Genomic DNA, 144,179 nt, shown 5'->3' on the forward strand with positions numbered 1-144,179 from the left:
TAGCCGGCTCAACCGCAACCAAGAAAATGATAGTGCTGGCTCAACAAGGGCCTCACCAGTCACCTCAACTTTAGAAATGTTAAGACCCTTGATTAAGTCCAGAGTGTGTCCCTGATTGTGTGCGGGCTCCATCACATGCTGAATCAGCCCAGTTATCCACGCACAGCTCTTTAGTGCTGCTCTCCTGGGGGTCGTCAACATCAACGTTAAAATCACCAGCAAGAACTACACAGTCAATGTCAATATAGATGATAGACAGCAGTTCAGCAAAAAAGGTTTGCACTATATTTAGGGGGCCTGTAGATGTTCAAGACTGCAGCTCGACATGAGGAGTTCAAGTGAAGAGGAACATATTCAAAATAATTTCCCATAAGACATCTGCTGGCACAGGACAGAATTAATAAACAAAATGGCAACCCCACCTCCTTCCTTATGCTCTTTAGTTTTGCTCATAAAACTGTTGGGAGGGGTTGACTCAATACTGCTCCACTGATATCTGATATCAAAGTCAAGATTGGGCTAAAATATGATTATTTCAAAAATGTTTTAGTGGTTATAACCTGTTTTCCAGTTGTAATGTCAGCGTCAACTGTAGTCTGTGTTGATGCCCACCTTTGGCTGTCCACCACATGTCCGGGGTCGAAGTTAGCTGAGATGAATCCATACATTTTGCCCCATGTCAAAGTACAATCTTGCACTTATCTTTAGGTCTAGCAACCATATCATCCCAGCAGGTAGAAAGTCCATGCTCAGCACATGTCTTCACTGGTTTTGTTTCAGTAGTTAAATCTAGTTAAATATTGATAGATATTGTCTTGGTGTTCAGAAGACTTCTTCAGTGTGAATATTCTTGTTTCGAGTGCTGCAATCTCAAAATGTTAGTGCACTTTATCGATTCTGATGAGCAGGGAGGGCAAAGTGCAGTCAAGTCTGTCTATAGTCGACTAAGCTACTGTTTGGGTCATGTTAACATTGTAGACAGCAGAAGGCAGTACAAGGCCAATAACTGCGACCTAGAGTTGTCATAACTTATCCTCCCAAGGATTTAGTTGTTAGAGAAAACCTCACATGTGTTGCAGTTTGAGACAGGCAAAATATAAAGTCGAAAAAATAACAGCTAAGCAGAGAGCAAGCAAAAGGAGCGTCTGCACTGTAGCAAAGCAGGAAGGGCATAGGCCTATTGGTAACACTACGGTTTTTCATGTCTGCTTTGGTTGAAAATAGTCAGGATGTGAATAGAACATTCCCAAAAATAATTACAGTTGGTATTCATAATCATTATACTTCACAGAGTAACGAGGATAGCCATAATCATGCAATTATGCGACATCTACCGCGCACAAAGGCGATGTAGCATGCTGTGATGATCAACAACGTGATGTAAACAGCTGCTTTTTAATGATCACATTATCACAGTTAGTTTCCACACAAAGCACCCTCTAATAAAGCAACAACGATTTAAAAGACCTACAAATCAGCACCGAAATACATCAGCCATTGAAAGCCACTGAAGCAAAGTGAAACAAAAGCGAAAGGGTCATGCCACCGCCCTGAGTGTGGCTCATGTTAGACCTACGGAACACGGCGGCAGCTTCCACATTAACACAAGCTTTTATTCAACCCTCGACGAAAAAGCTACTGTATTTTGCTGTCTGTTTGGCGATCGTGGAGAACATGACTGTGTGCTCGCTAACAGCTTGCCTCTGCTGCAGCTATGTGATTATACATGTCTCTTCACATGTGAGTTGCCACGATGCATCAACTTAATTAAAGTGAATGCGCTCGGAGTCATTCCTGCCCACGGTAGAGAGGCAGTTACATCACTCACACACACAGCTATTTGAAGACATTTTCCTGCCTGTATATGTGGAATAATGTTCTCCTTGTAATATCAAAGACAAATCCCTATTCACTTGCTGTACTTGGTGAAATGTTATAGATTATTTTCAGAGAGCAGCTTCACTGGGTTAGTCTGTGCTGTGGAGCGGCAGCTGCTGCTGACTTCTGGCTGCATTCATTAGCTCCTGTGTTTCTAGGAGGGTCTCTGGCTAAAAACCCTGTGCAGGCTTTCAGCCCTCATTTATGTCTCTCCTCCCCCTTCGCTCTGTGCCAGGCTGCAGGAGTAAAGCTCAGACGGTGTGTGTGTGTGTGTGGTCGCCCGCCCCCCATGGGTGACAAAGGGCACTGGGTGGGCAAAGGGAGGGGGTTCTGGGTGCTCACAGAGCCCGTGGCCCCTTCCTTATAATGTTTTGCATAAATCAATCTTGGTGTTTACAAGTTCTAATTGTTTTTTTCCTGAAAGCTAGTGTTCCCCCTCTCAAGAATGTGTCTGTGAACGTACAGTTGTGACAAGCCTTTGACTGCACGGTTTTATTTGTAGTCTCCAAGGCATTTCGTGAACCTTAACATTACTCACGGTTGGCTGCAGTTCCTCATGTGTCACAACAGTTTACGGTCTGTCCTCGGTGGATGCTCGCTACGTCGCCAAGACAAAGCCTGGATCATTTGCGAGGGTGGAAACATCGAGACTGAACATTCATTTTCATTTCTGCGACGGGAAATGTTCAGACGTCTTCTCCTCACTTTATCATTACATCTCTACAAATGTCACACCAGGCATGTCAGTATATGGACAGCGTAACTCTTTGTGGCTGCAGTGAAATACTTCATGTTTGCTTTTTACAGATAAGTGTGATTATATTAATTATAACTGTGATGAATGCTAACAAACTTAAAAAGTCCAGTTTCTAGGTCCTGTGTGTTCTTATTAGTTTCTGGTATGGGGAGGTGTAGCGTAAAGTTTAGCACTCCTGCTATAAATGGTACACAAGGATGTTGTCTGCTCAGGCAGCCTGCCACCCAGCTTGCTGCTCGCCTATGAAAAGTGATAACAAACAGCCTACTTCTGAATGACAGCGAGCATGACGAGCCTTCAGTGTCAGACTTTTGCTGTGACTCATACAGCGAGGATTCATCAAACCTCACATCATCTGCCTGGCCCCGGCCTGTCAGGAGAGAAGATTCTTTCAAGCTGAACCAACAAACTTTGCACACTAGCGTCTCCAAATGGCTGAAAACGGTTTGAACTTCAAAACGCAGAAATAATTTAAGGTAACGTCAGTAAGTCTGTAGACAGAGATGGCTTTTGCTTTATTGCGGCGTTTCATTTTATCATTTCCTTTGGATGATGTTTTTCAGTGTTGATATGTGGCATGATGGATGGGAGGGCTGCGTCACCTTCTGTGTAGTCTCGCATTGTCAGACCTTCCTCCACAGCGCTGCGGAGGAGGGTCTGGCTAGCCCACACAACATTTCCTGGATAGGAGGAAAACGTGCTCTGGTTTATTGGCATTTCTTTAAACCAATCACAATCGTCTTGGGCTGCGCTAACGTACGGTGCCGCTGCAAATAAATAGCCTCGGGAAGGAACTTGTTTTGGTGGAACACGTGCACGTTGGGAGGCGTGCTCTGGAATTTAAATTTGGAAATTTGCTGTTGAGTGTGTGATGAAAAAAGATCAATGTAATTTGACTGTTGGTTCTAGCTCGGAGGATGTTTCCCGAAACGACCGGAGTTTAGAATGCCAACACAAAGAAAGTGGAATGTGAGGGACATCTGGCCCAAAGTAAGGGCCATCCGGCACAACCTCCGGCGGGGCCGGAACAAACCCGTGAATGAAACGTCGTCGATATAGACTTATTTCTGTGCCAGCATTTATTCACCACGGCCAGCTTACATCTAGCACACGCTAAAAGATTAGTGACTTCAGCAGAAGGGCTAGCTAACTTGTTTGCCTAGTGCACTAAATAGCCTCATATGGAGAGTTTAGCACTGTGTAATGCATTAAATTCCCTTGTTACACTTCTTTGTGGCATTTGAATAAGTCATAACACTACAGCATGTTCATACAGTGGACACACTTACTGGATATGACTTAGCTACATTTGTGCAAAGCACTGAGCTAAACAAAATACATCAGGCATATCTCTCATGCGCTGGCAAAGCTACACAGCCGAGAGAGGGCAACCAGGTCGATGAGAGCAGTCAGACGGAACCAAAACATTAAAGACCGTAAAATCCAAATGATGACTTGTGAATAATGACATGAAATGCAAAAAAAGCTCCATAGAGACAGAGCGCATCACGTCATACTCTGAAAGCCCCGCCCAACGGAGGGAAAAACAACTCTCCATCTCTCCATTTACTTGTATTGTGTGAAGGAATGTGTGGTGGTATTCACTACCAACAGGGTAAATAACCCATAACTTAAAGCAACACCAGAGATTCTTCTGTACCTTGTGTGGTGTTCATATTTTTGTTACACAGCCAATGTTCCCGGGTCTGGTGGAACCACCACATTATTAGGCTTTTAAATCAATACAGCCCTAACAATGTACTGTATGTAAAAACACTTAATAGTTGTTTACTTTAGTTCAATTACCAAATATATATATATATATATATATATATATATATATATATATATATATATCATTTATGGTTCATATTTACCATTTACCCCTGTGAGATCACATTTATGATGATATGATCATTTTCGTTTTTTGTGAGAAATAAGAAAATTCAATTATAAAAAAGGTAAAAAAAAAATAGAAACAAGATTTTTGATCATTATTGGTGCTTATTTCTTAGAACTTAATTAGAACAGGTGAAAGTGTGTGAAATGTAACAATTTTGTAACTTTGTGTGGGAATAGCAGGTGCAGAAAGATAACATAGTTTCATAGCACCTACAATTAAATAGACCCAAACACCTCATATGTAATAGTTATGTGTAGGGGGGTGGCGGGGGTGTGTACCATGTGCAGTAATTGAAAATAAGTAATTTCTTATGTTATTCACAGAAAATGAGCCAAGGCCAATGAGTTGGAGTTAGAAGAAATATTAAAGAGCATAATTTTTCTTTTAGCAAACATTGAAAACGGGTCCCATAGACCCGAACAACACACAAGGGTTAAAATAATGTTTCCAAAATCGTTTCAGTGGTTCGTCAACTTGTAACAGGGTGAACGGCACTTCTGCATTGGTTTTGCGGCCCTCTGTCGGCTAAAACCGCACTATGCAAGTTTGCCAGATCGGGTAGCAGATCTGTAGTTCGAATGAGAACGGTAACGGGCAGTTCCGCTTCCAACCTGCAGGGGGACCGAAGAGGAAAAGTGCTTTGGTGTTGCTTTAAGTTTTTATAAGCTGCCGACCCGAAAAACCGAGCTTTTATCATAGACTGTTAAAACTAGGCTTTTATAAAGACAAAAGTGGATACAGACGTGAGGAATCAGCAGGGAGAACGTCTGTATCCACTTTAGCCTTCATAAAAGCTCCGTTTTTCGGGTCGGCTGTTTACAAATACTTAAGTTATGGGTTATTTACATTGTCTGTAGTGAATATCATCACACAGAGGCCTTTAGGCATTTTTCTGTTGTTTGCTAGCAGACGAAATTGACGATGAGGCACCTTCAAGCAATACAAGTCAATGGAGAGCGGAGAGCTGTATTCCCCCTCCTAACATGCGCTCTGTCTCTAATAGGAACCGCAGTCACGTAGGAGATCATTCTTAGCAGACTTGTCAGCGACCCCTTCCACATTACACGTAATCATTTGATCCATTGTTAAGACTAAAATATTGATTAGAGCAGCTTTAAAGTTAAAGAGAGCATCTTTAATATTTAAATTGGGTGATTTTACATTCTACTCTGATGCATCTTTTTGTAATTTTCTGATTTTATGGTAAAGTCTTTCCTGATGCCGCTTAAATGCCGTTTGTTCCTCTCACTGTCAGCATTTTGAAGACAGTCAGGAGGATAATGTAGGTTGGAAAGTTACTATGTGGAGTAATATCATAATGGTGGCTCCCAGGGGCCGCGGGGCCCTTCACCCTCTCCTTATTGGGATGTGTGTTGGCACAGCCCCCCCCCAACCTAACCCCCCAACCCCCGCTGGCAACCAGCGGGAAGGGGGCCCGGGGCAGAGGGAGGTGAAATGTCAAGAGCAAAATGCAAATTCATGCTGACAAGCGGTGCAGAAAACATGTTCTCTGCAACTCGGGGAACCTTGATATTTCACAAAGTCAAATGAACATATCAGCCAACACTGCAGGGCAACGATTGGGTTATATAAAGAGGAGGTTCAGAAAGCAGGCCGGTGTTACATCACAGGCAGCAGGGACTTTTTACGTGCTGCTCAGCAGACAAGGCTCGCCTTTGTTGTGGTTGTCATCCTCCTTCTCCAGTCTCCCTCTGTTACTGAGCCATCACCGACTCTCCGAGTGAGACACTGTGAGGGTGGGCCCATAGAGGAGATCACACACTGGCTCACATCAGTCCGTCATTACATCACTGCTGCGCTCCTCCACATCTGCTGTCGGACCCAGTGCCCGCGTGTTATCTGTCTCCAGCACTGAGCTCCCAAAAACAGCTCGGGCTTTGATGAGCAGCAGGACACCTCAAACGTTATTAATTCAGGCTGTTGCTGCTGTTGAATGCTGTTCAAATGGCTTACCTTGCTTTGCTTTCACCCTCTACTGTGATAATGACAGAGATGTTCACAAGTCATTTTTTGGAAGTCCAAGTCGAGTCTCAAGTCTTTGAGCTCAAGTCCAAGTCAAGGCTCAAGTCTTTGAGGGGCAAGTCCAAGTCAAGTCTCAAGTCTTTTGCCACAAGTCCAAGTCAAGTCTCAAGTCTCTGGCCAGCTTGTTACCTGTGACGATACATACTACATTTTTCATGGGTGGGATGTGCGTTTTGAGATGCCTGATGAAATTGGTGCCACACACCTTGCATGTAGCTGTTAGCTTACTGCCGCTGTTTATGAAGTTATTGAAAGCAAAACTAATGACAAAAGGCACAACTCCGGGAGGACTAGGTGTTGCCCATTGTCTATGCATTTTTTGATATGTGAGTACACGCACATAAGGCATAGTGCATGCGTTACGTTGCACATTATGGCAAAAGGCAGGGGACATGCAGCTCGTCGTACGTTTCCCCAACGTATATGCACCAATAAAAAAAAATAGAAATACATGAATACATTTAGTTTTAAAAAGCAATAATTGCATGAAAACAGGTTGTTGACGAGTCTCGAAGCTCAAGTCCGAAGTCTGAAGTCTTTTGGGTCGAGTCACAAGTCAAGTCTGAAGTCAGCTGTTTGTGCAACTTAAGTGCGACTCGAGTCCCCATCTCTGGATAATGTTATAAAGGATAGATTTACATTTTTTTAAGTCTGTTTTTAAAACAATACCCACATCCCCATATGTGTTTTTGGTTGTTGCAAATGTTTCTCCTCGCCATATAGGCCTTGAAGGGACCCCTTCCTAGAAAGATTTTAAAGATGGAGAACAAAATTCACCTCAGTCCTGCTTCGGTGTAAAAAAAAAAACTAGGTCAGTCTCACAGGCATTCATTCCAGTTCCCTCATACAAAAACAACTATGGTCAGAAATCCTTCTTCTATACATACACCAAAATTTGGAATGACATTCCCCATCACATCAGAGTGCTACCATCCATCACATATTTCAAAAAGGCACACAAACTGTTCCTTCTCAACAGCTACACTTGCACATTGAAACGTGTATTGTCCAAGTCTTATTTGCACTGTTTCTATTGTTATTTTCAGTTGTCTGTATCTGTCTAGCCCATGCTAATGTCCTGTGCCAATGTTTTGGTCCTCATGTGCCGTAACTGTATTGTTCTTTTAGCTGTCTGAATATGTCTAGTCCATGCAGATGTCCTGTACAAATGTTTCTGTCCTTATGTCCTGTAAGTTGTGTCCAGTGTTGTACGTTTCTTCAAAACAGGAACCTGCTGGAAACCAGTTTCTAAACTGGGTCAGGCCCGTTTATATTGTAACTTAAATGTTACTTTTAACTTTCCTGTATAATGAAAGAAAAAAAGAAAAAAAGAAAGAACATTCTAACCAAATCAGCCAAAGCTAATACGAGGCTTCAGCAGTCTGGGTTACACAAATCAAGCGGGTATCTTCCAAAGTTATAGTCTTTCCCTCGGTTTGTTAATTTGTCTCCACTGCAGCTCAGCAAGGAAACAGTCCATGAAAACATGTACACAAATAGATTTTTTACGCAGAACTAGCACTTTGACTTTTGTCGCCCATCTATGACAAATAATGGTGTTAGGAAGGGAATTTCTTCACAGCTTACATGGGGAGGAGAAACGATCACAAAAACTGTTTCACTGCACATACTGTATGTGCCTGTGGATATTATTTTAAGATAGACTGGAAATATGTAATCATCAACTATCCTGTCAGGGGTTGGATTAAAAAAAATGTATGTGTTAAAATAGACATTTTTATATAAAACATGTCTGAATAAGCCATGAGTTTATTTTGCCTTTATTAGCTGAAGATGTATTCCTTCAGTCTTCAGTCCGGATGACGCTCTCTGACTCTGTGACGTCTGAGGTTGGCCTCCCTTCTGTCTTCATGTCAGTGCTAATGAATAGCTCTGTTTGCGAGGTCATGCCTCCTGCAGACAGACATGAAAAATACACGAGCTCTCGGTGCAGCTCAGAATAAGAACCTCCGAATGTGACGTTAAGACGTCAACATTTACGTGGCAGACACAACTGATGCTGTATCAGACTAAATAGAGCATGCAGTTCAATAAACTCCATATGATGCACATGGCCAACAGGGGAGTGATTCAGCTTGCTCAAACCTTCAACAACACTGTGGCACAGCACATGAGCCTGAATGCAGTGGCCCACAGACAAAGACTTTTCCCCCTGCAATGTATCACCAAGCTGTCTTTAAAAGAATAGGTTAACATTTTCGGCAAAACGCTTATTCCCTTTCTTGCGAACAACATTCACGCCTCAACTAGTATCTACTGTTGTGGTGCACTTGAGAAAAACACATTAAATGTTAGTATTCAGTGTGAAAAAAAAAGTGGTTTAATAATGGATTCACATACCGGTGTTAAAAGCCTTAGACACCTAGTAAAGTGTCAAAACGACTCCTTCCTCTCATCATGTACTTGACTTCTTTCAAAGAATTGAGAGTGGTGGTATTACAAGGGCCTCCACCAAAGGGGACTGTGTAATACCTTTTAGGTGCACCACATTTGGACAACCTGTTTTGTCAGTAAAGGGAAATACATATTGGAATAACCTACCCCCCACAATAAGGGACCGTCCCACATTTTAAAACTCATTTAAAAATCTGGCTTTTAGAAAACCAAGGCTGCACTCACTTTTAACTGCCTCACACATTTCATTATGTGTGACATTTACATGTTCTGTTGTATTTTGTCTGGACTGTTGTTGTTAGTGTTTGTCTTGCCTCTCGAATTATGAGGGTGTTGCATGCTTGTTACTGTTTTTATGTTTTATCTGCCTGGGGACAATAGATGAAAACTAGCTATGGTGCTAACTCTAGCATATTTACATTGTGTACTTGTACTGATGTCCATTAAAATGCACTGTCCCTATTTAAATAAACAATGAAATACAAAAATACAAAAGAATACTGAGGTGCACCTGCTCCAGTGTAACTGACTGGTTTTAGTGGTTACTTTCCAGATGGAAGTGGTTCACCTGTGCAAATATAAAATAGGGTTGTGCTGCAAAAGCTACAGTACGACGGTGAATTAACTGTTAATGCCGTGTGATCCGGGCCTGAGACTGCACACAGATTTGTGTGTCTTTCTGGTGAGTCATGTGGCTTCAAGAAATCTGCCATCATGTAACCCAGCAACAGCACATGAAGCCAAGGCTGGCTGAAAGCAAAAAACAGAAAAAAAACAAATAAAAAAAAAACATGACCTGACACCCTCCTAGCTCACCCTCATTCTGTCATACATGTAAATCTGTCAAGTCCGGCTTCACACGCAGGACGACAATGCACATGCCAACGCCACAAAAACATGTGCAGCCCTCAGCATCTTCCTTGGACTCAGCCAAAAAAAACAAAACACATTGTGTTGGCGTAATCAGATTAATTTAGGAGCTAATTTTTCGCTGTCAAGTGTGCTGCCTGGCTGCCGTCAGTTGCACGGATCCATAACTTATCGAAAGCTGATTAACACATCAACCCTCCTGCTTCTGCCTACTAAGAGCGCAGAGCTGTGCGGTTGTCAGGATTACTTAAGTGTGAACGAAAAACCAAGGCGTCCAGACATGAGAGCTGTGTGTTAACTCTCACTCCTGTCACCACAAGCTCTCATCAGTGATAGCTCTAGTTGGGCTTTACATTTTAAAATGTATCATTATAATTCAACATATTATATAAAATTATAAGGGTTTACTGTTCTATGGATGTAATATATGAAGGCTGTGGTGTCAGATGGTCTGGAGGCGAGAGAGAATTATAAGATTGCGTCTGTCAAGTGTCCTTGAACAATAAATGATGCAGCTGGCCTGACCTTTGACCCCTCTACTAGAACGTGCACATCTCCAAAATCGAATGCCTGACATCTTGAGTAACTCCTTCACAAATGCAATTCAATCCAGGATTGAAGCTCTCTGTGTGGCTCCTTTTTAGCTCCCTTGGGAACTCAGAATGTACTCTGCCTCCCGGTGGCCATTTCTGGCAGCCAGGCGACATCCAAAAATGTTCCCCCAATCGGCTAATGAGCTGTACTTTTTGCCAGTGAGCCGAGGAGACAAGCTGAGCGTGGAGGGGGAAGGGGAGGGACCTCTGCGGCAGGCCCGTCTCGTGCGGCCGTAGCAGGATGGCAAACTGGAGCTGGCGTGATAGGTCCTCACAGCAGCACAGTCTTGGCCATGAGCACAAACTGCCTTGCTTACGTAACCAGCCCTTTGTTACCGCCCTGTCACTGTCATTAAAATTCCTAGGAATCCTATGAATTCCCGTCCACGAACACTTGTTTGCTGCAGCAAAGGAAGATCCACGGTTTGGGCAAAGTAAAAAATGACAAATGACTGTTGAATGAGTTTAAGTGGAAGCACAACACAACATCAGTGAGACTAAAAGATTTCCGGTCCCATCCCACCCTGCAAGTTACACTGGGGGCGAGTGGACACCCTCCAAAGAGCAGAGGCGGCACAGACAGTTGAATCCAGCATCGTGTTAACCACCGTGAACTGCTCAGCTGACATAACAGCAACACTCCTTCACACCTAGTGTATACGGCTCTGCTGACACTTCACCACCTGTTCATGGCACTTCTGCTATCAAAAGATCATCATAGGAGGATTTATTTTTAGGTGTACATCTGTAAAGAGATTGGGCTTTGAGACAGGCGAGACGCACTTCTTTAGAGCATCAGTTCAAAGTGACTTTGTCTTGTGATCCTCTTCACAGGTTGTTCATGAAGTGCTGCTGAATAGTTTGTTTTCTCTTTTCAGGTTGTTTGATGTGATTCAAGGAGACAGGGACGCTAAAAACGAGTCAGCGTTTTATAAATAAGAGAAAACCTGTTGAGAAAATAAGTGTAATGACAGATTTTCCATCCTGTAAGGCATCTCAAATCCCTCATAAAGGTAGCTATAAACCAGATAAATCTATTCCAAGTAAGTGATACTTCCTAATCTTAAATATCTCTGGTCTATTACAGACGACTACAAAGCACGTTGTAATTTGAGCTGTTGGCTTATGGTCTTAAAGGTCCCATGGCATGAAAATGTCACTTCAAGAGGTTTTTTAACATTAATATGCGTTCCTCCAGCCTGCCTATGGTCCCCCAGTGGCTAGAAATGGTGATAGGTGTTAACCGAGCCCTGGGTATCCTGCTCTGCCTTTGAGAAAATGAAAGCTCAGATGGGCCGATCTGGAATCTTCTCCTTATGAGGTCATAACAAGCAAGGTTACCTCTCCTTTCTCTGCTTTGCCCGCCCAGAGAATTTGGCCAACCCATGAGAGAGAGACTTCATGGCTTTCAAAAGAGCAATGTGGCAGTTGGTCAAGGCCACACCCCCACACCCCCACCCTCCACCTTGCCCCCCCTCCTCCTCAATAGCTACAGACACAGAAATGGCACATACTAAGGAAAGCTCATCGTGGCTGTAATTCTGCACCAAGAGAAATCTACAATTCTTGCATGGTGCAAAACTGCATTCAAATGTTTGTTCAAATTCCCTCAAACCAGGACTGTAGATTTTGTCCCACCTCCCAATTTTTTCCATTAGGATCACATTGGTAAGGAATCTCTACATGGCGAGTATGAACAGGAGAAATGATTACAGTGACCAAAAACTGTTTCATGTACATATGGGCTTGTGATTATTGTTTTAAAAAATCATTCAATCATCCATTCTGATCTCGAATAGACTACAAACCACATTGTAGTTTGAAGTGTTCTTATGGTCTCCATTTTCAAACCTGGATGGGCCAGGAAAATCTAATTGGAGAGAATGAATGGCAAACCTTCACCCTCTTTATCAACTATTACTATCAAGGTGCCTCTGAGCAAGGCACTTAACCCTGATGTGCTCCAGTGGGGCTGTTGAATAAAGCTAGCGCTGTGACCGGCAGCTTCCAGGTGTGGCTGGCTGTGAGGAAGAATATGAACCATATTAGTGCTCTATCAACTTTTTGTAATTTCATTTCATGAAATATTCAACTCCCTACTGTTGAATATTTCTACTATGGACTTAAGGGGATGTTATATGAAAATTCAATGTGTTAAAGTGCCCATATTATGCTCATTTTCAGGTTCATAATTGTAATTTGAGATTGTACCAGAATAGGTTTACATGGTTTAATTTTCAAAAAAACATATTTTTGTTGTACTGCACATTGCTGAAGCTCCTCTTTTCACCCTGTGTCAGGTCTCTGTTTTAGCTACAGTCGCACATGCTCAGTAGCTAGGTAAGGATTACATGAGCTAGCTAGCTGTTTCTCCAACTTCGGCCTGTACAAGGCAGGATTAGCCCGGAGACTTCTTCTAAACGAGGGCGCACTTCCAACTTTGCGTGGAATACCTGCAGAACAGGGACATGTAAGTAGTTCTATCCAATTTATTTAGTAGATTAGGGTGAATTTGTGTGTGTCGTAGAAAGGCCTGCAGATTTTGAGCAGCTCAACCGGAGACTGAAGGCAGGACACATTCAGAAACCATATCTCACTCAAAACAAAATAACACCCCAAATCCCAGAAAAAGTGATATGGGCACTTTAAACTCTAGGGCACTGTGCATTCGGCACGCACGCACGCACACACGCACACACGCACACACACACACACACAATGATGCAGGTGTTCCCACACTGTTCAGATGGAATGATTTATTCATAATCATGATAGCATAATAAAACAATGAACATTGAAAGCACTGACAGTTGAACCCAAGGCCTCTCACACAGCATGCACCACCCCGACCCCAGCGTTCACAGAGACACCCAACATTCCAACGCCAAGAGACACCCGGCTTCTGAAAGTCCTCCTTTTTTATTCTCTGCCAAAGTCAGTTTTTTCCTTGTTTTTTTTTTTTTTTTTTTTTTTAAATCCTTTAAATATATTTTGATATAAAAACAAGCCCACGTATGATGAATCAACCATGTCTCTCCCCGACTCCTGTTATTGTCCTGCCCCCCCTCACCCCCCATCCACTTCTTCTACTGTATTGGTTTGAGGACGAACATGATACTGGCCCCCAAATCCTCTCTCTTCCTGTTCACGCTCTCTTCATGGACACGTGAAAAAAAGAAATCCCAGTCTGATGGGGTGATGGTGGAGGTGGAAGAGACGGCACTAGAAAAAAAAAAAAAAAAAAAAAAAAAAAAAAAAAAAAAAAAAAAAAACGGTTTGATAACCTCCCTGAAAAAAAAAGCAATAAAAAAGATTTCTTAAAAAAGTAATAAAAAAAAAAAAAGTCCAGTTGAAAGACGTGCTGGAGGGAAGTCTGGAGCTCTGAAGACTGGAGGCACTTTAGCACAGAGCGAAGGCCCCACACCTGACACCACACCGAGGGGAGGGAAGGAAGGATGGAATGACGGAGAGCTGGGCTGAATTCATGCAGAGCCACAAGGCGATACAGAGATCCGGGAATGATGGAGGGGGAGGGGGAAAAAGAAGAAGAAGAAGAAGAAGAAAGAGCACCTGACAAACGTGGAGGAAAAGGCCAGCCTCCCCTCCAGTTAATGTCACGTTCAGGAGAGGAGGAGGAGGGGAGGAAAAAAATAAGAAAAAGAATCTTCTAAGTAGGAAGAGGAGAAACTTGGACCAAGAGAGGAGAGAGACAGAGAGAGAGAAGGAAATAGAGAGACAGAGAGAGAAGGAGATGGAGAGAAGGAGATAGAGAGACAGAGAAAGAGAGAGAGAGAGAGAGCGAGTGAGCAGCGGCAGGTATAGAAGGAGGAAAGAAGAGCAGTGGTCCATCAAGAGAAGAGGAAAGTGTCCGGCAAAAGCTATACAACACAAACAGGAAAACAGTCCTTGTATGGAAGCAGAGGGCGGCTGGGGCAGGAGGGGGAGGGGGGGGCACAATATGGCAGTCTCACAGGCCAACAGGCTAGGCAGGCAGGAGGAAGATGCTGTGGTCCATCTTCTCCTTCTCCTCCTCCTCCTCCCACTTTACAGCTGTGCTGGGCTGTGTCGCCCCCCCCCCCTCTGGGCCTCCTCTTCACAGGTAGAGCTCCTTGGCTCTGATATGCTGCAGTTTCTCCCTCAGCATGCGGAAGGAGGGCCGCACAACGGAGTCCAGGGTCCAGCACTGCTTCATCAGGTCGTAGACCACGGGCGGGCAGCCGTCCGGGGCGTCCATCTTGTATCCCTTCTCTACCCGGGGCACCACCTCTTTCAACGGCTGCGAGACAAGAGACAGAGAAATGTTTGACGTGGACTCTCCGCGTGATGATGGATATTCGGCTTACGCGACTGACAATGGGACTAGGGCTGTCCTCGACTAAAGAAATTCTTAGTCGACTAACACTTATAGGATTTTGTCGACTAATCGATTAGTTGATTTAATTGACAGAGCTGTGCGCTTTGAGAGGTGGTTAAGACTAGAAAAGCACAATATAAATGTAGTTAATTAACCATCTGTAAAACTGAGTTTCTCCACAATTACTGTAATCCTCCAAAAGCACCACTTTAAATCTTGTGTTTACCATAAATGTGCTCAGAAGTTTCTTGGAAATAAGTAATTAAGCATGAATAAGCATAAAAAATGACTAATCGACTAAAGACATCTTAGTCGACTAAGACCAAAACGACCGATTAGTCGACTAATCGACTAAGAGGTGGCAGCCCTAAATGGGACTCGACTGCCACCACGACATCCCGGGAAACAGTTATTCCTCACAACAACAAATAACTAAATATGTAAATGTCACTACATATGCAGGAGTAATTACATTCATAATACAGTACACATTTTCATCACCTGCTCCAGCAGTCTCATGGCACAAATCTAATTATTTTGAGGTCAGCACTGAAGGTACAAGACATCTCACTAATTCTGTACAAATAAATAAAAAATAAATAAAAACACTGGTCCCCAGCGATTAAGCCTGCCACCTGCTGGTATACCTCAGACCTCGGGGAGCCACAGAACTTTGGTGTTCAGGTACTTACAATTCTAGGGTAAGGCACACGCCCAAAGGAGTAGATCTCCCAAAGTAGGATTCCATAACTCCAGACATCCGACTTGGTGGAAAACCTCTGTCGGGAAATAAAAAGGAACCCAAATTCAAACATTAAATAAAGGCATTCAAGGAGCGAGACTTGGTTTGTTATTAGTATTTCAGGAGTTCAAGTAAGGAAACGTGAATAGTACGACAAACACAAAAGTAACACCAAATGTGTTCAGTGAGTTGAATCAGCATGCAGGATCCAAAGAGCATGTGCACATGCAGATTTGAAAGCTGCTAAGTGGAAAATAAGGAGCCGCAGGCTGCCTCTTAGTCCAACTGCTGCTATCAAACCAAGTCCTGAATGGGATTCCAATCCACCTGAACTGGTAAACAACACAGGAGCAAAAACATTAGATAAAAGCTGTTAAAGCTTTTCTATAAACACATTGGGCCTCATGCAAGAACCTCCTGGACGAACACATTTGGTCTTAATTGGCACGTAGGAATGATTTAAAAGAATTTGTTGCATCCGCCCAATTTTTTCGTACTTAGAATTTTCTCTTAGATATAAAAGGAAATTCACAAGTAATCCAGACCTGTTGTACGGGTCGTGTACAGATTGTCTGCTTCTTGCTAAATGTGATGTCAGAGCGGTGTCAACTTTGACATCAAATAAAAATAAAATAAAGTTATCATCCCTGCTTAAGAGTGGTCCGAGAACTTACTTACGCTGGCACTCAAATTAAATGTAGGGGAAGCAGCTGAAAAGCAACAGCACATTAGCTCAGGTCTGCTACCCGTCCGACCCCTTGTCATCTCTCACCTTCTCTCTTAGTGCTTCGGGGGAGGTCCATTTGACGGGCAGCTTGGCAGTGTCCTGTATGGAGGAGGCCTCCTTGGTGAGGCCGAAGTCGCTGACCTTGGCGATGTTGTCGTCAGACACCAGCACGTTACGAGCTGCCAGGTCTCTGTGGACAAAGTTGTTGGCCTCCAGGTACTCCATGGCCTCGCACACATCACTGGGTGATACAGGCAGACAGGAGGGATGATGACTGAGAGAATAACAACGCACAGGTGTGCATCTACTCCTTAATAATAAAGAAATAAAAAAGACCTGCCAAATGATTAACGACAACTGCAGTGCAAATGTAATTAATGCAAAAAGAGACGGTGAAAGTGGAGGAGAAAAAACAGGAAATATCTGAACATCTTCCGCCTTTACTTGCTTAAAAGGTCCAATATGTGGGAACTTCTCCCATCTAGCGTTGAGATCATATATCGCCATCAACTCTGTCGCGCCACGCAGTTCAAAGTACGTATTACAGCTACGATAGCCTTCACTCTTTTTTTCTGATAACGCTGGTCTCTTGCTCTTTTCAATATCCTTTTTCTTTTTCTGGGCAAAGAAGAAGAAGACTCCTGTTCCTGAAATTTCGATTTTGAATACTTGTGGTCCTCCATGTTTCCTTCTTCAAACTTGTCCGGGCCAGGAAGCTACGATACCCATTAGCAGCATCAGCAGCACCTGTGAGTTTATCATGTGACAGCGAAAACGCGAAAGGCGGAGCGATATGTCCTGTATGTCCCTTACCGGCTAACGTATTTCAAGATGGCGCATGAATATGGAGCGTCTACCCCAGTTCATGCGAATGCAAATGTAAAATTTCAAGCCAAAAGGAATACTTGGAATTGATGGTGGTGATAAATATTTATGAAAAAGGACAAGTGTGTGAACGGGCAACACAGATTTTGAAAATGAACAACTAAACACCTTACAACACTGGACCTTTAAAGTTCACGCAGTAAAAAATCTAATCCCATTGCAAATCTCTAACATGTTCATTCGATCATGAAATACTTGGATGCTTGCATTTCTGCCTACTGATAATGGTTGCACTCATTTTAAGTCGTGCTGGTTACATCAGCTAAATGACTGTTGAGTAAATGAATACTTTAAGGCACTTGACTTGCAGATAAAGCAGCCGTTAATCAAGGCAGACACCCTGCAGGATGGTGGCTTGTGTAAACAAAGGGCTCTTTTATGTTCCCAGTCAAGAGCGTGACACTGTTCTTCTGAAACTCTATTCACAACCTGACAGTTAAAGAGCAGCAAGTTGAGCTCTAGACCTTGAGCTGGGCTGATCAAACATTTGCCTTTTCTACAAATGTACTTGAACAGAGATGAAGAGGACTCACAGAGAGAACTTGAGTAAGCAGTCTCCACCGAGCACGGTCCGTCCTCGGGAGCGCAGGTAGTCCACTAGGCTGCCCTGTGTTCAGAGGAGGAGGACATTTTAAGCATGGATGGTTCCAGTCAAAAACAAAGTGATGGTGTATCCTCAACTGAGCAACATGGGAAGAAATATGTTTTAAAGCATGTCAATTTACTAATTCAAACTTTGAGGTTGCTAAAAACTGGATAGGAGTGTCTTGTCAAGTCTTTTGGTATTTACATGAATCATTGTTATTCATTTGTTATTTAGGTTATTATTATTAACTTAAATAGTAAGGTCTACTTTAGGTTCCACATATCACATTAAAAAGGAAGAGTTGCGCATTTTTGGGGGAAATACACTCTGGCTGAAAGTTAGACGACAAGGTTGCTACTGCTCTCATATCTGTATGGTAAATTTAAAGCTACTGCCAGCAGTCAGTTAGCTTAGCATAAAGACTGTAAACAGGGGGAAACAGCCAGCTGTGACCAAATCCACCTTCCAGTATATCTGACCTCTCACTAATTAACATGCTGTATGCTGTTCGTTTTGTGGATTAAACAAACCAAATAGAAAGTTTAAAAATATGTGCGTACCGGTATTTACAATACTGTTATAATATAATAATACTTATTTCTTTTTTTTTAACATGTTAAGGCTTGTGACAAACCTTTGCCATGTACTCTGTGACAATGTAGAGACTGCCCCTCTCCTCCACAATTACCCCCAGCAACTGCACCAGGTTGTTGTGCCTCAGTTGCCTGTACAAAGCATAACAGAAACAGAAAACAAATCAAGTGTTAGTGTGCTGGAAACATAAAGGCATCTTCTGCCTGTCCACATCAAAAAAATAAATAATGAAAAAGTAACCTGTGATAGAAAGCAACTTTTTATTTAAAGGAACACGCCGACTTATTGGGAATTTAGCTTATTCACCGTAACCCCCAGAATAAGACAAGTCGATACATACCCTTCTCATCTCCGTGCGTGCTGTAACGCTGCCTGACGGCTCCAGCATTAGCTTAGCCTAGCACAGATCCTGCAGGTAACTGGTTCCAACTAGCCTACTGCTCTCAATTGTGACAAAAGTGACAAAATAACACCAACATGTTCCTATTTACATGTTGTGATTTGTATAGTCACAGCGTGTACAAAAAACAACGTAACATGAGACACAGCCGTCTTCTAACAGTAAACAAACCGGGAACTATATTCTCAGACAGGCTTGCTGCAAGCATATCACTCCGCCCAAGTACTATATTCTTCCGCCTGAGAATATAGTTCCGGTTTGTTTACAGTTAGAAGATGGCTGTGTCTCATGTTACGTTGTTTTTGTACACGCCAGACTTATAAATCACAACATGTAAATAGGAACATGTTGGCGTTATTTTGTCACTTATTCGGAGCAGTAGGATTACTGGAACCATTCACCTGCATGTTCTGTGCTGGCCTGATGCCGCTGGAGCCATCAGACAGCCTTACAACACACACGGAGATGAGAAGGATATGTGTCGACTTGTCTAACTCTGGGGATTACGGTGAATAAGCTAAATTCCCAATGAGTTTAAAGTTCCTTTAAAAGAGAAAGGTGTGCCTGTGTGCGTACACACACAAAAAGCAATAGTTGGAGGATCTTACGTCATGACAGAGGCCTCTGCGATGAAAGCCTGCGCTGTGGCGTCATTTTTGATGCACTTGACCGCTACCTTGGTCCCTCTGTAGTCTCCTACCATCACATCTGACACGGACAAAGGCAGGGCCAAGTTTTAGGCGATCTTAGTCTCTGATGTTTGAAATTAAATGATGCAGAGATCCTTGTGAAATCAATCCCTCACCTCCAAACTCCCCTTTGCCAATGGTCTGAAGGAGTTTCAGCTCTTTTCTGCTCAAGGCCCAGCCACCTGCCAAGAGAGGACAGATAACACTTAGCAGACTTCACAGGCAACTCGGACATCTCTCCATTTGTGCATGTATAGGTCCTGGGCATGTGTGCGTATTTCAGGCCTGTGTGTAATGTGTGTAATTAAAAAAAAAAGTATTAATAGGATAATAAAGTATGTCTTCTTCTTCAATCATGCTATAGGTCCAATAACATAAATGTAAAACACTCATGCATTTACAAAAGCCAAAATCACCACAGCCCATTTATACAATTTTGTAAAATGTTTACATCAAAGAACAAGAACTACTTTACTATTTAGAAAACATTACATTTTCATTAGTCAGTTTCACGTGCATCTTCTGGTCAGAATAAGAGTTCTTCTTTCTTTTTTTTTTTCGTTCTTTAATGTGAAATGCTGTTTGAATTTCCAAGATAGAAACGTATTGCTGCCCTGGCCCTGTCGTGCCCGTTCCGACTCCATTGTGACTGATCACGCAAATAGCAATTTTTTTCTATTTCATATCGGGGCTTCTGGAAAATGCATTAATTTGCCTTAATTTATTCAGAGTGAATAAACTCGTGAAACGGAGAAGTATCGTCATGTAATCCACTGATTTTAACAATGTAACCATATTCTAAATACCAACTATTTAAATTGTAACTGTAACGGAATACAGTTACTCATAATTTGTATTCTGAATACGTAACGCCGTTACATGTATTCCGTTACTCCCCAACACTGAAACTACACGTGTTAACGTTAGTGTCCAATCCCTCACAAGACCAATAACAAAACACTTTCAACATACCGTAGAGACTTATGAGAGGGACATTGAACATAGCAGTCATTACATTATAAATTGACAAAGTCATACCTTACTCTCCCGTTGTGGTTTTTAACAGAGCAAGTGAAAAGGAAAAAGAGAGAGAAAGAAAAGGAAAAGTAGTTCTTGAATTAGCGGTTGCTTTGTTCCTATCAGCTCCGCGAGCAGAACGTTTTTCAGAGACCCAGGGGCAGTCGGTCTTCATCCTCTACGTGGACTCAGGTTTACACACCCATCTCCGGGAAATCTGGGTACGGTAAAACTGCTCAGCAGCGCCCGGAGAGTTAAATGTGTGGCGAATGCCATTCATGGTGATGGCCAGGACTGCAGGGTAGAAGAGGCAGTAGCTGATTTTCGCCTCACGTAATTTTACTTTCACTGGATTAAAAGGTGGCACGGAGCTTGCTCACTTCCACTGGGAGGTCGGGATAGATATGGATGGGTGAACCCCGATACATAAGGCGGTCCTTGCCTTTAGCGAGACTCAGGATTTTCTCTTTCTGTGCATAATAATGCATCCGGACTAGTAACGGTCTTGGTCGGTCTCCTTCCTTGGGTTTGGGGGCTAGCGATCGGTGAGCTCGATCAATAACTACTGGAGAGCTGAAATCTTCAGTGCCTAGGATCTCATGTATGAGCTCCGTCATGAACTTGGTGGGGTTGGTTCCCTCAGCGCCTTCAGGGATCCCGATAAATCTCAGGTTCTGCCGGCGGCTTCTGCTTTCTAGGTCGGTGCATTTATCCAATAGCCGTTTAACCTCTTTGGACTTCACCTCGTTCTCGTTTTTCGAGCTTTTGGATTCCTTCTATGGCATCATTGAGATGCTGTGCCATGTCAGCTTGCTCAGTGGTCGTTTGAGCTTGGCGTTGGCGAAGTTTGTGTATTTCCTCCTCGACTTCATGTCGCAGTCCTTGCAGGCTGGAGGACGTCTCAGAGCGTATGGCTTCCATTTCCTGTTTAATTTCTTCTCTCAAAGTAGATATTTCAGCCCTGAAGTCTGCTAATGCAGCATTACGAGACAGCGTCAACTCTTCTCTCAAAGATTTGACAGTCAGTTGTTCGTGCTCCGCCATCTTGCCTGATTTCGCAGCCATGCTTAACTTTTTTTTTCTCCCCGTCATTCCCTGACTACTCAGGCGCGATTGTGACTCGTAACAAACTAGTATTAAACTTTGCAAAACAGTCTTTTGAAAAAACAAATGGCAGTTATGTGCGAAAATAAAAATAAAATACGGGAGCAGTCGGTACCTACGTCTAGCTTATCTCAGCTGGAAACAGAGTTCTTCTTTCTAAATGATTTATCTGTTATTAGTAAGAAAAAGTGTTGATTTATTGAAACATTTTCCAGTTCTCTGGTGTAAGAGTGAAGGCTGTTTTATGGTTGTGCGGAGGCTCCATGCAGAGCTTTCAACGCAGCCTACGTAAGTGGCCTAATGTTTATACTTGTGCGTTGGTGTGTGCGTCGATCTCTTTAAGAGAATAGAAGGGCCGGCATGTGTGTGTGCGTGGGGAGTGTGTGGTAGAATGAGTGAGAGAGTGACCGTGATTAGCTTCGGAGCGAGCACCGAATCTAGACGCATAGTGGGAGAAACAAAGAGTCTCCCCTGTGCTTTGTGACCATAGCCGGAAAGCTGTAGACGGAAAAGTTCCCCCTCTCCTTGATTTCATGTTGTTTATGGAAAAGGAGAACCCAGAAATGAGTCGGGGGAAATGCAACGCTACCAGGTCATAGCCGAGGGACGTGCGTCGCCACTACGTTAAGTTACATTTTTGAGGTGCACGTGAGGCTACGGCGTAGGGTCCGGCGTATGGTCGGTATCTTTACATAGGCTTGGGCTTGCGCTCCAGGTTGCGCGGTAAATGCGTTTCGATTAGTGCAAAAATGGATGCTGAGGAGGTGAAACGGAGGCTGGCCTCTGGCGATTACGTTTTGGTTGCACCGGCAAAAAAAGCATGAGTTTTTATAAATGACTCGGGCCTTGTTACAGCTCTACTCCACGAACCTACGTACGCACCCAAGGGGTCGATTTAACGCAAAAGCATAAATCAGCCTTGAGCCGGGTCAGATGGGTACATGAAGAGGAATGAAGAGAGACAGAGGTGGAGGAAGACTCCGATTGACCTCGGGAAGTGCTGAAGTCAAGCAGTCGTCCCCAGACACACAGAGATTAATTACCCTCCGTTGATTAATGCTATTAGGACGAGGAGGATAGCGGGTTCTTGTAGGAGATGCTGGCTTTGTCTGCACACTGTGCATGTGCCACAGACTGTACGCTAGTGAGGTTAACGTGACAACGTGTGTATATAAACACAAGAATGTCCCCGTGTGCATTGGTGCCAGTGTCCCTGTAGAGCAGTGTAATGAGCTCAGTGTGTCCTTACTCCTGGAGAACTCGTCCTGTGCTGCCACTGTTCCCTCCATCAACTTGGGTTTAATCAGCCGGGTGCAAAGGCCATCGGCATCTTTGGTGTAATGCTGGGGACAGAGTCAGAGAGAATTAAACGCATTTTCAAAATGTAAAGACAAACATCATTATGCAAGTGTTAGAAATTACAACAAAAATCCAGGCTGCTATTTTTCATTCTGACTTTTCATAAATCTAATGTTTAACAGTCGGCAGTGTGTACTGTAATAGTTCATTCTCCCTCTCCCATCTTAGACATAGTTGTATGATCAAGGACTGATTTTCAAAGATGAAATCTGATTGGTGAATCGGTGTACAAGCTTTTGATATGCAAAACAAAAGCGAGGCTGATGTTTCCAGCAATATGCTCTACAGGGGAACATGAAGGTGGCGATGAAAAGAAGATTCCGGCTGAGAGTTGATATGCAGAGGGGGGCTCCGTTAATTTAATATGTATGGGATAACAGTGGTGTTTCCCTTCACCAATGCTTTGTATCAATGTTAAAGAAGAGGATGGTTGTCTGTAGGGATGGTTGTCTGTAGGGACTCCCTGCCTCATTTCCATACAAAAGAAGAAAATAACATAAGAGACGATAAGTAGAATGGACATACAGTATATGAGCATGTGTAAGGGAAGAGGGTATGAGAGGAGTTGTTTGACTGATGTTTCGGGGCGGCTTCTATTGCTCTGACTGGAACAGGAGGTATATTACACCATCAGAGGAGGCGAGGATGTGTTGTTGAAGAAATGACGGCATCAACAAACTGAGGCGCCAGAGTTGCCACTGTGGAAGCACCGCTTATTTAAGCACCGTGCTCCTCTAATGAGAATAAGGGTTTGATGGACACATTTATAAATAAAAAGGAAAACGTATAACATAATTTATTGACATCCAGCCCATGCACCGTCACAATTTGGCAGTGGTTAAGTTCTTTCAATTTATGTGAAGAGTTTGGCAATTATCTCATCGGATAAGGATGGTTTAGATAATCATAGAAAGTAGGGGTGTGACGAGACGCTTACTCCACGAGACGAGACACATCACGAGATTGGGTTCATGAGAACGAGACGAGACTTTAAATTTTTTTTTTAAAGAAATCCTCAATGATGAAATATATGAATGGAAAATAGTTTTTTTATTCAACTGAAAAATCACAAAATGCAAAACAATTTGTGTGCATTTTGAAATCAACTATTAATGATGAATGTTATTTAACTTTTTTTTACTATTTTAATGAATCATATGCAGTAAAGGACGTGCAAACACTGCAAAATGTTTTGTATAAACTCTACCAACTGGCTTCTGCCTTGTACAATTTCACATGAGAAATCTAACTCCTTTCCACAAATCGAACATAAAAAAATAAACAGTATGTGTAAATAAAATAAATGTGTAAATAACAGAAAATCTTTAAATGCAAACAGTAAGTGTATCAATAACCAAAGTACTGCTCTCTCAAAACTACAAGTGCAAACAGAAACAATTTTTTCTATAAGATAAACTACACAGAACAGCCTAAGATATGGTCATGTTCTTTTCAAGAATATAAGCATGTCGACTATTTCTGGCAGCAGTTGAGACCTTTGGGCAGTAACTATGTCTCCTGCAGTAAAAAAACACACTCACTTGGAACAGAGGTAGCAGGGATGGAAAGGTATGCTTTGGCAAGTGGAGACAGCAAAGGATATTTAGGAGTTGCGAAATCCGACATTTTCCACCACAGAAAATGGCCTCATATCAGCTGCAATGAAAACGCCTATGTCCCTCGTTATTGCCGTGGCTCTTGCACGGCAATTATTTGCAGAGATGCAAAGGCTTTTAGAGTTGTTTGCCCTTTTAATGTTTTCGTCGCGGGTGCAGTAGTTAGAGAGCTGTGGTGGTGCTGTAAGTGTTTTTGCATAGTGCTCGTGTTAGCCGCGGTATACGGCATTTTTTTCTTACAATGTTTACATATTGTGTTCGTCTTGTCTGTCACTCTTTCGCCGTTTATTATTTCCGCAGGAAAACCAAAATGTTTGCACACAAATGATTTAAAAGTTGCAGGGGGATCTTCAATAGTAATTTCACGCTCCATCACGCTGACATCACATCGCCTCACGAGACAACTTTTCACCTCAACGAGAAATCTCGTCACGTTTTAATCTCGCGAGATCTCGTCACACCCTTAATAGAAAGCTACTTTTTATTATACACAACCATGAATAGAATAAACGCAATTCACCGGAACCCACTGCATCTGTACTGCAATCATACATCGATTGAGGTGACAGGATCAGTCTTTTGGAATGAATGTACCTCTGCTGAATACCGACAGCATGTGTCAGGCATCTGAAGACTGCTCTAAAGAAGCTTCCCTGCTGGGAGCTGTCAAGGTTATTGTGGGGACCAGCAGCAGCAGGAGGAGGAGGAGGCGTGTGTGGGTGTGAGAGAGGTCAATGCATCCGATCTTTGACCCCTAGACACACAGCCAACCAAACAACTCGTCAATATCTGCTCATTATTAGGACATTTAGGTTAGACACTGGCGTTATCAACGCAGATGTCCCATTTGGGTGAAATTCAAATGTGTAAGACAAACGGTGAATCAGTGTCTTGTCTTGCTAACAATGAGTCATCAAACCTCTGTGTGACCACTAACTTAAAGCAAAAGGAGGAGCTACCCCACGGACATCCAAAACAATGTTATACGACTGCAGCATGGCGAATTGACCAAGGAGTGTAAGTTACTGTGGCAACCGCCAGGGGGCAGCATGGTGAAGGAGGGGGTCCACTCCCCTCCATTATTCAGCATGGACGCTCTCATATACAGCCACAACCACCCTCTATACATGCATACATTTTTACACAATCACACACATTTGGATTTTCTTCACTTAAGTAGCTGTATCATATGTGAGGATATGTGCAGGGATTTCGATATCTTGAAAAACTCTGTAGTTGTTTACAATTACTTAAATTCAGTCTTATTGCATGGAAATGTATTTTTAGTGCACAATGGTGCTGGATAAATTAAGGTCTTCTCATATGTAATTAACGCAGAAGGGTGTAATCACAGAGTAAAAACACAAAATGGGTCGTTGTCAATAACACATGGAGCCATCTTTGTTTCACTTCAGCAGTATCACTCATCTGTGGATGGTGTGATTGAAAGAAAGGAGGCCTGGGTGTGAAAGTATACCTGTATGTGTGTATATGATATGTGTGTGTGTGTGTGTGTGTGTGTGTGTGTGTGTGTGTGTGTGTGTGTGTGTGTGTGTGTGTGTGTGTGTGTGTGTGTGTGTGAAGCCTGTGGTGCCAGGCCAATAAGAGCAGGTCAGGCAGAGGAGGGGAACAGTTAGCAAGCCGGATAAACACACAAGAATGTTAGGCATCCTCTCATAGCCTATTATAGAGAGAAAGAGAAGACCCGGGGGAATGCAGACAGTGGAGAGGATAAAGACATAGTGAGATTGAGAGAGAGAGAAACGTATGGAGGGAAGGCAGAAGAAGAGTTTGTGATTTTGTGAAACAAAGAGAGGAGGAAAGAAAGCAATATGCCAGGTATACAAGAGGAAACACAAAGAGACAGAGAGAGAAGGAGGGAGGGAGGTGGAGAAAGGAAGTGGAGGCAGAACCAAGCCTGGAGGGTGTGAACAAGAGAGTGAGAGAAGGATAGAGCGATAGATAGATTATGGGTGGCTGATAACAAGAATGGACCGGGGATGTAGATGTTCCCAATGCCAGCTGGCACATTCCTGTCGTCCACTTCCAACGCCCCGCGAGGCAAAGAGATGAGGTCCAATTAAAAGTGTGATAGCCGCCAATCCAGCTCTTCTCTTTATCCGAGAGGATGAAAGACCTCTCTCTTTCTCTATCCTTCCCTCTGCCATCTTGCCTCCTGTCTTCCCCTCTCCACACTATGTCCTTTTATTGAACCGGCTTTCAGATAACAGGCAGGGAGGGAGAGGATCAGACAGCTTTTCGAAGAATGAGAACATGTACTTGAGTCAGATTTTTAGGGAAAATCCATGGGGACACTGAATGAGCATGTGTGTGGGTATTGGGTTCACAGAGTTATGTAATCATGATTGCTCGATCAAATTTCACTAAATACTACGGGTGGGAAAAAATATGTCTGTGTATCGATACAGAGATGCCAAGTATTGATCTATTATTATATATGTGTTAGTCAGGTTGTCTGCTTGACAATACCATTTTGCAGCAATGAAATTGAAGTGAGATGAACAAACAGAGAAATTTATCTTTTTAGATGAAACAGATAGATGACAAAGTTTCCTTTAGGGGACATCATGCAATGAAATTGGGGAAAGATTTGAAGTTGGAAAAAAATTATAAATAATAAATTGCAATATATTGCAGAAGATTATGTTTAAAATTGCAAAATATGAGGCAAGTTATCGCGATGATATCGCATAGTGAGGCCTCTGGTGATTCCCACCTCTACTAAATACTGACATCAAGTTGTAAGATGGATTCCAAATCTCATAAGATCATACATATATACAGAAATTGGCAGATATGGAGTTATAAAACAGACCTTAATTGCCTCACTACACTGTCTAACTGACAACGAGAAGAGACCCAGGAGTTAATTTTGACAACATAAACACTACCTGAAACAAAGTGAGAAACAATGCAAAGTTGATGAGATAACTTTTTGGGGAGGTATCTACAGGTACAGGGTAAATGTAGGAATCCTGAAGTTAAATTGAATATATTTTAAGACCTTTTTTAAAAGGACCTTTACATATACATTTAAGATCTGATTGCCACTTTTTAGAATTGCATCCCCTTCTTTGTTAGAGCAGGTGAGTGTTACTTACATTTATGAAATTCACACTGTGGAGCCCAAACTGTCCAAAATATGTGCTGGTAAAACTTGACTCAGCTTGATGGTGTTTTAAGCCCCCAATGTAGACTTCAAGGCAGCGCTGCGACTGTCGACTTCACCACTGCCTAATCCTAGTGCCTTCCAGGCAGTGCTGCCTGGAAGACGACATTGGGGGCTTAAAACACCAAACCGATGTCTCCAAGGAACTCAGAGGTCTCCAGGGACTAAGTTATGAGGAGGATGCAGTATTTGGCAGAGCTGTTTTTGAATGTCAGTGGTCAACGGTTTCATTTCCTTACAAACAACTCTCTTTACACGCTCCGTGTTTCAGCGGAACACTTTGGGACTTTCAGTCCTCAGTATTCATACGTTTAAAGACAAACCAACCTATTGGCACTGGCAATAACTGGCCAATTATCTTTTTCACCTGCCAGACAGAAAGCCAAGTGAATTAAGGGTATAAAAAGGTATTATGTGATGAAAAAAAAAATAAAAATAGGAAATGGCAGCAATGTTCTCTGCTGTCCCTCACCTCAACCAGCTGCATCAGGTTCTCAAAGTACTCCTCCTCGTCAATGGTGAGCTTGCCGTTGTGGTAGATGATGCGGTAGTGCTCCACTTTGCCGTCGCAGCTGACGCACAGGGTGTAATCGCCGGGATAGTTGGTGCTCTCCCTCACCAGGAACAAGCCCGTCTCCGGAGGGTAGAGGAGCCGCTCGGCCTGCTCCCGAGTTATCTTCCCATGAAACCATCTACAGGGAGGGAAGATGGATAGAAAATCAATGATGAGACGACGAGAAAGAGGGAAAAAATAAGGAACAACAATGGAGAGACAGTTTGAAGGAGAACAAGAAATGAAGAGGTAGAAAAAGTGAAAGGAGAAAGAGTTAAGAAGGAGGAGACAGTGAATCAGACATCAAAATATGACAGGGACAAAGAAAGTGAGGAAAGAAAGAGAAAAACTGGTCAGGCGATTGTTTGAGATTCAAAAACTGACATGTAATGTTTGCATGCCCAGTGCCCACACAGACAGACAGACACAATGTAACAATTGTTGTCACTCACACACACACACACACACACACACACACACACACACACACACACACACACACACACACACACACACACACACACACACACACACACACACGTAACAATTGTTGTCTATTAAAAGACGAGTGTGATCCATGTACAGAGATACCGCATGTGGAAAACTTCCTACAACAGATCACACGTCATTTTTCACTATGCCTGCTTTGCAACTTCAAACCAACCAAAGGATCCGCTTCCATGTATCGCGGCCCACAGCCCTCCTCTGAAATGAGAAGTGAAAAACAAAAGTGTGGCGGTAATGGGAAGCCGCCAGCAGCACTTGTAGTCAGTTGGGCTCGGGCGGAGCAGGGGTGGGGTCGTCTCGACTCCAGGAGTCAGTAGTGAGAAAGTACATGAAGCCAAACAACAGGAAACCACACACACACACACACACACACACACACACACACACACACACACACACACACACACACACACACACACACACACACACACACACACACACACACACACACACACACACACACACACACACACACACAAAGCCTAAGGTAAGAGTCAATAACAGGAAAATGCAATGAGTGGTCAGACGAGGTGGTGGGTAGGACAGATGTAAGTCACCCACTCCTGGCTGAGGTCTGGGACTGACTATGAATTATTTTATTTTTTTTAACTCAGGCAGGGATGAAAAAGATGTTCAGAGTTGTGCTGGCTTTAACGTGCTCGGAGAACAAATAAAGCTCTTGCTTTGCTGGCTCTATGCCCCTGCTTCATATGGCCTAGTGGATAGATCTATAGGCTACTAATGGATGGATTAGGCAGCTGCATAAGAGTATCCTGGTTTTGAGCCTTATCCTGGTTTGGATTATATTCAGAATAGGGTGTATAAATGGAACACAGAGAAACCTGGTTATCCATCTCCCTGTTTACATGATCATTATAGTAATGAGTGGGGGGGGGAGGGAGGGAGGGTTTGATGGTCTGCTTGCAGTTGTCCAGATTCCTTAACATCTCAGCCTCTTATTTATGTATTGAGTTACTTCAAACATGAACACAGTTTGTTTTCTGGGTGTCTGAATGCCGCTGCTCGATGCTTCTCTAGCTGATCACTGGTGATGGAAAACTAGAACGACAACTAATTTCACAATCTGCATTGCCAAATCAGACTTTCCCTTTCAACGAGTTGATCATCACTTATCAAACTTTTTTATATTACAGACTAACTGCTTTGTATTTTGCGTTGAGGACGCACCAGCAAACATGGCTGAGAACAGTCAGAAACTAGGATAAAGTGTTTACATGTGTAATGCGCATATCTGGGATACCAAAAACCTGATCATAATCAGGATTTTGTCATCTGCTGCATTTTACAAATCTTCTATGCACATAAATAATCTTGTCGTTGTCACAGCAAAGTGATTGTAACCTGTGATCTGCAAATGTTCAAGTGTAAAGTAGTAGATATCACGATATTCTTGACCAAATAGCTACCGATATTGTGACGATATTGTAGCGCTGACAATTGGTGCTTTAATCAAATATCTTCACAATGAGATTTTAGATAAATAATCATCAATGTGGATATAATGACTTTGTGGTTAAATGCAAACAATAGAACAGCTAGAACAGTCTGATAAGTTCAGAAATGTACATCACTTTACTGTAATTCAGCATTTAAAACCAGGAATTGACAACACATTCATAATATGGTATACAAAATCTAAGACCTTATCTACTCTAATATCACGATATCAATATATATCAATATATTGCCCAGCCATAGTGTAAAGTATCTTAGATTTCCCAATACAATACAGTTGAGACCATGACAGAATTGTAAGGATTTGGATATCACTAGATATCTTCTGCCTGTACACACCCGGGGTCCTACAAAACCTCAACCACACAACAGTGCACCGTATCCCATCAATTTATGTCACTCCTTGTGTTTAAGGTCGTATTAGCTGCAAACAGTAGCAGCCTACAGGGTCTCTCTATCCACCTTGGCTGGTGAAGAGGTGGTAATCAACGGCTATAATTGATTTAGCTTGCTTTCCCGTGGCTGCCTCCGTCACTCCCTCCTCCTACTAAGACAGCAGAGGCCCTTGTGGCAAAGCAGCTTAATACGGGTTGAGTTGATTAGATCAGTGCAGGCAGCTTCTCCGATGGACAGGAGCTCCTTAACTCCCACTAATCCGAGAGCAGGCGCCGAGCGGGGACGGCCCAGAGACACACACAGCCCTTTGGTGGACACACACTAGCTCTTCTGTCCGCAGCAATAAACTGCAGTTTTCATCCATAACGTCATAGTGATTTTTTAAAGACATAAAAATGTGGTAATCAACTTGGTGGGGACAACAGGGAAGGAGGAAGTAGGGCAGCAGGGATGAACACACCAGCTTTCTTTAGGGAAGGTGTGGTTATAAGTGGCGGCCACATGGTGGCAGCAGAGAGAACAAGCTGTTAGATGGGAGTGAGGCGAGGACTGTATCTACTGCTGAGTATCAAATCAGTCAGGGCGCGAATGGGGACAGAGGACCACAGCTGAACCCTTATGTAACCCAGAAGAGAGGGAGAGGTCTTCCCTGAGACATCTGTTAGTGATTCACATCTAAATCAACAAGTCCATGTGGCCTCCAGAAGGACGGCTTCTGATGACTTGAGCGTTTTGAAGAAAAAAAAAAAAACACTTAACTATGCAGTGATGTCAAGGGCAGCGGTAGGGACATGAGGGCAGCAAGAGTAACCATGCAAAATGTTTGGGTGTCTGTTCATTCCATTAAGTTAAATCAAAGTAAAATGAGTTAAAATGAAAATGAGTTTACTGATGTCAGCAATCAACGGTTACTATCTTTTGTGCCCTTTCTCAACAAAGAAAACACATTTATGAGATAAACATACCGTGACAAGAGTTTGGAAACGGCCGAAAGTGGATTACTTACAGGAATAATAACATGATCAATCAAAGTAAAAAAAAAAAAAAAAAAAAAAAAGAACCAGAGCTACAGCAAAGTAAGAGCTAGAATTGGAGTTTAGCAATTCATGCTATTGTTGTGCGTTTGCAAACCCCACATAGCTGCACAAGGCTAATTTAAAGTTACTGCTGGGCCTCTTCAGACCACACACACACACACACACACACACACACACACACACACACACACACACACACACACACACACGCCGGGTGACCCTATGACTATGTTCAAAATGGTGCCGACATGTAGAATGAGTGGTGGTAAAAGGAGAGGTTAACACTTTCAGCAGCAGTTGATGAAGTGAGACAAAGAGGGTCAAAAGTCTATTTAAATGTTTCCTGCAGTGCCAACAGGATGTTACAATGGCATACCATCAACTCTATAAGCACGGCTGAACTAAAGACTAACATGCTTAGGACTGATCTCTGTTTTTGCAGAGAGAGCACACTCCCTTTAGGGTATATGGACTTCATCCTGGGATTATAATGCAAGGATGGGTCATCTAAGGCCTAGTCCACACATATACGGGTATTTTTATAACCGGGACTTTTTTTTTTACGCGGTTCGGCCTTCCGTCCACACGAAAACGCAGTTTCAGGGCCCTGTAACCGAACATTTTTGAAAACTCCGGCCAGGGTGAGCATTTTCAGGAACGCCGGTTACAGTGTTGACGTGTGGACAGTATAACCGGGTTTTTTGCCTTGCGACGTCAGAGTGTGCGCCGTTATCCGCTGAGTTTGACGTCATATTGTGCGCCGCTAACTGCTTTGTTGATGATTCTTTGCAATGGCTTGACAGCGTGTTTTTGCGTTTTCATGTGGACGGAGATTTATTTTAAACCGAGCATGTGTGGACGGGTTTTTTTTTTTTTTAAAGCGGAGGAGAAAAAACTCTGGGAGAAAAACTCTGGTTATAAAAATACCTGTGTCCGTGTGGACTAGGCCTTAGTCACACAAGACAGCCCCAAATATTCTCAAGACGAACGTGTCTTTTAGGAAACAAGAGGGCCGATCAGAAACAACACATCAACTAAACAGACTTTTCTGTAAAAGTACAACACTAGAAACGCAGATATACAGTACCAGTCAAAAGTTTGGACACGCTTAAATAAATATGTTTAAAGATTGGGTCTGACTTTACAAATGCTGCTATATTCATTTCAATAGAACGGATTGTTATAATGTGACATTTTCTCACATCTCTGAAACACTGAAATTAAAAACTCCTTTTACTAATCTGTGAAGTTTGAATACTTCTTTATTATCATTTGAAGGATGTACACAAAAGCTTTGTCAGCCCTCAGATGACAACATCTGATAGTTACTGTATCTGACGATACTGCGGTAGCCGGTATGCTCTCGGCTTTCCTGTCTCGCTTCATTTGCATATGCCTCGCATTGTGTCTTCCTCTTCTTCAAATAGCTGTCATTTCAAAGAGCCTGATTCAAATGTAGTGCACAGCTGGTCCTGGCCTCTGTGGTAGTCAGACACAATGCAAACCAAAAGACTGCAAAAGAGGGAATTTCCATCTTTTGATGCTTGAAATCAACACTACATTTTCCCTCGCTGCAGGGAACAGAAGTGACCGGGGGTATGACAACTTGTTCACACACTTAAAAAAAAAAAAAAAAAAAAAAAAGGAAAGAGAGCACATGTGGCAAAGCTGTGCAAAACTCAAAACTATACCTAACATTTTTATTTTGATTACTGCTGCATGTCGTCGTATTTTCTTTGGCATTACGCGTCATTGTTTTCATAAAACGTTCTTTTCAAAATACTATTAACATTCTACAGTTATCTAAACAAATGGCAAACCTCTTTGGCCGGCTCGCAAGCCCAAACAAGTGTGTGCGGCGTGCTTGTTGTTGTGTTTCCGGTCTAGCTAGATCCGGTGTGGGGTTGTAGTTTTTCTAACGTTACTAATTGTTGCAACAGCATGTGAAAAAAACTACCAAGTTTGCTGGGCCAAAAAGAATGTTAATCTCGCGATAAAAAAATAACGCGTTTAACTGACAGAACTAATGTGAACACAATAACCGTGTACTATTTATATTTCAAACATAATGCTTGAGTGTGTGTGTGTACAGTATCTTTCTAAATGAATAAATACATGAGACATCCAAGAAAAAAACACACACACACACACACACACACACACACACACACACACACACACACACACACACACACACACACACACACACACACACACACACACACACACACACACACACACACACACACACACACACACACACACACACACACTTTGGGTTTCTCCTTCATTACCCCTCTGATACTTACGGCATAAGACTGAGCTTCCCTCCCGACTTGACTCCTTCCCTTTTCTGGACATAGTTAGCCGGGATGGTGCCCTCTCTGCCCACGGTGTTTCTCGCTCTGTACCAGTTGGGATCCTGAAACAGCCAAACGCGACACAACAAGCAGTGATGGCTGCTGTATATCTGAAGCAGGAGCCAGAGAGAGCCTCTAGGGAAAAGGAAACCCACTGACTGGGGCTACAAAGCTATTTGATGGAATTATGTTCACTGGGATCTCAGGTTTTTTGCATGCCGATATATTGTACTGCATCCTGTAGCTCTTTTCTTCTTTTTTTTGCCTTGTCGACGTTAGGGCTGCACAATATTAGGAAAATATCTAATTGCGATTATTTTTGACTGATATTGCGATTGCGATATGATTCACGATATTGAAGAGAATGATCATTTTCATATCATTGTACTCATTTTCATTGAAAAATAAAAATAAAATGACTGAAGAGTGACTTTTTTGCGAGGATCTGTAACAAAAGATATTTTCTTTAGTCTGTAGGATAGGATTTGTAGGCCGGGATGTCTCTGCAACACCCACAATACTTTATTTTAGAATAGTTTGACACATATTTTGCCTTTAACAAATATTGTGCCCCCCTACAATTTGGATATTGCACTAGTTCATATTGCGATTTCGATAAAATTGCGATTAATTGTGCAGCCCTAGTCGACGTACAGTATATTTCGCTAAATTGTTAGCAGCATAACAGTTGATATATTAACCTTTTAGGATATCAGCATTAGGGGGTGAGCTTTTTGGTTGTCTTTAACACTTTAACTAAAAAAAAAAATTGCCTACTGCATTTGGTATTTCAAGCTAGAAAAAGAAGCTGTCCTTTTACCCTGGAATCATTAATATAAGTTGCTTTCTGAGACATAACAAAAGTGGAATATGAAGAACAGTAGAGGGAACTTTAGCTGTGCTGGTGCTGAGGTGGGTTGTGGGAAAGCAAGTAGACTTAACACACATCAATAAATAGAATATAATAAAAAGGTGTACGTTGCACTTCCCTAAAAAGCCTAATGTCATAAACAATGCCTTTTAGGGAAGTGCAACATACTCCTTTTAGCCTTCTGGAGGTGCCATTAACTTAATTAACTTAATTCATATTAAGTGGGTTGAGAATGGTACTGCTTGTATGACAAGCAGTACAAGTTGTCCTGTAGACACTTTTTATTTTAATATTGCAATTGCAAATTTACAGTATTCAGTACATGATCACTAACTGGGGATACTTTCTACATGTATATAATATCGTCCTTACTGTACAACCTCATGAAGAAGTACATTAAAACCTTTTGAAGAATTAACTCTTGGCTCATTCTTTGAATAATGACCATTTGGCCAGGATAGCAGCTTTGAGCGCTAATTTAGTACAATGTGAGCGCTAATTTAGTACAATGTGCAACATTTCCAACATATTCCAAGCCATCTGCCTACTTACCCGGGTGGCTCCGATAATGGTCAGTACATCTCCTTTACAGAAAGGCAGGTCCTGTTCGTTGGCAGTCTGGAAGTTGTACTTGGCTACACACTCTGAACCAGTCGACCATGGTGCCTACATCACATAAGGCAGAAAGGAATCAACATTAATCACAGTGGTGTAACTCAAGTTTAGTACGAGGAGCTGAACTGACTGAGGTATGTGTGACATACAGGTTACAACACACAGCAATGGAGTCAAAAACTGAGGTAACAAGGCACTGTGGAAATAATTAAGTGGCTTGCAAGTTCTATTTGACAATGTTATGACATTTTGGTTCAGACAAAACCACAGCCTCACAGCAAGATGGTTGCTTTTCTTCAAAATCGCAAAAGGACCTGATTCATCGTCTGTTCTCAATGTGTTTATTCTGTGCAGTTAGCTACAAAAAAACTCAACAAATGCCATAGAACCTACATAACACCATGGTATCATCTTCAGGAATGAGAGGAAAAATGGCAGTATGTACAAAGAAAATGTGTTTCAGCTTTCTTGTCTATTTTAGTCTGTTTAGAGAAATAACTTTATTTTGATCATTTACAGTCGATAGCTCCTCCCACATGATTTTGGACTCATCCCTACAGTCCAAGGTAACTGACTGCCCTTTGTCCCATGGCTGCTGGGACGGTCTTCAGTTTCTCTGTGAACCCTTAACAGATATAATAGATATGTGAACTGAATTAATAAAACATATCCCACAATGCTATGCACACAGCTGGGACAACTTTCACCTTCCTTAATCTTACTGGTCGGTTGTGTTTTGTGACCTTAGGTAATTTCCGGCATATTTTCACCCAACTTCTAATCAGCCAGAAAAAAAAAAAAAAAAAAAAAAAAAAAACAGCGTGCCCTTTAAAAACTAAAACAATCTGTGCTCTCTGTGAGGGACATTGTCTGTTCTCTGGCTCATATTAAATGAAGTCATTATACCACAGTTGCAGCCTCAGATTGAATATTTCTTGAAAGGCTAGCCGCACTCGTCGTCAGTCACTCTGAATACTGTTGAAGTGGCAGCCACATGCCTAAAATACAAATGTAAATGACAGCTAGGAGAACCAATGCTTGGTGTGTTCAGTTTGCACTGTTAGATCGGTACGGTGGGTGTGATGAAAAACATAACACAATAGAGTGAATGAGATGAAATGAGAAAGCCAGAGTACAAAGCAGCAGGTGTGAGTGAGCGGGTAAGCTCTTTGTGCAAACTGCTTTATTCCTGACAACACACGGTGCAGCTGAATGTGTCTGATGCAGTCTCAGTCAATGCTGCATGATGAGTTTGGACTGATATTAATTTTCCATTTGATCACTTGAACCAAAGGTCTTGACAACTAGTCATGAGCTACATTTAACTGGAAGTTGCACTCACATGTTTTAGAGCCAATGTAGGCTTTCCCTCTGTGTTCTTCCTTAAAAGGAAAGTGCCACTAATTATTCAGTTTTTTTTAAGGATCTGATGACTGAAAGTTTTAAAATGGCATATTCACGTAAGTGTCTCCCCCCCCCCCGCACTGTCAAATACTGTATATTGGAGGTCATCATTACCTATTCTTAGTTACTTCACCCAACACTAGTTCAGCTCCTGAGTGACCAACAAGTCAGTTTGGCTTACTGTATTTGCTTGCTCAATGTTTTTTTGTCACTGGATGCTAATAGAGGCACACCACTTACTGAATCTTTGACCTTTTGGTCACAGGTTGGTAAGATGACCAATAGGTCACACTGCTGCCCCTCAAAATAGTCTGGTCCAGAAGAAATATTGTGACCTCTTCAACTACAGAAACCCACTGTGTAGTTCTCAAACCACATTATCAAGCTTAAGCCAGAATCACACTGAATCCATAATGCATTTATGTTGCTATAAACCACAGTTTTATGTCAGGGTCTTGAGGCTCAAATAGGCTGAATAATTCTGACGTGATTATTGATTGCGTTATTACAACATTAATTATTAGTTGAAACTAAGATTCACTGTCAAAAACATAATGATAGGGTGCCCAGATAGCTCAGTTGGTGGAGCAGGCGCCCATATACAGAGGTTTATTCATCGAAGCAGCGGGCCCGGGTTCGACTCCGACCTGCGGCCCTTTGCTGCAAAGGATAAGAAAAATAAATGCAATGATTGTAACATAGCCTGACTCATGTGCAGGACAATATTGAATTCTCTCATTTTATGTGATTACACTTCCATAAGAAGGTGGATTCCAACCTTGATCTTTTTAAAACACTAAAACTAAAAAAACTGTCACCTGACTGTAGTGAAGCACTGTGGTGTGATAGATTAAAAACAACCCGGATCAATGAGGACATGTGAAGGCAAGATGCAGGAGAGAAAGTAATCCTAATCTGAAACTCGTACTTGTGAAGCATTAGTTAAACAACTGCGACAGTCAGGTAATGTGAAACCACTAAAACCGAGCCGGACACTTTGATGGATGCATGCTCACCAGCTATGTGTATTACAGTGATACATTGCTACAGATATGGGTTTCTATCAGCACCTCTGGGTCTTGCACGCAGTCTGCATGCATGCTCACGTTTGTGTATGTGCGTCAAAACTGACTTGCGTCAAACTGAAACACATTACAGGAAGATATTAAGGCCCAGTGGTATGACCAAAAAGGTATACAGTATTTGGCGATTCGTGTTTTTCTGTACTACAACTAATGTTGGAAAAGTTCCAAGTACTTCAACTATTACCAAGATGGACCATTGTAAGAATGAACCTCTTGTGATGGTGTGGCTGCTAAGAAGCTAACAGTAGCAGAAGCTGGTTATCCTGAGCAACTCCTTGGTAGAGGTGTCCTTTTGCATAAAATGTAGAGAGGGTAGTGTTTCAGATGTGTTTGCCTACCTGTGCACCTGTACGCTGGGTAGTTAAATGTGGAAAAGAAAAGCAATGCATGCTTCACTTACATGCATCCCAGACATGATGAAGGGAATTGGGCAGCAGGTGTCCTCAGGCAGGAAGCGGTCAGTGTTCAGCTAGTACCATCAGAGCTGTAACAAGAAAAGAAAAGCATTAAAAATACAACAAACACTTAACTCGGAGGCTAAATGCAAGCTGTATTCTGAAATTGGCACACTTTTTGGGTCTTTCTCTACACTAGGGATAATGACCGATCGGTCCTGTGGTCATTGTTTTAGAACCATAAGATCCTCCGCTGACAATGGTTATCACATTCCATATGTTTATATCTTGACGTGTACACCCTATTAAAATGGAGAAGTGCATGTCCACAAACAAACAACCACACAATGCTTCCCAGGTCCTCAGATTACCTTTTAATATTTAACTTCTACATATTCTTCTTCTACAGCTGGAGTGGGTGGTATAACTGGTATAAAAAGTTGTAAAATGATGTGCCATGATATGGATCTGGCTATACTTTAAGTGTAGAAAGCCTAATGATAACATGACATAAGTAGGGCTGGGTATCGTTAAAAAAAGTTTCAATAGCGGTACCGGTACCAATACCGTGACTTCGGTACCGGTTCCTGAATAATTCTTTTTTAGACAAACATTTTATAAAATTTTAAATTTATTTTTCAGCTCCTACTACGTGAGCCCCTCTTTGCATAACTTAGAGCTTTTCCTGCATGTCTCTACGATGTGTGGTCAGCCAACCACCAGCATTATTAAATCTTGGTAGAAGCATACTGCATGCTCATTGGCTCACTGACGCTGATGAGATTTACTAAGATACTAAGGGTGAAATTTGGTCGGTGCCTGTAAAATATTGAATTCGCTACCCAGCTCTAGACATTAGTAACCCATGAACATCAGTGCAACTTACTGCATGGTAACCAATGAGGGTATGCTTCCCTTATATGCTAAGGCTGGAGACAACACTACAGAGCCAAGACCAAAAGATGAGGAAATGTGTCAGTATGTAGGCTGCCTATGTGGAATAGTTGAAAATAAGCTCTGACTCTCACATGATGAAGTCACTGTCCTTCAGTTTAGAAAAGCCATTGGTGCAAATACATTAAATGTACCTTTACTGTGCATATGTAAACACATGGTGCACATGCAAAGTGTTAATAGAGATGTTACGGCAATAAAACGGATCGATACTGTTAACAGCAAACCACAAAAAAGCCCAATGTTCTACTGCAACAGTCACAAAACAGTGTAGCAAATGACACACACACACACACACACACACACAGTTGCTGATACAAGAATACATCACTAGCTGAAAGATGGCTTTCTAACTCTTCATCGTCATCTTAATCATCTGTTTTCTAGTAATATTTTACAGATTGTAATAATCTGAAATCCTTAAACCGGAAATGAGTAGAAACCAACTCCTTGGTATTTGTACATCTTACTTTAGCAGCCAATAACTAGTCTTTTAAAGGTAACCTTGATACAGTGACACAACAGACAGACAGAGAGAGAGAGAGAGAGAGAGAGAGAGAGAGAGAGAGAGAGAGAGAGAGAGCGAGAGCGCATGTGAAAATAACATTGTTAGTGATGTGAGAATGTACATAATGTATGTCTCAGTATGCAATGCATCTAAAAAGAGTCCATGTCGATTTGGGTGGGTGTGTGCGTGCGCCTAGAAGAATTGTAAAAGTGTGTAAAGAATGAGGGTGTGCGTCTGTCTACAGGTGTGCCTATATAGTGTGCATTCTGGTGTCTTTTTGTGTGCCTGAAAAGTGAATGTGTGTGTTTTTTATGAGTCTCTTAACTACCACACAGAACTTGTAAACAGTGGTAATTCGGTGGCAGCATACAAAAAATGACAACGGTTTAAAGGTGTAACAGTAACTGAATAAGGCATCCGGCAGCAGCCTCCATTTAAAGCATCTCACTTCCGAACAGCCAAAAGAACAGGAAGTTGAAATGGGGAGGGAGGTGAGTGAGGAGGAGGAAGTAGCTGACACATATTTTCCAGTGCTTTGTATGAGGGGAGAGGCTTTAGTTGGATTCCAGTATGAGCATGGGTACTCGGATCGCAGCCTTCCTTTAGATCGACTATAGCCACTCGTAACGGAGTCACGTCAGAGTAGATCAATAAACACAGTGAACAAAGCACTTGAACAAAATGAGTATAATTCATCACATCATTTAACATCTCCCCTTTCTTTGATTTCCCCTCACATGTCTGAGGTGTATGCAATTAATAAGAGCCCATAGCTTTCACTTTGATTAGCCTATGTCCGTTTCATGGAAAGTGAGGTTTTGTCCACTGAGCGTAAGCCAGTTGTTTTCCACTTACAAAAGAACCTCAGTGCTCTGTGTAATTTTCGAGCCATGAAAATGATGCATCTCCTTCAGAGGGCCTGGCTAGCATGCTCACTGAGAGCATCAATGGCCCAGCTTCACAGCACTGCCATTTCCTGTGTTGAAACAGGAAAAAAAATAAAGCCTAATTGCAGACCATTGCAGATCTGTATGCAAACTGACAGAGCCAAATATATCCAAGGCCAGGCTGCTCTGCTGCACCCAGAGGGCCCCCGCTTCTTTCCCTTTGCCATTCTTTACGTTTAGAGCAGCACTGCTGCAACAGAGCAGCGCGGCTCACCAACCCACAGCCCCACTAGCTGGCCAATAGAGGAGAGACAAGTGAGGGCTATTCTTATCTCTCTCCAGTGCTGAGGAATGCCTGTAAGCTATTCAAGAGCATCAGCATCACACTGCACATCGCTCTCCTTAAGTTAGTCAAGTAATAGAGAGAGGCATATAGCAGACTTAATCATTTTAGGATATTTCTAATTAACTAAAATATTTATCATCAACTATATCCAGTTTTTATAGTGTAACATGTGGCTTAAAATTCATTTATAATGGTTAGGCTACAGAACGTAGGCTACACAGACAGACCGAGCGAGAGAGAGAGAACGACAGCCACTCCCACAGTCCTCCTTAGTTGTTAATATGATATCCCTGCAAGATTCTGAAAGTAAACAGTAACATGTTGTTAACTACCGTTACTTCAAGGGAGTTTAAACGGTTTTGGTCCACAAATGCTCCCACACTGTCGATTTAAGGCGCTTTTATGGCCGATATAAGTCTGGAATGCCAGTTCCCTCAGACATTTTTACAGCTCCTTTTCTTAACGCTTCAGGTCAGTGGCTCTCACGCACAAAACAAACCAGCACACACCATGGCGCACACACTTTTAGCAAAGCGCTCGCAAGAGGAGAGTTCACCACACACACGTGACTCGTGAGATTCGTTTTCACAAGGAAACAATGCCGGAATCGGGATACCACAGATGTAGTAGTTTCTACAGTTCTTACGGTTATGAAACGGTGAGAAATTGGTTGATCCTGACATCCCTACTGCCAACACTTCACTGAGTTTCTCACAGACAAAAATATGGTTCCAACACCCATACTGAAAATAAATGCATTGTGATACCAACCATGTTTGATGCTCCGAAAGAAGCTGTAGATACTCCACCAGGTGTTATACTACTGTATAGTGCAATGCCACCATTGCTATGTAGAAACCTCAGGGTGTGTTCAGTCCAACAATGGCACTGTGGATCAGGAAGTCTAGTTTGAAGGTTTATCACACGCCAAGATGCTGCACAACAGTTTAATATCCCTTTGAACTCAATTTTACAACCCTGGGAAGTTATTACCGCAGCAATGACATGCTCTTCAGTCTTGATGTTTGCCATGTAAACAGTAAAATCTGCAACGGTGCAAGGTATTTTACACAGTGTGTGTGTGTGTGCGCGTGCTTTGGATCAATTGGATTGGCTTAGATTGAATTAAAAAGCGTGTTTAAGCTAATGTTGCTCTGCATAGCGGCAACGGTTGGGCTGCAACTGTTTTGCCAGTTGCCCGTGTGTTTCATTTTGCCGAAATTAAATCAGGAGCCTTGGATTTTTTTGATGCGTTGCTATTGTTGGTTTAAACAAGGCCTAATAAGTTGTATTCTAACCATGATAAAAAGGACTAGCTGAGTGCTTAACGCCAACACTTTAATCGTTTTAAGAATTAGTCAAATCTCTATAGGACTCTTCATACGTTAAGGTCACACTTCAAAGCATACATTAAGCACTCTAACTCACTCCAGCTACCAGACGTGCCACACACCAGAGATGGGGACTCGAGTCTCAGATTCGGACTCGAGTCGCACCTAAGTCGCACAAACAGCTGACTTCAGACTTAACTTGCGAGTCGACCCAAAAGACTTCAGACTTGAGCTTCGAGACTCGTCAACAACCTGTTTTCATGCAATTATTGCTTTATTGAGAGCAATTGAGACTCGACTTGGACTTCCAAAAAATGACTTGTGAACATCTCTGACACACACACACACACACACACACACACACACACACACACACACACACACACACACACACACACACACACACACACACACACACACACACACACACACACACACACACACACACACACACACACACACAAATCGCTTCCTTCTCCATTCCTCCTAATTTTCTCCCACTGTGCAACAGGACCTGCTGGTGACTGTCATGGCAACACACAGTGATGTAACAGCAGGCTTTGATAACAGATAGTACTATAACTGTTTGTGTCTTATGTGCAATTTTCATTATAGCTACTATTGTGTTCACTTAACTGTCTGCACAAGTCTTTGTGCTCCATGCGGCGCAACCTTCTGCACTGACACTGCTTTGATGACTCTAGATGAGAGTGATAAAGTGAATGTGGAGTCCTGCTGCTCATCCACTATCTGCTTCATCAGCTTGTTTCACCGCATCAATATTTCACTGCACTGTGCCTATAAGACAAATCCTTGCATATTCATTATACGAACAAAGCAATGGTAACTTTTGTTTCCGTTCTACACCAACATCCAGAATCCTGGAGCTATGCTGCTCTGTTCAACACAAAGCATAACTGCATAGAGGAGCCAAAAAACACCCCATGGCAAGTCTGTCTTTGCTCTAAGCCGTCCTGGCCTTGTTAAAGACTTCTCAAAGGTGTTGGAAAAGAAATCATCTCTGAAAAGACAATCAAAGGAGGGAGGGGAAAAGAAACTATAAAGGGTTAAATTATAGATAATCAAACAGTAACTTTGAATATGACAGGTTTCCTTTGAAAGGTACTCCGTTGTTGTAGGTGTAGTTCATTTGGGTCTCTGCTATCATTTCTTTTGCAGCAGAGTTTGATCTCATTATGCAATTTGCTTCTCTTCCTTTATGTAGGCGTAATTTGTAAGAATTTAGACATTTTACTTTTTGTGAAGAAACAAAAAAGTACACCACAGACACAAGCTGCTCTGACACTGGATGGGAGACTGACTCTGATCCGGTGACAGTACAGACAATGATGATAGAGTAATAGCACATAATTCACAATTGTTAGCACTGCCACGAAACTAAGCTCATCTAGATGTAAAAGCTTTAATCACCATCTCACAATTGCACAAATCAGTCTCCCGGTTCCTTTTCAATGGAGCAGATGTATCTCTTGATGGAGTTATGAGCCATCTATCTTCCATCTTTAAATTTATATATACAATTTTGGACATTTTTCTAACACTGTCATCGAGCTCTTATTTGCTGACACCAAGTATCCCAACGCTGTTACTACTGGACACCATGTGCAAGCAACTGTGAGAATGTTTAGCCGATTGTTGCTCTGTCAGCTTTTGCTGGTTAAATAAAAGCTTGAACAGAAATCACCAGAGAGGGCTGATGTTTAACGGAGACTGCTGTTGTCAGTTTCCCAAACTACTTTGGCAAAGCCTCGTATTATGTAAACCAGAAGTAGGCCTGCACGGTTTGGGTAGAAATATGAATCACGATTTTTTAGCTTAGAAGTGACATCACGATTCTCTGCCACGATTTTTTTCTCACGTAGAGTAATGTTTATTGCACACAGGAACCATGACAAAACAAAAAACAAATTGGCAGTGTCAAAACATAGATTTTTTTTGGCACCTATAGCACATTGCGCATCACCATTAGCCTGGAAACATAGAACTTCCATGAATAAAGAAAATAAAGTACATACTGGCTACCACAAATGGTGACATATAACACATTGACCTACCGGTAGATATACCGGTAGCCCTGATACAAGCTCTATCTGAACTCCTTAAACATGTCTTTACAGAATTAAAACATGCTCAACATGCTGCAGGTACAGCTTCAGTCTCTAGAGAAATTTAGTTTTTCAATTGCAGGGCTCCAGACTAACTTTTGTTCACTAGGAGCACAGTGGCCCCCAACTGAAAATTTTAGGGGCACAACCAGAAAATTTAGGGACACACACCGTAAATTAACATGCTAACCAAATATTCACATTTCTACTAATTTCCACTGTATTACTAATAAATACTTTGATAATAGATGCAGAAATTACAATGTGCCGTTTCAAATTCAGTATTACTTTTGAAGATGCAACATAGAAGGTAAAGTTGAATATAATTTTTTTTTAGCCTGTTTTATTTTCATCATGACCGTTTTAATGTTTCATGTAAAGCACTTTGAATTGCCTTGTTGCTGAAAAGTGCTGTAGAAATAAAGTTGCCTTGCCTTACAAACCTCAGCCTGTCACTCAGTCACCAGGGCACAGAAACCACTGTTGTGCCTGCTTGTCTCACAGGAAGTGTAACGTCAACAGCACCGCGACCGCTTTTAGCTTGCCATTAATATCATATCGCAGCAAACGCCGTCTGCGTGACGTTATGAAAAACTGTAACCACACTTGAAACCATTTAATCGGCATTTCCGTGATTCACTGTGACTTCAACAAAACTGCAGAGCCGACGTAGTTTGCACTTTCTGCAGCTCTGCTTGTGTGCGAGTGTGCCTGTTTGTGTCAGAGCTCTGCTCTCTGTCAATTTTCAGAGAGGATAGATAAGCTTGCGCTTACGTGCTCTCAGGTACCGAAATTTCAACATTTAACGTGTAAAAAAAGGGGGCAAATTTACTGGTCGCACACTCAAATCTTGGTCGCAAAATGAGACCATTTGGTCGCAGTCCAGAGCCAATTTAAGTACAGTATCAAAAACAGAATGATTTATTAGCACACTCTTTAACTGCTTGCCCTTCATGTCTTCAGCAGTCATATAAAAATAAAGGCCGAAAATCCCCGCTCCCCCCCAAAAAATATCAAAGTCATTTAAAAATTAAATCGCAAACAGGGGTGAATCGAGATCGCGATTTTATAACGATTAATCGTGCAGGCCGAAACAGAAGTCTGGTCCAAGCAGGCCCAAAGCCGTCCACAGATTACGGTCCTACTAGCAGTCTACCAGAGGTTATAAAAGTCTACTTTTACTTTAGGTGACAATTTAGCTTGGCTCAGATACAGCATATGTCTGTTTAAATCAGGATGTCATTAGTTGTGCTGATTTACGGAGTCAGCGTTAAACAGCTACCAGTACCACCACACTCAAAGGACAGCATTATATAAAGTAAGCGGTAAACAACATTCCCATCAAATTCCAAGTCTGCTTAGTCAGGTAAAGCCACACAAGAGTTATGTGTGCTGCAAAGAGAGCACTATACACACAACACTAAGTGTTTTTACATTTGTGCACATGTGAATGGATTAAGGTAGCATTCAACCGGACCACTGCTTGCCTACAGCTAGGCTGACAAAAACAGACCTGAGCACTCAATTAGGCCTCTCTCTACAATCACACATCATCTATAACTAAATAAAAGTGTAATTTAGTTATATTGAGGGAAACCACTGAGAACTACTGAAATATATGAATTAAAAAATGTTTTAAATGCCTAATGCAATTTGAAAATCAAACCAACTTCTGTGACACACCATAATAACTAAACACTTGTTTAAGACTGGACATGAGGGCTGGTCGATATGAAGAAAATCAAATCAAATATCACGATGTTCTTGACCAAATACCTTGATGTCGATATTGCAACGATATTGTAGGATTGACAATTGGTGCTTTAACAAAATATTATTTACATAATGAGATTTTTCATAAATAATCATCAGAAATGTCGATTCAATGAGTAAAGGCAAAGTTTAAAGGCAAATAAAAGCTAGAACAGTGTGCTAAGTATAGAAAGACTTTACTCTAATACAGCCTTCAAAACCAGGAAAAGACCACACTTCGATTACGATTTTACGATATCCAAAATCTAAGACGAAATCTAGTCTCATATCACGATATAATATTGATATGTTGCCCAGCCCTACTGAACATTGGCCATTCCACTGTTCCAGTCATAATATTAGCAGTTTGGTGTGTCAACATGTGTTAAAAGGTGCATTCACGTTCACAGTATTCTATAAGAATATAATTATATACAGATAGACTATTAATTTATTAACAATGACATAATCCCATCAACAATTATCTCTTAAAAAGGGATTTTCAAGGCAGCGTCACAAGTATAGTGCAGCACTGGCTATCGAACCATAGCTCAGGCTCAGTGAAGACAGTACAGAGAGTTTGTATGGTAGAGCGTACTGGCAGCCAAATATGACCAACTGGCTATGCAAATATACAGTATAAACTCACAAAAAGCACTCAGTGCTGGAGGCTCTGCAGAGTGGACAGCATGGAACTGTCAACAACAAATGACTTGAGACTGCATCACATTTCCCCATATGTAAAGTAATGACAGCTGGCCTGTTTGCAACAGCAAATGATGAGCACATGAGGCGAATCAGGTGGTGTCCAGTGATCAAATATGATACCCCTGGTTGGAAAATATGCAAATACAGACAGGAGTACAAAAGTGAGGTAATGCATTTTACCGGTCACAGTTTAAGATCACAGTACAGAGATTCAGCTGTACTGGTGTCCATTTCTGAAAGAACATATACTTTTAAATTACAGGCTAACCACTTCTGTTGTGGCAATTTGTCATCAGGCTAAACAAAAACAAAAACTTAGAATCAAACAGCCACTGAGTTACGGTAGCAATGGATATTACGCAGGGATAGAAACGTTCATTGTCCAGGCAAAGATGACGTTTTGTGATGTTTATTTTTGGTTACCGTTTTGGTAAGTAAACATACGTATATGTACGTATGTGGGCCAGGCTGCATGGTACCTTTAAAACAAAAGCACTAATCTATACATAAAGTAACCAAAATAAAGATACTAATGATATAATCAAACATATGTAGCTGTATAATCCACCTACAGAAACTAAACGAATAAGTAAATATTTAACTATTAAATCTAACAAAACAATGAATAGCTCCACCTACACCTTCATCTACTTGACCATTCTGCTGTTTAAACTGTGAGCTCTGGCTGTAACAATGTTGAGTTGTGTGTGACAAAAATAGCCTGATTAAAGGAAATGCTAAAGGTCACTTTAACTGCAAACCAACAACAAGTGCAAGTCTACAGATAAGGAGCACTTAAACAGGAACCACTGTCAGACAAGTGTTGTAAGATTGAGGCTAACCAGACTATTTCTTCATTAAATCACAGAATATTGTAAGACAAACAGGATGACAGTTGAATAGAAGAAGCAGATCTAACAATTTGAACACATTTTTCCCTACATGTTTGAAAGTGCCCATATTATGCTCATTTCAGGTTCATAATTGTATTTTGAGGTTGTACCAGAATAGGTTTACATGGTTTAATTTTCAAAAAACACCATATCTTTGTGCACATTAATGCAGCTTTCTCTTTTTACCTTGTGAGTTCAGGTCTCTGTTTTAGCTACAGAGTGAGCCAACGCACTTCTATCCCATCTTTGTAGGGAGGCGCACATGCGCAGTAGCTAGGTAAGGATCACATCAGTTAGCGGTTTGTTTCTACAACTTCAGCTAGTACAAGGCAGGATTAGCCCGGAGACTTCTTTTAAACAAGGGCGCACTTCCAACTTTGCGTGGAATACCTGCAGAACAGGGACATGTAAGTAGTTCTTTTGTAGATTATGGTGAATATGTATAGTGTTTTGCCATTGAGAACGAGCTACCATGCTAGCGCTGGCATGCTACGGTTAGCCACCTCGTTTCAGCTAGTGACGTAGAAAGCCCTGCCAATTTTGAACAGCTCACCCGGAGACTGAAGGCAGGATACATTCAGAAACCCGTATCTCACTCAAAACAGCATGGATGGTTTTCTTTCCAAGTTTGTATGCATGGGGAAGAACCAGAGACACAAAATAACACCCCAAATCCCAGAAAAAGTGATTTTTTTCACAATATGGGCACTAATATGGGTGTTGGAACATGGTTTGAACCAGACCCTAGGGATAGGGTTAGCCATACCTAACCCAGGAGCCCTCAAATTTGACATTTATTGGAGGACCACCACACCTAAGGACACAGATATCTTAATAAAAAATAAACATAACATTTTTCTGATCATTTTGACTCCGACAGTATGTTCGGCCTGTTGCTGTGTATGGTTCCACTGACAAATCAACAACGAGTTGATCAGGATGTCTTGGCAAAGTAAATGATGTAAGGTCCCTTTAGTTTCTACCCGATGATGCTTCAGATCAACAGACAGCACCACACCAAGCCACCATTTGGAACTGTGACATAGTCTTGGTTTTCTGCAAGGGTCAGGCCATCGTCTTCAGCTGTGACCGTTTCTTCCATTTGAGTTGTTGCATAGACGAAATGCCATGCCACGGCCCTCATCCTGGAAAAGAGTTGAAAGTAACAAAGATTCCTAGTGCCTGGAAAAGTTCTTGCCCGACTGAAACGCAGCTTCAGAAGAACGTCAAGAGAACGTTGAAGGCTATTTGCAAATCACTACAACAGGACTGCTTTTAAGTAGGGCTACAACTAACGATCATTTTCATTGTTGATTAATCTGTCCATTATTTCTCAATTAACTGTTGTTTGGTCTAAATGTCAGAAAATGGTGAAAAATATCGATCAGTGTTTCCCAAAGCCCAAGCTGACGTCTGATGATGTCTTGTTTTGTCCACAATTCAATTCAGTTGACAATTGTTGCTCTAACAAAATATCTTCACACTTAGATTTTGGATAAATAATAATCAGTAATGTGAACATAATGTCTAAGTGGGGAAAAGGCAAATAACAGAAAAGCTAGAACAGTCTGGTAAATTCAGAAAAGTACATCACTTTACTGTAATGCAGCCTTTAAAACCAGGAAAAGACACTTATGTCATATCACGATATCCAAAATCTAAGACGATATCTAGTCTCATATCACGATATCGGTATATTGCCCAGCCCTAATCAAAATCAATATCGACAACCATTCTTGAGCACATGCTGTGCCAGTTATTTAGTCAGCAGGAACAATTTACCACAAATCACGGCACTAATCAAACCTTTCAAACCAAGAAAAGACTGGATAAAAACTTTGAAAAAGTTTAGATACTAGGAATAAAGATTGATTCCTGTTCCTGAGAGAGATGGCTGGGATTATACCAGGGAGGAAACTAAAGTTGAGTGAGTATTCTGGTACAAACAGGTGCATGGGAGAGACATTGAAATCTCAAGAAGAGCAGAGAGTTAGGAGAGCGCTACAAGCGATGGTAATAAATAAAGCACGAGATCATGGAGCAAAAGGAAGTTAAGACTGAGAGAGACTGTGGCTTACTCAAGCATTACGACTGTGTGCCTGCCTCTGCCATCAGCCACATAAATCATTTCTAGCCATCTTCATCGTTAGCGGTGGTGCCGCTTTCACTGTCCCACAGAAACCTTTTTTTCATCTCTTTGGCTCAGCAGCAAGAGAAGGAAAAGACGAATGCCGTGTTCTGGGATGAGGTGGTTGCGGTCTTTGAAACATGTATTTACCTTTTACAAATGCTGCCCAACACAACCAGAGACTTCAAGCATCAACCAGCAGCTGCACCAGAGGGATTAGGTATAAGTGCCTTGCTTAAGGGTATCTCGCTGTTAATCGTTTTCGGGAAGAGAGGAATGCAAGATTAAAAGACATTTCCCTGACACAGATCCACCAGATGGCTCAGAGATTTGAACTAACAACCTTCAGTACATTGCACACTTTTGTAAACTAGATCACTTTACTGGCTTTACTCTGGAAAGTGTTGAATCTAACCTCCATTTGACCTGCTCCTTCTAACTGACAGTAAGACATGATGGCTTTAGTCAAGTCTGAATGGGTTTAGACACACCATTTGTGATCAACTCCCGAATTTAACCAGGAATACCAAAAAAAATAAAAAATAAATAAAAACACAGAGGTGGCCTATTGGAATTCTGAGCAAGAGGAAAAACATATTCACGTCCTTTCTTTGCGGTAGAGCAAAGGAGCGCGTGTCTAATCCACAGCCGTCGTTCCCTATTTTTATCTAACTGAATGAAAAATAGAGCAGTGTGACACGAGAAACCTCTCCCACGACAGGCCGGCAGACAGACAGGTGGGTAGACAGACAGGTGGGTAGACCGGCAGCCCTCCTGCCTGCCTCTCTGACGTAAGAAGTGACCGACTCGGGCTCGCCACTGATGACAGATTACAAAAGAAGGGAGGCAGGAAGTGGAAGAAAGAAAGGAAGAGGAAGAGAGAAAACCCCCTCCCTCCCTCCCCCCACCACCCACTCTTAAGCTCTGGGAGGCTGCTGGACTGGAGAAAGCAGAGGGGAGGAAGGGTAGTGGCGACGGCTTATTGTTTGAGCTGTGTGTGCTGCAGTTCCAGTGTCAGCACACACTCAACCAGGCCCGGCTATTTATATCCTCTCAATATCCGCACAGGCGGAGCCAGTCTGCAGTTGTTTTCATCATTGCATACATTATGGAGACGCTGCATTAAAGAGGCGGCCTGCTGTGAGTGCGCCTGCTTGTACTACTTTTCTTTCAGGAATTTTCCATTTATATTTCGACCATGCTGGTTTTTTTTTTTTTTTTTTTAGAAGCACATGTGTACAAGTACAAAAATGAACGAGCCTTCAATCCGCTGAAAATTAGTGATGGGCGATACCACTTAATTCCTATTCGATCCGATACCAAGTAATACCCAGGCTGGTATTGCCGATACCAATACTTTTTACGTATTTTATTTGTAGTGTGATGTGACAACTAGTTTAAAGTAAAGTAAAAAAGCAGGCTGTAGGCTTACCAATTCCAAATTATAGCTGCATAATGACAAGACAATAAACTACTCTCATATTATTTAATTATAAAGAAAATCTCAGAACAAACTGCTTTCTGTTAGCTTGTTGTAAGAATGCTGGGATTCCGGGGAACTCTTGAACATTAAAAAACTAAAGCCTTAACAGCGTGAATAACTTTCCCACAGTCAGTGAGCCTATCACGCCATCTCCCTGTACCTGGATAACTTCCGCCGCTGCTGCCAAATGACTCACTGATTGAAGTCTGTCTTGCCCTAGCACCTTGCGTCTTCTCGCCCTGGACCTCTTCCTCAGACTGACGCTATATTATATCATCATATTCACTCTTATGATTCAGATGTTTAGCGAGGTTTGTAGTGTTACCACGGTCTTTCCACACACTCCTGTGCAGACGGCAGTCTTCTTCGTAGAGGGAAATTATAGAAGGGCTGCTGCGGCGGCCGGCTCCGTCACAGAGCCACAGTGCACACACAACTGACCGGCGGAAGGAGAAGTAGTTCCTTCCCCTAACCGGATATAATTAGACTTTTCTGGTGACAACAAGTTACTTATGATAACATAAACACTCACTCCAAATTACTGAGTTTAAATATCGATCTTTTTATAAGAGAATCAATACTAGAGCAGGAGACGTTGGGATCGTAAATATCGGTACTTTAGTATCGATCCGCACATCACTGCTGAAAATATTGATATATAATTACATTTAAATATAAAAGGGATAGTCCAGCAATTTAGCCAGGCATGAAAATGGGTCAGGGGTGAAAAAGGTGAGAAGGATATTACCCCTCTGGGGCGGTCCGGAGGCGTGCTCCCCCGGAAGAAAATTTTAAATATTCCATATTTTAAAGACTCAATCTGATGCATTTTGAGATGCATTTTTTGCCAACCAACAGAGTAATATTTCAATATGCACTCATTAAAGTTAATTTGACTGGCAAAACAGTTAAAGTCCTTCTGACATTACACAATAATAAAAAAAGTCATAATTTTTAAAAACTAAAAAGTTTTGGATACATTTTTACTTCTTCCAACCATATGTTAAATAAAGAGTCAATGTGGATTTACATATTGCAATAATATCATAATCCTACACTGAATCATTGTGAAAACTAAACTTTACTACTTCATCATCAAAAAAGAGAACATGTTTAGTACATTCATGATTTTGTCCATGTTGAAATTAGCTGCTTTATTTACATTTATTAAAAACGTCGCATTGTTTATCTTTTCATATAGCTAGACGTCTAAACTCTGGGACAAGGCAGTTATGTTTAAATACCTGCCATGCTGATTCCAAACAGACAGCTTTGTCAAGGCAGTTTGGGCTTCAGATAGCTTTTACACAGTGGCCATCATTAATGACAAATCATGCTCCGCTACGAATGTGCACACACGTATGGTTTGTATCACGTTCGGTCAGTAAAGGAACAGTCGCAACGGTAGCGTTGCCGGTAACATACTCGTATGACAGAGTGCACGGACCGAAGCTTTGCGACTAGCAAGCACTTACCGCTGCTGCCGTAAAGTATCTTCCTTGAACATGCGCTGCAGAAGCAAGCACTCCCTCAATTTGAGGCACCAAGTGCTAAACGGCTTCCCGTCTCCACCCTTTTCTTCTTGTCCTCTATTCATGCCCAGCGCCATTTGTTTTTAACTAGGCTACTTTCTCAACTAAAGCTGCCTGTGTCCACACCGGCACCGCACTCTCACATTTCGGCAAAGACCCGCCCTACTTTGCATCTGATTGGCTAGAACTTGTTTCATTGGTAGGTGGAAGTTCGATGATTGGTTAAATCCAGCGCATCAAAACAAATCCCATGTGGAATTTTTAATTTATTTATTTTTCTAAAATAGTCATACGCCAGAAATCGGGCACCAGGCCCGAGTACTTAACCAAATTAATTTAACTCTTCTCAGCTCATCAAACTAGCAATGACGTGTAACATGGCAGACATGGGCTTACCCTCAAAGATTAAAGATGCTGTTGCATAGTTGTTTCAGAATAAACTCCACTAGCCATGTAGAACACAATAAAGGAATATATCACCCAATGCAACAATAGAACCCTTTCATTCTCTGTAATGGTTACATCAGACTGTCAAGCTAAACCGTTCGATAAATTCACTATTTGTTCAAACCTACTTAGGAGAAATACTGATAATAAAGCATAACACTCCGATTATTAATTGATAATCAAAATAGTTCTCTGTAAACTATGAGCTAAATAAACTAGTATTGACTTCTTGTTACTGTAAACAATCAATCATCAGAGTCATTTTTTTAAGCAAAAGAGCCAAGAATTCACTGTAATTTTCACTGCAACAAACAATATGAAGACTAACTTGGTAAGGGTGGTGTTAATTTTTCCCCATTTCACATTTAATAGACAAAAAAGGTTATTGAATAATCCAAAAAAAATGGGTGTCGGTGGTTGTACAGACTTGGCAACCAACGGTCCATTAGGTATTACGTGTGAGATGAAAAGGCAAACTTGCTGGTGGAGGTATGCATGTGCCGGTGTGAAAAGGCAGAGTGAAACAGAAGGACAGAACCACTGAGGACTACTCTGGTCTGAGTGCCAAAATGATATGTGGAGGCAGGTAGGAGGAGGAGGAAGTTCCCGAGGTGGCGATAAGAGAGTTGGAAGGTGGATGGGATACAGGCTGAGAGCAAGGGTGCTGTGGGATTCTGGGTGGCTCTGTGCTTTTTTTTTGACAAGATATGTGCATGGCAGGTGCACATGCACACATACACACACTTTTCAGCCTTTGCTTATCCTGTCAATGCTACTGAACTCTCACTGACAACATAAACACATCCACAAAAGTACACACAAAATGCCCTCTAATATATGCTGCCATTTATACACATGCATGCACACACCCCACCACAGGAGGTGAGAGAGAATGAGCGAGGAGGACCGGGGGGGGAGAAGCTGCTTGCTGCTGCTGCTGCTTTCTTTGCCTCTCCTCCTCCTTTGATGGCAGCACATGACAAGCCCTCCATTCAGACCAGAGGAGGAGGAGGAGACGAGGAGGCAGAGCACGAGGATGGAGATACAAAGAATGTCATTAGCAGCAGCCACAGCAGGGTGCTGGTACAATATGGCAGCAGCATTAGCGGTGGTGACTGGAGCTCCAAATCTCTGAAATAAAAGAAGCATTCAGTGGCAGCAGCATTGACACCATGGAGAAAAATCTGACTCAGTGGACTAAAAAGAAGGGGAGAGAGGGAGGAGAGAGAGAGGCACAGGGAGAAAATGGAGACTGAGAAGCTAAAGGCAAACTCTACATCTCAAAACACACTGGAATACTGGTTGGCTCAAAATAGAGATTATACCGATTACCTGAGCAGAGAGTAATCCCAAATTGGGAAACTGACTGTGTGCAGATTCAGTGAGTGCATCCTCTTAAAAAGAAGGTGTTAACAGACGGACTTGGTTGCCCAAGAGAGAACAAAATAGACAAAAAGACAAAGAACTGTGCTCTCTCATGAAATATGAGATACACTCATCAGGTTGTCACGTTCAACACAAGGGTAGACAGCGGTCCAAGTCTGGTGCCATGCTAAACTGTGCAACAGTTTCCGCTCAGCAATCCTCGCTGAAGTTACTTCTTAATATAATGAATTTGACACATTAGCAGATACTGCATGAATTCCTTGACGAGTCAGTATTGGCAGAAAATATGATGAAATAAAAGAAAGGTAAGTCGAGTGAAGCTGCCCTGCTACATTTCAGATGAATATCTTTATTTTCTGTAACAGTACATTTTCTAACTGCAAATTAAACTAGCCATTTGAGTGTTTTGAAATTTAAGAAACATCTTTTTCCAGGGAAGCATATTTGAATCAAGAGTTCACACACACAGAGAGACAGAGAGAGAGAGAGAGAGAGAGAGAGAGAGAGAGAGAGAGAGAGAGAGAGAGAGAGAGAGAGAGAGAGAGAAAATAGGAGACAGAGAGATAGAGACAGCACAACAGACATTGGGGGATACAGATGATACAGAGAGAGATAGATGCTCACAGATGGAGAGGACAGAGATCAGGAGAGCAAGAGCATAGCAACAGAGGAGTTAGAGGAGTGGAGTAGGGAGGTGTAGACGACAGAGGGTATAGAGACAGAAATGAACGTGTTGAAGGCTGCATCTGCTGCTCCTTAATATTAACAGCAGTCATCTGTCGGTTCCAATGCCAACCATGAATAATAGAGGCTCCACCCCAGCTATGCCAGCACTCTGAATTATTCATTCACAACCACAGACTTGCATTAGCACACAGTGTGGGGCAATCTCCACTGTGGGGTACAAGCACATTTGCCTGCTTAGACTGAACCACATGCGTGAGCTCACACACGGGAAGTGAAAATGTGGTGTGCACAGATTTAACACATGCACATTTTTGCAAGCATATTCACACACCGACAGGAAGGGAAATGATTGTATTCTCTGAAGCGTAGCAGGTTTTTCCCTTAGAAAACTACTCTGGCGCAGAGCTGCGGATACATTTTACATTTTTGGGCAACAACAAAAGGTGATCTCTCTAGAATAAACACTGTTGTTGAGGTCACGTCATATTACCATTTGAGAGTCAATGATTACTAATAGTGGAGTTATGGGCATTCAATCAACACTAAAGGTGGTCTTTGTGCCCTTTGCTGAAAATGTCATTACACTAATTAGGGCTGGGCGATATGGACCAAAAGTCATATCCCGATATATTTTGGCTGAATATCGATATAAGATATATATCCCGATATTTTTTTCCGCAAAGTGAGAGCAGTTCAGTCCAAGTCAAAGCCAAATATGACATGTCACAAGTAGTTTCATAGAAACCGGCTATTTCGGTGAACAGTTGCAAAATCAAATGAATAAATAATAAACAGGTTTGTTCAGGTTTGTTCATGATTAAATGCTCAGCTTTTCAAATAACAATATAATGTAAACATGAATACTGTATAACAACAGGAGTACCTTTTTTTTTTTTTTTTTTTTTTTAATCAAAGCTCCATAAGGTGCACATTTAAATAAAAAAAATATCTTAAATAAAAAACCTATAAACGGCCAATCCAAAAGGAGTCCGCAGCTTGCTTGGAGCAAGGATCAAATTTGAACTATATTGATATATGCGATATGGTCTAATTCCATATCTCATTTAAAAATATATCGATATATTTGTTATATATATGTCGTTGGTAGGGCTGGGCGATATGGAGAAAATCAGACATCACCATATTCTTGACCAAATACCTGGATATCGATATTGCAGCGATATTCTAGGGTTGACAGTTGGTGCTTTAACAAAATATCTTCACACTTAGATTTTTGATAAATAATCATCAGTAATGTGCATATAATGACTAAGTGGGTAAAGGTAAATAATAGAACAGTTACAGTCTGATAAGTTCAGAAGATGACATCACTTTACTGTAATGCAGCCTTTACAACCAGGAGAAGACACTTATGTCATATCACGATATTCCGATATCCAAAATCTAAGACCATATCTAGTCTCATATCACGATATCGATATAATATCAATATATCGCCCAGCCCTAACACTAATACATAAAAAAATAAAATTAAAAAAGTATTTGGTTCCGCAAATTTGTAAGAGATGAGAGTAATAGTGCTCAAGCAATATCTAGCAAATAAACCAGTTAATAATCATCACTGTTTCAGCTACAGTAGTACAACCCTAGAGACAATGTTAACTAGGCCATTAGTTTCTTTTCATAGGCTACGTTAAGAAATGTAGCCTAATTAGCTGAGAGGAGAACCGTCTGACAGATGTAAATCAGTGCAATGCGTGTGTATACTGGGTATAGGTGAACGGTCTGAGGGCTGGGTGTGTGTCAGTCTGAATGAGTGGGAGTCAGAGATGAAACACTGGGGCATCACTTCTCCCCATATACAGCTTTTGCCCTACTTTTAGCCCTTATTAAACAAAAATATCACACCACAAATGCAACAACAATTCACATGGAAACCCAATTATGTGCACACAGGCAACTCTTACGCTCAATGTACAGACAAAGTCAGACAACATAGCCAGCCTCTTCTAGCATCGGGGAGGAAATCAAAACACATTGAGTTCAAGTATTTGAATGTGTGTGTCATACAGAGTTTTGTGAAGGCTGAATTTATTTACCACATTCAGAGTTTGGTGTCAGTCACCTGTAGAAGAGAGCATTGGGTGGTAAGGTAATGGTAAAGATGTTGGTGAGAAAACCCAGGCAGACAGTGAAACACGCAAGAGGGATCACAGAGGAGAATTTCTGCTAATGCAGAGCCAATGTTGGCAGAGGCAGCAACTGCAAATCTTGCCTGTGGAGAGCAGGGCTCAGGGATTTCTTCAGTAAATTCACAAAAGGCACACACACACACACACACACACACACACACACACACACACACACACACACACACACACACACACACACACACACACACACACACACACACACACACACACACACACACACACACACACACACACACACACACACACACACACACACACACACACACACACACACCAACCCTGTTCACTCTCACAGCCCAGGGACTGGCATACAGTCTTAAAGAAATGTCTGTGTAAATAGGCCTGAGCAGTAGGACCACTGAATCTTTAATATTCAATGTTCCCCAGGAACAATCTATATCATAATTTTGTCCCTCGTAATTTCTATTGAACATGATTTAATGCAACAACAAAAAAATCGTGCAGCCCTAAGGGACACCTGAGCAAACATCCTGACCTAGCATTGCAATGTACAGTTAAACACTGCATGACACAGGCTCTTAAACATGTGCAAGAATACTTCAGCCATGTGCTGAATTCACCAACAACACACCATTTAATGCATATAAATACTGTGTATGGCCCTACGCCGACAGACTGGTCCAGCAAAATTGCTTTACACGAGCATATAAACAGACTGGTACTTTATGACGGCAATAACATCATAGTGACAACATAAAGTGCCTCCTACGCCAATAACAATAGACGATCTTCTAGTTTCCTGGCTGAGCTAAACGCGTGAAGCATATTTGGCAACAAGCCAACAAATAAACCACAACCTGACATTTATTCAAACTCAGGTTAACTCTGAAACAAGTCGAGGAATATGCAGGGAGGAGTTCTGTGTATCCTAAATGGTTGGTACATTCTTAGGTTCCCCTGAGACTCAAGACAGAGCTTTGCAGAAACTTGAGAGGGGAGGCTTTATTTTCCTCCGATGCTGACCCCATGGTCTACTCAGAGACTTGGACATCAGAAAAAAACAGCAGTATGTGTATGAGAGTGACCATGTAATGATATACTGTAACGGGTCTGAATGGGTATGAGTGAAGGAACGTGTGCGTGCGTGTGCGCGTGTGTATAAGTCGTAATAGGACTACGAGACTGGAATGAGTGGAAGTGTGTGGATGTAATTGTGAATGAGTGAGTGAGAGAAAAGAAGTAAAAGTCAACGGGTTAGCAACGTCGGCATCGACTATAAATACAAATCACTACGAACTCTCCACTGCAGTAATCCCGTTTCCTCAATTGACTGACACCATTTGCAGGAACCGAGAATTGAACAAGCACACTTTCATGTCGAAAGGCAGAAATAGATGTGAGGACTTATAATACACTAAAGAGCAGAGCTACTATTTTACACATAAAAAGGTCATATATAGAGTGTGGCTAACACCTCCCAGCTAAATTCATCACATAAGATATACTGGGTTCTGGGTGGCTTGCCACCTTGGCTAAACAATTTCTGGGGAGAGACCCAGTAAACCTTTATTGTAGGGCTGCAACTAACGATTATTTTAATAATCGATTAATCTGTCGATTATTTTTTCGATTAATCGATGAATCGGATAAAAAAAAAAAAAAAAAAAGCCTTAATTTACATCAACTCAATACATACATACTTGTTTTAGTTAATAGTTGTGTAAAGTAACCCAAATAGCAGATACAGACAAGACAGACAGACAGACAGACAGACACGTATTCATTAAATTATTACCATCATTGTAGTAAGTGCAAGTTAAGTTCGTTTATACACCACACACACTATTATATTTGTCAACAATAACTGATATGGGACAAAGCACATAATATATACATGACAACAGATTGAAAAATGAATGGGCCAAAAAAGGCGAGTGAATAAAACCGTGTCTTTAGTCTTGCAAACTATACCACCCCTGCTTTACTACAGTTATTACCGAGCTAACGCTAGCTTGTCATGCTAGTCTGCTGGATAACGAGTAAACAGCAGCACCAGAAGAGCTACTGGAGGGACGGTACGTTCCTCACTTCAGACCGGAACAGAAGTAGGATAGTGTAGTGACTTTACCCTGCTGTTGAACTCCCTTCCTCCTCATCAACGACTCCAACATGTTTACGTTTTAGGTGCTGACTCATCACCGTGGTGCGCCCGTGCCTATGCCGTGTCGCTTTTGTTTATCTTGCAATTAACACGTTTTTGATTTATTTAGTGTGAAATGCTCCCACACCTTGGATGATTTAGGTCGTACTGATTTCTCTGCCTCCGCCGAGTGTTTCAGAACAACGTTACGGGTCTCTCCGGTCTCTCTCGGTATTTCCTCTACCCCTGCTCTGCTCTTTTTTCTTTTCTTTCGCTCCGCGCTGCTCCGCTCTGCGCTCAACTCAATGTTTTGTTTTTATCTCCGCGACTAGGTTGCCTAATAGTTGCGCGACACAACGAATCGATAATTAAATTCGTTGCCAAATTTTTTAGTAATCGAATTTTATCGATTCGTTGTTGCAGCCCTACTTTATTGGTATATTTCTAATCAATACAGCATAGTATCGCCATATTTTCTGGGCCTCTTGCTGTATCAATCTCCTTGATGTCTCCATTTTGCAGCAATGAAATTGAAGTGAGATGAACAAACAGAGATAGAACAGATGTTGACGGTTTCTTTTTGGGGACATCATTTGAAATTGGGAAAAATTTGAAGTTGGGGAAAAAGGTCATGAATTGCAATATATCGCAGAATATGGCAATATGTTTAAAATCGTAATAATATCGTCTCGTGAGACCTCTGGTTATTCCCACCCCTATAGGTTACTATTGTACATTACTGGTCTATTCCAGTTTATTGGTGGATGCAACTACTCACATGCAGAATTAAAAAATGCTGAACATGACGTTGGTATTTGGGTGCATGTTCAGCTAATAAGCGAGATGAGCAGAAAAACTAAATAAAAAGCCAGAAGAGCTAGGAGACAGAGTGACAATATTGCTGAACTCCCACCACTGCTGTTGTGTTTTACAACTGTGCTTCATTTTGACCCATGTTTATGTCAAACTGTAGGAGCCTGCTGCCTTTTCTGTTGTATACTATGTAATACATAATCATCAGTAGTACATGATCCCCAGAGCATACTACTACATCTGTATCACATTATTATAGTTTGAATGACCTGGCTGCTGCGGAATGAATACTGAGCACAGTCATGTAGGCTATTGTATTCAACGCACATACAGCAGTTTGAATTTATAAAAAAAAAAAAAAAAAAAAAAAAAAGATATACTAAACAGTTATTGTCGAGTCCCTACTGATGCATGTGTTTAATATCCAGGTGCCAATGGCCTACATGTGGAGCGGGGGTAGCTGGTAGACATTGTTTGCCAAAAACCAGAGCCAAGGAAGATAAGCAAGTTAACAGTCAATCCAGATAAATAATCAAAATAATTGAATTATCAGATACTGGTGATGCCAGCTTCTCCAGTGACAGCAAAACATCTTATTTTGTAGGGGTGCACGATTCAGAAAAGGTCACGATTCAATATCGAATTTTAGGGTCAAGATTTGATTCAAAACTGATTTTCTATTCAAAAACGATTCTCGATTAAAAAAAACGAGTCACAGTATGTAAATGTAGTTACTTTTCCCATGTGATTGCAGTAGACATACAATAAAAAAAATAAAAAATAATAATAAATATATATATATATATATAAAAAATATGAATACGTTTGGAATTCCATGAATACATTTTGAATCGGTGGAGCTTGAATCGCGATTCAAATATGAATTGATTTTTTTGCACACCCTTATAGCTGCTACCCTTATAACTAACTGTGCAGCCAAAGGTTATGAAGTATGTCCCTATATAAAACATTTCAAGCAGCGATTGAAAGGTAATGGGCCACAGTACCATGATGACATAATGGTGTTCCTTGGATTTCCGTGTATGATAAACTCGTCAAGGATAAGACCTAAAGAATGATCTGCCTATTTTTAAATCCATCGTTCTGTATCTATTGATGCATCCAGCTACCTACCTCTCAGTAAGTCATGGGGCTCATAAGCTGGTGGATCAGAAACATGTCCAGATGTAGGCCAAGGTCAACAATAAACATCTCTACACTGCACAGGTTTAATCTCTCAATTGAAAACATCAGTAAATAAAAAAAAATCTCTTATTTAAAAAAAGAAATAAAAAAAACAAAGCCTGATGGGGAATGGTGGTTGAATTCTATACCAAAGAAAAGATCAAGTAAAAACTTCCTTTAATAGAAAAGACTGTATTAGAGTAGACCTAATTCAGGTCACTTTACTTTTCTGCACTGTCTGTGACATCATTAAAGCAGAAGCATCTACAGTATATGTGCATCATTGAAGTATGTCAAATGACTCATTTTCACAAACGCTACTCAGGAGTGCTTGAAAGGGCAGATAAAAGAGGAAGCTCTGAAGCCTCCCTGCTGAGACAGGATATTCATCATCATCATCATCATCATCATCATCATCATCATCATCATCACCACCACCACCGATTCATTACGTATTTTCTTTAGCCCTTTCACAATTATGGCAGCAGAGTTTAATATGTCTTTGAAACGCCATCAATTTTAAACTGTCTGCACTACTTCCCCTTTGTCTCCCCAAATTGGCCTAAATATGAAGGCCTTAAGAGAACCAGGACACAAGTGTTGTGTGCAGGGAGACCATCAGACAATGGAGGTAAGCAGGGGAAGCCCCACATATAAATGACATGTTGGCACAGGGCTTTGGTACAGTCCACTTCCTGCTTGACCAGAGAATTTGTGTCTTCCTGAAACATTTATTGTATGTGGCAAATGACAGCTCTTCCCAAAGTGCACTATAATATTGTTTACATCATGCAAGCTCCTGGACATACATTGTGACATTGTACAACAGTAACTGGGTAAAAAGGACCAGGTGGTAATGCCCGATACGCTTATCCACTGAAAAAGATACCTGACAAAATAATTGCAATGAAAAATCCTTTAACTCCGTATTGACCTATAGCAGTTTTGTTGATTTGCAGCTTTCCTCTCAAAGGCCTCAAACAACTACAGATATTAAAAAAGGGACAGCTGCTTCCGTATAAACTGCATGGCAAAATCACTACCAATCATACATTATATATCATATCGCCCAAATGTATAATAATAATAATAATAATATGGTGTTACAATTTATGCCTTTTGCTATGACTTTGAAATGCACATTTTGAGCAAATATTACACACAGGCAAAAGGCAGTTTAAACCTGAAAAATCCAAGACAAACCTAACTTTTCAAAACATAAAGAAAATAAAGTAAGAAAAAAAGTTAAGGTTGGGACACGAGGCTTGAGGACATTACAGTCTTGGTCATCAGCATTATTTCAAACAGCAAAATGACTAAGGCTAACTGGTCAGAGCAGCAAATCAAATCTAGGGCTGGGTTCGATTGAAGAAATTCTTAGTCGACTAACACTCATTCAATTGTATCGACTAGTCGATTAGTTGATTTAATCAACAGATCTGTAAATCTGAGTTTCTCCACAAAGTCATGCATGAAAAAAAAGCATCAAACATGACTAATTGAATAAAGAAATCTAATTTGATCAAGACCAAAACAACCGATTAGTGCGACTAATCGACTAAGAGGGAGCAGCCCTAATCAAATCGCAATTGTTGGGGGAAAGAGTGGAAAATGTCGGAGCTTTTTCCAGTAGGAAATATCAGAGACAAACGGCACATTCAGTCACCGTAAGCTTTGTGAAAGGCATAATTCATGGCACATGTGGGACAGCGAAGGCAGCAGCACGGCTGATCAAAGACCATGGTTAAGTTCAATTGGCATTGTATACAAAGCTTCAGATTGCAGTTGCATCAACATCTTTGTGTGCTGATAGCGTTAGTTACTTTATCAAATTGCAGTCGATTCTGCGTTTATTTCCCCCCCACTGATTAAGCCCAATTATATCATTTTAGTTAGTGAGGGATTGTACTGTGGTGAGAATTTGACTGTGCAGGGCACGCAGGAACAGTGTCCCACTGTGTATATATTTGTTTATTTGTCTATGTGGAGTACATTTATATACAGGAAAGCAGCTGCTGCTTAAAAAGCCCAAATTTGATAATATCTTCTCCATCGTCGTAACAACATCCTATTGTAACACATATCCCATTATCTTTTTCCAACTCTATTGATCATCACATCTTGCTTGGTGAGCCCCATCTCAACCTGGGCTGAACATGGCCGAACACTGGCTTGGAAACTTGCGATTAATGTTGAAATAATATCCTATAGACAACAGATTAGTCCAAAAAAAGCACACAAAGAAATGAACTAGAACACTAAAGTTGCAGTCTAAGATCCTTATGAATGGAGACCACTAGTAATTTCACATGTGCCATTTGAGTTTATTAAACACATACATCTCCCAAATGAATAGATGCTCCAGGCCTCTGCCTGGATCTAGAGATGGCCCGATACCACTTTTTTGCTTCCAGATACCGATTCCGATACCTGAACTTGCATATCGGCCGATACAGAGTACCGATCCGATACCAGAGTGTCATATATTTCATTATGTTTTAACAGCTGTATACTACTATCCCTGTATGGATGGGATATGATTTCTATTTTTGTTGTCGGTCTGGCTCAGGTTAAACTCTTTGTGAAACATGAACAAACACAAACAATGAATGCCCCAGAACTTTCTTTTATTCTCCAGTTTGACAGTCAGTTATAACGGAAAAAGAACATAAATAAACTACTTTAATGTAGATTTTCTTTAGGGCTTTATTACGTAGTATCGGATCGGTGCATAAACTCCAGTACTTCCCAATACCAATACCAGCGTTTTAGGCAGTATCGGAGCCGATACCGATACTGGTATCGGAACATCTCTACCTGGATCCACTCAAAAGGAGGAAGTGTCCAACGGTTTCCCTCAGCTGACATTTCTCCTCCTGCCCATAAATTCAAATCAGGTCTCGCACAACCCAAAAAAGCAGACTGATGTCATCCAGCTGATCTATCATTGCATCGTGCTGGTTTGGACCATGGGGTGGCTCTGGTCATAGGCGGCGGTGGTCAGTGAGGGATGAGGAGGGACCCATAGGCCACATTAAAGCTGGTGACTGGTCGATTTATGCCTTAGAGCTGAGGAATTCTTCTCAATGCCGTTTCTAAATTATCACCTCAGGTAGAAAATCGGTGTGTGGATAATAAAACATCTCTGTTGCAGGTTACAGGAACTGGTGGGGGTCTGTCTGGGTTTTCATCTGATAGGTGAGGCTCCTTATAGGATACTATTAGCTCTTAAATGTAGGAAGCACAAAAAGAAGAAGATTTTAAAGAACAAAAAATAGGGATAGACCGATTATTATAGACTGATTGGGCCGTTTTTTGGCAGTTTGCAGAGTATCTGTATCAGCGTTTTATTTGTCTGATTAGGGCAGGGCTTCAGACTGCGACCAAATGGTCGCATTTTGCGACCAAAATTTGAAAGTGCGCAACTGAATTTTACATCCAGTCGCACGTGTGCAACCAGTAAATGTGGGGGAGTGAGTAAAGGCACAAGTTGTTTAGGCCTACTTGTTCTAGTGGAAAGTTATTGGCCAGCACACCCAGTAGCAACACACGAACAGTACGAAGAGGAAAAATAAACAATGAGATATCACTTTTCTAACGTGGCAAATTCTAGAAATGCTAAAATGGTGGATTACCATTATCTTTGTGAGAAACAGTTCCCAGAGGGGAAATCTCTGGAGGCCGCGGGCGTACTGAAAGACTGGCTGTGTGTCAGGCCTGCGGCTCTACTCATTGCTTACATTGTGCAGCTAGCCAGCAGGCGTGGCAGCAGCAGCAGCCTCCCGGCCTTCAAGGAGCTGCCTGAATGACCAGCCGCTGCCCAGATGGAGAGGAAACGTCGAGTTTGCGCGCAAGATGGCAGCCACAATGCCACTATTCCACTGGGCAGCGTGATCTCTAGGAAAAAGTGAGGGGAGTTGCCTCCGTCACAGCTCAGCAGGTGCTGACCAGAGTAGAAGATACAGGAGTCACACAGCCGTGGGAAAAATATTTAGGACCAATAATGATTGGGGGGTTTTGCCATCACGCACAATATGGGTTTGTGAAATAATATAATCATAATTGAGTTTCTTTATTGCTTTACAAGGCAACACTCGTATCACACTGTGAGTGTCTTAGGAGATTATCAAGGCAAAGAAAAATGACCTGCAGACTGTGTTGAAATGGCAGTAAGAGCTCAAACAATTAGTTGGTTAATAGATTAGTCAACTGACCAAAAATGAATGTGCAACTATTTAGAAAATGGATTAATCAAGTCGTTTTTTTTAAGCTAAAGTTTCTTTTCTTTTTTTTTCTTTTTTTTTTTCTCTTTTTTTAAATCAACCCTACATGATTGTAAATTGAGTATCTTTGGGTTTTGGATTGTCAGTTGAACAAATACTAAACAACTAATCAAGTAATCTGGATAATAATCAGCATATCGATTGATAACTGAAATTATCAATAATTGCAGCCATAATTGGAACCCATATGAAATAAATAAACAGTAATTTTATTATACTATTTATGTATAATATATTTCTTTCACACTACGGCTACTACTAATACTCTGATTAGCAGTATGATCAGCAGGAAGCATAGTAGTATGTGTGTGTGTGTATGTATGTATGTATGTATGTATGTATGTATGTATGTATGTATGTATGTATGTATGTATGTATATATATATATATATATATATATATATATATATATATATATATATATATATATCTCACAGTAGTGTGTGTGTATGTATGTGTGTCACACACACACAACTGTGATATAGATAGATATATATATATATATATATATATATATATATACATACACACACACATACATATATACACATACATATATATATACACATATATACACACACACACATACATATATATACACACACTACTGTGATATATATATATATATATATATATATATATATATATATATATATATATATATATATATATATATATATATATATATATATATATATATATATATATATATATATATATATATATATATATATATAGAAGTGGCCAGAAAGACAGTCATGTCTGCGACCCACAAATCAAAGATTATCTTGATCGCTTATCAACTGAGAGCAAATGAAACCGTTGTGCACCTCACATACAGCATGTATGCATGTATATAGTATGGTAATGTGACCATATTTTATCTTTACACATTTAAAAAGAGGAAGAACTGCAGGTGCAGTGCAGATCTGCTGCCGGTTTCACTTTCTATCACTCATGCTAAACAAGGAGACTGTGGCGCTGCTCACCACTTTGCATCTCGCAGTGACTACAATAATCCTGGAAACTCTGAATGTGCCCATACCTTATCAGACACCATAAAACACATCATGGTGTGCACTGTATAGGTATAATGACTCATACTAGGGCTGCAGCTAACTAATATTTTCGATTTTAAATCGATTAGTTGTTTGTTCTGTAACATGTCAGAAAACGGTGAAACACGTCGATCAGTGTTCACCAAAGAGGACGTCCTCAAATGTCTCGTTTTGTCCACAACTCAAACATATTCAGTTTGCTGTCATAGGGGAGTGAAAAAACTAGAAAATATTCACATTTAAGAAGCTGGAATCAGATTTTTTCAATAAAAAAATGAAACCAACCGATTATCAAAATAGTTGCCGATTAATTTAATAGTTGACAACTAATGGCTTAATCGTTGCAACTCTAACTCATACACTACTAACACACCATAACAGGCCGCTGAAATGCAGACAGCCTTGAAGTAAGTTGTGTTGAGTGCATCTATGCCGAGTGATACAGCCTACTTTGCAGAGTATGTCTCGCACCATCTGTGATGTCCTGTTGCTTATGAGTGTCAGTATACTGTTAAGCTCTGCACCAAAGTCACCACAATAAATCCCTCCTCTGTTATTGCACTTGCTGATTAAAGAGACAGCGGACATTAGAGACAAGAGGCTCGAGGGGAAAAAAACGAACTAAACGCGGCCATTGTGTTGAGGTCAGCAGGGCCTTGGACAGCCTTCAAATGTGCAATGAGATGGTCAGTTTAGAGACAGAGGAGCCATTACTTCCCTGCTGAGCACATAGGACATGCTCAGAGCTTAACATAAGACAGTAACACAGCTCAGCTCCTCGCAGCTTTAAGCATCGACCAGACAGCGATTTAGCCCCCTCCTCATAACTCATTGCTAAAAAAAAAAAAAAAGAAAAGAAAAAGAGCGGAGCCAGCATGTAGCTGGGTCTGCAGACATGTCCTGTCACCTCTAGTCCTGGTCTTGCTGCAACTCGATTAGACTACTACGATCTAGCCATCAGTCGGTCAGCGAGATGTGGAGGGAGCTATTGACAAGAGAAGCTAGGAAATGAAAGAACTTAGTGTGGCCGAAGAGTTAATCTGCGAGTCTTCTGCCACTTTACTAGATGAGTCTGGCTTCACAGATGGAGAGCTGTACAGTCACGCTACTGAGACCAGGGCTGAGTCACGCTGTGTTTAGAGGACTGCTAAATTACACAGAGGGCTAAAATAAAAGTTTGTGCACCAAAATGAAGAAAGGAAAAAAAAAAAAAAAAAAAAAAAAAAAAGGCATTTGTTGAAAGTACCCCCCAGCACAGACCGTTGGAGGCAGCAGGTTAGACCTGACAGATGCACCATATGGATTCCTAACATGTTGCAGTCTGGTTTACCAGATTCCTCTGGGGATAATGAATGCAAAGCCCTCACACCCCCACCTGTCTCTGACCAAATTTCTCTAATAGAAAACCTAAAGCCATCATGCTGCTTCATCAGCACTCTACACTCCCTGTAATCAGCACGGCAGTTAAGACATGTGGGCATCAAAATGAGATAACACTATCTTGTAGCAAAGAAGAAAACAACAGACACCTACTCTGTTTTTTTTTTTGTAAATCACAATTCTTTTGACCATTATGCACAAAATAATTGCAATTCTGAAGACACATTTTCTGTTGTAAAATCCAAAAGTGTAATGCAATTATCCAATCAGACTACTACTTGCAAATGTCTCTATCTAGATTATAATGCAAAGTTCAATTGCTGCTCAGCCTCAAACAGACTTAAAATCAGTTATTAAAATAGACAACAAGATCTGGAGGGATGATATTTTAGATTTTGAGCAGTAACATGTCAGATAACAAGCGCAGATACGGAGATAATATGCTAATCGTAAGACTTGTTCTCTGACAACAACCCAGGAGTAAGATTGTAAGTGATTAGGCGTGTTTTACAAAGCAGAGCAGTCAGACATGTTTCACCTAAAGTACATGGGAGCGCTATGTAAAGTCAATGGGAACACTATCTAAAGATATAACGCGCTACAGACTTTTGTCAGTCATGCCACAGCTTGCAAAAGGTATACTACTTTTGACATTTCAGTAAGACAGTTAACTATGGTCCCCCAGTGGCTAGAAATGGTGATAGGTGTAAACCGAGCCCTGGGTATCCTGCTCTGCCTTTGAGAAAATGAAAGCTCAGATGGGCCGATCTGGAATCTTCTCCTTATGAGGTCATAAGAAGCAAGGTTACCTCCCCTTTCTCTGCTTTGCCCGCCCAGAGAATTTGGCCCACCCATGATGCTACGTTTACACGTGGTCGGCTATTTTCATAAACTGACATTTCAACCTCTGTTTTCAAAACTGGTCTATATAAAAGAGACTTCAGATACAGTATTAGGGGACCACTAAGGTCTATATAAAAGAGACTTCAGATACAGTATTAGGGGACCACTAAGGTCTATATAAAAGAGACTTCAGATACAGTATTAGGGGACCACTAAGGTCTATATAAAAGAGACTTCAGATACAGTATTAGGGGACCACTAAGGTCTATATAAAAGTGACTTCAGATACAGTATTAGGGGACCACTAAGGTCTATATAAAAGAGACTTCAGATACAGTATTAGGGGACCACTAAGGTCTATATAAAAGAGACTTCAGATACAGTATTAGGGGACCACTAAGGTCTATATAAAAGAGACTTCAGATACAGTATTAGGGGACCACTAAGGTCTATATAAAAGTGACTTCAGATACAGTATTAGGGGACCACTAAGGTCTATATAAAAGAGACTTCAGATACAGTATTAGGGGACCACTAAGGTCTATATAAAAGTGACTTCAGATACAGTATTAGGGGACCACTAAGGTCTATATAAAAGAGACTTCAGATACAGTATTAGGGGACCACTAAGGTCTATATAAAAGTGACTTCAGATACAGTATTAGGGGACCACTAAGGTCTATATAAAAGCATCCAAAGAGCACCATGTCATGGGACCTTTAACCTGAATGCTTAAGTGTCCTTGAGCAAGACACTGGATGATGTTTGGTATATTAACCTGATCTCTGACCTCCCCATGGAGGGGTGCAAAAGAAAAACAATGTCCCTGTGGGATAAACAGTATGATCTTAACAGTGTTTTCCAATTGTCAGCGGTCATAAACAGGACGACTCGTTTGAAGCACTTCTCCACAATTATAGTGACATGTAGGTCAAACAAAGACACATGCTAAAGAACATAATAATGGAAGACACATTAAAACAATATCAGTGGAGAGATACGGATCAGTGTTTCCTCAACATGGGGCTGAACCTCAGCTCCCAGCCCCCCCACCTCTGCTAACATTACTGGGTCCATTATCGGACAGATTCATTAGTATAGTTGGTGCTCTTCGTCCGCATTTCCCAGCAAAATACAAAACAATACCAAAAGGACGGACCAGTGTATTGGTACATGTCTAATATGCACTTGGTTAGTATTTCAACGATACACTAACTGTCCCTCCACAGTCAATTTAACGACCTTTTACACAAATCCAAAACGGTAACGTTACATCCGCCTGTAACGTTAACACAATGCTGCATGGTTCCTTGCTTTGCGGACTCCCAGCTTTATCTTTTGGGCTTGCCTGCAGTACTGGACCACACGGTGTCAACAAATACTTATGGAAGACAGATAATGGAGTAGAAGTAAACGGTAAAAAAAAAAAAAAAAAAAACACAAAGCGTCCGAGTATGGAACCAGCGGAGAAGAAGGTTGGTGACTCGGAGGTTTTGGGCACAGCCGCAAAATCGCCCCCTAAAAGAGCAGAATTGTAGATAACGTTTAGCTAACTGCTGCCTTGTTTTGTTCAGTGTTCGCTGCTCTACGGTCAATCGTAGTGAATGTACTGGGGAACAGACTTGAGGGGTGTGTATGTCTATGGGAAAATCTGTTTAGAGCTAGCATAAATAGCGTCCGATAATGGATCTTGACGTTACATTCTATGTTAACTAGTAGCTAACGCTAAAGCTCTCACACTGGTTTGACGTTAGCTATGCACAGTGAAAACCGTTTATCATCACATGTCAAAGCCTAGCTAGCTAGGTGAATGTGAAGTAAACCCCAGACAAATACACAATACCAAGCCCAACAAGGACATTGCCCTGCGCGCTATCCCGGAGCTAAAAAAGCGTTGCAGCGGCAGCAGCAACAACAACACAACGAGACAAAACAGTGACTGCGCTGTGGGTAACTCACCCCAAAAGATACCCCTGTAGTCACTGTGTCGACCAGATGTTGCTGCAAATTAGCGGTGAAGGCCCATTAGGATGACTCCTGCGGTTGCGGGGGGGGTGGGAGGGGAGCATCCAGGTTTAGCGGCGTTAAGATTAGACAATCCCAAACGTGGCTTTGATTTGACGGTTGTCCCTACTCTGTGTGCATATGTGTGTACGTTTGCGTGCTTGTGTGGCGAAGCTCTACGAGGCCTGCTGCTGGAGGAAATGGTCTCCGCTCCGTCAACGGAACACGCATGCGCAGAGGAATGGCACAGCCACGGGGCGAGCGGTCTGTGAGCACGACCGTGTGGCCAACAGGTGCGACTGTCAACTGATGGCAGACTTGTTACTGTGGGAGTTTTCCACCGAGCTGGCTGCCTGCATGCCGCGTTTCAAACCGAGTAGAACCATGGTATGTAGTAGATCACAATGCATGTTGTTGGTCTTACTGTATCCAGGCCACGTAGCAGCCTAATTCAGTGCAGTATGTTTAAACTAGACTCCCACACGTGACAGGTGTTTTTGATTGACATCTCACTGAGGTTAATTGATGTGGCCAGTGTTGCTGACATATTCCATGTGCGGTAATTATAAACAGCTGTGTAGTAGCAGTAGAATTATAAGCTAGCTGTTACAATACCCTTTCTGTCCTGTTACACATTGAATCGCATCAAAATATGATACAAATATATAAATAAGTCCCCTAGGGCCCGCATGTTCATTGTGTAACTATAGCAATTTGATTAACTGCTAATTTGTTTGGGAACATACGCTGTATTATTACGTGTTTAGTCCTGCCTGTTTAAGGGCCCCGTGGAAAAATGTGCACACTGAACATTCCTAAATAAATATGTTTAACCAATTACCATGCACCACAATAACTATGCATCTAAAAAGAAGGGGTCCAATAGTGGCCTCCTCTGTGGGTTAATCTTAAACTTAAAACATATCATAGCAGGTAAATCAAAGGTGTAACTAATAACATTAAATTATGTCTCTGTCTCCATAATCATAAGTTCAGTAAGCAAATATGCACAAAACCAGTCGCTCTGGAAGTACTGTAGAACATCTAAATGAAATGCAGCCATAATGTTATTTTGGTTACACCTGAGCTTATAATACTATGTTTTATTAAAAGGGCCACTGATATAGGTGAGCGCTGAAAGTCACTAAATGCACTGGAGAACACAACAGTTTAGACACTGGCCTTAAAGTCAAGTGTATGGCAGTTCAATTACCTACGTTGTGGAATTTCCAGCTTATGGTCTCATGCTACACAAATTGAGACAATGGTGCCCAGGTGTCATTCAGGTCAGTTTCCAACATAACCTCATAACCTTTCCAGGCGGAGGAATACTTTCCTTTGTACCATAGATGCCATAGAGAAAAGTAAACGCCTAACACATTTTTTTCTGTGCTGAGATATTTGGGCACCCACAATATCTTTGTTTACTTTTAAGGTTCAGCTAAACTTAACACCTCCAGCATGAGTTTAAATACACCTTCAGGAAGACAGGAACTTCAAAAGTTGGGATGGCACCACACTGTACTGCGTAATCCTAAATTCTCCTCGATTAGGAATTCTGAAAATGCTGCTGCGTAATTCATCAAAGTCTCCCGAACCTTCTTCGCATATGTGAAATGAGTTGTGCTGCTCCTGACGTTTTCCTCAACAACCTACACTGGGATAAAGCAGGTCTTTACTTTGCACTTTGCAATGTTTCTATAATGCTAAACCAAACCATTTTGTAAACATGACAGGCTTTTTTCACAGAATATATTTTGACGTGTCACACTAGGAAAAGCACAGGTGCAAAATAAATAAATTAAAAATGCATGAATGTGGCTAAATTTCATTAAGCTTCTTCAGTTTCAGGGTCCTGTGCTCCCCGACTCACTGTCATGACTTACTGGGAAATTGTAATGGAACAGAGCCATCATTAACGCCATTAATGTCCTTTTCCTGCTAGGACAAGTCAAAATGTCTGCTTTTCTGGTGTGTAAAAAAAAAAAAAGCCTATTAGAATGTGTAGCCTATAACTTAACTGTAGTGATACAAGTATTCATATTTACTGAATTAATACAGGTCACTGCCAGAAATAGACTCCACTACAAGTAATTTTATACTGAATAGTATTATGGAATTATGTAGATAAAAAGCATAAGTAAAGTAACTCACCATGCAAAATGGCCACTTTCATAATTACATTACTGACTTACTTGCGATGCATTAATGTGTAAGTAGCATGTGAATGTTGCATGCTGGTTTAAGGTGGAGCTCCCTCACTGCGAGGGACACCTAATTACTCAACAAAATCCCAACGGTTTGCTATCCTGGCTACTAAATGGTGGAACGAGCTCCCCATTGACATCAGGACAGCTGAACATCTACATATCTTCCGCTGCAGGCTAAAAAACACATCTCTTCTGACTGCACCTTGGCTAAGAAGATGAGGGTTACAACAACAAAAAAATTGCACTTACATGTGGCTTTGTAGTTTGGCTTATTTGAAGCTAATGTACTTCTTGTGATTAAAGGCACTTATTAGAAGTCACTTTGGATAAAAGAATCAGCTTAATGTAATGCTGTTGAATCTATAACAGGTTATATTTTATAAACTAATCATGTATTTTGTATTTTAACTCTTCATATCCAAATTAGTAGTAACTACCCAACAAATACAGTGTAGAGTAAATATACTAGTAGAGTTTGTGTGTGTGTGCGTATATATATAAATTTGACGTTTAAATATATGTAATGAACCTTGAATATATTGACTGAAAGTGTGAATATATGGAATGAAAGCCTGAATATATATGGAATGAAAGTCTGTATATTAAATGAAAGTATGAATATGTGGAATGAAAGCCTGAATATATTAAATACAAGTTTGAATACATGGAATGAAACTACTCTGACATCAATGTTCTGGCGCCATCCTGTGTTTTCGATGAGATTATTCTGTACGGAGGTTGCTGCAACAAGTGTGACAAATGAGCGAGTCAGCACGAAATCTAGTATCAGCAATTGTAAATAATGAAGAGATCATTAACACCCTGGCAAATGCATGTACAGGCCAACAATAGTTCTGGTAACCGTACTCAGTTTTACTGACGAAGAAATGTATTCACCTTTTCATCATGGAAGACCGAATGTAGTAAAGCTCATGGGCCAGCCAGTTCCTGCTTATCAGGCAAATGTTAATACAGAAAACAAAACCTCAACTTTACAGGTCCCCCCCACCAGCCCATTCTACAATCTTCGCCGTTTTGAGTGAACCTGGATTTATTTTAAAGATTTTTTTAGGCATTTCCACCCTTAATGATAGGAAAGCAATGAAAGGGGGGGGAGAGAGAGGGGGAAGACATGCAGGAAATCGTCCCAGGTCGGACTCGAACCCCGGAATCTGCATCGAGGCACGAACCTCTATATGCGCGCCCGATCTACCGCCTGGGCCATCCTGGCCACAGTGAACCTGGATTTTGTGCGGACTTGCTGAGTGTCGCACTTTTGCAGCAACGTCCATACGGATTATTCGCATCGCAAACACAAGATGGCACCAGAGCTTTGATGAACAGATTTCATACAATTATATAAATTCTTTCATTCCATATATTCTAACTTCAAATATGTATATATATATTCTAACAAAAAAAAAAATATATATATATATATATATATATATATATATTTTTTTTTTCAATAACTTTGAATGCAGCACGAGGCTGGCAAGGTGAGTTTCAAGTGAATGCAACATCTGTGTTTTTCCGACAACATCAGCTGCACGCGGTCATACGTTCCTCTCCAGTGAAATACAAACTTTTACACCTTTTAGGTATTTTCGCCGAAAAGTGACTAGTTTGCATGTATGACATCGATAGACAGGAGCTTTTAAATGGAAACACTCAAAAATACCGAGTGTTGCAATTTCTTTTTTCATTTGCATATAAGTGGCAGTACCCACAGTCACCCTAACTTTTGCATCTTGTCAGAAGATCCAAGCTGAATGTCTATCAATGAGATATATTTGCAGCTTCAAATGGTTTGCCTGCTGCTTGTACACATGTATACCTGAACATACAGTCGGTTGGTTTGACATGTTTTTAGATCGTATTCTCCACAGGCTATCTTTAGCAGGCTTGCTTACTTACTTTGTGCTCATCTCAGCGACTTTGTCAGAAATAACCAAGCATGGTGGAAACAAATAAGTCAAAACCTCAGGTACAAAATATTTTCAAGATTTTCCAAAGTTTACTACACTCCTAAAAAATGTGAGATACAAACCCATCGGAACTAAACACATATTTTGTATTGAAATGCCCCCCTCAAGTAACACTAAATGATCTTAAGTTAAGACTCCTCGCCAATCAAACTGGCAAGGAATGTGGAATGTTTTTAAACATGATTTCTTGATTTACAGTCATGATCAAATCGTGTTTCATTTAGACTCTGCTGCAATGGAGAAGAAAAATAGTGGATTTGAGAACGAGCAGGAAAAGAGGCTGGAGTGTGTTAAACTGCCCATGTTTCCCTGAGTGAAGGTTTAATTCATATTAATATTCAGATATATAACTCAGAACTTTGCAGAAGCCCCAACAGTTTAAGCTTCATCTAAACTTTGAACGCCTGGATCTGGGCAATCTCTCAGGAGATAGAAGAAAAAAAATTTTTCTTAAGGAGCTATTCATTAAATAACTCTTGTTCACCACAAATTCCTTGATTTACTATTTTTGTCAGAGCAGCCAAGGCCACTACTTTAAACAAAATGTATCACCCCTTCATCACACATTCAGTCCAGAGACCGCTGACCTTACATTAAATGATTCATTAAATCCAAAGTGTAGGAGTTAGTTTAGTGAGAACCCTGCAAAGCCTATCAATCTCTCATTTATAACTCATGACTACAATTTTTTGACTCAAGTTTTAACTTGAAGTGCTGTATTTTGTTTAGCTGCCAGTCAAAAAAATAAGGCTATTTTCCTTTTACTTGTAAAGTTGACAATTTGCCTGAGGTGTCTGAGGTTGTAACAGGAGATCACTATGCTGACCAAAAGAAAGGAAGTGGTTATTTCACTGAAGGTGGCTGAATTTGATGTGTGAAAATGGAAAGTAATAATTAGGTTTCGCCACTATTTACTATCTATAATCTCTAGAGATTAATTTGGTCCAAGATGTTTTTGGTTTTTGGAATGTGTGCTTCAAAATCGTGTCTAATCTGCAAGAAATTAATCCTCAGGGGTGCCTGCTACCACTTTTCATTCAGTGGTTATAAACTCATAACTATCGTGATATCGGATTTAACGTAAATGTAAAAGTTTTTCCATTGCTCATTCATTCGTTCCTGAGATGTATTCCCAAAATAAATAAAAATATATATTCTTTGTAATATCCCCTTTTCAGTGAAACATGTAACATCCACTATTAGACAAAATATACCCATTTAAGGAAATAAAAAATTGCATTAAATTGAAAGACAATGGACATGGAAATCAACTGTGGGCCAGATGAATGGCAGGTTTGCGTTGGCAGACGGTTTTAGGCTGAGCTGTGCACAGGGTCACAGGGTCAGGACCACATGCAATCTAAAAGGAGGAAACAGGAACTGTGTCTCTGCTGCTCTGACTGGTGACAGGATCAGAGGTCACGGATACTCACAGTGGTCAGCATTTTGTAAACATAGTCACATCGTCACGGAGCCCTTATCAAAACACACCAAAGAACAGGAAACCTTTCCCTCTCAAAAACAAGAGGTGTCGCACGCAACGCGCGGCAACCCCGGGAGTTTCCAGCGGGGTAGGGAGGAAAGACCAGCGCCATATGATTCCAGACGTGTCATCAAGTTCTATACACTTTGTAACAAAATACTGTTTACGTCATATGGTTTGCTCTGCAGCTATTGCCGCCTACACAATGGTACCTTTACCCACTGTGGAAAAGCAGACCATTCCCTCCTATTTGTCCATTTGTAACTAAGCAATGTCAGTGGGTAGTCCGTTATGCCGTGTGCAGAGGAATGACAAATTTACATCCAAAGGGTGAGTGGTAGCGGATTCCAACTTCCTGGAAAACCAGTTTAGGGATGCCAATGTCACAGAGGTACACCCTGCTCTCCGTCTCCGCTAAAGGTAGCGGAAGGCCCAAAAAGAGGGTCCACTTCGCCTCGACAGTCTGATGCTCGCCGCTGACCGCGGGATCGATACTTAGGACTGGAGCCCGGTTCTGGTTGGCCCAGTCAGCAGCTGATTGGTACCAGGCCTGCTCCCTCAGCATTGGGTTCTCGTGGCAACCCAGGCAGTTGATGACCAGATCAACAGGGCTTGTTGGCAGGTCTGGGAAAAGGAGGAGGAACAGAGGAAAAGGAGAAGAAAGAGACCCGTAAAGTTGGTGAACGCAGGGTTTCAAAAAGGTGCCTCACAAAACCATGAGAGAATACATTTTTGGTGCAAGGGATCCTGCCAAAAACTGAAACCTGGAGACACTAAAAACAATCTTTTACGGTCTATCTAAAATAATTTCAAGCGTCATAAATGATCGTCAAAAATGGTACAACTTGCCTTGAATGCTGCTGCTCCACTAGAGGGCAACATTTATCTGTGCTGGTCTGTTCCAACAGAACAACATGAACTGATCCTATCAAAGACACTCTGAATCATGTTTCACCACATTTATCACCATCCCTTTGGACATAGATCAGCCCATACACCTAGCATGGCCCTGCCCATCAGTGTCACTAAATCCTGAACGGACAGGGATTTAATGATCTAAAAACTCTCCGTTGGTGGGTTCTACCTTTGACGCCGGCCACTTGCTTGCTCTTGGTTCTGCTGTAGAGGTGGACCTCGCTGGTGACCGACTCCTGCATCTTGACAAAATTGGGCAGGAACAGGATGACCTCCACTTCGTGGTTGGCCAAGTGTCTACCACAGCTGATGCCCTGGGCTCCCTGGATGTGTGGCCCACACAGGAGGACCACAGTGGGCCTCTGGTGGACATTTTTTGGTGTGAGTCTGGGGACATTCATGAGATTACTTCACAGACAAAGTACAACCAATGTAGTATTCATAAATTAAACAATAAATATGTTATCAAACAAATTGCATCATATCCACTATGGGCTAATAACCAACCCTAATCCAGTCTCAGTCAAGACAACAGAAGACATGACTGTTTAAAGACACCAGGGAGCCCTCTATCCTGCCAGTGTACACGTGCTATTCTGAACCAGCATGCAATATCAACTCGTACTGTGATTCAGTCACTTTACAACAAACGGTAACCTACAGGTAGGTTGAAAACACTAAATACACATTTGATTAAAACTAAAAAGGAAATCCTGGCTCATCTTTAATCTGTATTCAGAAAGGACAGACCAACTAACCTATACAAAAAACTCTTTTTTTTTTTTTAGAAAAAAATTAAACTAACAATAACAAAGCTAGTGTTAGTAAAAGAAAAAAAGTAGAGAATTTGCAATGTTCAACAAGTCCTTTGTAGTGTGGTATATATATATTTTTTTTAAATCCGCTTTATATTGGGATTATTCATCTTTCTTAGTTAAAACAGGGACAATGTTGCTCACAAAAATAAAAAAAAATTTCAAACAGTGGAGGAAGACATTTACTGTTATAATGATAATAAGTTGTCAATATATTGAAGATTGATCAGAGCCCTGACTTTGCAGTTAGAACCCTATCATCCAATCATGGTGCCATTTACAATAGCTAGCCATGCAATGCAAAAATCTAACTGGTAGCTACGTAGAACTTTGAGGTAAATAGAAAGCCAGTTGGTGAGTTTACTAACTCCTGTTATTAATCTGCTTGATTTTGTATTAAAACAAATCACATGTCACATACATCAATAACTTTGGATTATAAAAAAAACAAAACAAAAACTTCAGTCCACTAGAAAGTTCTCTATTGTGATCATGGGCACTTTGGTGAATTAATTGGAAGCTTAATTTCAGCCTTGAGTATCTGTTCACTTTATGACTTGTATGACAGGGGATAGGGAAGTAGTGAAACACCATTGTAGTGTCTGTGATTCTGGTAATACAATATAAATGTACACTTGATCTGAGATCACAGTAGTTCCAGAAAAAAACTTGACACACAAGTATTACAGTGCCAAATTGATAAAAACAAAAAAAGATCTGAGACAATAAAGCTGTTTGTTATATGAGCCTCTGCGCTGCCGTTCTTTGATCTTAAGTAGGACTACATTGCTCATAAAGGTAAGCAATACCAAACAAGGTTGCTTCACTGTATTAGGGTGTTCGTGACCTGCAGTGTGACTGCTCACTGTAGTGCTCTCCTAAGAAAATAATCCCGGGGGGGGGGGTCAAGGTTAACACCCTGTAAGTTATATAGAAACATGGCAGTAAAGATCATTGCCATGGGAACTGGACATGAAAACAAAAAGTTGGACAGACCAGCTCTAATGATTATACAACTACTCAGACAACGATGATTGGCACATTGTTGCACATACCTTTTCTGATTATACAATGGCAGCGGATATTTAGAAACTGGCTAACTTCATTCTTTTACACCCTTATCAGACATTGGTAGGCCGCCCTATTACACCACACAGTGCTATTCTTTACCTGTTTGGTCCTCCCAGCAGAGTGAGGGCCATCTGACTAGAACAAACGCCGATGGTCTCCAGCCTGCGCTCCAGAGACAGGCCCCAGCGCTCCGCAGCTGCTAGTAGACGCTTATGAAGCTCATGGGGCACGCTGGGAACCACCAGGCCTGAATCTGCAGGGAGAGAACACGAGGTGAGATAGGTAGCATTTTAATGCTGTTCTATACTTTATTACGTCTAATGCAACAGAACATTAGAGCATGAGCACAGCAGGGTGGTTTAGTTGTTAATGAAAACATCTTCCTGTTCTAGCAAACATCTGCCCAGATTAGGTGTCCTTAAGCAAGACACAAGGCACAAAAATAGAATTTCTCCACTAACAAAAAGTCTGTCATTAACATTCCACCGTTGCTATCTAAGTCATCTCAAGCACCATGCCCAAAACAGGCAAGTGAACCTTGCACGGCTTATTGGTAGATTTTATTCTACCGATAACATTCCCGTAAAAATGATCCATGTAAGATTTCTGATTTTATGACAGTGGGAGTTAGGACTGGGAGACATTTTGCTAGAATAAATGCCACAAGGTATATATTTTAATGTATGCCTAAATCTTGAATTTCAAGATGAAAATGAGGACAGTATATATCAAATTTAGATAAAGTTTAGGAAATCTAATTTGTCCAAAATTAACTCCTGAAAAAGAAAGCTGAAGAATAGTAACCCGCATATTTTTACTCTTACATTCCTGCATCCATTGAAGTGGTCTGACATGCAATATATTTCCAAATTAGACCTGAACTGTAATACATCTTCATAAGTACTGTGTCCTTTTGCAATGTATCTTCGTCAGTCATCAGTGCACCTTGAAAAACAACAGCTGGAGTAGAAGTGAAACCTAGAAACCCGACCTCTAAGATAACGACAAACGTTGGTCTACGGATAAACACACAGAATCACATTCTCCAGGGAAAAGCCCTTCTTCCTCCTCATGACCCGATCTGTTCTCATCACGGAAGATACTCCATTTCCTCCGCTGTTTGTCACTGCTGTCTGTGGCAACAAAGGGAAGATTGTCAGTCTTTACAAAACATGACAAACATGAGACAGCCAGAGTGAGACGCCTACTCCCCCACAGGTCGTCAGTTCACACGCACCTTCACATGGTTTCTGACCAATCCCCAACCCTGAGCTCTGGGATGAGGCTACACTGGGCTGGACCCCCCACATCGGCTGCTGTCTCAGTCAAAACATACAGCAGGTTGGCGTGACAAAAAAGGGACAAACATCATATATATGTATATTTATATATGAACACCTGCACCTGTATCCCAACGGCTCCTGGTGAGAGATGGGGGCGGCTAAACATGGGGGAGGCATGGTGGGCTATACGTTAGATTCAACTCAGTTTCTTAAATTAAAATAGTTGCCTCATCTGCCAATGGCTGTTAAACAAGAAAAATCTTTATCTTGAAACGACCAAAGTAATTCATACACTGTAATTTTTAGTTGAAATACGTCCCCCAACTTAATTGCACTTGGCATTTCAAGGAATGCACAACCTTTTTCAAATGATCATGTCTTTGATGGAGCACTTAACGAAAACACTGTCAAAACTCAACAAATTCAGTGCACCTACAACTGCAGAAATTCCCCCCTTTTGACATTTGGGGCCAAACTCAGATATTGTTTTTGGGCGTAGACAAAGTCCATTTGGCAACAAAGAAGCAATGCTATCACTGCGGCAAACATGTTTGTTTTAGGGTTGCGCTTTCCTGACAAACACACAACACTGAGTATACTCTTTCTTACTTGCACAAATAGCCATGTAAGACTTATTAACCACATGGGAGGGAAACGGGCTCATGAGGGCTTCAAATCCTCTTCACTACACCAGCTGGACAAAACAGGAAGAAATTGAAGTGAATGAGGAACGATCTTCTGTCCCTAAACTGTTAAGGTTTGGTGGTATGGTATTTTTACCATCATATTAACCTATCCTATATTAACACATCCCTCATGAGTGATGTAACTTATTTTATCCTTTTGTTATGGCTTGTTACTGTTTTGCATGGTTGAACGCGGTTAGAAGGTGGCTTGTGGCCTATGATGCTTGGCCGTGTTTCGATGCTTGTATAATATCTTGTACTGAATGTGAATGCTGTTTGATGTTTAGATATGCTGGTGCTTTGCTGCTTCTTGTGGCTCTGCATGGCAAACACAGATAGCTTCTCTGATGCTCTAGCTGTCTGTATAATTTAACCTGTACTGATGTCTTGCTTCTTCGTTTTGCTCTGGTCTAAAATCATCTGGCCAAAAGGACTGCAGTTGAAAATTAGCCGGCTGGCTAACACTGGCACATTTACAGAAATGTTGATTAATGTGTGTTGTCCTTTATAAATAAAAATAAATAAAAAAATAAAGGTAGCCTTCAACTTAACACTTAACCCATTACTGGCCAGTGATGGAGGACCGGTTGTATGGGGCAGCTACCAGAGAGTCAAAACCGTAAGGGGCTGAATATGTGCAAGAAGGTGATGGGCCAACTGCGTCACATGGACCCTACTTTGGTCTATTTTACTGAAGAGGCCTGACATGCAGCACATGACACTGAGCACTGGTTTTAAGAATTGTGCAGAGGTTTACCTTTCGTATAAAAAAAAAAATAAATAAAAAAAATGTTCTTACCAGGTCAGATATCTAGTAACTACATGTGGATTGGACGTCTTTAACCACTATTACATTTCCACTCAATACCACCATCAGATCAAGCTTTTTTTCACCTTCTCTTTAGTAACCATCTTTCTTTTAAGAAAATGCCTCAACCCATTGTTTTTGTCTTGTGACGTGAAGTCCCCTTACCTTGTCAGAATTGTTGTCCTTTGTGTATTTTTTAATTACTCTATTAGAGAACTACAATTAAGGCCTTTTATCACTGTACAAACTGAAGTGTGTGGAACCTTTAAAGAGCCTTTGCTAATCCCTAGCTGTCTATTGCCCGTGGCACATTAGAAGGGTAATGAAAGTCAAGCTGGGGGAACTGCAAGGCTCAGGATCCCTTTGATAAATAAAGCTGCTGGGAGGCAGTTAAGTCCTTAATGGCCCCCTACAGATTTCTGGCCTGGTAGCTGAGAACTTGGTGGCCTCATTGGTGTGCACAAATTCACACTGACACACACGCAAGCATACACCTTATCCTACAACACACACATAAAAAGCTGATGTGAACACACACACACGATAATTACATATAAACACGGAGACTCATGCCGTGCATGACTGAAATTCTTGCTTATCTTTAGGTTGGCCCTGCTCCCTTCCCACAATTCTTTTATTGATACCGCACAAAGACTGCTAATATGTTTCAGTGGGCAACTGAAATGCCATTCCTCACATGAGCGATAAGCAGAGAAAAGTCAACTGCCTCTTGTCATACATACAAACTGCTGCCTTGAGTGCCAAGATCAGAGGAAGAGGGAGTTGCATGCACCAATTGCTTTTTAACCATCCCGCCAGGTGTGCTTCTTAATAACTCTCTTGCTGAAGTTGCCGCTACCAAAACTACCCACCCCCATACACACACATGCCAATTCCTCCTCCTTCAAACTCCTACACAAATGAAGTGATTTAAACACAGATACACACATACACACTCTCGATGTGGTCCGAAAACAAAACTCAACAGTAAACTAGCTAAACCGGGTAGCCATTAGTATGCAGCAGCACTAGAATAAACTGAGCTGGAAGCAATCCTTCAAGCATGACAAGGAAACTGACGGGACTGAAAGCAATACACATTGGCTGGATGCGGGCCATGTGTGACTAAGGCTTGTGTTGGGTTAGGGAGGGTTAGACGAGGCTGTTCCATTCCTCTCTGCTGCACCGCAAGAGTTCAACTACGTTGAGCTGCATGCTGATGAGGTAGCAAGATGATGGTGCATTGGTTCAGTGGGGCACAGAAAAGAAGCTTAATACCGTAATCTGGGAGATTCCTTGTACCGTTTTGGTAATTTCTTTGTTTCCAACAGCTCGTTGTTGGGCTTTCTGAGCTGCGTTTTGCACAAATCCCTTATCAACCAAACCATGTAGCACACTGTATTTCATTGGATTTTCTGTTAGTAAATTAATAGTCAATTTGTCTGTTCAGCCATAGTGAACATCACTACTCAGTTCATTGACTTGATTTGCATTTGCAATGATTGCTGTGGCTGGACAATGAGCTCTCCATTGACATCAGGACAGTCAGTAGTAGGGATGGAACGATTACCGGTGTAACGGTAAGCCGCAGTAAACATAACAATTACCGTTTTCATTTAAAATATTATTATCACGGTGGATTACCACGCTGTGGAAACTGTGTTCCCAGCTTCATCGGAGTGTCCTGAAGTTGCCGCGCGGGCGCACTGCGTAGCCTACAGTGCGTTTCTTGAAGTTGGAATCATGGGGGAAGGCGGAGATGACACCGCTCAGGACATTTATCAGCCTTGTAAAAAAGGCCATAGTAACACTTGCTCTCGCTCTCCTGAGATGATGTGACGAGAATCATCGCTTTGATCTCCTGCCAATCACTCGCGCTCAGACAGGCGAAGGGGACAGAACAGCAGTTGTAAACTGACTTTTTTCCTTTATCAATCCTTTCCCGTTTTCGGACTTGTTGAAGTGACGTGTGTAGCCCAGAACGTAAGTTAAAACTATTCTGTAGCTTGTTAAACTGTCATGGGTTTTACTGCCTCGTTATCTGTGTAAACATTAAAGCTACGTTTATTCATATTTCAATAGTTCTGCTACGATGTGGATAAGTTTAGCCTGTGTTACAACATGACATTTATTTAGAGAGAGATATATTATCGCCTTGATAATATTGCTGTTGCTGTGTTTCTTATTGCATAGCTGATAGATGTGCAGATTGTTTAATATTACTTGTGCAGCCACGTGTTGATATTCAGGTTGTGTTAGGGCAATTTGCTAGCAACGTACAATCGCCAGTAAACAGACTAGCGCTGTGGACCCACGTGTTTAGCTATTAAAGGTGTATTACACCTTTATGACACTCCGTTATGGATACGTGTGCTGTAATAGATGTGGCTTATTCTCAGTTTGTCTTACTGAGCAATATGTTACATTTATGTTAATTATTACAGAGAAATGAATGTAATTCTTAGTACTGTTTCTTGTTATATGCTGGTGGCTATAACATTTAGTTTTGGTAAATAATGTTTATAGTAAGTCAGATGCTTATTAATGTGCATTATTATTCGTTTATATTTCAGATCCACATCCAACTTCACATGCAACGTCAAATATGACTTCATAGTCAACATCATGTTGGAGTTGTAAATAAATCTTCCTAGATCCCAAAGTCAGACATCTCTGGTTCAAGTTCTTACGGGACACCCTACAGCGGGCCAGGGTTTCAGTAGCCAGTTTTCAATAGTTTTTACAGGCCTATTGCCTATATTTTTGTAATATAATAAACACTGTTGCACTTTTTGAAACTATTTCAGCTTGTGTAGGACTATCAATGCTTTCTGAACATATTGAACACACAAAAATACCGCGATAATACCGAAAACAGTGATAATTTTGGTCACTATAATCGTGAGATTACATTTTCATATCGTTACATCCCTAATCAACAGAAACTACATCTACAGCTACGTGTTCAGACCGCACCTTGGCCCATAAATGATAATACAAAAAATATCTATTACCGTTTTTAAATGTTGCACTCGGCTGATGACGGCTTCGAGCTGAAACGATTACTTTAAGGAGGTAAAGTTCATATGAATTTGAAAATGAATTTTTTGATTCTGTTACACCATTTATGATCCCACACGCCAGTATATAACACTTTCTGGAGTTCAAGAACTTTGTAGAAAGAAAATAGCCTAGAAATCTAGACGAACCCTAGCGGCAGCAAAATTAATTTGCAGCCAGGAGAAGACTTGGAGTTAAGCTTTTCTTTGAGAAAAGAACGGCACAGAAATCATTCTTAAAAAAGGAAGATGTTTTTGGAGTTTAGTCGACCAAAAGTTTAATCTATCAACTAGCTCCTTCAACTAACTCCTTCTTCGTTGCTCTGCCTGGTTGTAGCGCTATCCTATTGCGTGCAGAGGGAATTTGAAAGACAACCGTTTATCCCGCCCCTCGGATTGAGCCCTGACAACGAGGAGTTCCCAGACCCAACATCTTGATGTGGGTCTGGCTTGTCAGGCTAGAAAGAGAATCCTCCATCAGGTGAAAGTCATATAAAAAGGTCTATGAATCAAAACGTCAAAAAACTGCAGCTTGAACCTTAAAATGCATCACTTTACCTGACAGCATGCAGTTTCAAGAGAAGATCATAACACACAGAGGTTCACATCTATCCCGAGGTCACTGGGTTAACATGGGTTAAAATATTGTGTGATGACACACATTGCTTTTGCATCCTGCTTTCTCCAAAGTGATACAGCAGAAATAAAGAAGAAAAACGAGGAAAACCAGCTGACAGTTGGCTTGGTTGCAATTTCACTGCACAGCTGGAATCAATCACACCACAGGAAAGCAAGACAATAGCGGAACTAAACCTACAGATTGGAACCTTTACAGTTAACAATAGTCCGTAGAAACGGGCCTGTCAAACACCCATGCCAGCGTGCTTTGGCAACCCTAACATACAGGCAGGCACTTTGTTTTTCTTTCTCTATTCTTGTATTGTTGATGTATCTGTTTACTGGCAAAGATTCCAGGTCAAGAGCACTGAGGTTTGTTCCTGCTTCAGAGGTGCTGTTTATGTAAGGCTGTACAGCGGCATGCTAATTACAGAGTGCAGAGGATGGGGATTATGATGACAGCCCTGGGAAGCAGTTCTGCCTGTACAGTAAGAAAAGGAGGCTCTGCTTGGCAGCTGTCTGCTGAGTGGCGGACAGCTGCTCCCGCTGAGCTGCTCGGTGTTACCACAATCAGATTGACAGACAGTCTGGGATACACAGCCTTGTTTTAGTCCCCCTAGTCCTAGGACCTTGTTCAGGACAGCACTTGCTCTCTGCTGACCAGAGAGCGAGAGCGTATCTGGAGCAGCCAAGAGAAGGGCTTTTATTGAGCATCACGATGGAGCTGACTGGTCCAATGTATACCTGCTTCCCCAAATTATTCCACGCTGGCCCTGCAAACTACCTTATCTTGGGACCAGACAAAGGTGGATTTTGATCCCTCTGCTTGCAGTATAACACTTACTCATACACCATACGAGTCAGCCATTTCTCCAATACCGCCCACTCTACACCTGCAGAGTGACTCCAGGGCCTGTGTTAGCATGCCATTTACTTATCCTATGTCTGTATTAACCAGTTATGTAACGCTCAGGTTCCTAAAGTGAGCTCAAGTGTGAGAAAGAACGGGTTTATCATCTCTGTGTGCCTAATTGCAAGAGGAGGGCGATATGGGGATTTTAAAAGCCATGATAAACAGTAAACAGGAGGATATGATTTCAGTCAGCCTGACACAAGGAGACCTTTCTCTGACCAATGCATTTAATGAGAATCCCTGTTACCCGTATTGCGTTTTTTTTTTTTTAAGATTCTTTTCTAAAGGCTTTTCCGCCTTTAATTTGACAGGACAGCTAGGAGAGAAAGGGGAGAGAGGGGGAAGACATGCAGGAAATCGTCACAGGTCAGACTCAAACCCTGGACCTCTGTGTCAAGGCATAAACTGCTTTACTCACTGACCCAACCCGGCCACGTAAAAGCACAGCTTTACTCTTAAATGTGCGAGTGTGTTCATGTGTGCCGTATGATAGCAGTGTGCACGTGTCTTGTTCTCACCGGTACAGTACTCTTTGCCCCCATGCTGGGGCACTGTTATCTGTCGGTATATGACGGGCTTCACCTCCAGAATATTCTCATCATGGCGATAGGACAGGGGCTTATGTTCGCCCTGATTGCTGTGAGGCTTTGCCCTGTTGCAGGTGGTCCCATCAATCTGGGAGAAGACAGCGGCTTTGTCGAACAGAGCCAGGTTTCCCTCAAAGTCAAAGTCTGTGTCCATGTTCTCATCAGTCCCGCCTCTGAAGCACTCGTCATCCTTTGGCCTCATCAGCTCTCTAGCACCTCCATTCCACACATTGTTTTTCCTTTGTGTGGCCTGTGTCCCCCCTCTGCTGTTAGAGGAACCTGTAGAGACTAGAGAACACAGAGACATTAAGATTGAAGCGATTATCTGATTATTTCGACCCCACATGAATGCCCTATCTTGTGAGGTTAACGAAAGTGAAAAGTAATTAGTGCATCTTAAAATGAAGTGAATCATGAATTCAGTTGTATCCATGTTGGATGCCTAAAATATAATGAGACATTTTTGGCAAAACCTAACTTAAAGTTCCCCTATTTAGCATCTATAAGCAGCATATAAACATTACAACGTTGTAAGCAGATTAATGTATTTGCTACGACTTTCACTCCTTCGGTGGGCACCCATAAGTTGAGACTAGTGTATTAACCGAGAATTATAATATAGTAAAATACATAATATAAAACATGTTTGTAGGAGAAGTTATAATTGCTGAAAAAACTGTAAATAAATAAACACTATTATTTTAAGCTTACAACTACATAAAAGTATGTGATACACTACATGTATTAAATGTTTATATACTACTTATAAATGCTAAAGAAATAAAAAAAAGACTTAAAATTATTTTCAATTTAAAAAATAATTCTAAATAGATGCCTGAGTTCAACATGTATTTGTGAGAAAACACTCACACTTTACAGAAAAAGTTAAATTCAAGAAACCAAAGTAATAACATGGAATGGGCAATTGTAGTTCATGGGCAGTGAAAATGGTTCCCATCCAAATTATTTTACACAAAATTAGATTTGTGAGGAAAATACCCACAACATTATGGGAATCGTAACCTAACATACAGTTAAAGCCAGAGAGTTTTTTGCTCTGGGCTACCACAGGCCCATTTTGGCTTTAATCTCAAGACCAAAATGCACAGATTAACATCCTAATCACCTCTGAAAGGAGTTATGAGCTATCTTACTATACATCATTGTGTTGTGAATAGTGTAATCCACACACAATGAGTTCCTGCACTCTGCAGTTTCAAATTCTGGCCTTTTATCTTGCGTAACTCTGACTGGTACTTTTCTTATCCTCTCCCGGTTAGCAAAACTCCACAGACCCACAAATCATACAATGGCTGACTGAGCGATACTCAATAAAGTTTACATACATGTATGCAAGAACAAAAAAACTAAATGAACAGAGAAAAAAAAAAAACTGGAAAAACCTGGCCTTCAACCCCAACCACGCTGAGCTCTCACGCTAACAGGGAGACAGAGAGGCACAGTCGCACGCTACTGTCACTGTGACAGCTAAGGTACTATGGACTCTCACGCAAGACACTGGGAGGCTCAGTCATAGTACATTGTATTGATACTAAGCCAATAACCAACATTAAGCTAATTTGAGACCTGCCTCAATACCACAACACGGCCTTACAACCACTACTACAGACCTTCCCAAATATAAGGTTTCCCTCTGAACACAGGTACGCGTACTACTAAGTATTCATAAGTGATTTACTAATTATAATTACAAGTAGCGAGAACAATATTATTAAGTCTGGTCTAAAGTGTTGGGGAGAAGGTTTAGTTTGTGCGTTTACCTGTGTGAACGGAGATAAAAGCTACCATGCTTATTAGCACAAATCAACAGTGTCTGTATTTACAAGGAAGTGTTTTGTCATGCTAGTAATAATAAATCTGAATGAAGTGGGCAGAGCTCCAAGTCAAACAGGCTAATGAATAACAAGTAGGTAGGACAGTGATCTTTACTGTGTTCACTTAAGACAAACTCACCACCACAAATTAGTACAACTACACAGGCCAGGAATATTTCACACTGAAAACATGGCAAAAAATTGCACGGTTAAGTACATACATATTATAACGCAGTGCTAAACTGTGAAAAATGAATCAAATTAGGGAATATTTAGTACTATTTTTAAGTGATCTCCCAACTAATCATTCAACATTTGATATTCATTTTTCATTACAGTCCCTAGCATTTCCAGATAGCACAGCAGTTCCACTGTTGATTTGTGTTATCAGGGACAGATAAATCAGCTAAACGGGTATGGATAAAGATAAACAGTAGACCGACAGCGTGTAAAACCTACAGGCCACAGTGGGGGTAAATGCATTGAAATGTAAGACTAAACGGACATTCAGCTGAGAAAATCTGAACATGAATCTGCAACAGTCAACCACCTCAGTAACTACAGCTGATGTGCCTGCGAGCAAGGCACTTAAAAACACAAGAGTTGGTGTGCGGTTAATGGTGGAAGTCTGTAATCAAACTGGGAAGCTCTCAGTGTGAATGTGTGGAGCTGCATGTGTGTGAAGCTCAACAAAACATAGGTGCCCAGCAAAACCTTTCCAAGATATATAGGAGGTTAAAAAGAAATCTGAAGCAGGGATTTATGGGGAAAACACTAAGCTGCAAACAATTTTACTCCATATAGAGTAAAATTCGTCGTTCCCATAAACATTGCTGGTTATGGGAACGGTTTTCATAAGGGCAGAGTCTTGGGGTCCTCTTTCAAAACGCCCTCTTAATGAGATCTGTTTAAGTCTGATGGAATTTAACTCTGCATCATTCACAAAAGCAGCTTCTAAATTCCCATCCTACTCTCCCAGAAAGATAAATGGCAGATATTCAGAAACCATTTCTGGAATCCGAGATCTTGTATAAGCAACGGCCCACCCTGCTTTCTCTTCTTTGTGGCCGGGGGCTTCTTGGGAGCATGGCATTGCGTGTGAAAGGACCAGCCCTGCCCAAGCCACTCAGCACTTTGGCCCCATGCAATTTGGGCATTAGCTCCCTGGCCACCAGCCTGAGAGCTGGAGATTAAAATAAAAAACTCAGAAGGTAAACACTGCTTCCACAATTGATATCGCTTTGGCCTTCCGAGCACACTGGGACAACATGGCTTCCTGTCGGGGAGGGGGGGCGGGGGGTTTCCTGTGCTGAGCAGGGGGGAGAGAGAGAGAGAGAGAGAGAGAGAGAGAGAGAGAGAGAGAGAGAGAGAGAGAGAGAGAGAGAGAGAGAGAGAGAGAGATCAGGAGGGTAACGAGGCACGAAAGCCAGGCTTTGCACAACCTTCTCTTTAGGAGCAGATACGGAGAGGGAGGGGGAATGTTTATTGATCTTAGTCACACACAAAGAGGAACTTTGGTACAAGCCTTTAGCACGCTATGGGAATCTCAGGGGGGAATTATAGCAAATAAGTGTTTGGTCCCATGCTCAAGCTTCTGAATAGGAACTAGTGACACACAAGGAGTAGGAGTAGGGACTGGGTCAGCGAGCTACGAGTCTTGCTGACACAAAACGAAAAATGCAGACTGCAATATGAGCATATCAACTTTTCATAACTGATTTTCTTTTCTCTTGTGCTAGCTTCATCTTCCATGCACGGGAGAGCAGAGGTCGTTTTTACAACTAAGTCCAAGAATATTACACAGTGTCCATTAGCCAATTCTATTGACCTCTGACCTTTCCATTGTTTGGGGATCCTGAGTGTGAAAGTGAACCGGCTTTAACTGATTCTGGCGGAGGCCACAGAGCTGTCCAAGCAGTCTTCCTGCTGACTGGATGTTGACGAGAGGAAATGCTGTTTTTAGCCTTTATCTAATCAGTAAGGTTGAGTAACACATTCTGAGGTTTACAGCTACATGTATAACTTGGGACTTGGACAAAAATGCAAATGTGCATTTCTGTATCAAGGTGTGACTGAGATGTGACAGCAGAACTGCCCTGACAACCCATGACAGCTTGTAGTTATTTGGATTTTTTTATTATTAAAAAGGGGTTCATTTTCGGGCGGCCTCTAGCTCACCCAGTACGAGCGTTCGACCCATGTTGGCTGAGTCCTGCAGCGGCGCAGGTTCGAATCTGACCTGCTGCCCTTTGCTGCGGGTCATCCCCCCCCATCTCTCTCCCCCTTTCACATCCATCCACTGTCTCTACACAATAAAAAAAGAGAAAAGCCCCACAAAAATGATCTTAAATAAGAAATAAAAAGGGGTTCATTTTAATTCATTTTACTACTCACTAAATCTTCGTAAAAGGACAGTAAAACTGAAAGTTTTTCAACAAGCTATTTCTAACAGTTATGATGTCAAATGTCAACATTTTAGAGGTTTCAGAAATGGACCTTTTTCACAGCAGACATTTTGACTTGTCATAGTAGGAAAAGCACAGCTGAAATTGATAACCTTATATGGCTCAGTTCCATCAAGTCTCCCAGTAAGCTATTTCAGTGAGTCAGCATGAACAGTACCAGGGCCTCTCCTAAGTGGAATGCAGCCATCAGTAATGGTTTTGAATACACCTGTGCTTTTCCTAATAGGACATGTCAACATGTCTGCCGTGAAAAAGGTCTATGGCCTAACAGCGTGCACACAACCATAAAGCCAATCTGAGCATGTGCAGAGCTACAAAATATCAAAAGCACTACATGATACAGCATTTTTAACTTCACAGCTACTGTAACTGTACGTATGACTCATAGTACATTCTCTAATGACTCACGACATCTGCCAATGAGGAACAGTGGTCACAAGTTGACCCTTAGGACCAGAGATGTATAGCAACGAAGTAGAACTACTTCACTACTGTACTTAAGTACTAAAAGGCTGTATCTTTACTCTACTGGAGCATTATCTTTTTTCGTCCTTCTTCCACTTTTAATTCAGTACATGTTTTCGATGAGTGTAATACTTTTACTCCCATACATTTTTTATGTGCTGCATCGTTGCTAGGGCTGCACGATATTTTGTTACATCGTCTACATCGCCATGTGCGCATGCGCAATAGTCACTTCGCAGGACGTTGCAATGTTGACGTTTAAACTTTTTTGCTGCTCGATAGAAAAGTAAACTTTCACCGTTCTCCTTTTACATGATCGTTACCGGCCGAGCCTTCCCCTTTAAGACAGGTGGTCATGTGGGCAACGTGTGTATGTGACGGAACGTTAGTCCGACGGGGTTTGTTAAGGGGAAGTGAGGCTCTCCGTGTGTAGTAAAGTACCGTAAGCGGCAGCTGCCGCTGACACAGTGATGCACATTTCCATGGGTATTGAAGCTACAGTGTTGGTATACGTGCAGTTTAGTGTTCCAAATTATTTTCCAAAAACTGAGTGTCCCAAATAATGAGGGTCTTATTTGAGACAGGTTAGTTTATTATTTTCCAAAACTGAGTGTCCCAAAGCTACCATCTGCGGGATTATGACTGAACACCTCTAAGTCAGAATCCCTCCCAGACGTAGCGATACCCATGCGCCTAAGTGCTTCGGTTGGTCTGGACTAGCCCGGGCCCTCGGGTCCGGGTGAGCAGAGCCGTTCGTGACTGGGTCGGGTTGCGGCCGGAAAAGCGCCGTTTATAAAATTTGTTTTGAGGGGCGGGGGTTAGGAAAGTAGGCCTATCATGATTTCTTTAGGCTACACTGTAAATTGTGGCAACTGTGTGTATTAGTGCCGGGAAACATTTGTCCTCATTTGCGAAGAACGGGGTCGCCCCGCCTTTTTTTTGCTTGTAAATAATGCACATTAGCAACAAAATGACTTACTGAATGACTTTTTGAGCGGCAAACTTATCACGCGCACATTAATGACTATAAAAAACCTGTTAAACAGCACAGGTGGTTTAGCAGGTTCATAATTAAGGACATTGTATGGGGGAATTTGGGACACTAAACTGAACGTAGAATCTTCCATAGGGAATTTGGGACACTAAACTGAACGTAGAATCTTCCATAGGGAATTTGGGACACTAAACTGCACGTATACCCAGCAGTCTGTGTCTGATATAACATAATTTACACTGAATGACGTGTTCTTGGACACACAGTTTGTTGCTAGTGCGCGACATGCAGGTCTGCATGCACAGCAAACCCCCAATCACAATCTATGTTGATCAATTTATCAAACAACCAAAGCAGGCCCTGCTAGTCGACCACAACCTACAATTTAGAGGAAGCAATATGCATGCATTATTAATATCATTCACTTTAGCCTGGATTGATAGTGTTACGTGAATAGGCTACAATGGTGTCATGTCAGTCCACCAGTGTATTTAACTATCTAATGTCCCTCTCCAAAATCATTTCAGAAGAGTAGTCAGAACTTTGGGGTTTGTAAAGCATAAAAGTTCATCATTTTCTACGTAGATGCACTCCCATACAAAATCACCCCAGTAGTCGAGAATATATTCTCTCTCTCTCTCTCATAAACTACTTGCAATACTTAACTACAAAAAATTCCACCTAAGTGTGGTGCTTAAAGAGCACTTCTACTTAAGTCACTTGTTTGATAGAGCACTTGTACTTTTACTCCAAGTCTGGGTCTCTAGTACTTTAAACATGTCTGCTTATGACTGTAAGACACTGGACAAGACACCTCCTCAAGACACTACAAACCATGGCACCACAAATTACTACGGAGTACTACTACTGAGAAGAATCAAACATTTCTACTACAATGTCAAAGCTCTTACACAAACAATAACATAAGCTTCACAATATTCCAATATTTTGGCTTGGGCCACTGTGTCGCCCTAGCCTGACGTGGTCATACTCAGATTGGCATCCAGGCTAGTGTCGCCCCACTCTGCTAAGTGTTCCTGTTACTTTGTCGCCCCTTTAGATTAATCAGGCAGGTGGTAACATAAAAGTCAATAACACTGAAAAATAACTTATTACATTAAAACAAAAGTTGTTATTATTTTCACAAAAGCCGAGCAGGGTCTAACGTACATTCAACCCTGGTCAAGAGGAAGGCCCGGTAAGCCACACTGACCCATTTCAGGTCATCTGTGTTGATATTCTAGGTATTTCTTAACTTTATCAATTTATCTTACAGCTGTTATCTCTTTTATATTGTTCTTCTGCTTTCATATTTTATTTAGTATTTATATAGCTTTATATTGTCACTGTATTTTTCTATTGTATTTCTTCTTATATTTTTTGTACAGCTGACTGCTCAAAAATTCTAATTTACCTGTACGGCCCTGTACCTGTTCAAATGGCAATAAACATCTATTTTATTCTAGCGGCCGGCGTGGGAGCGGGGAGTGAAGCAGAGGGACTAGGCTCTGTGCTGCTGCTGGCTAATATAGGCAAAGCTGCTTTGTTGTATGGATCAATGGTTTATACAGTATCTCCGGTTTCCTTTTATGAATGACAAATAGATTACCGCCGCCTGCTGGCGTGGAGAGTTATTTCTTCTCACGCAGGCGCAGAACGTACGTGCTAGTTGGCCGCCGACTGTAGTCTTTGCGGTGTGTTCAAGTGCAACTTTTTGGCCAAGACACCGGCGACGTGATGAGACGTGAGGCTACGCCACAGTCGGCCTTCGTTGCCACTAATTCTATTCGGTCTGCTTGGTGTTTGTGTGAGCGAGCACCATGTACGCATCGAAAACAGTGATGCTGAGTGACTTTGCATTTTCAGCCTCTTTGGTAGCAACTTTCATTTCCTTCAGTCTATGAACAATATCTATGTTCTGTTCCTCAACAGAGGAGTACTGTACGTCCACTGCTGTGGAAAATTCCTGTCAACAATAGGAAAGTGATTTAAAAAAAATAAGAGATGCAGCTTCACAATGATTAAGCAAAATCTTTAAATAAACTGGGCTCGTCTAACCTATGAAAATCTACGTCTAACTGTCCATGTTTGGAACACTGGAAAAATTAACTTGTCTTTTGTTTGCTTGTGTGGTAGTATTCCACCACACAAGCATGCCCTCCTTTGACTCCTTGGTGTTCACTTGTAGCAGCTTGTTTGGCACCTGCAGTGTTGAGTGTCCCAGGCTTCAGAACAAAACTCGATTGTGTTATTTGCCAAGTTAGCAAACTTTGTGTATTCATTACTCATTAAGAACAGCAAAAAGATGTTAATATCAAATTAAATTAAAAAAAAAGGACTAGAATTCCAAGTATGTCCAAAATGTTATGCAATATTCTACAACATCAGTAACGTCCCTCACTTTCCACTTTCTTTGAGTTAAAAAGAAGTTTAAACTCTGGCTGGATCGAGCAACATTAACCAAAACCTCTGAGCAACATTGCAGGCTGAAAATGGCAAGTTTTAAAGAAACTTTCGATTGTGCAACGAGGCAGGCCTGCTTGGTTCGTTCAGGCAATGACTGTAAAGAGTGTAAAGAATATGTTAATGTTACTCTCTAACTGCCACATTTTGGGACCTATTGGCGGGGATTTGCTATGGACAAAATACACATGGTGATGGTAAGACACTGGTTACATTTAAGCATGTATCCAGCTAATTTATATAGCTCACGTTACTGTATTGTGGGAACAGTTGACTTCATTTCATACTGTTATGTGGCACTTGCTTTTGCGGGGTGCAAATGTTCCTAAACAAGTTCCTTCCCGAGGCCATATTGAAGAGCCACGCTCGCTGCGTCCGGAGCTTAGTGCTGCCCAAGACCATTGTGATGGGTTAAAAGAAATGAAAACAACCCCTGACTGTTCAGTCTTCCTCTGCAGCGCTGTGGAGAAAAGGTCTGGCAATGCGAGACTAGGCATCATAAAACTCAAAATAATATCAATATTTTTTTTTTACTATGGTCTCTATCAAATAAAATTAACTGAGAAGTGATTTAACCCCAGGTCACCCATCTACCTACCTCTGCGTAGGATGGTGATTGGAGCAGTGCTGGCATGGGAGCTGCTGCTTGTTACATGAGGGTGAGTGACTCTGTTACTCGGACCATGGCGCCCTGAAGGTATGAAGCTGGGTTCTGGTGCAGCTTCCTGATCAGAGCTTGGCTTGTTGACTGTATTCTGGATATCTAGGAACTTTAGCGCCTTGATATCCATGGCACTAGAAGACAAAACAAATGAAAACTGCATTCAACAGGTCCCTAGACATTCATTTTAACTCGGCATGCCGAAACAAAAACCATTGCCTGTTGAGCCTATTGGGTGGGAAAAGCCATTAACATTTAAAGTGCTCATGTTTTGCTTTTTCCCTTTCCTTTATTGTGTTATTTATCTTTTTTTGTCCAAAGTCCACCCCAAAGGGACTTACCATCTCCAACAGAAAACACTGATCACAAACTGCTCCAAACAACTCTATTGTATTACCTTATTACATGTCATTTAGCTGACGCTTCTATCCAAAGCGACTTACAACTGCTATATATGTCAGAGGCCACACACCTCTGGAGCAACTAGGGGTTAAGTGTCCTGCTCAGGGACACACTGGTTGATGTATTGCAGTGGGAATCGATTCCCGGGTCTCCCACACCAAAGGCATGGATCATATCCACTGCGCCATCATACATCCATTTTTTTTTTTTAGATTGTAGTCCAGCCTTTACTTCTGTGACAAACGTGCGCCACTTTGTAACACGTTATAATGCTCGCCTAGCTGCTAGTGTGGGACAAACTCATACTCTGCTTCCAATTAGCGAGTTGTCCTTACCTAGGTACTGCGCATGTGCAAATCCCAACAAAGATGGAACAGAAGTGAGATGCCTCACTCTGTAGCTAAAACGGAGAGCTCAACACACAGGGTGAAAAGAGGAGCTGCAGCAATGTGCAGTGTGGTGTTTTTTGAAAATTAAACCATGTAAACCTATTCGGGTACAACCTCTAAATACAATTATGAACCTGAAAATGAGCATAATATGAGCACTTTAAAAGGGATAAGGGTTTCATTTACATACCTCCACAAAAGGCGGCACATTAGATTTGGTTAAAAGTAAAAATAAAAATCAGGAGCTGGAACTGAATCAAAAATACTCATGGTGATAGACAATGCAGATTGTTTTCATCCTTGTAGGTGCAGTAGATTAAAAAAGAACAAAATGGTCAAAAGCACTGTCTTGTAATGTTAAAATTCCTGGATCTTACATGCATTCCTGGATCTTACATGCACAAAACTGATCACTTGTTCGTCAGCCCCTTCCACCAAATGTCATTTTGACCGTTAACCACATTTTGACACTAAAATATAATCTCCTTGTTGGTGGACAAATCTGATTCTTGGCTGCATGCAGGATGCAGACATTAAGGCTATTTGTCATTTGTCAAACATTTGACTACTGATGTTGTAAAGCCTTCAACATTGCCTGAAGCCCCTGACACACCAACCCGACAGCCGACCGTTGGCAGAAAAGGAAGTCGGACTGATCAGTCGGCTCCCCGGGGTCCAAAAAGTGCCTCAGAACACACCAAAGCGGCGCCGACTTCAGAGAACATTATGCGCGTGCGCAACATGTAATACATCTCCATAACAGGCAGGTAGCGCTAATCTGTATTGTCGCCCAAAAAATTTAAACTGGCAGCTGATTGGACGAACGCTTCACATGGGTCTAGCTGCTCACAGATTTTTCAACCGGGCATAATGGCGGCTTCGTTTGGAATACGATCTGATATTTTCACCGAAACGTGTTTCTGAAAACATTTTAAGCGAGAAATAGGCCATACAGTTGCTGAATCTGTATTTTAGATCAACAAAAGGACAGTTTAAAAGATTTTCGTCCAATTTTGAGAGGCATATTATTATTATATATATATATTTATTATAATATACATATATTAGTCACGCTCATCATTTCTGGGTTAGCATTCCACCAATCAGATTGGTCATTGAGTCCAACTGCCCGCCGTACGACCCAGCAAGTCAAGTCGGCCAAAATAAAGGCCGACACCTCCTCCAACGGACGACGGCACGGAACACACCGAACAGACTCGAGTCACCGACCTCGCCAGACTGTCCGACAGCCCATTACTGGGTTGGTGTGTCAGGGCCTTAAGGTGCAATGGTTATCACTGTGTCAGCATCCTTCTTCTTTCTTACCTGAAAGTGACCTCAGGAAGAGGACATCGGATCCCATTGTGATAGGGTTGTCTCAGTGAGATGGTCTGGCTGGCGTGATCAACAGATGACACCTCTCCCTGATAAACTCCCAACGTCACCCCACAGTTTATAGACACAACACTACCCAACCAGTCTGTGGCCATTCTGTTCACTGCAATCCTATGGTTCAAAAACATCAACAAGAGAAATGATGATCAACCTACAGTATAGCAATGCAATTACTTTCAGCCAGGGCTGTAGCTACAATTGAGGACAATATTATTAGGGTTTTAGGCACCTGCGAGGGGTTAAATTAGGGGTACTTTTTGAAATTTCTAAAATCATGGCCATTTCAGACCAGATCATCTGGCTTGCCTGGTATGGAGCATTAAACCAAACTCCATTAAATAGTCTGCTAGATTATTGTTGCCAAATGTGTCAACAAATGTTTTAAAACCCAGTAACGTTATACTTTAAATGAAGACATTATATAAATTGACATGATCTTCTGCCAGAAATAATTAACAATGCCTATCCAGTGAAAAACATACAAAGGCAACTTAGCCTCCGAGTGTTCTTCAACTTGTCAATGGGAGCAGTAGACTTCGGTATACTCGGTCCACTAACTTTATGCAGCACCTGCTTTTAATTAAATTGATCCACGCTGCTCCCCTGCAACGTAATTCGTAATTGAACGTTACTTCCATCCATAAAGAAGAGACTATGGCGATTCAATTATAAATTACATTTTGAATTGGGATAACTAATTGACATCTCAGTGATTTGGGATGCTGCGTATTTAAAAACTAGTCCTCTTCGTTTGTGTCAAGCTTACGTTACCGAGCTTTGTGCAAATTAGCTATAACGTTACCGCTATCAAAAAGGTTTTTCGCGTGAACCTCCGAGGTAGAGTTAACTTTTAAAAACTTGAGGGGGGGAACCTAAAATAGCATTCATATGAGAGCAGTATTCAGAGAAATATATGGAAAATCCCAACCTTAAGCACCAGTAAATTGAGCTGGCTAGCTGGATAGCTAACATTAGCTTCGCTTCTGTCCACACTGTTTGCTTTTTATCTAAGCGGACTGCTATAAACTTGTGGCGAGTGCTTACTTTTTAAAATAGGCTACTTAACCGGAGTGTATTCAGTCGATAACGGATATATGTACCTTGTCGATAAATCTGTAGCGAAGTGCCGAAGAAAGCCACAGCTCCAGCTGTTGGTTGTGCCGTTTTCCGGGTTGATACGTAACGTCACTTCCTTTGTCTTCCACGTGGTTTTGTTGTGATTTTATATCTCGTTAAAGTTTAAATCCGTTCACAATTTGGTATATTCTGACATGGTTTTAACACATATAGGCTAAGTGGCTCATTTATGTGATTGTGTGTGGGTGAATTAGTTTTCTTTCAAATCAAGAAAGCAATAGGAACAAGATCATCATTAAAACACGTTTTATTTGTGTTGCTGATTAAATGATGCTCCATCACATACCTTTACATGTTATACAATCATTGATACATTAAATACAAAATTGTATAATAATATATATTTCAAAAATCAATGGAACTCTTTTGGTGTCCTGATATTTCATAAAGATGCAGAGCAAAACTACTGTATTTCACCTCAACCAATACAAACGATACAGGCACATAAAAAAATTAGGCCTACTTTAAAAAAATACAAAGAACTTGATTTACACACAATATCACATTTTGGGATACAAATATAGCTTCAGTGTCTTGCATCCACATTGTAATGGAATCAAAATAATTATTAGCTTATTGTAAAATGTATCATAAGGTCATTTCTGTCCTGTTCAGAAGAAAACAATTTAGGTTGCAGTGGCCTAAATAGTAATGCCTATCCAGTAACACATACTGTGTGTCCCAAAGATGAACAAGGCAACTTAGTCTCCGAGTGCTTTCCAACTTCTCAATGGGAGCAGTTTGGTTTACAACACAGGAGAACCAGGTAGGGTATCTCCTTTACTTCACTAAGAAGCACCAACCATGTGCAGGAATATCTCTTAGACAACCAAAAACATGACAAAGATATGTTCACACACTAGACATTGCTGACAATCTGCAACAAGCACATTTCACTTATTTGCTTCAATGCCATAAGCTCTGTAGATCAAATTCGGCATCCGGTGCCTTACATTCTGAGAAAGACGCTTCTTGCACTGACTGTTATTATGAAGGTGGCCATTACAGTGTTAGAGTCAACGTATACCACATATTGTCATACATACATGCATACATACATGTACATTATAAATAGCTTCACTGCTCATCCCTCACTCGCATTGTGGCTCTCAGGTGGCAGCGCTTGTGCTTCATTGTGAGACCGTATTCTGGGGTCATGTCCAGTGGCTCTCCAGGCATTGTGTGGAAGCGCAGCTTCTGGACAATGATTGCCAAGAAGAGGTAGACTTCATGTCGTGCAATGACCTCGCCGATGCAGCGCCGCTTTCCCATGCCAAAAATCATCACCTTCTCCCCCTCCACCTTGTTGACCTCAGTGCCGTCAGCGACCAGGAAGCGGTCTGGGTTGAAAGAAGACGGCTCTTTCCAGAGCTCACTGAAAAGTGCAGAGGATAAAGAAATAAGATAAGCTGCACGAATAACAATGTCAATAAAAAATGCAGGTTTATGATCAATTCGAGGACTGCTGCTTTTGTCTTCCTTTACAACTACCAATGGGGTGCCAACTTCCTGTGCTTTAACAGCTCTCTTTTCTGGGAGTACTGGGCAGCTCCTCAGTGTAAATGCCAAGTCAGTAAGCTTCAACTGTTTCAATAAAGACAAATAAATAACAAAAAGAACTTACGGATCATGGTTGATCTGCCACTGATTGATGAAGACACAGGTGTCTTTGGGAATGAAGTAGCCATTCAGAGACGTGTCTTTTGTCGTGCTGAAAAAGAAGGACAGGAGTGTTTATCCATCGTGCATTTGCAGGTTTATATCACCCACATTTGTGCAGCTGGGATAGCTATGTCTTTGTTCTATGTTCCTACGCTATGCTCTGTGAGAATGTACATGTCATTAACACATCTAAAAAGGGATTAACCTCACCAGTGGGGGATAGTGAAGGGTAGGAATGAAGAATGGCGAAACAGCTCAAAGATGAAGGCCTCGAGAAGCGGTAAGTTGGGTCTATCGGAGAGAAGAGGAGTGCGATCCAGACCCACTTTGTCCTCTGAAAAAAAGAAATAATTTACTATTACTTCAAGATGAGGACTGAGGTTGCCTTTTACAGTCCTGTCCCACATTTTAACTTGATTAAATAATCTCATTGAAACATTAGGCTTTGAGAGCAGCAAAATGTGCCTAGCTGCATTACGTTTTTAACGTTACTCAATGCTAAAATGAAAACTGTCCTGTGATATGAATGGAATAACCAATGAATATCTAGTCTATAACAGCTGTACTTACTCATTTCTTGATAAAGCCTTTCCTGTATCTCTGGGTACGCCACCAAGTACATCACTGACCAAGACAGGCCAGTGGAGATGGTGTCAAAACCTAGAAGAGAAACACAACTTCTGTAAAGACACGTGTCTGTTATTTATTCACGAAGCAGTCACTTCTGATCAGAAATTCAACCTACCAGCTCCAAACAGGTCGTTGACGATTCCTACAATCTTCTCATCCGACACATGGACATTTGAGTTCTCATCCAGCTTCCTGTCCTCACAGTGATCAATGAGGGAGTCGGTGATGTCACGAATGTTGTCCTGAAAGAAGATGATGGGACGATCTCAATAAATCTTTCATACACAGTGATTAAAGGGGAAACAAAATGTCTTTTTCATTAACCCTTGTAATGTGTTAGAAAGCTGTACACATTTTTTTGCGTTAGTCGGTCAAATTTGACCTGTGATTTCACTCAGCCCAAAATAATCAATCAAACAATCAAACAGAAACAGAAACTCTTTTTAAATTTTCTTTGGCCCTGTTGGTCTTTGATCAAGAAGCAACAGCCCCATGTAAGCATCCTGGTGTGTTTTGTCATCTCCATCTAACAAACACCCTTCCATGTTTTGTTGTGTTAGAATAGCCATGTCTGAGGATATCATGAAGCCTTGTTCCAATGAAAAAAAGTAAATGGTAGTGTGGTATCTGAGGGCCTATAAGTTTAAAGTCTGTATAAAACTCAAATTACTCATATACAAAGTAGTTTTTACACATCTGAACTTGAAAACGGGTCAAAACTGTGGAAGAAGAATGGACTAAATACATTATCCATGACATTATTTAGTGTGTGGCGTACCTTGTCATAGGTGGCATAGTGCTCGCCCACGATCCTCTGCACAAACTCGATGAAGCGGGCATTGATGCTCAAGAACTTCTTCATCGTTGGGCTGGGCAGGATCTGAAGGAAAGGGATGAAGTCTGCAGGGTTACCGCTTCCCGCTACCTGGCCGAACTCATCGCTGAGGTTAACAAGGCTCAACAGCTCCTGGTCATCGTGGCCGTAGCGTCGGCCGAAGCACATTGCACAGATCACATTGGCAACGGAGACAACAATGTGGCGGAAGGGGTCAAAGCTGCCGTCAGCCTTCATGACGGTGTTGAGCTGTTTGATCAGCTCCTCTCCCTCTTTGCAGATGTGCTCCTCCAGAATGCAGGAGTACTGTGGGGTGGTGCCCTCCAGGTTGGAGAAGGAGCGCAGGGCGCTGTAGGCCAGCTTCCTGCGGGCACGCCAGACGCCGGCCTTGTCTGTGCTGAAGGCCAGACTCTTGCCGTCATTGATGAACCTGAAGGAGTACAGGTCTGGTCTGCCCGCAAACTCTTCCCCTTGCTTGACGAGAGCCTGTCGAACTGTTTCATTGCCGCTCAGCACAACCACAGGACGCATGCCAATCTGGATCTGGAAGATGTGGCCGTAGCGCTTGCTCATGGCAGTGAGACTCAGGTAAGGTCTGCTGCCCAGCTCCAGCACGTTCCCAATGATAGGAAGGGGCTTTGGTCCAGGCAGCCGACGGAGGCCCTCAGGAATCTCAGTGCGGAAAAACTTCAGGGTCAGGTATACCAGACACACCGTTATCATAGCAACCAAACTCTCAGATACCGACACCGCTCCAATGAATGGTAGTATCATTAGCACCATGATGACAACTCCTTTTTTTGTGTGTGTGGCTTCTGCACAACCTGGAAATTAAATAGGAGGGGCATTAGAGTGGTGAAGGCAGGGAGGAGGACAAATGTTGTGCAACATGTTGACTACATGCACCATAAACTTTAAAGTAACTGAAGACTGTCACACGGTGTATGTTTGTTATTAATTGGCTCCATAGGTTCACATGCTGCACAAAAATCACATCTTACATGGCTATGCGAAGTAGTGGGGGGGCTATCTAAAGTCTCACAGAACTCATAAAAAAGCCCATAAATACAACACAATGATTAAAAACGAATTAGCATATTAAAGGTTGCAACTGCAAAGAAAACTCCTAATTATTAACAGCTGCATGCTTGCAAAATAATGTCCACTGGGCACTCTGCTCTGATCTGTGAACACTGCCTGTTCAGTTAGAAATCAATCTGTCTTCATACACATATATTAAACTTACCTTAGTGGAATGGTAATAGAGTAGCAGCGATGTAATCCCAGAAGTACTTTTCAAGATAGTGCAAATTTGGTTTAGTGGAGACAATGTCCAAGTTTACTCTCTCCCAAAACAGCTAGATAGGCTCTAGCTTTATAGTGTGCTCCACAGCTTTATTGGCTGCGGTGCATGACGTATCTCTCTCTCTCTCTCTCTCTCTCTCTCTCTCTCTCTCGCTCTCCCTCTCTCTCGCTCTATCATGAATGAAGTTTAGTACGGAGAAAAGGTGTGTGTGTGTGTGTGTGTGTGTGTGTGTGTGTGTGTGTGTGTGTGTGTGTGTGCGTGCGTGCGTGCGTGCGTGCGCCTGCCTGTGCGAGACCAAAATTAGTTTGAAACTACATATCACTGAATGAAATGCATATTTCACAGTTGTTGAACGAAAGTTTTTTAGGCGTGCAGGACTTTATAGCCCAAATGCGTGTGATGTTTTATCGTGTTTGGACAGATAAGACGTAGGCCTACAATAATAGACATCACAGGTAAGAATCATTTCCACCACTATAAAACTGTTTCCAATCTCTGATAGCATTGTTCAGTTGCATACATGCCACTACTGTTCTGCAGGTTGTTTTCAACACATCAGTATTTGGGCTATAAGTCTATAATGGCCGCATTTAATAAAAAAAAAAATGCATATTCTTGCTTTGACCTCGGCTAATGTTGAGTTCACTGATGCATTTTTCATCTAACTTTCCTGTGATCAAATAATCGATTCCACTCGGCTATGATATCTCATAAAAGGCTGAATTAATTAAGGCGATGGCAGGTTGGGTGCATCTCACGAACCCCCTGTGGATTACGCTATCGCTCCGTTGAGCCTTTGATGAGGTGACATTGCATCTATTGAATTTCTGCCTTTTGAAGTCTGTCCTGTAGTCTTACTAATTAAGATTTGGGTGTGAGAATAGGAGTTTATGCCAACTTCCACAGCAGCCACCCAGGCGGCTTTCAGCTTTCCTGATAGGCTGCACGACGGTGAAATGCCATGTCGTGCTCGTACCTGTTAGTTCTCCGCTGGGAGTTAAAGATTGACCAGTTGCGTGAGAGCGCAGTGTTCAATCCCTCACCTCCCCTTTGAAGAGGATGCGGGGGAGGGGGGCAGCACTGCTGGAGTGCAAGAGTATATGAGTTCAGTACCATTTGTCCCCTTTTCAACCTTTTATACCCAGAGAGCTTTTTCTAAGTAGGCATTTACAGCACCACTTCACATCCAAAGCTCTCTGTGCCTTTTTGGAGGGGATCAAAAAAGCACAATAGCCTTTATCTGAAAAAATAACTTCATTTGATAGATGAACTGAGAAATGAGAATTATAAGCCTTACTAATTCGTTGAAACCTTTATACTGTTAAACATGTCACACCTAGGATTTGCGCAGTCCAACCGCTGTCGTGTGGCCACTCAAGTCTGTCCGGAATTGTGTATCAGGTGTTAAACTCAAATCTGTGACATGTTAAAGTTTGTGACTTTCGGCGATGGAGGAAAGGCGAAACTGACACTCAGTTTCTGCTCTCACGACTATCAAAATGTGCGACTGTCTAAATAACTTGGTGATGAAAGTAGGATTCTTTTTGCCTCTTTCGAGCTTCTCTATTCTACTTTGTTTATATTCACAGTAACCTATAGCCAGTGGTGGAATGTAACTAAGTACGATTACTCAAGTACTGTACTTAAGTACAAATTTGAGGTATTTTTTTTGTCCTTTACTTGAGTCTTTTCATGCCACGTTCTACTTCTATTCCTCTACATTTCACACATAAATATTGTACTTTTTATTCCGCTACATTCATCTTGACTGCTTTACTACTTTACAAATTAAGATTTTTGATATATAAAAAAAACTACCCAACAATATATAAGCCTACAAGTCCATTTGAAATGATTAGTCGATTAAACACTGAGTTGATTGACAGAACTGTTTGGATCCTTTCCAGTTTCTATAATGTGAGGATTTTTCTGCATTGATTTTCTTTTTTTTAATACTTTAAGTAAATTTTCCGTACATACTTTTACTTAAGTAACATTTTCAATGCAGGACTATTACTATGTGGTGTTAGTAGGCTACTTTTACTTAAGTAAAGGATCTGAATACTTCTTCCACTGCCTATACCTAGAGCAGCTTTTACACAAACTCAATTAAATCCTATCACCAATAACAATTTTTTTAAATGGATTTTCATTTATTTATTTTTTCATTGACTGAAATTTTTTCCTTTTATTTATTTATTGTCTCATTTTTTTTTTAGTCTCAGTCATCCTAATTTAGGTCAAAATAATTTGATTTTCACAAATTATTATTACTTGCATTAGAGAAATCATATCATTAAAGATTCTGAATCTAAACTGTCAGAGCTTCATGTTTTTGTTTTACTGAATGTGGACATATACAATTCAGACATTTTATTCAGCCTCAGGTTTGGATCAGCCAACATGACAATGGATGAAGGACTAAATAACATTATCACGGAGGCTGTCACGTCACTTCTCTTAAAAAAAAAGCATCAAGAAGAAAAAAGACCACACACACTACCATGCAACATCTTTTAAAGGGAATCTATATATGATATGACACGAACATATTTCTTTAACAATGTGAATGCTCATTTTTGAGCAAAACTCACTAAACATGACTCCAACATGATCCGAAGGCCCATGAAAGCAGAGCGTGCTTTTTAATTAAAGTGGTGTGTGGTGTAGTGAAAGCTTCAACCCTTTTTCTTTTATTTGAAATAGCCTACTATAATTTAAAGGCCAATTTTAATTTGGGGATTTAAATTCTTGTTTGCCTTCGCAGAATTATGTATTGCAATTATACAAATGGAATAGGATTATCTCCTGAAATAATATAGTCCTACATTGATTAAAAAAATTAAATTAAATAAAATATTGCCTCACAGCGCTCTGTCGTACGTGCTCTGTCTGCCAGAGGTGGGCTTATATTGTAAGTAGAAGAGCCTGATTTATTATTTCCCATTCCCTTTCAATCTTTGAAGATCAAGTGACGAACAGTCATGGGGTTAGTTATTTATTTATTTAGCAATAAAGCCCCTTAGGGTTTAAAAAAAAACAAATGGCATTATGGGTTACTATTAATGTTGTTAGGCGCATGTAACCGCTGTGTATTTGAACTCATGCTAGAAGTTACTTTTTTGTGTTACATACATTTCAGCTAAAAAAAAAAAAAAAAAAGTCCGTGAGGTAAAAGTTTGGTCGGCGCTTATCCTGCCGGGCTGTGTGTTGACTCCCCGGGGACTCTTGCCGTGCGCCGCGGAACTGCGCCTCTGGTGCTGCAGGTTGCGTGAGAAGCGGAGCTGGCGTCCAGAGGGGAGGGTCTCGCTCTTCTGGACAATCCTAAATCTGCTTGGTCAAGTCACGCGAAGGCAGCAGCGTCTGGAAAAGACACAAGGGTCTTAAACTGGCAGAACAAAGAGCGCAGGACGCGAGACTCTCTGTTTTGCCCTGCTTGGGCACGAAGGTGCACATATTTGCGCGCTATAGCTTCTGTAATTGCGAGGATCTTGGGGCTTTGGAGTCATGCAATCTGCCACTCAGGCTTCATTCATTTCAGTCATGCAACACGGTAGGGCCGGACTGAGCAGCCACAGACATGCAGGCGAGAACCCATCAAACGACAAAACAAGTCATGGAAAATAGAACTTTATTAAAACAATAATGTCGTTTTAAAAAAAATATTTTTAGAACCCCTTAATCTCTTAATCCAGTCGTTTAATATCTGCTTTCCACCAGACACAATGCATCAAAAAGTCATATTATAGTTGCAACAATATGCCAGACTGCCTGCTGAGAAAAAGCCTAACAATTAGGCTGTGTGCTGTCTGTGTGGTTCTCATGGGCACAATGCTGGTCCTATAGGGAATGCCTTTGGGGACATCCTGTTGCTCTTGTGGGTCAGTAGGTAAAGAGAAACCCATGTTTCAGCAGCGTTACAAGTGTTCCAAATATAAACCCATGAGTGGAGAATTACAGCGTCATTTTAGTACAGTGCACTGGGCTTCATACATTTGAAATCAAGAGCAACGTCTCCAAATAAACTCCTGTGATTGTACAGTATTCAGCTATCAAAGGGATTCTGATCCACACAGCGGAGTGCGATTGTGCTCCTCAGGGGACGAAATTGAACCTGATTAAAGATGGTTGTGGAGCCTGAGGTGAGAGCCCGGCTGCATTCTCAGCGGGCACTCAGGCTGCAGGAGCGTGTGTCAGATCACAACAGGTGAGCGGCTGGAGACAAAGCAAACTGTAAATGTCACACAGGAGGGCTGAAAGCTGTACTTTGCCTTTTAAATTGTACACATTTGAGGCATTTGGCACTCGGTCCTCTCATCAGCCGAGCTTCAATTTCTACAGCTCGGATGTGAGTCAGTGGTGAGAGTCTGTGTCGAGCTACTTTATTAAGTTCTTAAAAAAGATTAAAGAGATTACAGGCTACTACATAGGAAGTGAAGAGTAGTGCTACTGTGTAGAGTTGACCACAGCCAAAGCAGCGGTGAGTCGTGTCAGGATGCACAGGATGAGCTGGAATGCGGAGCTGGACGCCGGCCTAGAGGTCTGTGGTGTTAGTTTGCTCTGTGTTCATTTCAAAGAACTGGGGATGGGAAAAAAAAAAAAAAAAAAAAAAAAAAAAACAGGAAAAATGTTTTGCCCTCAGTCATATACCTCGTAAAGAATTCTTGGAAATAAAAGCAGGTGTAATGACTGTGAAGGTTGTTAGTTTCACCTCACGCAAAGGCTGTCACGCACACACACCTTCAGAGCAGGTGTGTACCTGATTACATCGTGTGAGTGTCTTAGCTTACCGCCTCTGTCAGGAGGTTGTTGTTGGTTTTCAATCATGAGCTGACTGAATGCTCCTCTACAGGTTGTCATAAAGCTATAAAACCTCTTCAAAAATATGTAGATAAAAATAAATTCAAGCCAAACTAATATTTTCCAGCATTTTACACGCATTTTCCAGAGTTCCTTCTTGATTGTTTATACATATACAAATACTTGTGCTTTTGTAAGTAAAACATCAAACATAAATAACTTTTAAGGCAAGGCAAGGCAAGGCAGCTTTATTTGTATAGCACATTTCAGCAACAGGGCAATTTCAAAGTGCTTTACATAAAACATTAAAGAGCAGTTAGAAAACAATTAAAAACAAATTAAAACATTAAAAGACAAGAATAAAATTGATAGTGCAGTATACGAATTTAAAGAACTGAGAGATAAAATACGTGAATAAAAGTTACAGTGCGGTATAAGAAATTAAACATTAAAGAGCAGTTATTGAGTGTCATACAGTGTCATCAATGCAACTTCAGTATAACAAATGAACAGTTATTTAAAGAAAGGCAACATCAAAAAGATAGGCCTTTAGCTTTGATTTAAAAGAACTGAGAGTTGTACTCCTAAACCTGCTCAACATACCCCCTTCTATAATAAAGTCATCTGACCATGTTACCTTACATCGTCCCTGACAAAAAAAAAACCAATTCATTCATTTCTGTGTGGTGGTGGGGTTCTTGAATAATACTTCACACTCCACTTCTTTAACTAGGATCAGAACCTTTTCTCATGCTCTGACAAACAGCTGCCCTGCTGAAACGGTCCCAAACAATACGCTGCAATGTTGATCTGATCCGGCACTGCTGTACGGATAAGCTGGGAACTTCAAGGAAGTAGGAAAACAAAATAGGAATTTCCCTTTTAGTGATCTGTCAAGTATCACATTAAATTCTCCGGTCAACAACTAGGCCTCTTTTGCAAATTACACGCACACATTTGCAGGTATCCCAGCTGTGCTGGCTTTATTTCATATTTGACATTTTTACTGTTGGACCGAATCGACAGAACACTGAGTCATTACTCTTTGTTACCTGTAACTTGATGCTTCCATGAAAATTGGGGGAATCATAAGCAGTTTTATGTAAAAACTGTCATTACTTATTACACATTGAAAAAATGCATTAATGGCTGAATATTCAACAACAAAAGCAATGAGCTACATTACTTGTTACTTTACTTTGTTACTCGGCACAGCGCCGTCAAAGGTGCCTTTAAACAATTTCCAAACATCGGCACCCACATCTCGCATTTTTTTGTAATCTTTAGCATGTGTAGAAACAGAAAACGACACATTCACACACCCTTTAACTCCAAACATAACTAGGTGACTCCTGAATGTAGGCACACCTGTGTAGGCGCACCTTAGCAAACCAGCTAAGAACACACAACATTTTGAACTATGGAGTTACTGGGGGTCCCATTTCTCCTTTTTTGGTAGAGACTAGCCACCCCCCACCCCTCTCCAACACAGAGAGACCAAACTGAAATTTACCCTCCATCTTACTCTAAGACAGCGAACAAGCTGACCCCTAAATGTCAAATTAATGCAGTGTAACTGGGATTAGTAACTGGAATGTGATTACCAAATTACCAAATGCCTCTGTGAGCAATTGGATAGTCCTTCAACCAATCAGACCAACGATCCGGGTGACGTAGCAGCGACAGCGGCATCAACGGGTTGCTGCGCTATCGTCATCGTGTAAAGCCCACCTCAGCGGTTGTGATTGGTGCCTCGATTTGGAAAAATTGGAAATGGGCCAGACTGACTTGCAGAGCAAAACTCAAATTTGCCTGGAAGTTGGTCAGGGTTTTCCCTGGCTAGCAGAGGCTGAGACATCCTGACTTTTAGTCATCATCATTCGTGACACGCTCCCTGCCACACCAGCAGGATTATTTTCTTTGAACTTTGAAAAAGCTTCTGCCAAAACCACAGAGCACGTACAGTAGCCTACAGGTGTTTTCACAGTAGTACTCCTCATGATCAGTAAATTGAACTTCCTGTGTAAAACTGGTGGAGTGCCCCTTTAAGGCATACTCTACATTCATTGTAAATTCAAAAGTGAAACCTTCTGGTAACATAACCATGATAATACTATCAAAGAGAACAATAACTTGACCAGATGGACATGAGTGAACAGGCTCCTGGCCTTGCATGTGCCCGATCGAGCAAACCTTAATAGGATTATTTCGGACTGCAGGTCACGACACCTAACATGAATGTTGCCTATGACCTAATATAAATTTACAGCATATAACATTCACTGCGATGGAGACAAGAATTACAGTTTTTTTGGATTGCTTACACACTAAAATTAAAAGTAGTACACTATTAGCAAAACCTTACACTCAAGAAGCAAAACATCAGCCCATATTTGCACAACTATAAGCACATTGTCAATCTCACACTTGTTGCAGACTCTACACACAGTGATTTGCAAAACACTAAACACACTTAACATACATTACACACAAAAATCTATCATGAAGTCACTTCCTTGCAATACCAAAGCACTGACTGTCAAATTACCGCACCGTCCAACCAATTGGTTCAACACAGTCATCAGGTGTGCAAACACTTGTTTGCCTAATTGTAGACACACCAATCAGGTGTGTAAGCACAATAAAAAGCAGCAGGTGAGTTCATCGGTCTTCAAGCACAATGGAAAGAGTCAGAGAAAGAGTAAGATGGGGAGGAGAACGAGAACGAGGAGGAGGACAAGGAGGAGGAAGAAGGGGAGGAATAAGGGGAGGAAGAGGAATCAACAGAGGAGGAATCAACAGAGGAAGAGGAAGAGATGGAGGCCATGCTAGAGGTAGAGGTAGAGGAAGAGGAAGAGGAAGAGGAAGACAAGAAGGTGCTCAAAGAGGACCGAATCTGACAAATGAGATCCGCGTAACACTGGTTGACCACATTGTCGACCACGGCCTGACGCTGAGGGAGGCTGGAGAGCCAAATCTAAGCCGATACACCGTGGCAAGTGTGATAAGAAAATTTCGACTGGAAAATAGGTATTGTAAAAATATCAAACACATCTGCACGGTTTCAGTAACTGCTTACAGTACTGTATTCTATGCACTATCAGCACTTCTGTTACCTTTTCCTGTGAAATGACTGCACTATTGTATACTGTTTTTTTTTTTTTTACATATGATTGAGGGCCAGGAACGACAAGGGGGAAGGCCTCCTATGTTCACAGAACAGCAAGAGAGGGAGATAGTAAACATGGTTTTGGCCAACAATGCTATAACACTCAATCAGCTCCAAACTAACATTGTCAATGACCACGCCAGTTTCAACGATATCCATCAGGTCTCAACATCAACACTGGCACACATCCTAAAGAAAACCCATATTCAAATGAAGCAAATTTATCGAGTGCCTTTCGAGCGCAATTCCGAAAGGGTGAAACGACTGCGGCATGATTATGCAGAGGTATGTATTCACTTTAGCAGTGTGATCTAGCATACTGTCTCATAATCTTTTACTGTACTGTAATATGTATACTACATCTACACTGAACTACACAATTTTGCCTGACACTGTTCTTCAGAGAGTTTTACGAATGGATGGAGAGGAGATCCAGCATGAGTTCATTTACGTAGATGAGGCTGGGGTCAACCTGACGAGAGCCCGAAGGAGGGGAAGAAACATCATTGGCCACATGGCTATAGTCGATGTCCCAGGGCAACGTGGGGGTAATATACCACACTGTGCAGCCATTACACAGAATGGGGTCCTCCACCGCCATGCCCATATGGGCCCTTACAACACAGCACTCATACTTACATTCTTGGACCAATTGCACAACATAACAGCAGCAAATCAAATCGATCACATGCAATACATTGTTGTCTGGGACAATGTGTCTTTCCACCGCTCTGCTCTGGTTCAGAACTGGTTTCAGCAACATCCACATTTCACCGTCCTATATCTTCCACCATACTCTCCATTCCTCAACCCTATAGAAGAGTTTTTCTCGGCATGGCGGTGGAAGGTATATGATCTCCGTCTCCAGGCTGAGGTACCCCTCATCCAAGCCATGGAGGAGGCCTGTGACCAGATGGAGGTAGCAGCAATGCAAGGATGGATTCGTCATTCAAGACCTTTCTTTCCAAGGTGTCTTGGTAATGACCACATTGCCTGCAATGTTGATGAAATTCTCTGGCCAGATCCAGCTAGGCGACGAGACAATGTCTAGTTTTGTTGTGTTTTTTCTTTTTTACAATACGTAAAGTGACATTTTGTTACAGTATTATGAATCTCCATGTCATAATTGGTCTTGTGTAGTGTTTGGTGAATTTACATTATATTTGTACTTTGTTGATGGTAGCCTACTCTAATCATAGGGAAGTAGAAGTGCTAAAAGTGTTTTAGGTTTATCACAGAAGAGTGTAACTCGTGCAAACCGAGTATCGTAATGTTAAAACGTGTGTGTTTCATATGGTAACAAAGTGTGGTTTTTAAACAAAAGTGTATAGTTTTTACAAGAGTGTTTAATTATGCAAAGGATCTGTAGTGTTTTGCTAATTGGGTGTGTGGTTGTGCTAATTGTGTATAGTGTTTTGAAAACACGGGCCCTGTTTTGAAAATCGTGCTTACAGTAATATGGAGCTAAAACTGGAATGATTGTCTCACTCAAAAGATGCACATCGGTTACATTTTCGCACATCACCTCGTGCTCCTTAAAATGGCATTTGATGTTTTTCTGTACACATCATTGTCTTATCTGCTGCGTCTAGGAATAAACCTCTTTATATGCGCGCGCGCGCTCTACGAACTGAGCTACCTGGGCGACTAAAAGTACTCAATTTGACAGTAAAACAACTCCTTGCTGCATGTACGGTGTAAACGTTCTTGTTTCAGTGCGCCACTCTGACTGGCTGGTGCTTCAACATCTGTTGATTTATACACACATATACAGTTATTTTGATTGTATATTACCTTTGAGCTGCAACTGTTGTAAGTAATTATAGTTGTTAACAAAATAGTGGTGTAGTGGAGCAGAAGTATAAAGTAGCATAAGATTGAAATAAACTGTACAAGCACCTCAAAAACCATGATTAAATACAGCACATGAGTAAATGTTTCTTTGGACTGTAGTCGAGTTCGGTTACCAAACCTTCAAAGACAATTAAATCTCATTTCCACCACTCAGCGTCGAACGTGGAGGAGGCTCATATTCATAACCATGTAAGAAATAACACTAATTATAGTTGTCTTGTAATATTAGGAATGGTTCCAAATAGTGAAACCATCTACTGTAATCTGTAATTTGAATTTAACAGATTCACGTTTAGTTTAGTTTTTAGTTTAGTTTATTTAGCAGGACAATGTGCAGTTACATTAAAAAGATGGCTGCACCAGATTTAGCATTATGCTACTTTCCATCTGTAGTCCTCCACAACCACATTGACATAACAGAGTTGAGTACATGACAAAAACAATAAACATAACATGTTTATACAACAAAGACAGTTAAGACAATGTAAATATACTATTTACACCGAAGGTGCAATACACAGATATACACAACAATGGAATAAAAAGCGTTAGTGAGAGCAGGTCTGATGGTTTAAAAGGAAGTATTCAACTTCCCGCGAGAAGCTTTTAAAATTTGAGATATTCTTTAAAATGTTAGGAAGCCCATTCCATTCTTTGACTGCTTTATAGGAAAAGGCTGATTGAGAAAAAACAGATTTTCTTTTGGGAACATTGCAATCACCCCTGGATACAGAGGCTCTGTTTGTCAGTTTAGAGTGTAGCTGTACATATGTTTTTAAAGGGGGTGGAGCGGCATCATTAAGAATTTTGTGAACCAAACGGATATCAGAATACCTGATCAAATTATCAAGGCTTAAAATACTGTACTTCTCCAGTATACTACAGTGGTGGTGGCGTCTAGGTTTTTTGTCTAGGATTTCCAAAGCTTGATTATGTAAAGATCTAAGAGGATTTAAAACAGTTTGTTTGGCTTGAGACCATGATGACATACAATACAATATATGCGATAAAATCATTGCATTAAAATTAGATTTTGCTGCTTCCAATGACAAAGAGCTTCTAATGTGCCTGAAATTAGCAATATTAAATTTCAAAACACGACAAACCCTTTTAACATGGTTTTTAAAATCTAGTACAGGATCCAAGATCACTCCCAGGTATTTAACTTCTTCCACATTTTGGATCATATAACTATCCACATAAATATGTGGGAGTGGACTTTGAATTTTTTTATTTGAGAAATACATTGTTACCGTCTTCTCCGTATTCAATGTAAGGCACGACTTGTTCATCCATTCTGCTTTACTAATTGCCGCAGAAAATATTGAACAATAACACCATAGAGCACAGCTTGCACACACACACACACACACACACACACACACACACACACACACACACACAAAAGTTGGCTCAGTTTCAAGCTTTCTTCCACTGATGCTTGAAAAGACTTGATTCGTCCTTTTATTTTTATTTTATTTTATGAAATGCACTTTATAAGTATACATCTATTTTACATGACAACAAAGGCAACCCAACATGAAGCTTTATTCAAGGTATAGGCCACATTGTTACAGTTTTAGAATTTTTTTTTTGTTTATCGCTTTGGTACTATTATCGCAACTATGTGGTAACTGTGGTACGATTTCACAACTCTTGGTACAAAACTCCAAACTCATCACCCTTGTACCACAGCCACAGTCTTTCTTTCAAAACTTGCCATTGTGCATTTAGTTGGATTGTAAACATCTCTCACGACACAACCATTCATTCAAAATATAATTTTTTTGTGAAATGTCATGAGAACATGAATTTTTTGAACCAAAACACATGATATATTTTCAGTTTAGTCGTTTTAACTACCAGTGAATACAGTAACAAACAACGCAAGATACATGTTTCAAATCGCTGTTAGAAGTGCTGAAAGTTATGCTGCAGTATAGTGTAAAACACATTTTACAGTTTTCACATTAGGTAACACACTTACAGTAGTATCAAACTAACGTGGAAGTTATACTTTAAGGTTCAGTGTTTTGAGAAACAAAAAGCAATACAATAAATTCATGTTTTTCTAAAAAAAAAAAAAAAAAAACAATTTGGGAGGTTACTGGGTGTTCACTAATTGATCTCAGGCAGTGGTGTAGTCTAATGTATTGTAGTGGGTATACTGTACTGTATATATGGGCCAGAATGGGGCGGCATATCATAGTGGGGGGTCTGGGTGTCCTCCCCCAGGGAAGTTTTGAGCATCAACGACTTCATTTCCTGCATTTCTGACACACTTTTATACACCAATTTGCGGTGGAAATACCTTTATTTAGCCTATGTGAAGAAGAAAAACACAGATGACAATTCAGAATATATCAAAATTGCAATGCAAAGTATGTTGTTGCCTGTTATCGGGCATTTTGAAGTGGGTAGGCTATATGGAAATCCTGGAGCTTTCTCAGCGGGTATAATGCGTATACCTGCGGATCAAATACACTACGCCGCTGATCTCAGGATAACCGAGACATGATAAGACAGTGGTTTGTCAAAAGGCTAATGGCTGGTGCACTACTTTAGAGGACAGAGACAGATGGATCACTTTGCTCAGCTCAGGTTAAAACAGACAATCGCTAGATAACAGGGTCAGGGTGGGTCACCCCGTGCGCACCAGAATCAGCTGATCAGCTGCTGCTGATAGGTCTTTCACACGCAACCATGAACTCAACACAAATGCATGATGAAGTGTCCCTGAGAGGGAAATACTTTTTTCACATATTGTGTTTGTGTAGCCTGTGTGTGTTTGCATGGCACGGAGAGAAAGAGCTCGCGTGTGTGCGTGCGTGCTGTGTGTGTGTGTGTGTGTGTGTGTGTGTGTGTTTGCGGGCGGGTGGAGAGCACTGGATCACCTTCCCTTCCTGACCAAGGCATGAATTCCAGATTAGTAACTGAGCTAATGGCTTCCCCTCCCTCCCCTCCCCGCAACCCTCCGTCTTTATGCAAGCAATGTATGCGCTCCGCCGCAATAACAATAGTTGCGTGCGGAAGTATCTCGGTCATCCATCTTTCTGTCACCTCTCCCTCGCTCGTGGAGCACGAAGGTGTCACAACTGAGTGTAAAATAGCAGGCAAGGCAAAGGAAGGCAAGGTAATGATGGGAAACCTCAAGATACTTTTCTGAGAAGAGTCATGACCCACACAGCAAGAAAAGCACCGAAACCAGACCTGACACGCTCTGCGTGTGAGAATATTAGTTTTTTGTTTTTTTTAAACGAAAAAAAAAAGAAGGAAAAACCACTTTGAGTCAAAGCATCAATGGTCTGCATGGCAAAATGTCCAACATTGGAGTCATCAAATGAAGTGATTATCGGCAATAACCAGAAATAACCAGAACATGGAGACTATCAACATATACAATTATATATATCTAGTATTAGTTTTTTTCCCTCCAAAAATCCTATCAAGTATATTTTTGTATCTCTTAACAACACATAAAGTCCAATATTTAATAACGCCATATATCTACATTTTGGGTGTATGATGTTGCATTCCTGCTTCTCTAAGGTTTCTTTATTCAGAACCCAAAACTCACATACAATAGGCCCCTTTTGGCTTAATTTAATTTGTGCATAATAATAGCAAAAGCAACTGACAACTGATTATCATACTGCATTCTAGAGATAGTTTAAGTTTTATCATTAAAGTAAGTAGAATAAAAAAAAATGGCATAACAAAGGCGATTAAAAAGAGCTTATTTATTTCTTGATATAAACAATTTTCACACTGTCAATGATAAGCCTGTATATAACTTATGAGATTAAAGAAAACAGTAAACTAAATTAGAAGTCTTCTTAAAATATGCATTTTGGACTTATGGAAGATGTATGTTTGACAAAATGAGAGAAAGAGTTCCATAAATTAGGGCCCCTATCCTATATTAGAAACTTGGACAGTGATAGGGAGCCTGTGGGTAGTAAGTTTTGTGGTGGTGTGACAAATCCTGCCGCATCTCACACACACACACACACACACACACACACACACACACACACACACACACACACACACACACACACACACACACACACAGTGCTGCAAAAGAGTTAATGAGTGAATTGAGGTCATGATCATAATTAACTGTCTGGCCATGGCTGCCTGCTGGCGCCACCAATAAATAAAACTTGTCTCCCATCTCCCAGGAAAACATTTAAAGTTCCACTAATTAATATTTGTTAGATTGAATAAATAATAACATACTCACAGAGACAACCCCACCCTCACTCTTTTTTTTTTTTCTTGACACATTTACACTTTTTACATATGTCAGACTGTGTATGCGTCAGCATGTTTTTCTTCTACTGCCCTCCTGTCGCCAAAAAACGATGGCAGCTTTCAACAAAAGTATTTGAAGTGTAAAAACATCTAAACAAAAAGTAACGGAAAACGGGGTTGGTTGTCACACTTTTTTTTGAAAATCACAAAATATTTTATGAATCCCTTAAAAAACAACAAATGTATCCTTAATATATTCCATTTCAATGTATAATGAAAGTCTAAAGTGTCAGGTAGGAATGGAGTGACCTTAACCCCCCATGAATATCACTATACATAGATATCTGTTTTTCTTCCTTATGTTTCCTTGCAATATTTAATATTTAATAAAATTGATTTAACAATTTCATTGAATTTTCATGCTTTGACATTTTTATTTTTATTTACAAAGCTGTTTTAGGTCATTCACACCAGTATTTATCCAGGTTTTGTTGCTTTGATTTGGGAAAGGAGGCAGGGACAGCGGAATAGTGCCTGAGCCTCACAACAGGCAGTTAGCCGTGACATTTTTACAAACCAATTGTTACAAAACGATTGATTGTATTCGTTACCTCTGCCCCTGGTTTTCTGGTCAGTGGTAACGTCCCGCTGATCCTGTCGAAGTTGTTTGACAACAAGTTTATCTGATAGACATCCTATCTCTAATTTTTTTTCTCGGCTACGTTTTGTGGTTTTGCCTCACCTCTCAGTCAGTCACCTGGATGTATTGTAAGACATGTAAGAATACAGAGTTTGAGGCGGAGCCCCGTTCATTTAGTTGCTTGGTGGCGCACAAAGCCATCATGGAGCCAGAAAATACCCATCTCTTTCGCTCTGCTTCCACATTACGCGGCCCATAGAGCAGGTGCACTGAAGACCTCAGCCGGCCGAGGCCGGCTACATCCGGTTTAGCGCTCCACTAACTTCAATAGGGATGAAATGATTTAATCGTGTGGCTCTTCTAGACTTTCCAGACGTTTTTGGACGAAAAAAATATTTACTGATTTATAGACGTGTCTTTTGCACCAAAAAAAGTCTATGGAACAAAGTATTTTGGGGCCAGAGGGCATCACATGACGTTGCAATCCCAACTTTTGGCTGCTATGTTTAATCTGTGTCCCAAATCCTATCTATTCCTCCTATTGACTGAGCAAGCTGCAATTCTATTAACCTATTAATGAGCGTGTATCGTTATTATAATACAATACATCCATGTTGTGTCTATGGTAGTGTCAGACGCTCAGCCTGATCGCCTTAAATCCCATCTGTCCGATCCCTGTAAATTCGTGACCAGGCTTTTTTTACTGACCTCACAATTTTAATCATGGAATGAAAATAATGAGTTCATTAATACAAAAAAATATTTTGATGTTGAGCATGAGGGGCAGCGGCGGCGCCCTCTATGGGCCGGATGCCACTGATACACTGGCAGTCCAGGTGACAACCAACCCTGAAAGAGAATCAGACAAGCATCCCCAACTTGGATTTTTTTTTTTTTTGCTGTTGTAGCCTAGCTAAGAGACTAATCTAGACTATACCTCTCCCTTCACACTTTTTAATGGTAATACTTATTATAAACCCATTGTGTAAAAGCCTAGAAGAGAAACACAGAAGAGCTGCATTTACATTTTTACATGAAAAACACTAAAATTTTAGAACCAACATTTTTTAACAGCTTACAGAAGCCCTGAAAGGAAAGGTGAAAAAATAAGTATTTTTAATTATTTCATTTGTAGAAGTTCATTCCATCTGTTGACAATGGGCTAGTTGCATTGATAGGGTCTGGCTAACATTCCGGGATGGGAGAAAAACCTGCTCTGGTTTATTGGCATTTCTTTAAACCAATCACAGTCGTCTTGGGTGGCGCTAAGCGCAGGACAGAGCAACGGTGCCGCTGCAAAATAGCCTCAGGGAGGAACATGTGTACGTTCAAAGGTTGTTTTAGTCGTGCAACAGAAAACTCAGATTGGACAGATAGTCTAGCTAGCTGTCTGGATTTACCCAGCAGAGATCTGAGGAGCAGTTAACCATAGTCCTCAGAAATCCACCGGAGTTTAAAATGCCAACACAAAGGAAACGGCAGGTGACGGACATCCGGCCGAAATGAGGGACATCTGGCTGAATTTCCGGCGGCATCTGAACAATCCCGGAACTGAAACGTCGTCGATATAGACTCATCTTTATATAATATTCTTTCTGTGTAGTGAGCAGTGATTCACTAACTGATCTCATCAGTCTATGGTCAATCTTACTGGTCATTATTAGCCCATTTATTCTTTACAGGATAAATAGTGTATAGTTTTGCAGGGGCATTTGTTCTCGTTGCCAATTCCTTTTTTTCTACGGGGAAATAAGATATGGATAAGCTTGGCACGCAATTCAACTCATGCATGATACAAATTAACCTCTTCTGTCCCCCACACACACACACACACACACACACACACGTTGCCCCCACCACCTTCATTCTCTCTGTAAACCAACGGGGTCAACCAGCCTATCATCTACGGGTTAATCCACAGAGAATGATTTCAGGGAGGAGGTCTCACTCTGATTCATTTTCTCGGGACCATAAGGAATGAGCTATATAGCCAGTAGATTGGAATCAATGGGAAATTTAGCATAATCAGTAGTTGTAGATAACTTATTTTAGAATCATGTTAGGTTTGATTGAATTAGCTCTTTCTTGTGGATGTAAGACTTTAGACATTGGTGAGTTAGGCTATAGGTAAACAATGAGAAACTTGATTTAATTAATTCATTTGATTTATTATTGTTATTTTGCCTCAAAGCTGATTTAGTGAACTTGGTGGTTAAAGTAGCTAATGTACACCGACTGTATAATAACGTGTGCATTACTCGCACTTTACCTGTGTAACTGTTACCCAAACCTCTTTGCTTCAAGTCATTTTTATTTTTGTCAAATATAGTTTCCCATTTTCCACATTTCCATGTTGAGAGAACTTTAAAAGGGTGCTTCCTGCTAGGAAAGTATTTTCCTTTTCCTTTACAGAGACAACAACAACAACAACAACCACAGAAAACTGGGCCAGTTTTTTTGCCTACAGAGTGATGTCTCCCTCAATAGACGATCTACGGGTTAATCATTGTGCATTGCGTGCAGACTGTGTTTGCTTGGGCAGAGCCAAGGGTCGGGAGGTTGTGTACAGAAAGAGCTGAGGGAGGTATCGGTCACCCTTTTCTATCAAAACAATCATCGGCCGTTTTTTTAGACAGCACGCTAAGTTGTAAAAAAAAAAAAAAAAAAAAGAAGTTTGCAGTTATGAATGTGCAGGCCAAGTGTGCATTTGTACTATATCGGCTGTAAAAGTTGGTTGTGTCTCCTGCATGTTTCTAAAGATGAGTGCGTCACTTTCCAGACCGGTTAGCATAATTTGTTTATTTTTATTTATTTATTTTTTATCTTGCAGTTCGCTGGGATAATGTATAACATTAGGGGGGGGTAATTCTAAGGAATACATGAAAACCTCTCACTCTAGATCTATAGATCAGCTCCTCATGTGGTAATGAGCAGCATTTGCTGATCTCCAGCCCTCATCAAGTTTAGGCAACAAAACCTTCTTGGTGGAGTAGTTTAAGGATCAATTGTGGACACAGGTAAAGAAGATACCATTGAGGCACAAACTGGAGAACACAGCCGACAAAGGGACAAAGAAAAACAGAACCTCTTTGGTGTGAACTCATGAGTGTCGGTGCTCTTCCATGCATGTTAATATCACAGTTATAAAGCTCTTTTACTGGTGTTGCTGATGTGACCAGCTGAAGAGAACAGCTGATAATATGATTGACAGCCCTAGACAGGACTGCAAGGAATAACGAGTGTGCATGCGTGAGAAGATTGAATGTAGATGCATGAGAAATTAAAATAGGCTACAGGCCTAGACAGGCAAAAGTATCTTCCTGACTGAACTTATGCTACAGTTTCATTTAGTAGGAAAAACTAAACAAAAAATGTAATCAGGCGAAGCCAAATCCAGCAGAGTGGTACAGCAGGATCATCTTCAATTAAGCAACTCTGGCCTGTTGATATTGGGCTAAAGGCCGGGACACACAGGGCCGATAATCGGCCGTTGGGGAGTCTGGCGAGGTCAGTTACTCGAGTCTGTTCGGTGTGTCCCGTGCCGTCGTCAGTTTGAGGGGCTGTCGGAGTTCATTTTGGCCGACCTGACGTGTTCAGTCGGAGGCAGGGCAGTCGGGACTCACCCGGAAATGGCGAGCGGAATGAGCGTGACTAGAGTCTCTCAAAATCTGACGAAAATCTTTTAAACTGACCTTTGTTGATCTGAAATGAAGACGGATTCAGCAACTGCACGGCCTATTTCTCTCTTAAAATGTTTTCAGAAACATGTTTCAGTGAACTATTTTAGTACAATATGAGATTGTTCGTCCAATCAGCTGCCGGTTTTCATTTCTTGGGCAACAATACAGAGTAGCGCCGCATGCTGCTATGGAGACGTATTACGTTTCTCAAATCGGTGTCGCCTCAGTGTGTCCCGAGGCAGTTTTTTGGACTTCGGGGACCCGACTGATCATTTCGACTGGCTTTTCTGTCGACGGCTGGCCGTCTGGCTGGTGTGTCTCAGCTATAAGATGCTTAATAAATAAATAAATAAATGTTTTCTTCTTTAAAATAACAAGGAAAAGAAGAAACCAAAATGTACAGTGACTGGAAAGAAAACCGTTGCAGGAAGTCAGTAAATAATATTCTCCTGGTTTCTGAATATCTCAGGAGAGGACATCCACTAGTGTTGGAGAAGTTATAGTCTATATATCCTTGACACTTCTGGGATTGCTCGGGTGCCGCAGGGAATTCCGCTGGATGCATGTCTTTTCTGTTTCCTTCCACTTTCTGTTTGTGTTTTGAATGCGGTGAATTAATGAGGACTATTGTTAACTGCTCCTCAGATCTCTGCAGGGTAAATTGAGACTGCTAGCTAGACTATCTGTCCAATCTGAGTTTTCTCTGGCATGACTATTTAGCAGCGGCTCTGTGCGGAGCTTAGTGACAATTCTGATTGGTTTAAAGAAATGCCATTAAAACAGCACGTTTTCCTCCCATCCCCGAATGCTGTGTGGAGTAGCCAGACCCTCCTTCAGCGCGCTTTGGAGGAGGGTCTGGCAAAGCGAGACTAGAGAAGTTATAACTGACTCCTTCACTCTGGTGAATGAGAACAAAACTGACAGTGGAGGCAAAGGTCCTCCTTGTCCTTGCACCTTTCCATGCGTATAGCAACATTAACACCATAGCTTCAGGGACAAAAGAATGAAGGCACTAGAGAATGATGATGCTTTTAAGCTTTATCTGCCTCCAATTTCTGATTCAGTGGTTCTCAGTGGACTGAGAGATGAAACTCCACACTTGCCCCCTGGTTACCTATAGCAAGCCCCAGGGGATTTACCAGGGGCAACAAGCCTAAGATTTTCCATACAATGTGCAGCGTTGTGCAGGTGATGATTCACTGTCCAGGTCGTCTGGATCAACTGAAGTACATTTCTAGGATAAAGCCCGACATCCATCCCTCACCTTCCACTCTCTGGGCCCTATCTTGCACTCAGCGCAATTGCCTTTGTACACCGACGCATGTATCATTCCTATTTTGCACCCGAAGCACGGCGGACTTTTCCCTCCACAGACGCACGTCGGTAAAATAGGGAATGTATTTGCGCTCCCGGGGGCGGTTCAGCGAAAAGAGGAGGCGTGGTCCGCCGCAAATGGTGCTATTTCGCAGTTTCAGAAAACAATTCCGCCACTGACCAGGAAAAACCTGGTCTAAAGTCAGTGGTGCTAGTCTAAAGTCAGTGGCGCTAGTCTAAAGTCAGTAGCGCGTTATTCAGATGCTATTTTAGGGGCGCATGCTTGGCCATAATGTAGCGTGTGCACAACGCGCATACACTTCTCTCATCTAAACGGACGCAGCTGTTCCCATTTTTGCAAACTATACATAATTACAAAGGAAAATATTACTGAAAATGCGCTTCAAGTGTTCAAGACATTTTACAGTACAGTCCTCAAAAAGTCGCAGCATTCTTTGTGGCTTGTTGAGCTTTACAAAACATTTCCATGAATCAATGGATGTGTTGATGACATAAATGAGGAAATATCAGAGGACTTAAGGAGAGGTGATGTTGAACTCCGGCGGGATCTGGTCCGGGAGTAATGCGCGATGTGCTCCTGGTGGAGCGGGTGGACGGAAATGGAGTGGGGGGGGAGGAGGAAGGGGCACAACAGGAGCAGGTGGTGCGTTTGGAGGCCCACGCTCCATGGCTGCAGCAATCCTCTCCAGACTTGAGGAGATGCGCCCGAGAGGCCGCAGCAACATCGTCACCCGGTCAAGACGGGCATTTATTACTTTGCCGCATCTCGGACAGCTCCCACTGGCGTGCGGCAGGAAAATCCGCCGTCATAATATCAATCCGCCATGGAACAAGCGCGCCTGCTCTTAAAGGGAATGTGAGATGACGCTCTGATTGGTTTATTGCACGTTACGCCCAAACCACACCTAGCTACTTCAGACCAACCCATTTAAGATTTGCGTCGGGTGCAAGAGTTATTTATCCCGCCGGTATAATAGCAACAGCGCCCGAGATCCGCCCACAAAGATACTTGCGTTTTGCGTTTCATACTTGCGTTTCAGATCGTTAAAATAGGGCCCTCTGTGTTTTGCTGTTCTTAAAGGTCCCATGGCATGAAAACTTCACTTTATGAGGTTTTTTAACATCAATATGATTTGCCCCAGCCTGCCTATGGTCCCCCAGTGGCTAGAAATGGCGATAGGTGTAAACCGAGGTCATAAGGTCATAAGGAGCAAGGTTACCCCCCCTTTCTCTGCTTTGCCCGCCCAGAGAATTTGGCCCACCCATGAGAGAGAGAGACATCATGGCTTTCAAATGAGCAAAGTGGCAGTTGGCCAAAGCCACACCCCCACCCTCAAACCTTGCCCCCCCTCTCCTCCTCAGTAGCTACAGACACAGAAATGGCACATCCTAAGGAAAGCTCATTGTGGGACTGGCTCTAGTGGCTGTAATTCCGCACCAAGGCTGAATTTCGGGAAAGAGACTTCAGATACAGTATTAGGGGACCACTAAGGTCTATATAAAAGAGACTTCAGATACAGTATTAGGGGACCACTAAGGTCTATATAAAAGACACTTCAGATACAGTATTAGGGGACCACTAAGGTCTATATAAAAGCATCTAAAGAGCACCATGTCATGAGACCTTTAAAATCCCTTTGCTTTGGGAAGCAACAACATACTTTGAGCCAGCAAGCTACACGCTGGATCGTGCACTAAGGCAGGCCTGCTTGGTTCTTTCAGTAAATGATTGTAAAGACTTACAAATAATATTATACATACACTGGTAAGACCAAATTACGTTTAACCATGTATCCAGCTAATTCAAATAGCTCACGTTACTGTATTGTGTGAACAGTTGACTTAATTTGATTGTATGTGGCGTTTTCTTTTGCGGGGTGCAAATGTTCCACCAAAACAAGTTCCTTCCCGAGACCATTTTGCAGAGCCACATAAATCTGTGTCCGGAGCTTAGCGCCGCCCAAGACGATTGTGATTGGTTTAAATAAATGCAACAACCCAGAGTGTTTTTTTCTCCTATCCTAGAATGTATCTGTAGCCATACCTTACTCCACAGCGTTTTTTTGGTATTCAGGTGTCTCGCTGGGGGCCAAAATGATAGGAGAGGCCCAGTAGTGTTCTGTCATCCTATGATGTGTAAAAAGTAAAAATCAAATCAGATCAACAGTGGATGGCACTGTTATACATGCATTTATTTTCTCCCATCTTGACTACTGCAATTCTCTTTTTACCTGCCTAAATAAGACTTCCCTGAATCGCCTACAAGTGGTCCAAAATGCTGCTGCCAATCTTTGAAACAAGTCCTCCAAAAGGTCTCGTGTTACTCCAATCTTGATTTCTTTACACTGGCTTCCCGTCAAATTTACAATCCAATTCCAGATCCTTTTGATCACTGTTAGAGCCTTGTGTGGTCAAGCGCCTGCCGACATTAAAGAGCTTCTGCAGCCCTACATCAGCAGCAGGTCTCTGAGGTCCTCTGATCAGGGTTTGTTGTTCCTTGTTCCAGGCTCAAGACTAAAGGAGACCATGCTTTTGAGGTTTTAGCTCCTGAACTTTGGAACTCTCTCCCATTGGACCTAAGATGTGGACACTGTGGACACTTTTAAAAAATGTCAAAACTGTTTACACTTGCTTTTATTTAGTTTAGTCTTTTATGTTTTTAGCTTGATGTCTACATGTCTTTCTTCTGATTCTCTACTTGCAATTGTGTTCTGTTGTGAAGCACTTTGTGATGTCTGCTCTTAAAATTTATTCTCTCTACTCTATTATTATGATTATTATGTTCTACTCGCCTGTTTTACTTTCATCACCGCCAGTTTAATCAGAAGACCCGTTTAAATGCACAGCAAAAATAGAGTTTAATTCTAATTATGGAAATGATACCAGTGCCAGTACCAGCCACGCATGGCTGTTTGAAGGCTTTCCATTTCACTTTATTGATTTCTTCATTTACAGATCCACTGGTTACCTTGATTACATCTTGCTCAACCATCACCAAGCTGTAATACGGTAATATGGTAAAACTGTAATGAAAGAATATGATTTCCTCTGATGAGAAGCTGGTCTGAACTTTCTTCTCTGTTACCAAACCGTCACCATGCCATGGTGGGGAGAACACTGGCTTTTTAAGTGGATGAGAGGACACTAAGTGAATGTCAATGATTATTACGCTAACAAAATGTATGATAATGAATTCTTTCTAAGCCCACCCCGCTTCCATGTGGCTGCGGGTGTCCCATCCATCTCCAAAACAAAAAACTACCAAAAGTGCGCTGCCACATCCTTTTATTTGCATCTACACATTGCAGGGGCGTAACACAAAATTCTGGGCCCTGTAGAAAGGCATTTTCTATGGGCCCCTCCCCGCTGCATCCACAGCTATTCATTCTAGCATCTTTTTGGGCCCTCCTCACATGAGGGCCCTGGGTACTCAGTCCCCTTTTCCCCCCAGTCCGACGCCCCTGACACATTGCACTGTGTTGCTTTGCCCCTTGATTCAACAAAATATATTTATCTTGGTACTCCCTGGTTAGGTCCATAATACTCTTGTACATATTGTGTATAATAGCGCAATGTTATTATTGCTTTAACTACTTTATTGGCGAATAATTTAACATAACTTACTGCACCTCTCCGTGATTTTTCATACCGTCATTGAATTCTAAGGTATCAAACAATCACACAGAAACACTCAAGAATGTAAATTCATAAAAAGATCGATACACCTTGTCTGTCTTCTGCATTCAAGAATCTTGGAGTAGAGGGTGTTAGAATCCAAACAGAATGATTGGCAGACATGAATAATTCCCTTGCGTGAGGAAGCTCCAGTTATGCATGTACACGTGTAGCACTGAGGCTATTGTATGCCAAGCTTTATCTCCTTAATCAGTTCTCTTTGCCACCCGTTAATCATTTTTGCATGCCAAGGCTCAGACACATTGGATTCATTACATGCAGTGGGAGAACAGGGGCAGGATGATGACACCCCGGCTGATAGTGCTGACTTAGCCATTGGACAGCGGTGTAAATTACACAGCCACTGGCCCTCCTTTTGTACCAGCGAGAATAGATTTAATCCTGTGCATTGTGTAGCACTCCAAATCTCATCCCTCTGTGTCTTGACATGCTCTTTTATGCAACAAAGTGAGTGACAAGGAGGAAGATAAGAAATGTACGAGGGCTGACACATTTGGCCACCGCTCTCGTGCATGTACATGTGTGTGTGTACGTTGTTTTTTATAATTTAATTATATATTGTTACGTAATTGTGGGTGACAGGGCCGATAGTGACGTGTATTTGTGCAGTTTCATATCTTATTTGAAAGTTATATGCAGTGGTGATGTATGTATAAATGCATGAACATATTATGCAATCCAGGCAGATAAAAAGTGGGATAAGAGGTGAGTCAACAGCGCTGGCTGCTGTGTGCCGTGCTGGCAAGTGTGATAAGTAAAGGCAGTAATCCAACAGCTTGTTAGCTCGCAGGCGCTCACACAGCAGGAGATTAAAGATGGTGATAATGATACGGAAATGTTAAAGAGACACAACAGCAAAGCTAAAGGAGCCGCCGCACCTGGCATAGGTATATGTCGCAATACCTGTGTGCATGTTCGCTGCTGTAGGTATGTGTAACAGTTGTAGACAACAGTGTGTGGGAATGACAGCGAGAGGAGTCGAGTTGTTTGTTGCCAATGGGTGTAACCTGGCTTAAATAAATTTCGATCCCTACAGGGCAGCACTGCTTGTCATCCACCCATCTCTGGGATGTGAGCATCTCGTAAACACTACAACAAAAATGGGGCTCTCCTCCCGTTCCCGTCTCCTTTTCCACGCCTTCTCCTTCACATGTTCACAGAAACAAAACTCTGCTCCTCTTTTCTGTCCACACTCTGTGGGCCTTCTGCATTCAAACAAGCATGTTTAATACAAAATGATGAGTGATATGGAAATGACTTTTGATAATGTAGTTTGGATTGTGAAAGAAAAAGACTATCTCACCAGGGAATGCTACTGATGTCATGTCACATGGTGGTGACAGGACACAGGGTTCACACAATCTGCCCTCCATTGCCACATTAAGTTACGTTACAAATAGATCTGCCAACAGCCTATTACCCTGCCTGTCAAGTGAGACCTTTTTCTAATTTGATCTCAAGCCAGTTGTCAGCTTCTAAATGTAATTTATGAGCAATCATTATTGTAGCAGATCAACAAAAAAAAACTGTCTAACCTACCTGTTACTGCTTGGCCTCGGGTGGTTGTACTGTCACTTTTTATTGTCAAACTGAGTATCTTTGATGTTTATGAGTTATGTACAGTGATCCTCCAAGATCATTCTCGATACTTGTAGCATATTAAGTGGCCTTAAAATTGTATGGTATCTGAACTTGTACATATAGTATTTAGGTTTGTTTAAAGATCATTGGCTGTCCGTTCAATCAGAAAATGTTCAAATATTTTATTAGTAAAAAGGATTTAGTATCAGCTGTAGTGTATCTTTTTTTAAGTGTCAAACACTAGCCTTTATGTAAAGTAAGCAGCTGACCCATTGACGTTAGCAGAGAAAGTGGATACTATAGCTGCTATAATAACTTTTTATTTATATAGCGCCTTACACAAAACCCAAGGACACTTGACAGAATTACTGGGGGCTAAGCTAAGCTAAGGGAGGTTGTAGGCTGTGGTGAAAAGGTGGTGTTTGAGGAGTTTTTGAAACGTGTCCAGGGATGTAGCATTGCGGATATCTGCAGGGAGGGGGTTCCAGAGGGATGGGGCTGCAACACTAAAGGCTCTGTCTCCGAAGGTACAGAGTCTGCTGTGGGGAATGGAGAGAAGGCCGGTGGGGTGTATGGATGGAGGAGGTCGGAGAGGTACTGTGGGGCCAGGGCATGGAGGGATTTGTAGGTGAGAAGAGAGGATTTTGTATTTAATGCAGGACTTGATTGGGAGCCAGTAAAGGTGGATGAGGGTCCGGGTGATGTGCCACCAGGTCTTGGTGTGGGTGAGGACACTAGTGGCAGAGTCTTGGACATACTGGAGCCTGTCTATAGTTAAAAAAGAGTTAAGACATTAGCACCTGTCTCTGTAAATGTTTACTTCCTCTCACATTCATTTTAGTTAGTCAAGATTGCATTTCCTCTTTTTGTGCGAGCTGCTGGCTGGGTCTGAAGTTCAACTATGACCTGCAAATGTTGCAGAGTCAGCCAATAGAAGTAGCATTATGTTGATACAGAAGCCACTCTTTTAAGGGCATGTCATCACCTACAGTTGTTCCGTATAACACTACATGCTATTTATTTATTTATTACTCACATTGCAGCCATGACATCACATCATTTTTCAAAACCACCATTACATCACGATGTGTGATTATGGTCTCTGCGTGCAATCAGGGAAAAATACTTACCACAAGTAAATGTCATTGTTTTTCACACATGATTGACCCTCTGAGATTGTCTCTATAGGCTCACCATCCGTCATGACTCAATAACAGAGCTTGACCCGCTATACAAGGCATTATGCAACATGTGTGAGTTAAGGTACATGTGTCATACGTTGCAATATTCATAGGGCTGAAGTGTGAATAGTGTCATTCAACATTTTGGGAAATATGTTTAATTGCTTTCTTGCCAAGGGTTAGAGGGGAAGATCGATACCGCTCTCGTGTCTCAAGCTGCACTTAAAAAAGAACAGAAGAATTTAACAAAGAAGATATAAAGTGTTAATCAGTGAGCTTTAGATGTGCTTTTTATGGATTTGTAACCCTTGGACAAAGCCAGGCTAACTGTTTCCATTTTGTCTGCTAATGTTGAGCTAAGCTAACCAGCTGCTGGTGACAACTTCATATTTCGCTTACAGGCATAAGAGTAGTATCAATCTTCTGCTCTATCTCAAGAAAGCAAATAAGTGTATTTCCTAAAATGTCACGCTATTCTTTCAAAGAATAACTGTGGTTCTGCCACGTTCCCAAATCCCAGCCTTTATTTTGGTGAAAACAATGTTATAACTGATGGCCAAATGATTGCCATAACTAGAAAAATAAGAACCAAGTTGTAATAAACTGGAATATTTGTATCTTGCTTACAAATTACAATATCATAAATGCTTTGGGAGATATCTACACTAGGGTTAGACATCTGTAAAATTAACTTTAAATAAAATATTTGCGATTGCAATAAAAACAATAAATGTTGCATGCAAATTCATGCAGAGTGTATAAAGCGGGCAGTAGCCTACATGACAGGAATAAAGATATTAATGCATGGGTGGGGCCCCAACTATGTCCTCGCAAAGTATACGCCTCAGTTTTTTTGTATGTGCACAAAGGCGTAAATGTGCAGTTATGCCACTCATTTCTGTGTGTCATCTTATAGGTGTCACCATGCATTCTCTGCTCTATGTTCTTAGTCAATGTGTGTGTCTTTATGTTTGCACCATAGCAGTAGCACTTTTGATTTTGTTGTATGTACTTACAATGACAATGAAGTCAATTCTGTTTCAACTATGATGAATAATAAAGAACACACTGAACAGAAGGATCCACATGTTAACCCAGCTTTGCAGAGATCCTTGTTTTTCTTTTTATAAATCAGAGTCATTAAGCTTCGGGCTCCACAGTGAGCACATAAACAATCTTGGAGACACTCCCAGGCACAGATGAATGAAAACTTTTTGTGAATGACAGCTGCAGCTTGACAAAGTGTTCTCTCCTGTCTGTCATTCAAGACCTTTCATACTGAGGACAAGCTGTTTTCTTAGCGACGTGCAAGTTCTAGGGCAGGCACAGGCATGGTATCTGTTTACAATTTCAATCAAGAGACTTCGTTTGAGATATGTGATGATTTATTGTACATGTGCGTGAAATATACAGTACAGTCCTTGGAGATTAGACTCCACCATCATTTAAAAAATTCGGAGGAACTTTTAAAAGGGGTAGGGCCGAAATATGAACCCCCCGATGGAGCCTAGACACTGATGGTGGCGTGAGCCGGAAGAGGACCCAGGAGCCGTGAGGGGCGAAGACCGGAGGAGCAGGGGAGGAGGAGGGCAGCGCGTTTATCATGAAATGACAACTGAGCAGCAGAGAGAGAGACAGGTTTAAAACAGGGATGTCATGCAGTGATTGGCTCGTGATTTTCATGGCCGCTTCTGATTGGTTAAGACTAAAGCGAACACATCTACAGCTGATCCATTCAGGGGAGTGAGAAGTGATTATGTTTAAGAAGTCGTCCTGAAAGAATTTGCGCTCAGCTCCATTAGTCTATATTTTCGTTTGCTCTAATATGATGACAATACCTATGAGGGGTTTATATCGGTAATCACTATGTGTCTTCCCGTAAAAATCCTTCTGGCACTTAGGATGTGATGTATTGTACATTTCCTTGTACATGTGACATTACTATTTCATGTGGTACAAGCCTTATCACAACCTGCTATGGCTGTAATGAAGGGGTGAGCAGCTGAGATACCAGGCATTTTACATAAGTAACCATAACACTCTTGTTTATTTGGTGTGAATATAAGAAGGCAAAAATATAACGTGCAAACTAAGGCTATGTTATGCCAGATCAATTTTCACTTTGGGGTTTAGATCTGGAAAACACTGATGGAAAGTTGACTGATCCTGACAGATATGTGTCTGGAAACTCACGAACAAAACGTCTAAAAATCAGAGGCAAATACCCGTGACAGCCCAAAGAATGGTGTAAAGGAGAGAAGTGAATGTTTTGTTCAGCCGTATTAAAATCTGTCTGTCCCAAGCAAGCGACTGTTAGGCCTGTCAAACCACAGTGTGCAAAGCCAAAAGTGTAGATTGGTGTTGCGCAAAAGGACTCCAATGATAGTGGGAGATGTGACACACTTGTCAACATACCCGACTTCACGCTGTGAATTTAATCATAGCTCTCTGACTTCCAGCGACCCCTGCTTAATCCAGTACATACCAGAAAACAGGTAAACATAAGTGTTTTCCCGAATTACAAAATACATGCACACCAGATTAGGATAGTCACATGACCCGTCAGTTATCTGGTACAAAGCTGGTCCGCTGTTGTGCACTAGGGATAATTGTTCCTCCTTAATGTAAGGTTTAACAATCACTAGTCTGGACTCTCTTACATGTTGGCACAAGATATCAGCAATTGAAGCTACCTAGCAGAATTTCGGGAGCAGGATCACACCTCAACCGCGCCTTAACTAACCCTCTGCTCTAATTCGCTCTCGCATTCTGCGCCCCTCCCTTTCACCCTGTTTCTTTCTTCCTCTCCTTTCTCCTCTTCTTTAGGTCCTAAGAGGGTCTGCTGTGGCCGGGTGCTACAGTGGATTCCCTCCTGAAGCATCCTAACAACGCAGTCTGTCGGATGACCACAAGCGACTTCAGGCCTTGCACACCAATCATCATATTTCATTAATAAATAGTTCAAATGTATATGGTTGATGGTGTGGTCCTTGCTAGTGAATTGGCTGCTTCTTTCCAAAAAAAAATATCAGCATAACTATTACCCTTCAATAAGCTGTAGGAGTCAGCGGCGAGGGTATAAGTGTCTATGAGTCACAGTTATGCAATAGAAGAAAACTCGCTGATAGACAAATGCTCACACAGTATTTAATGTAACCCAAATTACAGTTACCGAGGGTTGAGTAATCGATTGAGTACAAAACATCATTCCCATTGAGCAATTGAGCATTGAGAGCAGTGCCAGGGTTAATTACATGTTCTTGTTTCATTAACAACCTTTCATGAACTAGCAAGCTGCTCTGTTATTACCTTAACTATTATCAACAGGGCCATGCTGTCTCAAAGAAAGAATAAAAAAAACATCAGTCTTGAAACTGTTGCTGTAGCAAAACCATTAACATCTAACAGGTTGGCAGCACTGATGTCCTTACATATACTCCATTTAGTTTCCCAAGTCAAGAATTTTATAGATCTAGCGGAAATGCCACTGTGCCCTCAGGCTGAATCCATCAAAGAGACACGATGAAACGCCACCACAGCCTGTTGATGTTTCCTGATTTCTATGATGGACTGTAAATCAAAATTCCTTTGATTTAAGGCCTGTCAAACTTTTTTATAAGTGGGACGTTTCCCATCTTACTCCTCTACACACTTGGTTATGCACACACACAGTAGCACCCATGCACCCATACCAGCACATATACTGTACACGTTATGTATTTGCATAAAGAATATTTTTTATCACTACACCTTCAACAGCTGATCATGGTTTTTTTTGAACATTAAAACACTGATGCTTTCATCTTGCCGGATTAAGTGTAGGTGCCCCAGTTGTGTTATGTAGTAAGTTAGTAAGTGTTGTTTCTCTTATCTTCAGATCAGAAAGTGTTTTTAAAGCCATTTTGGTCCTTTAATTAGTCAAACAGTTGCTTTTAACCTGGGAAGGCTTATTTTTTATTTATCGTAGACAGTCAGCATAGACATACATAGTAGCATAAAGAGGTGGGAAGGCTTTTGTAGATGTATGTGTTTGTTATGTATATATGCAATTTGACAGAAAATCAAGTATTGTTATGAAAAAGCTATACTTTTCCTGTCTTTTAAGTTTCACCAGCAGAGATCTAATGTTGAACATTTTTAGGTTGACTCCTTATGCCTTAAAAAAAACCTCAGGCTAGTTTAACTTCAAGTGTCCCCCTGTGCGCTGATCTTTTTCTTTACATAGGAAAAAAAGAAAAAAACATAACACAAAAAATGTACAGGTGCAAATGCTCATCCTGCACTTGTAAATTCCTATCAAAGCCACATATGTTTAGAACCCTGCTGAACCAAATCTAAACATCCACTTTTAATTTTTTAATAGCCGGTCATGGGTAAAGCTGAGTGGACTCTGACATGTTTGGTTTTCTTCCCAGTCAACAGATTGTGAAATTATAGGAAAACCTCCCAGTGCTTACATATATAAAGAGTAAGTAGTAGTGTTGATAACAATCTATCTACTGTGGATACCATTTGGGATCTTGATAGGTTGGTGGGTGCTTAAAAATTGGCTTGTTCATTTGTAATTATTTTACGTCTTTCTTTTACTGTGTTTTAATAATTGTGTCAGTGTGAACACTTAAACAAGATTAATTCACTAAAGGAGTGCCTAGATCAAGCAGGTATCAAGTCTTTACAAGTTGGTTTTCACAGGGAAAACCATTGCTTGGAAGGTAAAAAAAACAAAGACATTAAGTAGTCTATTATAACAGTAATCCTTTCTTTATTTAATATGAGAATGGTTCAGCAGTATTCAGCACATGTAAAGGGGAGAAATACAATAATAAAAAGAGAACATGGCAGAAAAATACAAGCTCCTGGTGTCCAGGCCAGCAGTGTAAATCTGCGAATGTCTGCGGCTGTGGATAAATAACAATTGTAAAAAGGGCACTATCTCCACGCCAGTTCCAGGCAGCTGCTGTCTAAGCAAGACTTTTGTTATGTTGGGAGTAATTTTGTAATGCTGCGGGTGTCTGCACAATAATAATTGAATTATCAGCATGTTTAACAAAGAAGGCCATTATCACAGATACCACTATCCTGCCAGAAAATTCAGTCTACTGGGGCCAAAAACAACAGCTTGTGATGCTGAGCTGTGTGTTTCTGGAACGTGTACGTTCAAAGGTTGTTTTAATCGTGCAACAGATAACTCAGATTGGACAGATAGGTTAGCTAGCTGGATTTACCCTGCAGAGATCTGAGAAGCAGTTAACCATAGTCCTCATAAATCCACCGGAGTTAAAAATTCCAACACAAAGAAAGCCCTCGGTAACGGACATCCGGCCTAAATGAGGGACATCCGGTGGAATTTCCGGTGTCACCGGAGCAAGGAAGTGGAACTAGTTTGTGTGTGTCCATTTCTCTGCACCAGTGTCAGCAGGATAAGTGGCTGTGCATGTATCTGTCTTGAAAATCAAAGTGATTAGTACAGAGATAATGAATGCTCTGGGTGTCTTAAACATATCTTTTGCCAACATGAGTGTCGTTGGTTGATTTAGTGGTTCGTCGGCATACCATAACAATTACCCAGCTGTGGTTTGGCCCCAGAATATCAACAGGTAAGTGGGAAGGAGATCAACTGCCATTGCAAAACCAAACACTGTTGTCATATGTTACAACTTGCATTTGTTTTGTAGAATGTGAATTTCATTTGATTGGAAGAACGTGAATACACGTCATTATAGCAATGTTATTTTCCCATTTCATTAAACACGCCCATGTAAGGTGCTGTTATTATGTTGCTGTCAGGGGGAATGATTTACAGGGTGACCTTGTGCAAAGAGTTGCTGCAGTTAAAACAAATTCAATTTGGAAATTTGAGTGGACATCATGTGCCCATAAACACTGGTGACGTTGTGAAATTGGCCAATAGATGGTATGATCGCTTGAAGTGGAAGCAGCGGAAGTGTTCATGTTATTACCAATGTATCAATCACTGATATTTGTGTACACAGGTGGGGGTGGGTGCCTGAGCCCACGGCTGTTTGCATATTACACAGAGCTGAATTGTATTTTTTATGTCTTGAAAGTTCAGAGTGCTAATGTGTAACAGGTAAAGTACTTGCAATAGGTGACCTTCTGTGATTATGTACCTATCTGTCATCCAAGAAGCCACCATTTAGTCTCAATAGCTAAAGTACTACCAACTAAAAGTAGGCAATGTTTCAGGTAAAATGTCTGGATTTGTTGATAAAGCTAATGCCAAGAAAGAAAGCATAATTTTATTAGTTCCTCGAGGGGAATTTTTTCTACACTCTGTTTTTATTTTACACACACACACACACGCACAAACAGGGAGACTGTCATTTACCCTGAGTTTTCTGTTGTGACTAAAACAACTTTTGAACGTACATGTGTTCCACCAAAACAAGTTCCTTCCTGAGGCTATTTTGCAGAGGCACCGCAGCTCTGCCTCGTGCTTAGCGCCGTCCATGACGATTGTGATTGGTTTACAGAAATGCCAATAAACCAGAGCACGTTTTTCTCCCATCCCGGAATGCTGTGTGGACTAGCCAGACCCTCCTCCGCAGCGTTATGGAGGAGGGTCTGGCAAAGCGAGACTAGAGACAAACCCATAGAACTTAACAGTGACAGCCCAATTTTGAACGGCTCTGGTTCTGGAAGTGATTTTACCCATTCATTCACTTAATTAACGTTTCAGAAAATCCTCATATATTACTATATATTATATTATACTATATATATATTATACATTACTCATATTAAGACTGGAACCAAGCCAACCAACTAGTGTTGGTTACTACAGCCACTAGAGGGCACCGCCATTAAAATTTTAGGCAAAACAAATTGAATAACGGAAAAAAAGGCAAAGGTACAGAAACAGTTTGGTGGTAAAAGCTCACTAGTGGTTTGCGGGTGCGGTAAACATTTCCATGGTAACAGCGAGCTCCGCCAATTAAAGACGTCACTGTTACACTTGTCAGTGGTGTAGCACTTCTCCATGACATCGTGAATTAAACCAGATTAATATCATACAGGCTTTTACAAAGGCATAAACCATCGTTTCCCAATCTCATAATTTGTGGTAAATCTACCTTTGACATTATGTTGAGTTTAAGACATTATGGCTAATAATCCAAATCCTGATTTAGAATGCTTCTCAAAGCTTCATTTTGACATTACTTCTGAACAGGTAGCGTACAGTGGATTTATCAGAGCCTTTTAGCTTATAACAACTGCCTGGCCTGCTGCGATACTACATAAACATTTGTTACGGGTGAGGGAAGTAGAGGACCCAAAATGCAGAGAGAGCAGGCAGGCAGGCAGGCAAACGTTGACGTGGAGGATTTAATAAAAACAAAAAGCGGCAGCACAAAGACTGGAAAACTCACAAAAAATAAACTGACGGGACAAACATAGGCAAGAGCAAACTGACACAGGCACAAACACAAGGCACAAGGAGGAAACACAAGGGTATGACTATAAAACGATCTGACACAAGACAAGGAGAACACAGAGGCTAAATACATGAGGTGATGGGTAAATCAGAAACAGGTGAGACAACAGGTGAAGCACATCAGGGCGGGGCAGGACAATCAACAAAGGCGGGGAAACAGAAAGCAAAGCTAGACATGACAAGACAGAAGACCAGACTATCAAAATAAAACAGGAAGCAGAACAAACAGACAAAACATGACATAACCTAAATACAGACACTTGACACAACACTAGGCAACACAAGGGATAACAGAGAACACAGGAACAAACCAAAACACACAAGACACAGAACAGAGTACATCAACACAACAGGGAACAGAAAGTTACAGAAAGTGCAGACACAAAACACTGAAACCATAACAAAAAAATAGAACCTAATTTATTTCAACAGCCTCTTTCCCAGGACTTAAGTTTTTTTTTTTTTAACCAGATTTTCACACACTAAATTTATTAACACTGGAGGTTTTATTTCTTGTGTTGCTGATGACTGTACAGAGATGCGTAGCTCATGGTAATATGCTCCAAATAGTCAGTCAAAGGCATACATATATGGACATATGTTTACGCCTGTCTGAATTGAGAATTTGTATTCCTCTAAGCATGTAAAAAGAAAAAAGTTGTAAAATTACTGCCGCCACAGGCCAGGTCAGGAGGTCGGTAGCACTAAAAAGATGAAGCTTTTGTCCTCACGCGAGGCAACTCTGCAACCAGAGGCAACACTATTTTTTTCTCCTAAAAGACAAGAGAGACAAGAGAGCTGTAAACTTGCTCATCCAGTTTTTCACACTCTTGGCTCTGCTGCGTGCATGCAAACGGCTTGTAAATGACAGAGGAAGCCAAGGTGTATGGAGTGCCTCAGGCTAGGGGAGTTTACACAATGTGTTGCCATTAATCCGCCCTCTCAGATTTTTCTATTCAATTCTACCATAACAATGTCAATCAAGTGCAACTTTCCTGTAAAGCTGAGCAAAAGTGCTTGGCAACTTTTTGATGTGCATTCTTGACAGATGGGGATATTGTATATGTGTAAAGTCTTCCAAGAGGCACTACTGTGACCAATCAGATCATGCGTGTGTCATATACAGTAGGCCTACATGGAAAATAAATCAGGCTATTTCAACTGTGAGAAATAATATGTGGTAATCTATTGCTCTTAAAGACATGGCTATATGCATTTTGACATTAAACCATTTTGTGTTTCAACCATTGATTTGTTGCCGACACTGAGCTTCGCTGTGGTAGCATGTGTGCCTCAGAGGGATCTGTACAGAAACAAATTCTCAAACACACTAAAACCAATACAGTGTGTACAGTAGACAACTTCCTCTGAAAAAAAGTCAGATTAACCACTGTTAAGTCAGGGATCAGTGCCTCTGAAAGAGTGTCATGCAGAGGCTTCTTAAACAGACACCTGCAGGACAACAAGTAATACATACTGATCATGGGATTGGTGGCATGCTTTTGACATAGCTAATATGTTCATTACTCATCAGACAAGCTCCAATTCTCAGGCCTCTTAGTAGTTCCATTATGAACAGAATGACAGAAGTCGGCCTACAATCGGAAGAGGGTGTGCCCAGAGACAAGGAATGGAAGAGGAACAGGCTTCAGAGAGTAAACTATGGTGCTGAGTACTCAGCCTCAGGCATGTAACTCAGATTTAAGAATGAGTTAGCGTGTCAAGATAGCGTGTCTTGCAGCAGACCACGCCTGCACCTGTCAGGTGTTCTGTGGCATGCCTGTGTTCAGGAGATCGTGTGTGCGTGCCTAGCTGCATGTTAGATAGTGAGACAGGTATTTTTGCGTGTGTTCTCCCTCTTATTCATGCACGCAGCTGCATACCCTAGCGATGATGGACACCTGCGCTTTACCTAACCTCTGCATTAGCTATTCGGATCCCTGGAAACGTCTAAATGTTGATCAAGGATTGCAGCGGTTCAGCTGCTGGGCCAAGCAACTTCCCTGCACTTTTGCTGACAAATTCAATCTGGTTACATAAACCTGCAACTATCCCAAATACCTGTGCCTGTGTTTGTTTGATTCACAGACTCTGACAGAAGCCTTTTCCAACCTGTGTTGTGATTGAGCAATGTTACACTTTTGTAATCACTACATAATCCATTTGTAAAGCAAAAATCAATCCTGTTGGTGACATCTAATAGGTACCTGCATGTCACAACTACAAGTGAACCCTGACATGCAGGTAATGAAGCCTACTGTTGAAAAGCTTCTTCTTAAAAAATGCAGAAAAAAGGCAGCATAAACTCATAAAGTTGTTATAGCAAAGAATAGATTTCAAAATATTCATATTAGTTTATAAGTCTCTAAACGGTTTAGGACCAATTCACCTTTCGAATCTGCTACTACACTATGAGCCGCAGAGATCTTTGAGATCATCAGGGACAGGTCTGCTTGCCATCCCCAGAGTCGGAACAAAAATGGGGGAAGCTGCGTTCAGCTTCTATGGTCCGTACATCTGGAACAAACTACCGGTAAACTGTAGGTCGGCACCTAATCTCAGCGCTTTTAAATCAAGGTTGAAGACCTTTCTTTTTAACACTGCCTTTTCTTAATTCATATATTTCTTTTTTTTTTCTTCTTTCTCTTTTCTTCTTTTTTTTTTCCGTATTAACTGCTTTCTATCTGTTACCAATTTGTATGCATTTTTTACTGTGTTTTTATGTCTTGTGTAAAGCACTTTGAATTGCATTGCTGCTGAATTGTGCTATACAAATAAAAGTGCCTTGCCTTGCCTTGCCTAGCTAACATGTTATCATGCAAACAATTGCTTAAATGCACATCCAGCAGACTTGTAGAAGCATTAGCCTTCATTTGGAGTCAAAATTCGTTCAACTAGAATATCTGGCTCTTTAGCTGCTAAATACCTAACTGTGCTCACCAGCAGCTAGTTGACATTTGCCAGTTGGTGCTGGGCAAGTAGCGTACAGTGGGTCTATCAGACTTTTTGATGAAACAGCCGCTGAAAACAAGGCTGATGAAAGTGTTGAAACTAAATCAAAAGGGGTTAGTGATGCTGGGGATAATTATTAGTCGGGTTCTTAAGCAACCTCTTTTGCATTATAGTCATTTGATCCACCGTAAATATATTTAAGTTTGCATCCCTTGCTTATTAAACAAGAAGGTTGGAATTCCACATACAAATAATATGTCGCTGATGCCATTGTGAGTATTTCAACATTAGGAGAACCAAACTCAATTTTTGAAGAATAATGTTTGCGATATGCGTTTGGATTAACTGTTATTTTCCCCCAGAGGCTGATGGTCTTGGCTGTCCCTTGACTTCTGTTTTTTACAGAGAACCATATCCGAAACTTGGCCTCTACAAGCTTCTACAAAAATGGCAAAATCCAGATTTTTCTTTTGTTGCACTGATCTGCCCTGTGAATTACTTAATCATTGCCTGTAATAAATTATGTCAGTCAATGAGAAGAAGATTCAGTAGCTTCCTTGGCCGTCAATCCCATCATCATAAATGTGTTTATCTGCTGACATATCATTTCATGTAGATTAGACAAATGAGTGTATGCATGGTTTTAGCCCTTTTACTGCAAATTACATACAGTTTACATTATAATTAACATTCAACAAAGCATCATATTTTAACCACACTGCTTGGTCCCAACATAAGATTGTATTTCTTTTATATAAACCCAACAGATGACAGTAAAGACAAGAAGGGGAACGACATGCAACAAAAGTTCCTGGCAGGTTGCCAACGGGCACATTGCGGGTCATAGTCGACAACTTTTTCCTTTATTTATTCAGGGAAAGTTCACTGAGAGGAAGCCTCTCTTTTGCAGGAACACCTTGATCACATTCACACATTTACACATTCATACCTGGAAGCTGCCCGGTACAACCACAGTCTGATCTGCTGGCCACTGGAGCGGTTGGGGTTAAGGGCCTTGCTCAAGGGCACCTCAGTGGTGGTAATGAGGGAGGGACAAGCGCTGCTCTATTACTTTCCCCACCCAGATTTTATCCTGTCGGTCTGGGCATTGAACGGACGACCTCCCGGTCACAAGCTTGTTTCTTTGGCCCTGAGACCACCAGGTTACATCAGGTTTTGACCACCTTCAAGGCTAAGAGTAGCCTCATGAGACCGTCCTGATCTCGCAAGCTCCAGTTTTCTACTCGCAGATCAGTCTGGCATCTTAAGATAGAGAAAATTTGGAGCCGTTCACCAAACGACCGACCAATCAGCGTTGGTTTTGAGGCGGGTTTAGGTGTGACGCAACTAGAAGCGACTGTTAGTCTAAACAACATGGCAGCCTCCACGGATGAGAAGAGTCTAGCTATCGCGCAAGTTTTATCCAAATTAGAAAGTATTCCTTCGTTGAAAGAAGAGCAAAAAACGGCACTGGAGGCTTTTCTCGGAGAAAAATATGTTTTTCCTTGATCTGATTGGTTGATTTGGCCCGTCTCTCACCAAGTATAGGTGGTGATAGACCAGGGGCGGATCTATAGGAGGGCAAGGGGGGGCAGCTGACCCCCCACTGTAGGGCCTTGCCCCCCCAGCTGCGCCACTAACTCTGGTGTTCAAAAAACTTTGCTTGTAAAAACAAACTGCCACTATGTGCACAGGCTTCTTAAAACATTGAAACAAACAATTAATTTATATTAATTCATAATGAATAATAATTGTAGATGTAATTTTAGCCCCCTGCCCCTCAAATACTTAGCTACGTCCCTGCATCAAACGTGCAGAGCGGCGGTCGCACATTCTGGCTCGCACACACACACAGCGAGTCTGCTGCGGTGTGCTGGCCCTGCATCCCGGCAAAGAGCCGGGCCTCGGAAAGTCAAGTCAGCTTCCCCAGGTGAAGTTAAAACACACGTTTCATCTAAAGTTACATTTGTAATAAATGTAATGTCTACTAAATGCGAGTCAGCATCAACAACAGCGCGTCTATTACGTTAGCCAAAAGTCAAATCCCTCCCTCGTGATTTGTAAGCTCATTCTGCTGTTTGATTAGTTTGATTTCAGTAAAGACAAGAAGAGCATAATACAAAATATTACAAACTGGCATGTTTGAATTCATAACGTTTACAGAGGGTCGCCGTTTCGGTGGCGTTACGTTACAACACACTACACAACACAGTGCTTGCTGATACCGATCATTTGTATATGATTAGTTAAGGAGTAGGCTACTATAAAATCCACTTCCTCTCACATATCACGGCAATACGGCTGCACAAATTAAACCAGGCAACATCCTTTACTGTCAAACTGGGAAAACCACAAATACAACGGGGTTAAGAAGGCTAGTCTAAACATAACTGATGTGTGCATGTAATAAATCTCTTCTTTTTTAGGCTACTTATATTAGCTACAGGGCCATACAGTGTAATGTAATACAAGAATAACCAGAGCTTTTCACATCTTGACTTTTGCAGGCCAGAGTAGCTGGAGATATTAGCTGAAGCCTAAAAGTGCTGATATTGCCTGCCAAGAAAATTCTGAGATGTGCACAGGAGGAAGAGAAGGAGAGAAATGAAGGAGAAGACCACAGAAGGAGATGCAGAAATGAGTGAAAGAGAAAAGGGAAAGGAAGAATTGACTGTGAGGGATGAAGAGGAGGCTGCAGGTTCAGAGAGAGGGACAGAGGCAGAGAGTGATCAGGAGGAGGCAGATGAAGATGACAGAGAGGAAGAGGAGGCTGCAGTTACCCCTGGACCATATGGTTGGTTTATATTCTCCTTACATATAAATTGCAGTACAGTAACATAACATGTCGTGACATGACATGTTTCAGTTTTTGGCTATTTCCATTCTGTTGTATATGTTATAGGGTTAGATATGTAAATATTTACATATACAACAAAAGTTCACTCTTCTCAAGACACTTTACAGATATAGTAGGTCTAGACCACACTCTTTAAGTTACAAAGACCCAACAATTCTCCCAAGAGCAAGCATTTGGTGCAACAGTGGCAAGGAAAAACTTCCTTTTGGGCAGAAA

At 41.3% G+C, this 144,179-nt stretch overlaps 3 protein-coding genes across 7 annotated transcripts; all 3 read right to left on the reverse strand.

Moving 5' to 3' along the window:
• Positions 1-14,534: 14,534 nt before the first annotated feature.
• Positions 14,535-71,845, reverse strand: cskl (c-src tyrosine kinase-like). Of its 3 annotated transcripts, none has more exons than XM_028584844.1 (13): positions 71,386-71,845; positions 38,427-38,510; positions 35,475-35,588; positions 34,001-34,113; positions 28,195-28,414; positions 22,807-22,900; positions 19,553-19,618; positions 19,356-19,455; positions 18,388-18,478; positions 17,701-17,774; positions 16,328-16,523; positions 15,506-15,592; positions 14,535-14,735 (listed from the first exon to the last, which is right to left on the reverse strand). In XM_028584844.1, the coding sequence occupies exons 2-13, from the start codon at positions 38,439-38,441 to the stop codon at positions 14,553-14,555; spliced, it is 1,353 nt and encodes a 450-aa protein (XP_028440645.1). In that variant the 5' UTR covers positions 38,442-38,510; positions 71,386-71,845; the 3' UTR covers positions 14,535-14,552. The 3 variants fall into 3 exon arrangements, with proteins under 3 accessions (XP_028440645.1, XP_028440652.1, XP_028440657.1); XM_028584851.1 differs by lacking the exon at positions 71,386-71,845 and adding an exon at positions 59,853-59,893; XM_028584856.1 differs by lacking the exon at positions 71,386-71,845 and adding an exon at positions 53,013-53,129.
• Positions 71,846-75,642: 3,797 nt separating this feature from the next.
• On the reverse strand, positions 75,643-100,120 carry LOC114553890 (enhancer of mRNA-decapping protein 3). Of its 3 annotated transcripts, none has more exons than XM_028575344.1 (7): positions 100,036-100,120; positions 98,867-99,046; positions 96,687-96,883; positions 87,798-88,154; positions 80,012-80,165; positions 78,196-78,413; positions 75,643-77,735 (listed from the first exon to the last, which is right to left on the reverse strand). In XM_028575344.1, exons 2-7 carry the CDS (start codon positions 99,028-99,030, stop codon positions 77,401-77,403), a joined length of 1,425 nt encoding a protein of 474 aa, XP_028431145.1. In that variant the 5' UTR covers positions 99,031-99,046; positions 100,036-100,120; the 3' UTR covers positions 75,643-77,400. The 3 variants fall into 3 exon arrangements, with proteins under 3 accessions (XP_028431145.1, XP_028431135.1, XP_028431155.1); XM_028575334.1 differs by lacking the exon at positions 100,036-100,120 and adding an exon at positions 99,864-100,026; XM_028575354.1 differs by lacking the exon at positions 100,036-100,120 and adding an exon at positions 99,864-100,026 and having other exon boundaries at positions 77,576-77,735; positions 78,196-78,388.
• Positions 100,121-100,304: 184 nt separating this feature from the next.
• On the reverse strand, positions 100,305-104,531 carry cyp1a (cytochrome P450, family 1, subfamily A). The gene is made up of 7 exons (XM_028573152.1): positions 104,446-104,531; positions 103,143-104,023; positions 102,480-102,606; positions 102,305-102,394; positions 101,945-102,068; positions 101,697-101,783; positions 100,305-101,447 (listed from the first exon to the last, which is right to left on the reverse strand). The coding sequence occupies exons 2-7, from the start codon at positions 103,980-103,982 to the stop codon at positions 101,150-101,152; spliced, it is 1,566 nt and encodes a 521-aa protein (XP_028428953.1). The 5' UTR covers positions 103,983-104,023; positions 104,446-104,531; the 3' UTR covers positions 100,305-101,149.
• Between the last annotated feature and the right edge of the window lie 39,648 nt (positions 104,532-144,179).

The sequence above is a fragment of the Perca flavescens genome, chromosome 1 (genome assembly GCF_004354835.1).
Source record: "Perca flavescens isolate YP-PL-M2 chromosome 1, PFLA_1.0, whole genome shotgun sequence".
In the NCBI taxonomy this organism is placed as follows: domain Eukaryota; kingdom Metazoa; phylum Chordata; class Actinopteri; order Perciformes; family Percidae; genus Perca; species Perca flavescens.

Coding starts and splice junctions, on each gene's coding strand:
- cskl (XM_028584844.1), bottom strand. Junction 22,901..28,194: donor ACCTGATGCAGCTGGTTGAG/GTGAGGGACAGC, acceptor CTCTGTCCCCAG/CATTACACCAAAGATGCCGA. Junction 14,736..15,505: donor GTGTGCCTTACCCTAGAATT/GTAAGTACCTGA, acceptor CTTGTCTCGCAG/CCGTTGAAAGAGGTGGTGCC.
- LOC114553890 (XM_028575334.1), bottom strand. CDS start 99,907: ATGTTAGCTATCCAGCTAGCCAGCTCAATTTACTGGTGCTTAAG. Junction 99,047..99,863: donor TCAATTTACTGGTGCTTAAG/GTTGGGATTTTC, acceptor TTTGAACCATAG/GATTGCAGTGAACAGAATGG. Junction 80,166..87,797: donor GGGCAAAGAGTACTGTACCG/GTGAGAACAAGA, acceptor CTCTCCCTGCAG/ATTCAGGCCTGGTGGTTCCC.
- cyp1a (XM_028573152.1), bottom strand. CDS start 103,982: ATGGTGCTAATGATACTACCATTCATTGGAGCGGTGTCGGTATCTGAG. Junction 102,069..102,304: donor AAGGCTTTATCAAGAAATGA/GTAAGTACAGCT, acceptor TCTTTTTTTCAG/AGGACAAAGTGGGTCTGGAT. Junction 101,448..101,696: donor TGGCAGATCAACCATGATCC/GTAAGTTCTTTT, acceptor TGCACTTTTCAG/TGAGCTCTGGAAAGAGCCGT.